This window comes from Colossoma macropomum, unplaced genomic scaffold, assembly GCF_904425465.1.
Source record: "Colossoma macropomum unplaced genomic scaffold, Colossoma_macropomum, whole genome shotgun sequence".
In the NCBI taxonomy this organism is placed as follows: Eukaryota; Metazoa; Chordata; class Actinopteri; order Characiformes; family Serrasalmidae; genus Colossoma; species Colossoma macropomum.
The window spans coordinates 1-104,842 of record NW_023495192.1 but is presented as its reverse complement, the minus strand read 5'-3'; the positions used below and the strand labels follow the sequence as shown (position 1 = coordinate 104,842).

Below are 104,842 nucleotides of genomic sequence, written 5' to 3'. Positions count from 1 at the left end.
TGGCTGTCCCAACAGCAGACTCCCTCGTGGGCTTGAAGCGTAAACCGACGATCCATTTCTTTATGAAGCACTTAAGCGAGCACTAAGCCAAGTTCTTATTGAAATGCATTGTTTTACACTCATGCCATGTTTACTTTTGTATCTTTCTTTCTAGATACTGTAACTGGCTTATCTTTTTGGCAGTGTCAGAGCTCAAGTGTAGTATGACAGCAGGTCAGCGTGGCATAATTTTCTTCTGATTGGGCAAGATACCATCTCCGTTTGTTTTATGTGGACATCCTTCCAGGTGAGTCTTTCTTCAATAAGAAGCACCACCGCAATTTCCACAGAGTGTCTCTAGCCTCTTCCATTTTATTTATTTGCCTACTTTTCTTGTTTTTGTCTGTCCATCTTGCTGGGCTCACCTTTGACTCAGTGCCACAGGTTGAGGTTTCGCCTCTGGGCTCCTGCAAGTGGAAGAAGTCCAGAAAAGCAGTGACCTGTAGAGAGACCCTGTTGAACACAGCTATTGACCAACTCTGGGTTTGATTTCACTAAGCTTTGTGTGCAAATGAGCAGATGTTAGGATGGAAAGATTTGCCATGACATTATTTCCATTATTGTGTGCATGTGTATAAATGACCCTGATAGTTGGAGAATCCAAATTTTAAAAATGCTTAAAGTAACATGGAATTCTTCTGAGCTAGGTTCATCCTGATCTGGACTTGCTGACCCCTGTGCCTGGCTAGACTGACCAAAGGATGAAGTGCAAGTCTGTGTTTAGAGAAGAAGTGTTTAGGATCACTACAACAAGGACACCAGGAAGACAGCGAAGTACTCTCTGTTGTTCCTCTTGAGATGGTCATGACGGTTTGCAATTTTTTTTTGTTTTGTTTTTTATTTCCACATTGTCAAAATCAATCTTTATGTCTCATTAATTTGTCTTTTCTGTCTTTGTGTTTTGAATCTACATCAGATAGTGACTTCAGAAGACTTTGAACGAGACAGACTGGGATACCAGAGTGGGGAGAGCTGTGTGTGTTTCCAGGATCATTCAGTCTTTTGCCTTGTCTACACCAAACTGTACATATGTGGGTTTTAATCATTGGTGATGTATTGGCTGAATTGTGTATTGAAGTGGTCAGTGACTGGCGTTCTCTTGTGTCTACAGTTTCAGATTTGGTTTTACGTTAGCTTAAAGTGTGAATTGTAGACTGAGCTAGCAGTCGCGATGCTGATGAACTGAGGACGCATCCACTATGGACATGAATGTCTGTGGTGGCTAGGTTGACATTCCAATCTTTTCCACTCAACACAGATGGGACCCTTCAACCTCGGCTAAGTATCATTTCTTATTCTTTGTTGATTTCTACTCTTCTATTTACTGCATTTTTGCACTTCCCGCATGTGTTTTTCAATACCTATTTACACATCCCACAGATGTAAAGTACCCCATCATCGTCGCTGGAACCGCAGTACCTATAACCTTATCTGTCCCCTACGGTTGACACAGTCGCAGACCAGGGTCACTGGAATTGCCAACCTGCAGTCCTGAAGGCAGACATCATGTCAGCATTAACATCCTTCCAGTTGCTGCACATCCTGCCTTTGATAGAGACTTTGACAGAGACACTGCTGTGTTCCCTTCACTGTTTTCCTGTAACACCCCGTGTCATATTTGAAATCCTGATGCTTGCCTGCAAAGCCAAAAATGGATCAGCCCCTCTTTACCTTTTGGCAATCATTAAAACTCGATGCGTACCTCCAGCCCTTCGAGCTACAAATATTGCTCAGCTTGACCCACTATCCTTTAAGACGTATGGAAGACAAACATCAAGACCCTTCTCCTCCCTGGCACCAAGGTGGTGGAACGATCTTCCGCTGGCTGTCCCAACAGCAGACTCCCTCGTGGTCTTGAAGCGTAAACCGACGATCCATTTCTTTATGAAGCACTTAAGCGAGCACTAAGCCAAGTTCTTATTGAAATGCATTGTTTTACACTCATGCCATGTTTACTTTTGTATCTTTCTTTCTAGATACTGTTAACTGGCTTATCTTTTTGGCAGTGTCAGAGCTCAAGTGCAGTATTACAGCAGGTCAGCGTGGCATAATTTTCTTCTGATTGGGCAAGATACCATCTCCGTTTGTTTTATGTGGACATCCTTCCAGGTAAGTCTTTCTTCAATAAGAAGCACCACCGCAATTTCCACAGAGTGTCTCTAGCCTCTTCCATTTTATTTATTTGCCTACTTTTCTTGTTTTTGTCTGTCCATCTTGCTGGGCTCACCTTTGACTCAGTGCCACAAGTTGAGGTTTCGCCTCTGGAATCCTGCAAGTGGAAGAAGTCCAGAAAAGCAGTGACCTGTAGAGAGACCCTGTTGAACACAGCTATTGACCAACTCTGGGTTTGATTTAACTATGCTTTGTGTGCAAATGAGCAGATGTTAGGATGGAAAGATTTGCCATGACATTATTTCCATTATTGTGTGCATGTGTATAAATGACCCTGATAGTTGGAGAATCCAAATTTTAAAAATGCTTAAAGTAACATGGAATTCTTCTGAGCTAGGTTCATCCTGATCTGGACTTGCTGACCCCTGTGCCTGGCTAGACTGAGCAAAGGATGAAGTGCAAGTCTGTGTTTAGAGAAGAAGTGTTTAGGATCACTACAACAAGGACTCCAGGAAGACAACGATGTACTCTCTGTTGTTCCTCTTGAGATGGTCATGACGGTTTGCAATTTTTTTTTGTTTTGTTTTTTATTTCCACACTGTCAAAATCAATCTTTATGTCTCATTAATTTGTCTTTTCTGTCTTTGTGTTTTGAATCTACATCAGATAGTGACTTCAGAAGACTTTGAACGAGACAGACTGGGATACCAGAGTGGGGAGAGCTGTGTGTGTTTCCAGGATCATTCAGTCTTTTGCCTTGTCTACACCAAAGTGTACATATGTGGGTTTTAATCATTGGTGATGTATTGGCTGAATTGTGTATTGAAGTGGTCAGTGACTGGCGTTCTCTTGTGTCTACAGTTTCAGATTTGGTTTTACGTTAGCTTAAAGTGTGAATTGTAGACTGAGCTAGCAGTCGCGATGCTGATGAACTGAGGACGCATCCACTATGGACATGAATGTCTGTGGTGGCTAGGTTGACATTTCAATCTTTTCCACTCAACACAGATGGGACCCTTCAACCTCGGCTAAGTATCATTTCTTATTCTTTGTTGATTTCTACTCTTCTATTTACTGCATTTTTGCACTTCCCGCATGTGTTTTTCAATACCTGTTTACACATCCCACAGATGTAAAGTACCCCGTCATCGTCGCTGGAACCGCAGTACCTATAACCTTATCTGTCCCCTACGGTTGACACAGTCGCAGACCAGGGTCACTGGAATTGCCAACCTGCAGTCCTGAAGGCAGACTTCATGTCAGCATTAACATCCTTCCAGTTGCTGCACATCCTGCCTTTGATAGAGACTTTGACAGAGACACTGCTGTGTTCCCTTCACTGTTTTCCTGTAACACCCCGTGTCATATTTGAAATCCTGATGCTTGCCTGCAAAGCCAAAAATGGATCAGCCCCTCTTTACCTTTTGGCAATCATTAAAACTCGATGCGTACCTCCAGCCCTTCGAGCTACAAATATTGCTCAGCTTGACCCACTATCCTTTAAGACGTATGGAAGACAAACATCAAGACCCTTCTCCTCCCTGGCACCAAGGTGGTGGAACGATCGTCCGCTGGCTGTCCCAACAGCAGACTCCCTCGTGGTCTTGAAGCGTAAACTGACGATCCATTTCTTTATGAAGCACTTAAGCGAGCACTAAGCCAAGTTCTTATTGAAATGCATTGTTTTGCACTCATGCCATGTTTACTTTTGTATCTTTCTTTCTAGATACTGTTAACTGGCTTATCTTTTTGGCAGTGTCAGAGCTCAAGTGCAGTATTACAGCAGGTCAGCGTGGCATAATTTTCTTCTGATTGGGCAAGATACCATCTCTGTTTGTTTTATGTGGACATCCTTCCAGGTAAGTCTTTCTTCAATAAGAAGCACCACCGCAATTTCCACAGAGTGTCTCTAGCCTCTTCCATTTTATTTATTTGCCTACTTTTCTTGTTTTTGTCTGTCCATCTTGCTGGGCTCACCTTTGACTCAGTGCCACAAGTTGAGATTTTGCCTCTGGGCTCCTGCAAGTGGAAGAAGTCCAGAAAAGCAGTGACCTGTAGAGAGACCCTGTTGAACACAGCTATTGACCAACTCTGGGTTTGATTTAACTATGCTTTGTGTGCAAATGAGCAGATGTTAGGATGGAAAGATTTGCCATGACATTATTTCCATTATTGTGTGCATGTGTATAAATGACCCTGATAGTTGGAGAATCCAAATTTTAAAAATGCTTAAAGTAACATGGAATTCTTCTGAGCTAGGTTCATCCTGATCTGGACTTGCTGACCCCTGTGCCTGGCTAGACTGAGCAAAGGATGAAGTGCAAGTCTGTGTTTAGAGAAGAAGTGTTTAGGATCACTACAACAAGGACTCCAGGAAGACAACGATGTACTCTCTGTTGTTCCTCTTGAGATGGTCATGACGGTTTGCAATTTTTTTTGTTTTGTTTTTTATTTCCACATTGTCAAAATCAATCTTTATGTCTCATTAATTTGTCTTTTCTGTCTTTGTGTTTTGAATCTACATCAGATAGTGACTTCAGAAGACTTTGAACGAGACAGACTGGGATACCAGAGTGGGGAGAGCTGTGTGTGTTTCCAGGATCATTCAGTCTTTTGCCTTGTCTACACCAAACTGTACATATGTGGGTTTTAATCATTGGTGATGTATTGGCTGAATTGTGTATTGAAGTGGTCAGTGACTGGCGTTCTCTTGTGTCTACAGTTTCAGATTTGGTTTTACGTTAGCTTAAAGTGTGAATTGTAGACTGAGCTAGCAGTCGCGATGCTGATGAACTGAGGACGCATCCACTATGGACATGAATGTCTGTGGTGGCTAGGTTGACATTCCAATCTTTTCCACTCAACACAGATGGGACCCTTCAACCTCGGCTAAGTATCATTTCTTATTCTTTGTTGATTTCTACTCTTCTATTTACTGCATTTTTGCACTTCCCGCATGTGTTTTTCAATACCTGTTTACACATCCCACAGATGTAAAGTACCCCGTCATCGTCGCTGGAACCGCAGTACCTATAACCTTATCTGTCCCCTACGGTTGACACAGTCGCAGACCAGGGTCACAGGTGGGCTCTGGAATTGCCAACCTGCAGTCCTGCAGGCAGACATCATGTCAGCATTAACATCTTTCCATTTGCTGCTCATCCTGCCTTTGCTAGAGACTTTGACAGAGACACTGCTGCGTTCCCTTCACTGTCTTCCTGTAGCAGCCCCTGTCATGTTTAAACCCCACAGAGTGTCTCTAGCCTTTTCCGTATTTGCCTAATTTCCTTGCTTTTCTCTTTCCATCTTGCTGGGTTCATCTTCGACCCATTGCCTCAGGTTGAAGATTCACCTCTGTGCTCCTGCAAGTGGAAGAAGTCCAGAAAAGCTTTGACCTGTAGTGAGACCCTGTTGAACACCGTTATTCACCAACTCTGGGTTTGATTTCACTAAACTTTGTGTGTAAATGAGCAGATGTTAGGATGAAAAGATTTCATATGAAATTATGATCGTTATTTTGTGCATGTGTATCCATTACGGTCAATGTTGGTGAATCCAAATTCAAAATTGTTTTAATTAGTGTTTGCTTATTCTGAGCTAGGTTCCTCCTGGACTGGACTTGCTGACCAGAGGATGAAGTTGAGCCATCATGGTTGGACCCCATATTTGCCTCTAACTACTGCTTTTTTGACTATTTGCTTTTTGTTTTTACTGCAGCTTTGTCTCTATGTGTATCCATCCAGTACACAAAACAGTGCCAAATGTAGTAATTGACCATTTTCCCCACAACGCTGTACCTATTTACAGTTTCTGCTCATTGGTTTAGCTCCACATTGTTTGATCAATTTTTCAGATTCTGTAACAGGAATTAAATTTTAAATTCTTTTTAATGGAATACAGCATGCAGAAGACAAACCTCTTCTTGGTTCATATTAAAAAGATGATGTCTTCCTCTGATTTGGCAGATTCAGCTCTCCATGCCATCTAATCTCATGTCCAGGTGAGTCTACTCATTGAGGATCCTTGATGTCCTCGTTGTTTCTTTTATTCACTCTGTTATTCATAGTAGCTTTTTTATAGAGCAAAACTTAGTTCCACGTTCTCCAAACTTCATGTGAGGAGATTCGGTACATTGTTTTCTCTACACTAAGCCATTGGGAGGTGAAACTGTGCACGCCGTTCTCTAAACTGTATATTGATATTCAAACTGCAGTGCATTATCTACATTAAACTGCTGTTGGGAGGTCAAAAAGTGATGTGTGTTCTCTACACTAAACTGTGTACAAGTGTTCAAACTGTGATTCATTCTCTACCCTAAACTGTTGTTGGGAGGTCAAACTATGCAAGGCCTTCTCTAAACTGTTTATGGTTATTCAGTCTGTGATGCATACTCTTCCCTAAACTACTGTGGGGAAATCAAAATGTGCAAGGTCTTCTCTAAACTGTGTATGGGTATTCAACCTGATGCATTCTCTACCCTAAACTGCTTTTGGGAGCTCAAACTGTGCAAGGCCTTCTCTAAACTGTTTATGGTTATTCAGTCTGTGATGCATACTCTTCCCTAAACTGCTGTGGGGAGGTCCAAATATGCAAAGCCTTCTCTAAACTGTGTATGGGTATTCAAACTGTGCAAGCTGTTCTCTAAACTGTGTTTGGATATTCAAGGTGTGATGCATTCTCTTGCCTAAACTGCTGTGAGGAGGTCAAAACGTGCAAGGCCTTCTCTAAACTGTGTATGGTTATCCAAACTGATGCATTCTCTACACTCAACTGTTATGGGGAGGTCAAACTCTGCAAGGCATTCTCTAAACTGTGTATGGGTATCCAAACTGATGCATTCTCTGCCCTAAACTGCTGTGGAGAGGTCAAACTGTGCAATTCCTTCTCTATACTGTGTATGCATATTCAAACTGTGATGCATTCTCTACCCTAAACTGCTTTGGGAGGTCAAACTGTGCAAGCTTCTCTAAATGTGTTGGGTATTCAGTGATGCATTCTCTACCCTAAACTGCTGTGGGGAGGTCAAACTGTGCAATGCCTTCTCTAAACTGTGTATGTGTATTCAATCTGTGATGCATTCTCTTCCCTAAACTGCTTTTGGGAGGTCAAACTTTGCAAGCTGTTCTCTAAACTCTGTTTGGATATTTAAACTGTGATGCATTCTCTATCCTAAACTGTTATGGGGAGGTCAAACTGTGCAAGGCCTTCTCTAAACTGTGTATGGGTATTCAACTTGATGCATTCTCTACCCTAAACTGTTGTTGGGAGGTCAAACTGTGCAAGGCATTCTCTAAACTGTGTATGGGTATTCAATCTGTGCATTCTCTATCCTAAACTGCTTTTGGGAGGTCAAACTGTGCAAGCTGGTCTCTAAACTGTGTTTGGATATTCAAACTGTGATGCATTCTCTACCCTAAACTGCTGTGGGGAGGTCAAACTGTGCAAGGCCTTCTCTAAACTGTGTATGGGTATTCAACCTGATGCATTCTCTACCCTAAACTACTGTGGGGACGTCAGAATGTGCAATTCCTTCTCTATATTCAAACTGTGATGCATTCTCTACCCTAAACTGCTGTTGGGAGCTCAAACTGTGCAAGCTGTTCTCTAAATTGTGTTTGGATATTCAAACTTTGATGCATTCTCTACCCTAAACTGCTGTGGGGAGGTCAAACTGTGCAATGCTTTCTCTAAACTGTGCATGGGTATTCAAACTTTGATGCATTCTCTACCCTAAACTGTTGTTGGGAGGGCAAACTGTGTAAGACATTCTCTAAACTGTTTATGGTTATTCAAACTGCAACGTGTTGTCTACACTAACCTGTTTTGGGAGGTCGAAAAGTGAAAGGTGTTCTTGAAACTAAACTGTGTATGTGTGTTCAGACTTTACAAGCCATTATTTAAACTAAACTGCATATTGGTATTCAACTGCATTATGTTCTGTACCCTAAACTGTTGCTTGGAGGTCAAACTATGCAATGTTTGCCCTACGCTGAATTGGTGCGAGCCCAAACTACAATGTGTTCTCTGCACTAAACTGTATGGACATTCAAGCTGTGCAACTCGTTCTCTGTCCGCTAAACTGTGTTTGGCAGTCAATCAGTGCAATGTATTCTCTGCATGAAACCGAAGACGGATCAAACGGTGCAATGTGTTCTTTGCAAGGTGCTCTCTAAATTAAACTGCATGGGCATTCAAACTGCAGTGCATTACTAAACTATGTTTAGAATCGTTCAGTGTGCTTCTTCATTGGCATTCATCTATATACTGTTACTGGTACATGACGCATATGTATTTAGGTGTTTAAATGTGGGACTTACTTCATTTGCTTTCTATTGAATTGCAATCTTTTCTGCTTATTGCATAATATCTCTATTTTAAGTTTTCTTTGTTACTGCACTTGTATATGTGGTATGCTGTTCATCCAAATTTTTACTGTTGGATACATTTGTTTTCTCACTGCGCTGTGTCTTTAGCACTTTATATTAGAGGTGCTCTTTAAATTGCACAAAGACATTTCTTGGCTGTACTTTATCGATGGCTTTAGCTGCTATTTATTTTAGAGTTTCTGCAGCTAAATTTAAACTGACCTGTTATTTGTACATCCAGACTGAGCAGGCTGAATGACCTCTTGGAGTGTGTCAGTGAGGCAAAGTATTTTTCTCTGATTGGCTAAGATACGATCTCCATGTGTTTTGTGTAGACATCAGTCCAGGTGAATTCTTCTTCAATAAGGAGCATCACCTTGATATCCACAATTTCTTTAGCCTCTGCCATTAATTTGCCTAATTTTCTTGCTTTTCTCTGGCCACCCAGCCGTGTTCACCATGGATCCAGTGCCACAGGTGCCCCTGGGGTCCTGCAAGTGGGAGTCCAGAAAAGTGGTGCCCTGTGTGTTTGTGTGTGAGAGACTGTCTGGTATTGTAATTGCTGTCTGTGTGTGTTTTTTATTAGGAAAAAAAAGTAATCTTCAATTACCAAGTGCCAAAATCTGGACAAACACTATCTTGCTTGCTACAAAGTAGAAGTAAGTACGGGTTTATTATAGTGACATAACTAAGACATAACACAGTTTCTAAATTATTGTAAATATAATTTCAATTTTTGTGGTGTATCATTCTGTTATTTTTCAGAAATATGAGTTTGATGAGTTTGATGTCTGAGTTTGTCTCAAAAAACCTGAACAGAATCTGCCTGAGCCAACCTCCATCAAAACTGACTGTCCTGTCTGGGAGCATAAAAAGAAAACAATTGCTGAGCTGGAAGATGAAATAACTGTCCTCCAAATGCAGCTGGGGCCAGAAGCCAGGAGTTGAGTGCCCTTTCCCCGGACTTCCAGGCAAAGCTGTGAAAGAGGTTCAGCCCCCACAGCTCTTTAACTGAGTCCCCCTAATACAGTATATAAAATTATTTTGTGTAATATACATTTTTCTTGAATACACTTCATTTATTATATACGTTGATATACTTACAGTATATTTTACAGAGCGGAAGCTGACTGACTATTTGGAAATTCTTGTGGGGGAAATCCACCCTCCCAAAAAAGGAAAATGGGGTAACTGCAATCAACCAGATTCACAGGTTTCTCATTGTTACTGGGGAATCTGCTAACATGCTTCAATAACAGGAAATATAACTTTTTAATTTTTTGTGTGTTTAACACTTTCTTGCAATATGAACCCTAAAAAGATCTAACAGCAGGTTTTAAAGTGGACTTAGGGTGGTTTTTCGAGCCATATTATTTTGCTTACACCTCAGTGATCGTGCTCTGGCTAATGAGATCTTTTACAGCAATGCTCAAAAAGAAATCATGCAGTTTTGCATTGAATTCCAAATCTGCTTGATATTTGAGCAACATGGGTGGATGTTCACATTCCTGGAAATCAAGTAAGGTCTCTCATGTGGTCATTCACCCATTATTTTTTTATTTATTTATTTTTTTTAATTCATCAGGGGAGCAATATAGAAGACTACTGGAATATTTCCAGACGGAGTGGACAAAGAGTCTGGGGGAAAATAGACCTCCTGCCCAATATGAACCGGAGTGGTTCTTCATGTAAGTATGCCATACCACATGAGCTTTGAAACTTGTTTCTTACTTGTTTCTTCTTGCAGTCTTCCCTGTGAGAGGGACTTATTTATCTAAGATCTACGTTCTTATCTATTTCCAGACAAAAGACATCAGCTCCCAGAAGAAGTGCAAGGTCCAAAGATCCATATGTCACTCTGAGGCAGTGTCAGAACAATTTTGCATCCCCTTCAACACTGTCTCAGAGGCTGCTGTGAGAGAAATCCAGAAGACTGCAATAGGAGTATCATTGTATCCCCTGCCCTCAACTTTTCGCTGTGTCCCCTGCCATTGGCTTCGCTACATCACTGGCTGATGACATCAAAGGCATCTCCAGATCCTTTTCTGATTCCTTTATTTTCTGATTTCTGATGTTCACATCTTTCAGGAAAATTGACATTTTAAGATTTAGTTCATTTTCACATTTAAAATACAGTAAAAAAGGTTATATTAAAATGTAAGTCTTTAGAAATTGCTGATTTATTTGAACTGTTTACAAATGGAATATGAAATATATGTTGATCATATCTGTAATGAACAATTTTAAAATTGAGTTCATTTTTTTCATTTAAATATTTAAACAGAAAAAAATCCAAAATGTTGAATTGATTACTTTTAAAATTGTTCTATTAGTGCTCCTGATATTAAGGTCATCTAATTTGTTTGTTTTATTTTGTTTTTTTTTAACTGTTTATTGTTATTTTATTTTCATTTCAAAATATTTCACTCAGTCAAAGTAAGAAACAAAAGTTGAGCTTGTTAAATGTAAATGCTGTGGTTTAATAAATGTTATATTCTGAGGTTACAGCGTTGTCTTTGTCTGTAATTGGGAAGAGAACTAATGTTACAATGTAATGCAATGTAAATGTGCAGATTTTACCATGTCACTCATGACACTGGTAAGTCTACAAGCATTTCAATGTTTGCAACAAAGAGTTAGTGTCTGAGTTACATACACTAATGTATGAAAGGGTTAGGAGCCAGTAGTATCAAAAAGTCTTAGTAGCACCAGAGTGGTTCAATCCCATTTAACAAATGGGCTAGGTGGTTGGGAACACTAAGCCCTCTTGTGGCACATGCAGGGCCAAATGCTGGAAGCCCACACTAAGCCCTCATATTGGGCCTTATGGTGGACTGACGACATGTTTTAAAAACGTGCCCTTGTTTTATGATTGACTGGGGCTCTACAATGGGTAGCCTGTGGTGGGCCACATTTATAGATCACATGTTTAGCCCATTGCTGGGATGGCTCTTCAAAATTGAGGCCCACATGTGCCCACTGTTTCACGTTATATGTGGGCAACCCACACTTAATGCCTTTTAAATGGGGCTGGGTGGATTTGTGTGGGTTTGGCTACAGCTGAGCCATTAACAATCTGTCAGGATCCAAAAGATTGAAGCATCCACAGATACGGCTCACCAAGATTTTATTTGCATGTGAGGCAGAAGAAGAATGTCCAATTTCCAGAAACTTCCAAACATACACACACACTCACAAACATTTAGGGGAACTGGGTCTGTATATAAAAAATAATCAATAATAAAATTAATAAAAAAAAATGCGAAAACAAATGTGCATGTGACAAAAACCAAAAGTCTGACATTAATGCCTCAATCATTGATTTCAGTTGTTTTCAATATTGGTTTATTTATTATTCCTTTTTACAAGGTCTTAAGGGGCTTTGCATACACTAATAATTCGTTCATTAGTTTATGTTCTATAATGGCAGACACACACAAAAGTCCAACTATTGTTTCATTTTCACCCAACAACTTAAGTATTTTATATTAATATGACATCCAGCAGTCATGACTATTTGCCATGCACTAACACTTGAATGATAGTGGTGCACCCAAACCTGAGTGTGGGAAGGTAAATGAAAATGCAATAATAGACAAACTTATTCTAATATTGTTGTATTCTGTATGCAGACCTAATTTTCATTATACAAATGTAATGTACATTCAAGTCTGTTCTTGTTACAAGAACCAAGACTAGACTTAATCCTAATAAATGCTCTTTTAAATAATTATAGTGATACTATAATATTATTCAAATTTTATTAAACCAATCATTTTTAGCTCATTAATAAAGTGTTGTTGTTACTACTATTATCATATTCTTTATTATTATTATTAAAAACAACAATATCATATGAGTTCAGCTCTTCCAATATTAAGTGTTTTTGTACCTAAGCTTTTCTACATAGAGAGTTTATGTTTGATTTGAGATCAAATATTATTAATACGTTTTAAATCTGGGATCATACCTTTTTCTTTTTATTAACCAATTTTAAATGCTATTTCATTATTTCATTTACATGTGTTTTACATGGAAATTATACTGATACACCAATAATCAGGATATACTTAGAATGAATGGCATATCAACTTTCAAATGACTAATATACCAACATTGAGGACAAGTTGACACCCTAATGTCATAAAGGTAAAATAATGTCTGTATACCTAAATGGAAGAGAGACTGACAACTTTTCATAAGAACTTGAGACTGTGTCAGGTTATCTGTGGAGTAGTCCAGTGGTGTACTGCCCAAACAGAAACCCCTTGGGGCCCACTGTGGGTTCAGTAATGTGGACCAATACAGACTTAGCTATTAGCTAGGCTGAACCCACACAGCTCACAGCCCACACGTGCATGTTTGCACAGAAGCTTCTGTCTTATTAACCATCTAAATTTTGTTACCTATAATCTTTCATCATTTAGCCAAATTGCTTTAAGTGTGAGGTTATTGATGGCCGTGTGTTTAATGGTGTAATGAAGCGCTGCACAGACTGTTTTTAATGTTGCAGAAGTACACTGAGGCTAGCAGCCTTAGGCTAATTTTAGTTTCCCTTGCTTGGAGCATGGTGTGGGTAGTTCTGGATTTAGATTGTAACTGTACCGTATCATGGAAAAAACATTAAAAGTTTGGCATTGGTCCTGTGGGTCATGACTAGAGAATGGTAGTTCATTACCTGTTAACACATTCACAAATTGTTTTTATGTCCAAAACTATAAAAGGAATACATTTACATTTCCACATGTATATGAGTACAAAACTAATTTAGCTGTGTTTTGTACTATGAAGCCTGTTAAACTGTTGTCTGTATTTTTATCAGATAGCAGTATGGGGACAAAGAGGAGAAAAAAAAAGTCATAATTTGATTCAGCTGTTGAAGCTTTCACAAAGATGATAGCTACCAAAATGTCTAATGATTTCCAGATACATCTGCAGATGCAAAAATCCCAACACGAGCATGAGGTAAAGCTATTTGGCAATATGGATCAGGCAGTTACAGCACAAGGTGCTCCTCCACAAAGTCCACATCTTCCTCCACATTTTCCTCCTTACCAATCGTGCCCCCTCCTATATCACCTTCCCGACTGCTACATCAACCACAAACATATACTGAGATTCAGCATCAGCCCTGTTATGGAGAGGAATTCATGCCAAATTGAAATTCAATGTGAAATGCAATGCATATTACTTTTCCGTACTGACATGCAGAATATGTGCCAAAGCAAAAAACAAACCCTCTATAACACTGATTTCATGTCACTTGACCTCTTTACTGAAAAACAATACATAATCTTTACAGCATTTGTGTTAATAGTGCTTCACCTAAAAGGATAAACAGAAGCCACAGAACGGCAGGCAGTGCAGTGGTGCAGTGACTAAACTGAAGTATTATTTAGCTTAAAGGCTGCTATAACATCTTAAACATGTTTGAAACAGTTCTTCTCTTTATTTCTAGTTCTCTTTAAGACTGAACAAAAGGGTTTTAAATGTAGATGAAGTCCACCCTCCTGTGGACAATTTCCCTCATTACATGTCTGTGTGTCAATGCAGCATTATTTCACCCTGAGCCTACACAGACATTGATTTCCTAAATATGGTTCAAATATAAATGGAATATGTAGACTATAAGAATTATGTACAAAATATTAATGGACCTGTAGTTTGAAATGAAAATAAGATTATTTGATGTGATATGGAACCTGGTGATACTATTGATTTTCAGAAAAGATATCACTATTGATTCATGTTTCCTTGCAAGGTGTATGTTTCAAGTTTTGTAGAAATCTGCCGTTTCTGCATAATTTCACCATGAAAAACATTAATAAGATAGTATTATAAAATATTAATAAACATTATCATTCTGAACTTTCATTGTTCAGCCTCTGAGGTTCATTAAAAATAATGAGTCATTGTTATTTTGCTGAGAGTTTTTGTACAGTGTAGCTGGGTTTCCTGTCACTGTGGGCTTCAGGGCACAGTAGTAGAGTGCAGAGTCTGATACAGCAGCAGAGGAGATCAACAGATCCACATGCTTTTTGTCTTTAACTTCAGCAGACATACGAGGAGGAAGAGGATCACTCAAAGCCCCATGTGAGTAAATGTACAGGAGAAACTCTGGTCTGGATCTGGGAAATTGACGATACCACTGAAGAGCATCATTAGTGCTGGTACTGTAGTTACAGGAGAGAGTAACATTATGACCCTCTGAAACATGCATTTCTCCTACAAGTGGTGCAATTGTCTGTGCTGATGTGTCTCCTGGAAACAGATTATTAAAGAGAAAAATATATAATATATTTATTTATTTATTGCACATTTTTTTGCAACAGTTAGGAAATGAACAAAAGTCATTAACATTCTCTTACCTGACAACAGCGCTAGGAGAGAAAGGATAGAGAGCAGCATGTTGATAGAGATGTGAAGTGACTGAGAGCAGAGTCAGAGCTGAATGGGATTAGTGTAGCTCTCTGCTGAGATACACAGCTCCACCCATAATGCAGCTCATACACTCAGTCACAATACACTGCTGTCATTATTATTATTATTATTATTATTATTATTATTACAACTACTACTACTATTATTACTACTACAAAATCCTACATGAGTTGTTGAATCTATCAGTCTGTTGATGATGGGATGATGGTATGTCATGTATTTTCATGGTAAAAATAATATTCATGATATAAATAAATTGTATATTTACCAAAAACACTAAAAGACACTAACTAAAACTCTGCTTTTGAAATAAGCCAGATATCTAAGAGGTGTTAATCCTTCTATGTTTCTGTCTGTTTTCTGTTGAATTTCTGTCTTAACCTCATCATTTTAAGCTGCACAGTGTATTTGTTTTGTTAAAACTGAAAGAAGTAGCTTTACTGAGTCAGGAGAAAAAAGTGTGTCATCTGTTCTGTGGTGCAACCGTGTAAATGTTGGCCATCATTAGAACATCATGAGTTTGATCCCTGGTGATACTACAGCTGTCTGTGGCCAGGAGTCTAAGAGATCCCAAATGGCCTCACTCTCTTTGGGTGGGCAGGATGGTGGGTTCTGAAGTTCAGCTGACACTTTGTAATGTTCTTCTGGATTGTGTTTAGATGCACATTTCCATGAGAGAATTGTACAAATCTCAAAGCTTGCTTAGTGTAGCTTTAAGCAGAAGTCTGATCTGCATTCAGTCATTATGGGTCCAACATTTAGCAGAACTTTTGTAATATTTATCTTAGTGCTATCTGAGACAAAACAAAAGTGACTTCATGCAGGTATGAGTCACAACTAATGCAGGTCATTAATTACTTCTAACAGGGTCAGAGATTCTCTTTTTTGTCCATTTGTTTTTAAATCACCATTTTCAACATGATCATGGAACAATGCTGATATCAGACATGGTGGAAGAGTGTGTACAACATTGTACAGAAACAAAAATACATGATCAAGTGCAGAGTTACATTCCAAGAGGTTTTTGTACTGTGTAGCTGGGTTTCCTGTCACTGTGGGCCTCAAGGCACAGTAGTAGAGTGCAGAGTCTGATACTTCTGTAGTTGAGATCTCCAGATTCACACGCTTGTTGTCTTGATAAAGTTCAACAGACATTCGAGGAGGAGGATCACTCTTAGACCCTTGCAGGTTAATGTACAGGAGAAACTCTGGTCTGGATCTGGGAAACTGACGATACCACTGGAGAACATCACCACCATACTGGTTACTGTAGTTGCAGGAGAGAGTAACATTATCACCCTCTGAAACATGAATTTGACCTGCAAGTGGCACAACTGTCTGTGCTGATGTGTCTCCTGGAAACAGAACAATATTGAAGGAATTAAATTGGAATCTCTCAAACAACATTCAAATTAATCTGCTATAGAATTAAACTTCTATTTTTCTCATGACAAAAAAACAAGTGTCATAAATGTTCTCTTACCTAAAAGCAGTGCTAGGAGAGAAAGGATAGAGAGCAGCATGTTGATAGAGATGTGAAGTGACTGAGAGCAGAGTCAGAGCTGAATGGGATTAGTGTAGCTCTCTGCTGAGATACACAGCTCCACCCATAATGCAGCTCATATGCTCAATCACAATACACTGCTGTCATGCCTCATTTCTTTATCTTCTAATCATTTAGCATAGAGATTTTCCCCTTATCTTAATTTTGAGGTTTTATGTGAATACATCTCCATGCTTCCATATCATATATATAAAAAAACATTGTTTAGAATTTTTCCTGTTTATTTATTTAGATATTCTGGTCTGCTGTGATGGACTGGTGACCTGTCCAAGGTGTTGCCTGCCTTCTGGCCAATGAGCACTGGGATGGACTCAAGCACGCCCTGCAACCTGGGGGGATAAGCGGCTTAGAAAACGTGTGTGTGTATGTGTGTGTTCTGGTCTGTTTCCCCTTTCTTTGGACTGTTGTCTCCTGATGTTCTTCATCACTGATTCATCTGTTAATGTTTGATTTGTGTTCGTGAGAACATGGATTGTGAACATGGATTGTAATTTCAGCCGTTAAAGAGGGGACGTCTGTGGCCAAAATGTAGTACATATGTTCATGTAACACTAATTAGAACATCCACAAGTTTATGCTTCTATCAGTCTGGTAGTGGTGTTACGATGGTATGTGGTGTTTTTTCATGGCTTTTCAGAGAAATTTTGGTACATCACAGTATTATCTGAACCTCACTGCCAATCAGGAGTTCAATGTGTGAAATCCAGCATTGTCTATATGACACAACAGTGAATTTAACTTGTTTTCCCAGTAACCAAATCTTAATCTAGTTGAACTAAATTTAGTGTGGCACATTATCAGATGAGTGGGACATTTTTGTCTAATACATGAAATGGGTTTAATACTATACATTTTCCATTTAAATAATCTTCATTAAACCATGATATGTTACTGATATTTTGACTTTATGAATTCTCTTGTGTCTGTGTCCTTCGTTTTTGATGTATGCATCGTCAGCTACAGTAATAATAACTATACATTCAAGTTATGCCCTACAGTGTGTGCAACCCTTCAGTATTCAGTAAAGACACTCCTTTTTAAATGCCTTGGATCTTTTCAATAATACATATGTCAGTCACCTGATCTAAATCGAACTGAACTGAACACAAGCACTGAAGATATACTGAGACCCTTCAACACCTTATTGAGTCCTGATACATTCAGGCTGTTCTGAGTGCAAAATAAATTTAATTATTTGAATGGCACCCAAAATAATCATATGTAATTATTGTAAAATAACTCTTTAAGAAACATGAAGTAGTAGAGCTGTAGGTGTAACATGAGGTGACAACTGGAGTAAGATTTTTACATTTGTGAAGAAACTTTTCTTTGGGCCTTAAAAATATTTCTTTTTAGATTTTGTACTCATTTTGCAATAACATCAGTAACATGTCTTTGGGTCAAGATCTTTAAGAATAGTGAGAATAAAAGGAGAGTTTTTCTGGTGTTTTTCCTCTCTTTTAAAGGTTAATTTACGCCTGTCTTTAAGCTGGTGCATATGACACTCGAACAGTCATTTGCACTTTCATGTCTTTAACAGCAACAGTAAATCAGTACAGTTTTATTGACATAGTGCTGACAAAACCAACCACCATATAATCCATCTTTGTTTTTTACAGTACTGTGAAACTTTTGTTTCTTATTTGTATGATAAAAGACTCTTTCTACAGTTGTAAGAACTCCATGAGTAAGAGCTTCTTCCAGTTACAAAAGTTTTGAATGCACTGTTTGTGTGAGTGAAGTGAGTTTTTGTAGAGTGTAGTTAAGTTTTCTGTAACTGTGGGCTGCAGAGCACAGTAGTACAGTGCAGAGTCTGACACTACAGTAGTAGAGATCTTCAGATCCACACGTTTAATATGTCTGTTTGCCCCTGCTGTCAGATGAAGAGCAGGTTCAGATCAGTTATTGTACTCAGTGAGGAAAACGAGGAATTCTTCTCTGGATCCAGGATACTGACTAGTGTAGCTGCACTGTAGTTACAGGAGAAAGTGACAGTATATTCCATCTGCAGCAGTATTTACTGAGAAAGGAAAAATAAATACTTTGAGGTTCTTAAATCAAATTTTATAACTAGGAGTGAGATGTATCAGGATGAATTCAGTAAAACATGTCATGAGCATAAATGCTGCTAAATAACTCACCTTCAAACTGAGTAAACATCAGCAAGACACAGAACAACATCATGACTGATCTCCAGACAGACAAAATGACTGCAGGAGTCAGTACTGAGTTTATTACCGAGTTATTCAAGGAGGCCAATGTATCTTTCAGGTGCTCATTATAAAAAGAAGACTAGAGCTCCACCTTCTGATAGAGAGCTGCATGATGTGGGGATTTTTTTAGCATTCGCTCTTACCTGGGTTTAGAGGAGTGGGCTGCATGTGTCGGCTTTTCAAAGCAAAGTGATTGATTGCTGGCCCAATTTGGGACCTTCTCCAATTATGCATTTGAAGAAAGAGTGGAGGAAAAACTCACCTCCAGTTTCAGCCCGTGTTGCTGAACAGTGGTGACACAGTAAGCATGAAGTCCCCCAGTGCAAAGAATGCCTGCGCAGCCACCGTCAAATAGGCATGGATGTTTACTTGGCTGCCCAGTGCTCTGGAAAGCACCATTGACCTGGCACCTGACCCCACAGCACTGTCCAGTACTACAGAGAACACTGAAAAGTGAGAACCTGACCTGATAGCTGCCCAGTCCTATACTCATCTGACCTATCCAGTGCTGGCTCCCAGAGCTGCTCCTTCAGGGCTTGCTCCTCTGTCTGCATCTCTTCTCAGTACAACATTCATCCAGCCTCCACTGCTGAACCAAGACCACCAGCGTCCATCACTGAAACACATCCTCACCATCAGCCACTGAACCAGCGCCTGTGGCTGTTGCTGCTGACCAGGTTATAAAGCTGGGCTCTCCTGCCACTCTAGGCTTTTGCCCCCATTTGTGGCCCTCACCCTGACCTGGGCTCCATTCCTGGCCCTAGCCCTGAGCCAGTATCTGTCATTACGCCCCTCCATGAGTACTTCACCTATGTTTTAATACAGGTAAGGAATATAGCTAAATTGGATTGAATTAACTTTCATTTTTACTGAAATATTGATCAAATTTTGCATGGACTTCAATATTGACAAACAACTGGCCAAACTGATACACAACTTTAAAAATTAAGTTAGTTTGACACCTTTGCCAACTTAAATAGTTAAGTTGGCTCAACATCTTCTAGAGTAAATGGTTTAGTTGGACTAACTCAGTTTTTCACAATGCGTTCCCAAGGTTGTTAATTTAGTTACTAAGAAATGTAGTTACTAAGAAGTTTTAAATTAAAATTTACACCGTATATTTTTAATGACACCAATTTCAGTAATTTCAAATGGATAAAATGCTGCTGTTGTTTCTAATAACTTTTAATGGTAGAAATTTTGTAGGTGTCAGTGAATTTATACAGTTTGAAGGCTGTGAATGTAATGTTTACTGTCTCTAGAGGTTGACACCTATTAATTAAGTGACCCTTATTATTCCCACAATGGGGAAATTTCACCTCCACAATCTAACCCATCCATGCAGTGAAACACCACATACACACTAGTGAAGACACACACTTGGGGGCAGTGAACACACTTGCCCGGAGCGGTGGGCAGCTCTATCCACAGCGCCCCAGGAGCAGCTGGGGGTTAGATGTACTGTCGGCTCAGGGGATCGAACCGGCAACCAGCAACCTTCCGGTTGCAAGGCTGGTTCCCTAACCTCCAGCCCACGACTGCCCCCAAAAAGACAAGAAGGTCCCACCGAGATTTAAACTCGGATTGCTGGATTCAGAGTCCAGAGTGCTCACCATTACACCATGGAACCACAATTAAATTTGACAGATATAATGTACTGCTGTGGATGTGGTTTAGTCACAGTGGACCTCAGGACACAGTAGAGTCACACAGCTTCTGTATCAGTGAAACTGAAATACTTGCATAATAACTTTTGCAATGCAGGTTTTAACATCATAAACTGGACACATATTTTAGCCGTTCATCATTACATGAAGTAGAACATGAAGTTATTAAATAATTAACGAGATGCTGTATTTATTTACAACAATTTCCTCTTCCTCGACCTTTGGTCACCACTTTCTTCATCTGTTGAAAAATAAATGTTTTTAACATAAAGGTCTAATGTTGCTTATGAAACCAAACTGTATCCTCATTCACCTGAGATAAAATCTAATGTGAAGGTCTTTACAGTGTCTGTCCTGATTGTTTGTGCTACAAAAAACAACATAAGACAAAAAAAAAAAAAAATTGAAGTCTCAGACCACCAGGCAATGCTAAACTAAAAGTATTTGATTTCCAAGTCTGCGTTTTTTAAGCATGTTTAACACTGTTCTTCTCTTTATGTCCACTTAAGATTGAACAAAACTGCTTCAGTGTTCAGTAAAGACTAGATGAAGTCTACCCTCCTGTGGACAATTTTGCTCATTACAATGATGACAATGATGCGTTATTCGCATTTATAAGCAGCGCAGTTGGTTTCCTGGCAAGTTAAATCGGCAACAAGAGACTGTCAAACACTAAAAAGTTGCGAAGTTGAAGTCAGCTTCTCTTTCGAATTTTCCCGTTCCACCTTAAATGGTGCATTTACATTCAGGTGCCTCAGTCAGAATTTAAGATGGAACGGGAAAATTCGAACAAGAAGCTGGAGAATAAGAAGCGACTTCAGCTTCGTAAGACAGCTGAATGTTGAGAGACATTTTACAATAAGCTGCTCTACTTTTGAGTAGAATTTTCCTGTCGAAAAGGGGAGGGAAGCGGCTAAAGCTTAAAGCAGAGCAAAGTAAATCTGCGCTCTGGTTTATATCGTTTAGCCTATACTAGGACATTATCACATACCGGACATTAAATGTTGTGGCTCCCAAGGTGGTTTGATTTTTGTTGAAAAGACAAAATGGTTCTTCTTATCATTTGGGTTGTGACTCCTGACCTAACCTGGCTTTTAATGCAGAGGCCGGTTGGATTTCTCGCTCATCCAGTAGTGTTTTTGTCATGTGCTGCCACAGACTGTCTGGGCGCTGCGCTTACCCACTTCCAAGTTCCGCCTTTGCGTTCCATCAACATTACGTTATAAATTAAATATTTAGAAAATCAATTTTTAACATTTGTGAATCGATTCAGAATCGTTCACATCCGCATCGCGATGCATGTAAGAATCGATTGTTTATATTGTATATATATATATTAATATATTATATTAAACTCTGGTCTGTATCTGGGAAACTGACGATACCACTGAAGAACATCATTAGTATTACTGGTACTGTAGTTGCAGGACAGAGTAACTTTATCACCTTCTGAAACATGAATTTCACCTGCAGTAGTACAACTGTCTGTGCTGATGTGTCTCCTGGAAACAGAACAATTATTGAATAAATTAAATTGAAATCTCTCACACAACATTCAAATAAATCTGCTATTAGAACTTAAATTTAACACTTTTTTCAGATTCTATTTTTCTCATGACAGTTAAAAAAAAGTATCATAAATGCTTGCTTACCTCAAAGCAGTGCTAGGACAGAAAGGATAGAGAGCAGCATATTGATAGAGATGTGAAGTGACTGAGAGCAGAGTCAGGGCTGAATGGGATTGTAGCTCTCTGCTGAGATACACAGCTCCACCCATAATGCAGCTCATACACTCAATCACAGTACACTGCTGTCATGCCTCATTTCTTTATCTTGTGATCATTTCGCATAGAGCTTTACCCTCATCTTAATTTAAAGTTTTATGTGGTTATATTCCTGATGTTCCATGTTTCCATATTACAAACACTTTTAAACATTGTTTAAAAAAGGGCATTTTGGAGGCACAAAACAGTAAAAACACTCGTGCGGCACCAACTAGAGAATGGAGAAATTTCACAAGTTATACAGCATGCAAAATACCCTCTGGTATTTGGGGGGGTCACGTGTTGGCTGGCTACTCCAGCGTGGCTGGCTGACTACTCACTCGCCATAGCAACACTGATGCTCATTTTTCAGAGGTATGATGGACATAGTTACAGTTGCTAGGCTATGAAAGATCAACTGGGTGAACCAGTTTGCTAAAGCGCTACTCTGAGTAGACCAGCACTGCAGCTCTAGTTACTTAAGAAAACTAAAGACAGAAGCTCAGCGATTGTAGAGGGAACAGCTAAATAATGATCTTTTCCTCAAAGAGCAAAGAGATAGCAAACCAACATAAGTTTATTTTCAGGGACCCCCAGAATGTCGATTTTTAAACATTCAGGGGTCCGAGAGATGTATTTCACACCTTGAGTTTATGCATCTGTCAGTCTAGCAGCGGTGTAACAATGGTATGGGGTGTGTTTCATCTACTTTTCAGAGCAATGTTGAAACATCGCAGTAAATCTGAACCTCACTGCCAGTCAGGTGTTCAGTGTGAGAGACACACATGACATGAAAATAAATTCAGCTTATTTTCCCTGTTACCAAATCTCAACCCAACTGAATTAAACACAATTGAAGAACCCACAAGAGGAGTGTCCACACCAATTTTAGGTCAAGGTCACAAGTGTGGCGCAGAATCAGATGGGAGGCTTCTGTGAATAATGGAATATGACTTGTGGGTAATATGACAATTATTGTTGTCTAGTAGATGAAATGCCATTATTTACTATACATTTCCTCATTAAAAAGCTTCATTAAACCATGAAATGTGATATTATGTAAGACTTCCAGTAATGTAAAGTGAGTGATATTAATTTTTCAGGTTTTCAGAGTTTTGCTGGTTTGTTTTTGCTTTTGTTTACTATAGTCAACTCCTGCTGCATTAAGCAAAATAATATGAGAGGCATTTTACCAAAAGGCAACCTGTTTGTCTCCTCTGTACAAGCATGAAATGTTTAAAAACATACATTAGCATAAGAATTAATTTCTTAGATGCCCAAACACTGAGTATCTAGCTTGTTAGATATTTCTGCCCCTTATAGAACCTCTAGATGTATAATTATAGATTGTAGTCGGCCATGGTCCAACCTTTACCCCATTCATTTTTAACCAGATATTATTTGGGTGGTGGACTAATGTCATCACAGCAGTTACACTGACTTGATCAGAGTGTCAAATACACAAACTGTTCCATTGTAGCTCCACATGCAGTTAGAGACTGTAGACTTAGATCTGTTTAGACATCCTCTAGTCCTTCATCAGTGTTAAATTTTTGGCCACATAACCATTCTTGGCTGGTTGTTTTGGAAGATCGACCACTCTCAACTTCACGTCACCCTCAAGCAGTGACATAGACGAGAGTAAAAAACCCAGAAACACGCTGTGCATGATGCACTCGTACTAACACCATACACACTGCTATACCATGTCAGAGTCACTGCTGTTCTGGTAATTCTTCACCATATTGCATATCTGGTACCAATGGTCCTGTGGTGGTTTCTTACCACTGGGAAATCCAAGCACTTTGAATGGTGTGTGGACAGCAATGAAGAATGCATGTGAAGCTGCTTCTTTAGATGACTTAGTAGACATTATGAAAGTATGACAAAAATTAATGTGACTATGAATTCTAGAAGTTCAAGGAGGAATTACAAAATAGTGATAAACACTCTTGTATCTGTGTCCTTCATTTTATGGTGTTTATCTGTAATCATTACATCAGGAAATGTTTCAATATGTAATTGACCTTTTATTATATGATTTAGATTACATGTCCTAAGAAGAACATATTCAAATCAATATCTGATGCCATCAACATGAATAATAATTTATTCTCTGTTGGAGAGTTCCACACACACTGCTGCTGTAAATGTTATATGCATCTCTTATCATCAGTGTGAGCTGAGCTGAGTAGGTTTTTGTTGGAGTTGTGAGTGTTATGTAGTCACAGTGGGCTGCAGAGCGCAGTAATACACAGCAGAGTCACTCACACTCAGCTTCTGGATCATCAGTGGAGCTGTTCTTGTGCTGGAGTTGAGTTTAGATTGAAATCTCTCTCTGAACTCTGCTGCTGTATTTCCAGTTCCATATGAATTTGTCAGCAAAACATATTTTGGAGAGTGATGATCTTTCTGTTGGTACCACAGCAGAGTTGGAGTTAAGCTTGTGGTGTTGTATTCACAATCTAAAGTTATTGTTTCTCTTTCAGATGCCCACTGCTGTCTTCTTGGCTGGAAAACTGTGTCCTTTCCTCGACATTCTGTGAAAATATTGAAATATGTTTGTGTTTCCAAAACAGCAGTATCTGACATGAACAGTAAAGCAGTACTGTATTAATGGAGATTATACATTACCTAAACAACATGCAAGAAGTATTAACAGAGTCCTGAGAAAATGTGTCCTGGTAAAGCAGTTCATCATGCAAAACCCATCAACAGCAAACCATGCAAGCTGCTCTCTGTCTGTCTGCCTTTAGGGTTAGTCTTTACTGGGACACATTTTTTTGTTTGTTTGCTTTAAGGATGGAGCAGCATTTCTAAGGCAGGAACTGTGATATATATTGATATGTCTCCCCCTGTTGGTGTATTGACAGCACCTTTTTGTTTTTTTGCCTGATTAAGCTCAAAAACAAAAGCTATTGTGTTTATATGTAATGACAGAAAATGTCATTTTTAACGGAGTAATTTTCTTTCAAAATTTTCAAATTAAAAAGCAGTTTCAAGATTTCTTTTTTTCCCCACGATACATGTTGTTAGGAGTGGGCTTGACACATACAAGAAATATCAATGCTTTATTATTGTAATAGTTTTTCATTATACAGACTTGTTATATAAGATATACAGCATTTTAGAATGAAACTCTTATTTATAACTTTGTAATGATGTGAGCTTATATTATCCATATGGATGTATGAAAAATACCAGAATGTCCTGAATGCAATAATTTGTGTTAGAATAGGAGACAAAACAAGATTCTCCATCATCATCTAAAACATATGTACAAATGCTGCCATTCAAAGTTTAAGAGGCCACCTGATGGCGCTCTAATGATCTGTATTAAGAGAGACCGAATAAATAAATCAAATCAGTGCCTGCTCTGAATGAATCCACCCACTACCCACTCTGAGTAAATCCAACAAGTGCCTGCTCTGCAAAGTCCAACCAATGCCTACTCTGAATTAATTCAACTAATGCTCACTTTAAATTAATGCACCCAGTGTTTGTGTTATGAAACACAATGAAAATGGGATTAAAAACAACAGCCTATCTCTTTCTGTCTTGATAGCTTAATTAGGTAACCTAGCTAACGTAGTTAGCTTAATAATCTTCTTTTCTGACAGAAATGAAAGTCAAACTAAAGCCTTTTCCAATCAGTAATGCCACCCATCTGACATCAGTCACCCTTCCTGTCCTTTTAACTGCTTGGATCATCTGGCTCTTTTTGGAAGAGAGTGCAGTACAGTTTATACAGAAAATTTGCGAAATGGTTCATGTCTTTGCAACACTTTACTGCGAAATTCAGTTCCATCCAATTCAAATGTGTGGCTGGCTGATTAAATGAAACTAAATGAAGATTAACGTCAATGTACCCCTGGGGATACACGTCCCACAGTTTGTGGACCACTGATACAGACTAAACACACAGTTCATCAACTGTAACAAGTATAAACTGTAACATAAACAAGACTTCTTCCAGTAGTCACAGGCCGGGAAAAGATAATATACAAGAGAGAAAATGTGCAACACAGGAGATAACCAGGACATCAATGGGGTCTTTATTCAAACTGGAGGAACAAGGCTGGAGGTCATACACTTGGGGGCAGTATTGTTATGGTTCGTGGAGCAGAGATTGCTTGTTAAATTTGAAAAGTTTCACTACTATTCTGTCTACTTTCTAAGCTACAGTCTGGAAGGGAATCAGATGACTGAAGTCAAAGTTTTTTTTTTATTTTTATTCTTTTTATCATATTCACAATATGTCAAGAACAAATTAAAACACTTTCGGTGCTTTTTTACTTCACAGCTGCACAACACAGAACACACCATTAGAATAAGTGAAAAACAGCAGAAAAATAAATAAACAAAAATAAATATGTGCTGTTTCAGTTATTAAATATGAATAAACATGCATGTGTGCAGTAACAAATGGACTAAAGGACTAAAGTTATCAGTACCACAGTGCAGGGACTGCAAACCAAATAGCAGCACTGCAGGGAGGTATAATGTGAAGCGTCAGATGTTTATGGCAGGTAAGAAAAAATAGCTCCTTTCATTGTATGTGTTCTTCTTATTATGGAAACCCATTCCCACCAGGTAGGAGAGGTGGAGGAGGAGAAAAAGAGCCCTTTTTTTCCTTATTAAATTTAATTATTTATTTATTTTAAAGAAAATACATCACTGTTTGGAGAAAAAAGAGTCATTATTTTGAGTAAATAAGTCAGTGTTTCAAGAATATCGGTCATTATTTGAAGATACTAAGTAAATATTTTTATAAAATAAGACTTTATTTTATAGATTTTATTTTATATATAAAGTTTAGTACTGCAGAGTACATCATTCAGGATGAACAGACAATGTATTCTAAACAGCCATGAATTACCCCCTTTTACAGAATTACAGAGGTTAAAGTTCTGGTACTGTACCATCTCAGACATGTAGATTTTTTCCAAAACAAACTTTGTGAAAACCATTTAACTCTTCAACGTGATTAAACCATATGAACAGACAACCGTTAAACAGCTACACCCTCCCATACAGATCCTCCTATATTACTGATTTTTACAAAAATGTAAGTACATATATTCTTCTTGTTGTTTGATGCTATTTTAATTTCCTAAATACATTTGTTCATTATGCCTTACCCTTTAAGTAGCTAGAGATTATTTGTCTTTGTTTATCCTGATCAATTTAAGCTAATTCCAAGGTATCTATTAGAGTTTGCATAGCTAATTGCTAATACGCACAGATGAGGTAACTGCTACATCAAACATTTGTTCATACTGTAGGCCTGCAGGTGATGTTTATCTTACTGTTTTGCCACTGACTGGTGTTAAAAGTACTCGGAAGTACACATTTAGACCCAGCTATGTAGCTAATAGAGCTTGTAGATTAATAATGTTCAGCAGCTCCATCAGTTCATCTGTTAAACTGGTAAGTTATGTTAGGAACAAAATAATGAAAATAGATACAGCTTAGTGTGAGCCACCACATTTTGCAGGAATATATGAATATTTAGGGGTTATTTTTAATATAATTGTGCGCCGTAACCTACAAAATGTTAAACATTTGTTGATTTGCAACAGTTCGTGTACACATTTCTTCCTGTAATTTTGCTGTAGTTCCTAAGTGAATGCAGGAGGAAACAGTGTTAGTGTGAGAGTTCAAGGTTAATCTTAGCCAAATTACAAAACAGCCTAAACTGAAATATCTCCTTGTCTGCCACATGTGCATTCACACTTTATTAACCGCTCTCAGGCATGTCAGAGAGTGTAATAATGTATTGTGATTTGAGTGTTATTCTGATTCTCTTGTGTAAAAAGCAAACAGAAGGTGTGAGAGTTTTTGTAAAGTGTCTCAGAAACTTTGTATCACTGGGATTCATCCCTAAGAGCACAATGGTAGAGAGCTGTATCTGCCAGACATAGTTCTCTATCAGTGAGGTCAGTGGATGAACTGGATGTAATATATATAAATTGACTGTATGGTATATTCTCGACACTGGATTATTGAGCACCTTTATACAGTATAAACTGTAGAGCTCTGTTAGGATACTGTCTGTACCAGTAGAGCCAAACCCAACTATTGGTACAGTCATAAGAGCATTTCAGTGTAACAGGCTCTCCCTCCTTTGTAAAAAAAAACGCCAGTCTCCTGATCTACTGATGCACTGAATACACCTTAAAGAAAAAAATATAAAAGAAATCGCATGTATAATAAAAGTGTCTAAAGATGTTTAAGCACATCTTCACAGTGAGTACCTGATGTGATGATGAGAATGATGAGGAGGTTTCTCTTCATTGTGAATATGATCAGATGGAGTCAGTAGTGTGTTTAAGCTCTCAGTGCTCTAATGCTGATCTGTGTGTTAGTGTGAATCTCTCTGAAGTGAGTGCAGTTATGAGAAACTACAACAGGAAACTCCTGCTCTGGGCAGCGGCTCCACTGTGCTTTCTGTCTTTGTGGAAGATCAAAACATAAATGAAAGCAAAACAACAGCCAGAAACCAAAAGAATATTTATAAATTCTCAGCTGTATAGATGACATTGCTAAAATAAATATGTATACAGAAAATTGAGCTTTTTAAGAATCTTCTTAAGAATCTTTCTTACTGGAAGAAATGTGCTATAACAGTGGTAGCTCATTTGCTTCCTTTAGATAGTTTGTGATTGGCCTCTTTTTGTTTAAAGGCCATGTTGTTCAATGTAATGTGTATTTTAATTAAATCATACAGTTTAGAGATTATGTTTTTCATTTGCAAACATTTGAAATATTTTCTACACTTTACAGGCAGGTTTTAGTACTAGTAGTATGTTAAATGCACATAAGAACAGAAAGCAGTCATTTGAATTTTTATTTTGATTTACATTGAAATAGAACCATTGCAAAGACAAGATACTAAATATTTTATACTATCTACTTAATCGCCTATAATAGGCCGTGGTTTTCCCTGGATGACCGGCTGCAGACTCCTGTGTGTCCAGTCAACCTGAATTGGCTTGCTGAAATGCTCATTTCCCAAAATTTCCGGGATTAATATGTCAACAAATTCTGGCGTCCTTCCGTTCTCCTCCTTTTCTTTGATACAGAGAATTCAAATATTTTGGCGACAGGAGCATGACTCCAAGTCTTCCAACTTAGCCTGTAGCCAGGATGCACCTTTGCAATACAGCACATTAAATTTAAAAATTAAGATGAGGATAAATTAAAAGAAGGAGTGCAAAACTTCGGGAACTCCATCTAACGCTACCGGAAGACTGATTCTGTTTATTTAGTGTGTTCCATTTATGTTGGAACACATTAAATAAAATGTTAAAATGTTAAAATGAGGCTAGCAGAGCCTATTGGTACAAGAATGGAATTTAGTGTTCATCAGTCAGCTCAGTGTAGCCGTGGTAGGTTAGCATGATTTCATGAGTATGGCAGACTGACTGCATGAGTCACGTCTTTGTGAATCTTTCTTCCTTTATTGTCTCATATCAGTTTACCCACTTGTAAAACATAAATGTGATTCTTTACATCTATTTAGCTGGAGCCTTTTAAATTGTAATAAAGTTATTGTTCAAACTGTGGTGCTGAGGCTGAAACTGGAGATCGTCCACTTTCTTATTCTGATGATGAAGTTTGATGACTTTCATGCTGCAGATCAACCTGTGCTGTAATAGTAACATTTGATTTCCTTTTCTAGGGCAGTATAGCTTCATGATACACTAGGTCAGTTAGTGAACATTCTTTGACCAATACAGCCCAATACATAGATGGCCTGCCAGGGGGTTATTCCCTTCATTGTCTAGTTATCCAAGCTATCCCACAGGCTCTATTCACACATTTTGTAACTAGTGGAAGGGTACCACACACATTTACTACACACTGCATTTACTTTCAGATAAATATGCTAAAAACCCTGCAGTGCTCCCAGCTTAAACTGTGCACATGTGGCAGACACAGGATATTCACTTTTTTTTTCATTTGTTTCACCTCAGAAATTTAACCTCAGCTGTTTCAGAGAGAGTGTAATAACAGATAATTCATTGTGGTTTGGATGTTACTTTGATCTCCTTGTGTTCAAAGCAAACAGAAGGTGTGTGAGTTTTTGTAAAGCGTCTCTGAGACTTTGTATCACTGGGCTTATAGAGCACAGTAATAGAGAGCTGTATCTGCCAGTCTTAGCTCTCTAACAGAGAGGTCAGTAGATGAACTGGATGCAACTGACTCAAATCTACTGTCTGCAGTGTGGTCCCTACCACTACTTGATCGAGCTCCTCTCTGCAGTAAATACTGTAGAGCTCTGTTAGGATACTGTCTGTACCAGTGAAGCCAAACATATTCACTACTTGTTTCATAAGAGCATTTCAGTGTAACAGGTTCTCCCTCTTTTTTAAAAACATCAGTCTCCTGACCTTCTGGTCTAATTTGATCAGCACCAAACACACCTGAAAGAAAAGTAGAAGACATAAATGTTCTATTATAATAATGTATAATTTTCCCAAAAAAAAAAAATTAGCATTTTATTCTAAATGGATCTTCCCAGTGAGTACCTGATGTGATGATGATAATGATGAGGAGGTTTCTCTTCATTGTGAATATGATCAGATGGAGTCAGTAGTCTGTTTAAGCTCTCAGTGCTCTAATGCTGATCTGTGTCTCTCTGAAGTGAGTGCAGTTATGAGAAACTACAACAGGAAACTCCTGCTCTGGGGAGCTGCTCCACTGTGCTTTCTGTCTTTGTGGAAGATCAAAACGCATTACAATTGAAAGAGTTAAAACTTTTAAAACTGCTATGAAAGTCAAATAAAATTCTCTTCTGATTTGAGGAATTTCATATTAGTCTTTGCAATTGTTTTTACATCCAGCCACTGAAACTTGAACTCACTACATTAAACACAATATTGATTTCAACAAAGACAACTAAGATACTGGTTTCCTGATTAATATATGAAATGTATTGTGACAAAGAAAAATGCTCAGTGGTTGCATTAAATGGCACATGTACTTTATCATTACAAAAGATAAAAGTATTAAGACATAAATATGTCAATTAATTTAGGGCCAGTTCTTTGTTAAATTATTATTATTATCATCATTATTATTATTATTATTATTATTATTATTTAACTACTTGTTTGGGTATGATGGCTGAACATGATGATGTCACAGTGGCTCTCAGGACAAAGTAGCACACAGTAATCTCACACACAATTTAAATCATTATTATCATATAATTGTGTTATGTTATAATACTGTGAAACAGTATAAAGTTGCCTTGAACAGTTTAACACTAAAATATGCATTTATCAGATCATAATTTTTCCGTTAAAAAAACATGCTGTCATGCACCCTCCCCTGACTTGGTTTACATATGCATCTTTTACAAAATCCAAGAAAAACAGTTCACGTAACCCAATGCATTCATCCATCCATCCATCCATCATCTAAACCGCTTATCCTTCTGGGTCGCGGTGGGGTGCTGGAGCCTATCCCAGCTGTCATCGGGCGGAAGGCAGGATACACCCTGGACAGGTTGCCAGTCCATCGCAGGGCGTATGTAAAATATATTAAGTATAAATATAAGATTTATGTAACTAAAAACAGTAAGTTGATTTGTCAAGCCAACTTCATGAACAGAATAACTTTTTTTTTAATTTTAGAGACACATGCATGTACTGCTGTGAACGTGTTTTTGTCACAGTGGACCTCAGGACACAGTAGAGTCCCACAGCTTCTGTATCAGTGAAACTGAAATACCCGCATCATATCTTTTGTTAAAATCATCATCATTACTGTATGACTCTGAAAATCTCTTTCACTCAGAGTTGGACAGAACTCTCTTGAAGATGAACATGATTTTCTCATGAAAAAATATAAATAAATAAATCCCTGTAATCTGTCAACCTAGAAATATTAAAAAATTAGAAAATGTGTCTGTATGCTTCATGACATACAGTGTATGGTCCCTTTTAAAGTTCACCTGCAATCACTTGACATATTAAGCATTATTACTGTTTTGTTCAATAACAACTTTTACAATGCAGGTTTTAGCATCATAAACTGAACGAAGTTTTTAGATGTTTATCATTACATGAAGTAGAACAGGAAGTTAATAAATAATTAACAATATACTGTATTAATTGATAATTTCCTCTTCCTTGACATTTGATCACCACTTTCTTCATCTGTTGAAAAATAAATAAATTTTGACACAAAGGTCTAATATTGCTTATGAAACCAATCTGTATCCATATTCACCTGAGATAAAATCTAATGTGAATGTCTTTAAAGTGTCTGTCTCAGTTGTTTGTTTGTTACAAAAAAAAGGCCTGTAGCCCCAGAACACCAGGCAATGTTAGGTAAAGTACTTGGTTTAAAGTCTGCATTTTTAAGTACGTTTGGAACAGTTCTTCTCTTTCTGTCCACTTAAGACTGAGCAAAACCGCTTCAGTGTACAGTAAAGACTAGATGAAGTCTACCCTCCTGTAGACAGTTCCACTCATTACATCTGCTTTAGAACATTATCTCACTCTGAGATCACACATACAGGAATTAACTTTTTTTTAACTCAGAATTGTGTTCCTACAAATGCAGAGATCAAAATATATTTATTAGTATTATCAGTACTTCAGAGAAATGTAATATCGCCAATTTGAACATAAAATCTCTTCAGTTTGACATGTAGTGTAAAATAAAACTCAGTTATAAAGTTACAAATTGTAGTTATAAAGTTACAAATCTTCATTCTGTAGATACATTCTGAAATATGAAAAATAACATTATTCATTCACAGGCTTTGTACAGTATCTAATGTTCGTAGTTGTGTATTGTAAGGGGTATAAGTGATTTTGCACAGTGTTGCTGGGTTTCCTGTCACTGTGGGCTGCAGGGCACAGTAGTAGAGTCCAGAGTCTGATACTGCAGCAGAGGAGATCAACAGATCTACACGCTTGTTGTCTAGATAAAGTTTATCACCCTCTGAAACATGTATTTCTCCTGCAAGTGGCACAACTGTCTGTGCTGATGTGTCTCCTGGAAACAAAACAATTATTGAAGAAGTGACATTGGAAGTGACATTCAAATAAATCTGCTATTAGAATTAAATTTCTACTTTTTTCAGATTTCTATTTTTCTCATGACATTTACAAAATAAAGTGTCAAACGTTCTCTTACCTAAAAGCAGTGCTAAGAGAGAAAGGATAGAGAGCAGCATGTTGATAGAGATGTGAAGTGACTGAGAGCAGAGTCAGAGCTGAATGGGATTAGTGTAGCTCTCTGCTGAGATACACAGCTCTACCCATAATGCAGCTTATACATTCAGTCACAATACACTGCTGTCATGCCTCATTTCTTTATCTTGTGATCATTTCGCATAGAGCTTTATCTTAATTTAAAGTTTTATGTGGATACATCTCTTTCTTAGATGCACATACACTGAGTTTCCAGTTTATTAGATATTTCTGCCTTGTAATGATGAGGTTCACCCCCTCATAGGACCTCTAGATGTATAATTACAGACCATAGCTGGCCATGGCCCAAACTTTACCCCATTGATTTTTAACCAGATATTATTTGGGTGGTGAACTATTCTCATCACAGCAGTTACACTTGATCAGAGTTGATCAGAGTGTCAAACACATAAACTGTTCCATTGTAGCTCCACGTGTTGGTGTGCTGTTAGAGAGTGTAGATCTGTTAATGCACAGTTTGTGTTAGCCATCCTCTAGTCTGTCATTAATGGTCCATTTTTGACCACATAACCACTCCTGGTTGGGTGTTTTGGCAGATTGACCACTCTCAACTTACCAGTGACACTGACACGAGTAAAAACCGCAGAAACACTGCTGTGTATGATGCACTCATACCAACACCACACACATTACTGTATCATGTCAGTGTGACTGCTGTGCTGGCGATGCCTTACCATAGTACATCTGGTCAGCAATGGTCCTATGACGGTCTCTTACCACTGAGAGATCCAACTACTTTGGACAGTGTGTGGACAGCAGTGAAGAATGCATGTGAGGCTGCTTCTTTAGATGACTTAATTGACATTATGAAAGCAGTTACAAAACTTCGGTTAACACTCTTGTGTCTGTGTCTTTCATTTTATGGTGTTTATTTGTAATCTTTAAATCAAGAAATGTTTCAGCAATACTTGTTTAATGTGTCATTGACATTTCATTATATGATTTAGCCTGAATGATTCTTGTTAGTCATGTACTTGAGATAGTTTCACTTTCACAGACACACTTTTTTATTTTGCAGTTGTAGTGAGTTATTTGTAATTTTGTGGCCATCTGATTAAGTGAAATTAAATGTAGATTTATGTCTTATTTATTTACTTATTTATTTATTTGAATAGACGTACCACAGTTTGTGAAACACTGATACAGACTAAATGCACTGTTCATCAACTGAAACAAGTATAAGCTGTAACATAAACAAAACGTCTTCCAGTGGTCACATGCTGGGAAAAGACAATGTACAAAACAAACAAAAAAAAAAAGTGCAAGACAGTGGATCTTCAGTACATCAAAGGGGCCTTTATTCAGACTGGGGGAACAAGACTGCAGGTCATCCGCTTGGGGTCAGTATTGGCATGGTTACTGGAGCAGAGATTGCTTGGTGTGTTTTTTACTTTAAAGCTGCACAACACAGAATACATAATTAGAATAAGTGAAAAACATTAGCAGAAAAATACTAAATGTGAATGAATAAGAATGTGCTATTTCAGTTATTAAATATGAATAAACATGCATGTGTGACAAAGGTGTAGGACAAAAGTTATCAGTACTAAAGTCCAGGGACTGCAAACCAAATAGCAGCACTGCAGGGAGGTATAATGTGAAATGTCAGATGTATAGGGCAGTTATGAAAAAATAACTCATCTCATTTAGATGCTTCTCTTTTAATAGAAACTCATTCTCACCAAGTAAAAAAGCCCCATTTTTTATATTATTTGATTCATTTGTTTATTTTATTTATTTTTTTAAGAAAATGCTTCATTTGGAAAAAAAAAACATCATTATTCGGAGTAAATAAGTCAATGTTTCAAGAATAACAGTCATTATTTGTACATACCAAGTCAATATTTTTAGATACAAACTAAAACACATAATATTTGAAATAAGACTTTGGTTATAAAAACTGGCAACAAACTGCTATCAGAAAAAACAAAAAGGAGTGAGATTAAACAAACAAAAAACAAAAAGCATAGGTGATTGGAAACAGGCTTCCCCATATGTTGTGGAGATGCAAATATGAATATGTTATTCAGGATGAATTACAGCCTTTTACAGAATTACAGAGGTTAAACTGAGCTGAATTTCACCTGGTTCAGGTGACAGAGAACTCAGGGACTGTACCATCACAGACATGTAGATCTTTTCCAAAGCAATCTTTGTAGCATACATTCAACTGTTCAATATGATTAAAACATATGAACAGACAACCTTTAAACAGTTGCGCCTGCAACCCTTATGCAGGTTCTCCTATTTTACCGATTATCACAAACGTACATGATTTACATGAATTCTCCCTGCTGTTTTATACTATTTTGATTTCCTAAATGCCTTTGTTTATTATGCCTTAAAATTTAAGTAGTATTTCCAAGGTTTATTTATTACATCAAGAATTTGTCCATACTGTAGGCTTGTTGTTTTGCCATCTGACTGAGGCTAAAGGTACTCAAAAGCAGACATTTAGACCTAGCTATGTAGCTTATAGAGTTTGTAGATTAATAGTGTTTAGTAGTGTGTCAGTAGTGTGTTTAAGCTCTCAGTGCTCTAATGCTGAAGTGAGTGCAGTTCTGAGAAACTACAACAGGAAACTCCTGCTCTGGGGAGCTGCTCCACTGTGCTTTCTGTCTTTGTGAGTAATCAAAGCATAAATAAAAGTAGAACCACAAGCATAAGATTTTGTAACAGGTGTAACCACACTGTTAAGTCTCCAGAATTAACTCTCACAGTCTTCATTTGTGTTCACTTGGACTTCACTTGGTGTTAGTTTGGTGTTAATTAATATTAAAGAGAGCACAGAACAGCAATTTGTGGCAACTCTTCTTGGCTGAATTTCACATTAGTCTTTTCTGTTGTTTCTATATCCAATTATAATTGGATTTCTGCAGTTAATCGATTCTTCACATGGTCATGTAAACACCATACTCCGAGCTAGAAATCCATTTAAGAAATCCGATAAAAAGAGTTGGATTTCAGCTCAGTAATCAGATTTCTCAGTGCATGTATACTCGTAGTCGGATTTCTATCAGATTTCTCAGTCTGTGCATGCGCGAGAACAGACGGTGGATGTTGCAGGATGCCAGCAAAACACTGTTGGAGAGGCACTGAAACCAAATACGAAATAAAAGATTTAAATATTCTTCATCTTCTATATGATGTATGTTCATATTTTCAGGTAAACTCGTTAAAAAAAAGCTACATCATGAAGTTTGAGTTTTACGTAAATGATTCAAGATTTAGACTATATCAGAGAGAATATATCAGCTACTCTTTGTCAGTTCTTTGTTTACAGGGTTGAATAATGAATGCAAAGTTTTGCAAGCATATTCTTGTGTTCATTTAAATATATCTTTATGTGGATTCATATGGATATGATTCTGTCATATTTTAAAGCACTTTTTTTTTTATTTGTTCCAGCAGCAGGTGTTAGCAGTTGTCTTTATCTGGGTTTGTCGTTCACTGATATCATGGTGTAGTAAGGAAATAACTTTTTGTACAGCCTCTGACGGACTTTGTATCACTGGGTCTACTCTAAGAGCACAGTAGTAGAATGCAGAGTCTGTGAGCTTTAGTCCACTGACAATAAGTTCAGTAGATATATCAGTTGTTGTTGTTTTAAGTCGAGGGTCAGTGGGGGTACTTTTGGCCCTACTGTTTAATTTTGCGCCTTTACGCAGTAAATACTCTGGAGCTTCATTAACACGCTGTCTGTACCAGTAAAGCAAAATGTCTCTGCTGGTTGACTCATATGAGCATTTCAGAGTAACAGTGTCTGTTTCTTTTCTGACAAGGTTGGCATCTTCCTCCTTTGGACCAACTGTATCTGCAAAAAAACCTGCATTAAAAAAGAATATGCATATTTAATGAAGCATCAAAACATTATACTGGACACTTTTTAATTACATGTCCAGCTACATGTACAATAATTATTAGTTCACCTGTTGCAACAACAACATAAAGTGTTATACATCTCTCCATGTACAATACAATGCATCGCTGAGCCATTCTGGAACACAGTATTCTCTGTGTATGAAAGTGGTCTCTGTGCTTTGCTCTTTATGTCAGGAAATAATGGACAGGCTAGACTTTGGGCTTATGTTATCTAGCTAAACTGAGAAATCCTGCTTTGTATAATACCCCATTTCCTGATAACCAGATAAAGGAATATACAAAATAACAATAGTGAAGACATCAAACCATGAAATATCAACATTTTCTCTATTTTATTATTTAATAAAATAAAATCATTTTATAAAAATATTTCGTATAATGGCTCTATTTAACTGTTGCTTTGATCTTGTGCTTGGAATCATTGTTCCATTGAAAGGTTGCTTTCTGCAGAACTTCACTTTCTTAGGTTGTTATTTTGTTGCTATTGAGATGCTGAAGTACAACTTGGTGCTCCCTTTGAATGTAATAAATACTGTTAACCCCTTGAATGGCTCACCGATGGGCCCAATGTTTTTTCAGCTAGTTTGCACTGATGTCCCTGTAGTTACTGAATAATAAGCCTTAGTAAGTAATAAGCCTGGGATTTTAAGGGTAAGCCCTGGCTTCAGTTACTTGTGTTACTTTGTAACTTAAGTTACTTAAGTTACTGTGAAATACACTTTTGCAGCACCTTGTAGTAACATGAGCACTTTCTTTGGTGTGTGTCAGTGTCTGTTTTGGTTGCTTTCTGGACTATAACGATTGTAGATATCCACTATTTTTTTTTTTCTATCCTTCCTCTGTGAAGGAGTAGTTCAATATCTTATGGACTGGATCAGAAATCTTGACTCTGTGTCTGAAATTCTTTGCACCACCCAGGTCAGCATGCTGTGTCACACAGTGGAGAAGGCACTAACTGGAGCAGATTTATGGTGCAGCATGGTTTGGCCATTAATGCAGAACTGAGATATATGAGCTTCACTCATAATGCTATTAGCTAATACACTTCATCAAAAGGTACTACTGCCATACCTCATTTATTTATTCTTTTTTCTTTATTCTTTTATTTATTTATTTTTTTCAAATTTCATCTTTTCACATTATTATTATCATTTAATTTATTATTCCTCTTCCATTCTGTTTGAATTATTATTTTGGCCATGCATTCCCTCTCTTTGAGTTATACTAAAACTACAATTTATCAATGAAAAAGTTTATTTTATTTATTTATTTATTTTTTTGCTGCACAAAATTAGCAAAGATTCTCTAACCAATGCAGGGCAATGCTATTTTTTTTTCCTGTCTGACTGGGGTGTTACTGTGGGCATGAAGTAGTGAAGAGCTCATGTAGTACAAAGTACTTATTTACCATAGTTACCTTTGCTATGACTGATCAAAACAAATTAATTGATTTGTTTATGATTTTTCTATATCTATATCTACACTTGCTTTTAATTAAGCTTTTAATGGTCTTAACAACAAATCACACACACACAAACACACACACACACACACTTTCTAAACCGCTTATCCTTCTGGGTCGCATGGGGTGCTGGAGCCTATCCCAGCAGTCACTGGGCGGAAGACAGGTGCACCCTGGACAGGTCGGCAGTCTATCACAAGGAATAACAAATCATTAGTCAGTAACTTAGAAATAATAGAACAAGATGAAGTAAGTATGGGATAATAAATCTGTACCATGACCTGGTCAAAACCATTAGTAAACACCATTAGTATTTTTTGCATGGGAGTGTATATCTATATCTATCATATCTATGCCTATACAATGCTGAATCTTTACTGATTTGTATTTAAGAGAATGGTTTGTAGATGATATTTAGACATAATTGATCTGAATGTGCCCAGTGTAAACCAAAATAAACCTGAAAAATTTAGGTTTACAGGGGGGTAACAAACATTTTAATCACATTGTTTGTGGTCTGTGTGATCTCAAATGACATCAGAACAGTTCTGAAACACTAACTAGTATAGTTGTAGCTCTTTGTAATCCAGGAAATCAGAATGTACAACATTTGTTTATTAAATTGTAGTCCTACAAAAGCAGACCTATTGATAGGAGACCTTGTCCACACCAGCTGAAAAAACTTAAATTGGTCAAGGCAACTGGTGTAAAAAACCACAGCTTAATATATAAATGAAAACGTCTTGGAACAGTAAGTTTTCACTGCTGTATTTAGCAGTTGAATATTTACTGGCACATCTTCATTAGGCCAAAAGTAACTGTGATCAGAGTTCAGATCTAGTTAACAACACAGACCACTTTAAATTAACTATGTATATAATGTCTAAATATTACTGTTATTTCTGAATATGTTCTTACTGAAGGTAAGAGCTGAATAGATTTTTTTTCTAATCCATAACTTCTAGATTTATATATATACATAAATACATGAGTAAGAACAGAGACAGCAAGATGAAATCAGAAGTTAGGCCTGTCATCTGTAAAAATGTCTTCATGAATTAAGCACACAGCTCCACCTTCTGAGGTTTCCACATCTATTTCAGCTGTGAGAAAGCTGCACCCCCCAGTGTGTCTGAGACCCTGTGATTAGAGCTACACATCACACACACACTGACTATTTAACTTACTGTATGTAACTGAGAGAAGAAACAGAAACAGCAGGTGTGTTTTCACATCTGAAGAAGGTCCTTCTCTCCTTCTGTCTTTCACTTAAGACTGAGGAACACACCTGACTGTAAAAACTGTTTTTATTACTAACAACATATTATTTATTTAGTGTGTTACGTCTTAATTTATGAAGGAATCAATCTAATTACAGCTGCACAAAAAACAAACTAGTTTTAGCAGTACTTTGCAGCATAAAGCTATTGTGTATTTTTTGGTGCAGAAATATTAAAATGTTCTTCTTAATTATCTAATTGAAAACGAAACCATTTCAAAGTTTGTCCATGTTCTTTTTTTCAAGTTTCTGTGAATTTACCTCTGTCAGAGGACTAGTCTACTTTTGAACCCTACCCCAGATATTTCTCATTAGGTCACCCCTCAGAATATTTTTTGATATCCAGTACAGCCCATAACATTTTCTCCAGTACTGATTAACTGTAAATAGTTACACAATAGTACAGCTGTTCTATCTGTGTCTTTAGATGTGCTCCAGTAATGTGATGTATCAGTAGTCAATAAAAATGAGTGCAGAAAACATGGCTTGAACAAGCTGCTCCTCATTATCATCTTTCTGGAGACCCAGTCTATCACACAGAAAATACGTACAAATGGGTAAGTTTAGTAATACTACAGTATTAAAAAAGATGGTTCTTCAAGGGCTCTTTATAAAAAGCAATGGTTCTGTTTAGAACTATGATTTACATTGTTAAATGTTCTTGGCATGCTGAAATCGTTTTTCAGAGTGATGGAGAATGTGTTGTATATGGTTCTATATGGAATGAAAATGGTTCTATTTAGCATCAAAAAGTCTTGTTCTGTTGTTAATAAACAACGCTTTTGGGTACTATATAGAACCATTTTATAGAAGTTTTTGTATAGAACCACACACAACACATTCTCAGTCCATCTGAACAATCATTTTACCATGCAAATGTTCATGGTTCTAAATAGAACATTGCCTTTACTAAAGAACCCTTGAAGAACCATCTTTTTTGAGAGTGTAGCAGTATTACTGGTCTCTTGTGAAGGTGCAGCTAAACCTGTGGAGCTCAGAGGCTCAGACCTGTTTGTTGTGGTGACTTCTGGCAGTGCTGAAGGATGGAACACACTGCTGTTGTTGTGGTCATTCTCAAGCAGATGAGTCTGGATTGGGAATGAAGATAAACTTTAGCTACTCCAGCCAGCGACTCATTAAGCCGAGACTGACTGCAACATGACTGAGCCCAACCCAACCTGCGTGTCACACTCAGTGTATGTGATGTACAAGTGATAGAATGACTCATTAAAGCTGTTTCAATGAGGGCATGAATCATAGATATCATAGCAGCATACAGTGCCTAAGCAGACAGGGCTTCAACCTATTAATACACTGTTGCTACCTGCTGGATAGATTTTGAACTGCAGTAATAAACATGCATAAATTATGGTTAAGTATAAAATTTAAATATTATTATCTTTTAAGAATTATTTCTAAAAATTGTCATGCACATCAAAGTTATGCAGCAACAAACATGAAAATGCCAGATAGAGTATAAACAATAGTGTAAAGCTGACACAGTGAGTTTAAGGGGAACGCTGGCAGGTTTTCGTACAGTGTAGCTGGGTTTCCTGTCACTGTGGGCTGCAGGGCACAGTAGTAGAGTGCAGAGTCTGATACTGCAGCAGAGGAAATCTCCAGATCCACCTGCCTTTTGTCTGTAAACACTTTAGCAGACATATGAGGAGGACGAGGATCACTCATAGTTCCTTGTAGATTAATGTACAGGAGAAACTCAGGAGAATCTCATTTAGGAAACATAATTAAAGTTCTCTTACCTAAAAGCAGTGCTAGGAGAGAAAGGATAGAGAGCAGCATGTTGATAGAGATGTGAAGTGACTGAGAGCAGAGTCAGAGCTGAATGGGTTTAGTGTAGCTCTCTGCTGAGATACACAGCTCCACCCATAATGCAGCTCATACACTCAATCACAATACACTGCTGTTGTGACTCATTTCTTCATCTTCTGATCTTTTCAGGTACAAGTTTATCCTCATCATAATTTAAGGGGTTTTGTATGAATATGTGTCTTATGTTTCATGTTTCCACATAAGAACTTTTTTTATTTTAAGTGGATTAAGGTATAATTTTTCAATCCATTTGAATTATTATTCTTGCCTCACATTCCCTGATTTTTTTTCATCCATGATTTTTCTGTACTTTGATTTGTGTTTCTAAATGAAAAACAGAAGCATGGATAAATTGGAATATTTTCCCTGTGTTACTAAATTATGCTATAACCAAGAGATTTTGTTACACATCATCCTGTATTTTAACAGTAACATTGATTTGTCTTAGAACAGGATAAATTCATGATACACTAGCTCAGAGAATGTGTACTGACCAATACAGCCAAATTCATAAACAGTGTGGAGTAGAAAATTCTGTCAGGAGGTTCATCTCTTCATAGACTGGCTAGCGGATTATCCTCCTTACTCCACTGTTAGGATGTGGTCAATGAATTTTGCAGTAGTGTCATTTTCTTCACTGGTCACTGATATGTTAAAATTTCTCAAGATGTGAATGGATTTCATGACTGAACGACGAGCACCGTGTACATTTACTGTGTTAGTTTCTTGCTGTGTTTGTTGCTGAAACCGTATCCTGTGTCTGCCAAACATGCATTTACATTTTTTTTTATTCACCTCAGAAATTTAACCTCAGTGATTTCAGAGAGAGTGTAATAACAGATAATGCCTTGTGGTTTGGATGTTACTTTGATCTCCTTGTGTTCAAAGCAAACAGAAGGTGTGTGAGTTTTTGTAAAGTGTCTCAGAGACTTTGTATCACTGGGCTCCAACTCTAAGAGCACAGTAGTAGAGAGCTGTATCTGCCAGTCTTGGTTCTCTAAGAGTGAGCTCAGTGGATGAGCTGGATGCAGTTGATGAAAATCTGTGGTCAGCAGTATCACTATCACCCCACTGACGAGCACCTCTCAGCAGTAAATACTGTAGAGCTCTGTTAGGAAACTGTCTGTACCAGTAGAGTATAACATGTTGACTACTTGTTTCATAAGAGCATTTCAGTGTAACAGATTCTCCCTCTTTTCTAAAACCATCAGTCTCCTGATCATCTGATGGTCCAATTTGTTCAGCACCAAACACACCTAAAAGAAAAGTAGCAGAGAAAGAATATTAGATATTTTAATAAAGTATTATTTTTCAATTATTTCAAAGCGCATCTTCACAGTGAGTACCTGATGTGATGATGAGAATGATGAGGAGGTTTCTCTTCATTGTGAATATGATCAGATGGAGTCAGTAGTGTGTTTAAGCTCTCAGTGCTCTAATGCTGATCTGTGTGTTAGTGTGAATCTCTCTGAAGTGAGTGCAGTTCTGAGAAACTACAACAGGAAACTCCTGCTCTGGGGAGCTGCTCCACTGTGCTTTCTGTCTTTGTGGAAGATCAAAGCAGAAATAATGGTAAAACCACAGTCGTAAGCTAAAACATAATGATCAACAAATACTCAGAGTAATGTATAATAATAACTTGAAATTAAATTAAAGGACTACCCAAGCCTGCTAAAAATAAACATTTTATATGGATCTTGTTATACCTGAAATATTTTGATGTGACCCTACAGAAAATCTTCAGTGTTAAACTAACTTTTGTAAAGATATTATTACATTAGGTTATTATTACAAAACAATACATATAGCTTCCTACATTCACCACCACACAGCACAAAATCCACTCTGTAGGAACCACACAGATCAATTAGTGTCAGCATCACCAGTAAGAAAAACAAACAAAACATGAAAACCAGGTACAGTTGACCATTTGGCCATTTGTTAGACAGCTTACATTATTTGATCAGCATAGAATTTCAGTTTGATGGTTTAATTGCAGCTTACGATGATGAATCTAACTCATACATGTTTTTACAGCTCTTACTAGTCTCAGAGGTGTGACTAACTAGTACTATAGAAAGTATAGAGAACAAAAATATGTGGCTAAAAAGAAAAGAAATATTTACTAATTGATATCACATTAGACTCTTGAATCCAGGCTTATTTTACCAGTATTTTTAAATAACAACATTAAAGACAATTTGAGAATGGTGTTAAAATTAAACAGGAAATATGTTGCACTGGTCTATTTATATTGTGATAAATGTTTAGCATTTGTGTGAGAGGTTGAATACTGAATATGTGGATTGTAAGATGATTGTAACATGAAGCTAACAGGTGCATTTGTAGGTTTATTGTTTAGAACTGCATGGTTGTGTATGAATGTTGATTGTGATGATGTCACAGTGACTCTAGGACACAGTAGAGTCTCTCACACACACAAACACACGCACAGAGGTAATGTCTATGCTGGTCAGTGTGAGGGTTGTGCATTGTGACATAATTTGCGGCAGATTTATTTGGATTTTCTGAACATTCTGCCATTCATTTCATATAAGAAAAAAACAGCTTTGGACAGTCGCTGTATGAATACTGTACATCAGATTGTTTAAAAAGCACAAGTGCCCATATTTGATGAATTTCTGTGTCAAGTTTTATAGTTGTACAGATTTTTGAGCGTCAAGTACAACCCCATTTCCAAAAAAAGTTGGGACGCTGTGCAGAATGTAAATAAAATAGAATGCAATGATGTGCAAATCATTTTAACTCAACGTTTCACTGAAAATAGTACAAAGACAACAAATCAAATGTTATAACTGAGAAATTTCATTGTTTCTTGAAAAATATATGCCCATTTTGAATTTGATGCCATAATTGTTTACATGTTTACCACTGTGTTTCATCACCTCTTCTTTTAACAACACTCTGTAAGCATTTGAGAACTGAGGAGATCAGTTGCTGTAGTTTTGAAAGTGAAATGTTTTGCCATTCTTATTTGATATAGGATTTCAGCTGCTCAACAGTTCTGGGTCTCCTTTGTCATATTTTTCATTTCATAACCTTCCAAATAGGTGACAGTTCTGGACTGCAGACAGGTCAGTTTAGCACCCTGGCTCTTTTACTACAGAGCCTTACTGTTGTAAAACATGCAGAATGTGGTTTGACATAGTCTTGCTGAAATAATTGAGGCCTTCCCTGAAAAAGACGTTGTCTGCATGGCAGCATATGTTGCCAAAACCTATATATATATCGTTCAGCATTAATTGTGCCTTCACAGATGTGCATGTCACCCATAACATGTGCACTAATGCCCCCCAATACCATTATGAATACTGGCTTTTGAACTGTGCACTGATAACAAGCTGAGTGATCTTTAGCCTGGAGGAAACAGTGTCCATGATTTCCAAAAATGATTTTAAATGTTGATTCGTCTAACCACAGGACACTTTTCCACTTCCCCTCAGTCCATTTTAAATGAGCTCGGTCCCAGAGAAGGTGGCAGTATTCCTGGATCCTGTTTATATATGCTTTCTTCTTTGTGTTTAAGAGTTTTAATTAGCATTTGTGGATGCAGTGCCACCTGAGGACCCAAAGATCTTGTCCGGCAAATACTGTTTTTTGGTCTTGTCCCTTACAAAAGCAACTGTATTAAGAAAAGAAAAAGTGAAGAAAATAAAAAAAAAGAAAACAACAGAAAATAAATGAATAAGTAAAATTACAATAATAAATTTCTCCATATATAGTGCAAATTTACCTGATGCTACAATGAGATAAATGGTTAAGTATCTCTCCTTTTGCAGTATGATGCATTGTTGAGTCATTTGTGGCCAACACAGTGGTCTCTGAGCTTAGCATTTAACTTGAAGAAATTTGCGGAAATGCACTCAGTAAATGCTTGTGGGTAATGTGTTTTTAATTCAGCCTGTGGTTGGCTGCTCTGAGACTCTGTAACTGTGAACTATGAATTTACTACAATACAAAACTGAACAAACTATAACTGGCTTAGTGCTGTAGAGCTGAGGATTGTGCTGAATCCTAAATGTTTCCAGTCAAAAACATTAAGATATATGCAGTAAAAAGAACACGCCCACTGATGATTTATTTCTTTATTTTTCATGAGTGACCACACTTTATAATAGAGAAGACATCAAAATAATGAAATAACACAGATGGAGTTACAGTGCCTTCACAAAGTTTTCAAGCTACACTGAAAGTTAATCCACATTTTCTAACTAAATAAAAATGAGGCCATAATAAGTTATTTGTCTGCAGCCATCTTAACCCTCCTGTTATCCTCAAATTTACAAAAATTCACTAACAACTTTTATCCTTGGGGTCAATTTGACCCCAGCAATTTAAACCTCAGAGAAATTTCAAAATTCTGGTGCGAATCCTGTTTTCCCCTCGTCTATGTGATGTAGTGGTTCTTGCACTGCTACAGGTGTGGTTATGTTAGTTTAGGTGTGTTACAGTTATGGATATGTTAGCTTAGGTATGGTTATGTTAGTTTAGGTATGTTACAGGTGTGGTTATGTTAGTTTAGGTGTGTTACAGTTATGGATATGTTAGCTTAGGTATGTTATAGGTATGGTTATGTTAGGTTAGGGCCCTTAAAACAGAAAGTTTTTTTTTAAGTTTCTAAAATTGCATGTTGTTGTGACCTTGAAAACAGGACATATCTTAATGTTAAATCAGGAAAAGTCATTAAAGAAGAATAAAAAACAAAAGACGTCAATCATTTATTCAGAGATGTTAAACATTGAATGGGGTCAAACTAACCCTAAAGATAATAGGTGGTTAATGAGGGTTAATGAAAATGAAAAAGATCAAACCCTGAATTTTTTGTTTTCTTGTTTGTCTTAGCAGATTCGCCGCAAGTTGATCATGTTGGTTGGATAGTGCTAAACTACAATTTTCAGTATTGCCACATATTATAAATGGGGTCAAAGGCAGGGCTTTGACTAGGTCCCTGAAAAAACACTCACCTTGTTGCTTTGGCCTTGTGCTTGGAATCATTGACGTGCTGAAAGGTGACTTCTTAGATTCTTATTTCCATAAACAGAAAGCACTGTAAGAGAAAATAGGAACCTATGAAACTGAAGCTTTGCTGAAAATATACTCTATATTTCCAAAAGTATTCGCTCGTCTGCCTTCACACGCATATGAACTTGAGTGACATCCCATTCTTAATCCATAGGTTTAATATGATGTCGGCCCACGCTTTGCAGCTATAACAGCTTCAACTCTTCGGGAAGGCTTTCCACAAGGTTTAGGAGTGTGTTTATGGGAATTTTTGACCATTCTTCCAGAAGCGCATTTGTGAGGTTAGACACTGATGTTGGATGAGAAGGCCTGGCTCGCAGTCTCCGCTCTAATTCATCCCAAGGGTGTTCTATCGGGTTGAGATCGGGACTCTGTGCAGGCCAGTCAAGTTCTTCCACACCAAACTCGCTCATTCATGTCTTTATGGACCTTGCTTTGTGCACTGGTGCGCAGTCATGTTGGAACAGGAAGGGGCCATCCCCAAACCGTTCCCACAAATTTGGGAGCATGAAGTTGTCCAAAATCTCTTGGTCTGCTGAAGCATTAAGAGTTCCTTTACACTGGGCACAATGTAGTCAGACAAGCACCGTTCTCCTGGCAAACGCCAAACCCAGACTCGTCCATCGGATTGCCAGATGGAGAAGCATGATTCGTCACTCCAGAGAACATGTCTCCACTGCTCTAGAGTCCAGTGGTGGCGTGCTTTACACCACTGCATTTGCTTGGTGATGTAAGGCTTGGGTGCAGCGGCTTGGTCATGGAAACCCATTCCATGAAGCTCTCTACGCTGTTCTTGAGCTAATCTGAAGGCCACATGAAATTTGGAGGTCTGTTGTGATTGACTCCGCAGAAAGTTGGTGACCTCTGTGCACTATGCACCTCAGCATCTGCTGACACCGCACTGTCATTTTACATGGCCTACCACTTTGTGGCTGAGTTGCTGTTGTTCCCAATCGCTTCCCCTTTGTTATAATACCACTGACAGTTGACTGTGGAATATTTAGTAGTGAGGAAATTTCACGACTGGACTTGTTGCACAGGTGGCATACTATTACAGTACCACACTGGAATTCACTGAGCTCCTGAGAGCGACTCATTCTTTCACATAGATTGCAGAAGTAGTCTGTATGCCTAGGTGCTTGGTTTTATACACCTGTGGCCATGGAAGTGATTGGAACACCTAAATTCAATGATTTGGATAGGTGAGTGAATTCTTTTGGCAATGTAGTGTAATCTTTTAACAGGACAATGTTGAAAGATTAATTATACTCAAGCCAGGAATTAACAGTGATTATTATACAGAAAGAGCTGGTTAGATTCTGTAGAGAACTGTACAGACTGACTGAAGTACTGTACAGTCTACTACAGAACCTAACCAGCTCTTCGTGTGTAACAAAACACTGATAAGTCCTGGCTTAAGTGACCTGATGATATGCACTTTCCACTGTGATAGTGAGAAGACTGTGGCACTGTGGCATGCAATTTAATCTCTATACTGAACAAATGCTCAGCTCTTCCTCCTGACTGAGCTCATCTATCCCAGAAAGCTACACTAGTATGCAGACTCTGAAATAAACACTCAGCATCTGACTCTAGTTATAATAAGGCTGTTAAATCTTTTGCTTGTACTGATATTAAATGTGTTGTCAAAAGTTATGTAGATTACTTTAATAAAATCAGTTGTGCTCATGCAGTATTACCCAGAATCAGGTAGATGATTCACCTGTGTCTCCAAATTGTATAAATAACTTTAACCCTCCATGCATTCTGTTAATATATTTGAAATATTTGGCTAAAGTTTACCTTTTTAAGTAGTTGCAAAGTATACTATACATATTTCAATAACTTTTAGAGCTTAAACATATACAGTGAAAGTATACAAAAATAAAAAAAAATAAAAATCAAAAAACCAAACTGAATATAAAAAAGACTTTTAGATCTTCCCTTTTAATGTAATTAAACATCAAAATCAATATAGTAAAGAGTCATGGACAGCAGTCTAGTCTTTACATTTCAAACACCAACAATTCTAAACAGCACTATGACAACATACACCCATGAATAATGTAAATTGTGATGTCACACTTGAACACTGTGATGTCACAACCTTCTAAGCTCAGAATATTACCTATTCATTCATTCATATAATAACTGCAGATATATTCAGCTCATATTCTGTGAAATTCCATTTAATCTTCAAATGATCATCCTAAATTTAGCTGCTGTACAGGGAAAGAGGAAAAGGACAGAGGAGGGATGCAGACAAAAAACAAATAGAGCAGGAATGAGTGACACTTCAACAGGAAAGAAAAGTACGGACAGTAAACTAGACCAACACAATGACTCGCAGACAGAGGAAAGCTGTTATGCTAGGTCAGCCCATTGTCCAGTCCACTGCACAATGTGAACACCTACACTGCACATTTAACGGTTATAACATTTCTGCAAGTAAAATAGAATCTAAAGCACTTGGCTAATGTAAAAAATATGGTGCAAAACACTGATCCTAAGAGAAAAATACAGCCAAAATCTCTTAACTGTTAAGTGTATAAAAATAAAACTCAGAATATTTTGGTGATCAGATGTCCTGCTGTTCAGGATGGTACATTTAGTACATTTATTGTAAGAAGTCTGACAGCTTTTATTGAAAAAAAATTACTTTGCACTGAGAAAATGGCATACATGGATTTTTTAAATACAGATTTACAATGACTATTTTTATCAGCTCTTTGTGTGCAGGATTTAATACTGAATGTGTGTGTAAGATGATTGTAACAGGTGCATTTGTAGGCCTGTTGTTTAGATCTGCATGCCTGTGTATGATGGTTGAATGTGATGATGTCACAGTGACTCTCAGGACACAGTGCTACACAAGAGAGTCACGCACACGCATACAATCTTGTTTCTGCCATTACATAAACGTCCGTTCATTTCCTAGAGATTTGCCTAAACCATAAAAAGAACTGCTACTAACCCAAACCTCATCCTTGCCCTAACCTTAACTTTTAAATTTAATTACATTGTGGGGACCAGCTTGAGACCCCCAAAAGGAAGAAAGGTCCCTACAACGTGAGTTGGGTTGAAGCTGTTTGATAATTGCATTCTAATGTCACTGATTTTCCTGTGTCTCTCTCTCTTCTCCACTGCAATCTGTGAAAAAAGAACAGCAGAACTATAAAAGGAAAGTGATTTTAAAAGAGCAGATGTCTCAGCCAGTGTCTCATGGGTTATTGTGGGTGAAAAATAGAATGAACAAGAGCAAACAAACTGAGTGAAGAAAAAGGAGGAGCTCATACAGCTCAGAACTACTGACTATTTAATGTGTGTCTCCCCCTTCTGGCTTTACAGAGCTTCAGCATGACTGTAATAATTACAGTATCTGTCATTTATCATTTGATTGAAGGAGTTTAATTTTATCTTCTTACATTTAATTTAGTCAGTGAATGAGACTATTTCCCCTGAGTAAAATGCACTTTGCTTTTGAGAGAAATGCATGTAAAAGTGGTGTCGTCACAGTGGGCCTCAGGACACAGAAGTACAAACTGGATGTAGCTGTTAAAGTAAAGCAGAATTTAAAGATGCACCAGATCTTTTACTAGATGAGCTTGTTCATTGTCTGGGCACTTCCTACTAATTATTTAAAACCTGTACATTTTCATAGTACTAGAATCAATTTATAAATCTATTTATTAATCTATTTGCCTCTAACCACCAGTTAAACGTCTAGACACACCTACTCACAGAAGGCTTTTTTAATTTTAACTATTTCCCAAATTTTATAATAACAGTGACCAAAAAAGGTATTAAACAAGTATTAAACAAACAAGATTGTATTTTAGATACTTTTAGAAATTAGCCTCTTTGCTTTCACACAGCTTTGCACAATCTTGGCATTCTCAGAAGCAGCTTTATGATGCTTTTCTTTACTTTGTTTTTATTTAAGTGATTTTTGTTTTGTATATAATGTATAATTAAAATTATATTTATTTCTGTTTTTCATACACTGTAGCATCCTTCTATGTTTCATGTAATTATGACACTTCAAATGGATGCTGTTCCTTCCATTCCAAATCTTTATGCTGCAGAGCTTCATATTCAGTCTCTGTAGTGGGAGGTTTTTGTACAGTGTAGCTGGGTTTCCTGTCACTGTGGGCTGCAGGGCACAGTAGTAGAGTGCAGAGTCTGATACTGCAGCAGAGGAGATCACCAGATTTACACGATTATTCTCTATAACTTCAGCAGACATACGAGGGGGAAGAGGTTTGCTTGTACCCCCTTGTGGGTAAATGTAAAGGAGAAACTCTGGTCTGGATCTGGGAAACTGACGATACCAGTGAAGAGGGTCATTAGTGCTGATGCTACTGTAGTTGCAGGACAGAGTAACTTTATCTTCCTCTGAAACATGAATTTCTCCTGCAAGTGGAACAACTGTCTGTGCTGATGTGTCTCCTGGAAAAAGGAAATTATTGAGGAAGCTCCAATCTCTCACACAACATTCGACATAATCTGCTAGAGATATAATTTAATAGAGATTTAAACTTCACTACATGTTTATCTTTTACATGGTTTACATGTTTCTCATAACAGTTAGAAAATAAATGTCATTAAAATGATCTTACCTGAAAGCAACACTAGGAGAGAAAGGATAGAGAACAGCATGTTGATAGATATGTGAAGTGACTGAGAGCAGAGTCAGAGCTGAATGGGATTAGTGTAGCTGCTGAAGTACACAGCTCCACCCATAATGCAGCTGATACTCCTTTTTATCTCGAAATCGTTTTGAGTTCATGTTTATCCTGATTGTAAAGCAAAGGTTTGTGTGGAAAAATCTCTGATGCTCCTTCTTTCTGTGTAATACGTAGTTGTTCTTTAAAAATCTTTAGTCTGTTTTCATATTTTGCTACATTTGTCTTTCTCATCTAGTTTGGTTATACTTTTAGCCTCATGGCCTGTGGCTTTGTCTAGACACTTAGTTTGTGCATCTGATTATGGTTTAAACCCTGTGTAACTAAGTTACACTAAAACTACAATTCATCTGTGAGGAAAGACCTTTTTGTTACACAGACTTAATAGATTTAAGACTTTAAGACTCAAAGAAGGCACAACAGTACCTCCACTTACTAAGGAGACTGAAAATGGCTCAACTGTTTCTACAAAAGTATCATAGACGAGCATCCTGGCCTGCAGCATTAAGGTCTGGTATGGAAACTGCTGTCTCAGACAGGACATTGAAGACTGCCCAATCCATCACTGGGTCAAACTTCCCTGTCATTAAAGACACACACAATGAACCATGTAAAAGGAAAGCATGCAGCAGCAGGAAGGATCCCTCTCACCCATCACATGGTCTGTTTACACCACTCAAATCTGGAAGTAGGCTATGGAGCACCCAGGCCAAGTCTTCCAGACTCATGAACAGTTTCTTCCCACAGGCAGTCAGGCTGCTGAACAGATCTACCTGACGGACCTTTAAACATTCTCATTGAGCTGCTCTGTACTTTGTCTGCAGTTTTATTGATCTAAAAAAACATGCACAACTACTATCGCTGCTGTGGACCAACAGCTGGTCTGTTTTGTCTGCTGTCCTGTGCTTAATGGTTGTACAGTTATGGTTATTATATATGCTGTACAAGAGAATTTATTGTATATTGTGTTTGTATTTATTGTATTTGTTGCCTCTCTGCACTGTAGCTGCTGTTCTATGTTATGTGAGTCCTAGAGAAACTACGTCATTCTTCTCTCAACACATTTGTGATGAGAAGAAATGACAAATGGCTGACTGACTTTGAAAGGATACCTTTATGATATGCTTGGTTGACTATTGAACATTTACTGACCAATACAGTTATGTACATTATATAATAACATCTATATAGCTTGGAGAACAAAATTCTGGCATGGGCCACCATTACTGTGGAATGCTTTCAACATGTTATTGAGCAATTGTCCTGATGCACTGAGCCTGTCCTCAAGACAAAAAAGGGATCAACAAAGTATTTACATGATGGTAATGTTGTCTACATTCAGCATAAGACACCAGGAAACTTGTAGAAGAGCTAGAGAGAACCAGAAGAAAGCCTAAGCTGGTTTAAATAAACACATTTTTGTACTACCTTTTCAATAAAATTTCTTGGATTTAAATGTAATTATGTGAAACATTGATTTAACTTTAATATGTATCTAACTGACTGGTTTGTAGATGTTACTTGAACAAAACACAGAATTTGTGGTTGTATTTTATCGGCAACAGTCTATAACAGACCTATAAATGAAGAAATTAAGAGAGAAAGAAAAAAGAAAGAAGGAAGATCACCTTTACAAAAAGAAGACAAGCGCTCCACCTTCTGGTAGACAGTTGCATAAATTAACAGGAAGCATTTTATATATATATAGTATATATATATATATATATATATATATATATATATGAAGACAGCAGAAAGAGTTATAGCCTATTGTTGCTTCTTAATGACAGTTTTCCATGAATGCTAATTGTTAGAGATATTTTGTCTGTTTGTTATACACAATGCTATGGCATTACATAGGCATTACATAGACTATTGAGCTGCTCTGTGTACACTCGAAGAAATATTAAGTACAGCAAAGTACAGAAAGGAGTGCATATGCATATAGTAGATATTAAGCTGCATTGAATGATGCAGTGCTGTTAGCTCATTTAAAACGGCAAATCATCTGTTCTTACAAAAGTGTGGTGTTCCGCAAGGCTCTCTATTAGGACTTCTATTTTTCACATCATAAATGCTAACACTGGGTACCATTATCGGTAAACCTGGCATCAATTTCCACCGCTACACTGATGACACACAATTATATATATTGACCAAACCAGATGATAAACTTTAACTTAATAAGACTGAGGACTGCATAAAAGACTGTATGTTGAATAACTTCCTCCTACTCAACTCAGACAAAACAGAGGCTCCTTTTCTTAGTCCAAAAGCTGCTAGAAACTAACTGTCCGATTTAACCCTTAAACTTAATAGTTTCTCAGTTGCATCAGATACATCTGTAAAAAACCCTGGTGTCACGATAGATCCTGATCTGTCCTTCGATGCACATATAACCAATATTACTAGAATAGCTTTTCCGCCATTTTGCCAAATTAAGAAATGCACTGTCTCTACAGGATGCAGAAAAGCTACCTCAAGGCTAGATTACTGCATGGCCCTGCTGTCTGGATATTCCAGTAAAAGCTTCAGTTAGACCAGAACACTGCAGCCTGACACTGAGTCCTTACAAGAACTAGAAAGTTTGACCATGTCAGCCCAGTTTTATCAAAACTGCACTGGTTACCAGTTAAATTCTGCATGGAGTATAGAATTCTTTTACTGACACATGAAACTCTAAATGGCCCCTCAGGATCTGAGTGAACTTCTCTCAAACTATGAACCATCACACCTACTTAGATCACAAGGTGTTGGCTTACTATTGATACCTAGAATTAATAAAATTACATCAGGGGGTAGAGCCTTCTCATACAAAGCCCCCCAGCTTTGGAATAATCTTCCAGTCAGTGTTCAGGACTCAGCCTCAGTCTTTAAGTCTAGGCTAGAAGCCTACTTGTTTAGTCAAGCCTTTAGTAATTAGTTTTTCCTTTTAGATGAAGGGTGCAAATCTGGGGGTTCATGGACATCGAGTATTATGGTATACTGGGAGTGTTGCTGCTGTTGTCCTGCTGCTCTCAGAAATAACTGTCTGTGTGTTTCTTTGCCGAGCAAACAACTGCCCATCCTGTTTAGTCTGATGCTGTTGCTTCATCTGCCTTTATTGGGTGACCATTGCTCTCCAGTCTTCTGGACCAGTCTGACCACCATGGGGCTTCCTGTTGTACATCGCTGTGCAAACCTCACCTGCATGAACTGACCCTCCTGATGATGCTGCTGCTGCACAGACCCAAACTATTTAATCACAGCCATTGCTTCTCCTGGTTTTCCCCTTTTCTGTATCTTATATCTATATTAATGGTCAAACCTTATCCTCTGCTCATATTGCTCTTGTGTTACTGTTTGCTATCCGGTATTGACCAGAGGAGGATGGGTTCCCCTTTTGAGTCTTGGTTCCTTTCAAGGTTTCTTCCTTACGCTCTTAGGGAGTTTTTCCTTGCCAGTGGTACCATTGGGTTGCTCATGGGGCTAGGACCCATATTTTGTGTTAAAAAAAAACACAGTATCAGCTTATTGTAGTCAACAAGAGGATGGTTTGTCTTCCAAAGCATTCTTGCATTATAAACTGAGGGTTGAAAAGGCTGAAAGTCAAAATGGAAAAGGCAAATAGCTCCCCCTCCTGACAACAACACTGCTCTGTATGATTCATATGAAACAGTTTTTGTACAGTGTAGCTGGGTTTCCTGTCACTGTGGGCTCCATGGCACAGTAGTAGAGTGCAGAGTCTGATACTGCAGCAGAGGAGATTATCAGATCCACTCTGTTTTCGTCCACTGTAGCATTCAGTCGTTGGAGCAGAGAACTCGCTCGCGTTACAGATTTTGTTGACGGATATATTATCAATAAATACTCTAGTCTGGATCCAGGATACTGACGATACCAAAACAGATAGTTTGCTTTCTCATACTTGCAGGAGAGATTAGCTCTCTCACCTTCAAGAGCATGAACCTGCATTTTGTCCTCTAGTGGTGCTATTGACTGTGAAACACAGCTCCCTGTAGAAAATATTTAATAAAAAAGCATAACATTTACATCAGCGTTCAGTGCTGTATAAAAGATGAATTTCCACAGAACGTCTACAGAACTTATAGCAGAATTTGTCACTGACATACACATTACCATAATATCAAAAACAGAAAAAACATGAGTGTAAAAAACGGAGTCAGCTACACATACCTAGCATGATCATAAACAGAGTGAGAGAGCACAGAGACATCATGGTGGTTCCAGTGTTCAGATAATGAGGAGAGATTTGGTGCTGCTGTTCAAGCATGTAAAGACTCCTCCTACATTTGTCAGTGGATCTGTTATAAGAACAGAGGAGTGTAGATCAGGAGAATAACACAGCAGCTTCTGTGATCCTGAGCCAAATAAACTTTACCATGAAAAGTTAAAGGGGCCTTTCGACTTCGAGTTCACGTTGGACGCTCACCCTGACCCTGACAGAGTTTCTCCCACTTTTCTCCTCCTCTCTCCTCGCATTTACCACGTTTATTACTGCTTTGGGCCATTACTTATATTTCGTTTCTATTATTACACATAAAATACCTTAAGTTGCAACTTTTTCTAAGGTGTAATTTATCTTCACTTAAAATTAAATTCATTTTCCAATTCAACTCGCTTTTCGTTTAAATTTATTTTAAAAAAAAATCTTAAATATTATAGCTCTGGCTTATTTATATTGGTTTAAAAATAAATAATTTGCAATTATAATGTACAGTTCATCTGTATTTCTTAAAAATGATTTATTTTCATCGTTAATATTTTTTCATATGGATTTATTTATAAATAGGATTTATTTTTATGACTGATATTTATTTTGTGTGCCTTTGTTACTTTTTTTTTTCTTTTCAAAACTGATGTTTTACAGCCAAGCAAGCGATTTAATGTAATGTTTTCTTTGTAGAACTTTGAGGTTCTGCTGTTTGGAATGCATATCATATCATCATTATGCAGTTTCACCCGTAGATCATTACATTAAAAATAAGCATATTTTAAATTCGCATTTCTTTGTAAACTTTTCATTGTAATATATTTGTCCCTGATTCTCAGACCAGCAGTCAGGTTGCCCTCTGACCTCCTGTGTCCTGACAGGCTTGTCACCAATTTAAAGGACCACTTCGTTAACGATCGTCAAATGTGTCTGGATCTGATAAGACTTTCAAATAATTGCACTGAGTCTTTTAAAAATACTGAGCGTCTAGAATTCATGTCTATTAACCTATTTATGTATTTAATTCTTCAGCTTTTTTGTTGTTGTTGATTTTGTAAATATTTTTTGTGTGATTAATGTTTTCTTTAAATTTTTAAGTTTCTTAAAAACCAGGGGCCTTATAAAATGTGCAGTTGCAGCTTTTTTGTTATTATTTAATGTGAGGATTTTCACATCAACAAAATACGCAGCGATTCAGCAGCATTGATTGACTTGTCCCATAAACAAAAACATTAAAAGCAAACAAACAGAAAATGAAGAACATCAACCTACACGCCTCTTCTCTAATGTCCTGATAACAAACAATTTATCCACTTCACTTCACTTAATATTACACTTTTGTGAACTCAAAATTTTAAGGTAATCTGGTTACTTATTTTCTGAGTTTAAAAGCTGCATTTTTACAGTAAACTTCAAATATTGAGTGAACAAAATGTAATACATTGTTCTATTAACTATTACATGTTCAGTAAACTTTAAACATTAAAAACAGGCATTTTATTTACTTCTATAAGTTAAAATGATTATTATTTTACAGTGCAGTAGATTTGTCGTTTTTACTGAGATTTCAGGCACGCACGCATTTTCTCTTGCGCGCGCACTCTCTCTCTCTCTCTCTCCCTCTCGCTCTCTCTAGCGTGCACTGTCTCCTTCTCTTGCGCGCTGAATCGGGGTAAATGTGTGGAGTTATAGGTTTATAAGCGTTATAAGGTTCGGGGCTGGTTAAAAAAATATTCGGGGCTACAGCCACGGAAGCCCAGACCCGGTGACGCTCCTGCTCAGAATATACTCAGATATGAAATAGACAGTAAAGAATAAGGGTCAATACACTAAATACATACGTCCTGCTAAGACTTTGTCCTTTAAACCATAACTGTATTTACATAGATATGATACTGAGAGTAATGAATAAGGCCAAATACACTAAACACCAGGGATGCATCAAAACCAGTACTGGCCCGATACTGTGCTCATTTACTTGTACTTGTACCAACATCCGATTCCACCTGACACCATGTGACGTAAGCCTAGTGTACAAACCACTCAATGTTTACCAAAAGAAAGAATGATGAGATTTATTATTATTTCGACCTCCGATTCCTTTGCCTTTTCTCATTTCCTGTGAAGAACATAAAATAACACATTTTCAGTGACACATTTATATTAAACATGTGGTGTTGGGGTAAAAACGCAGGGAATAAAAGTGTCGAGGTGCTGTGTCCCTTCACTCTGTTCGCCTCCTACATGGCCTGCTGTTAGTGTGTGTGTGTGTGTGGGTGTGTGTGAGAGAGAGAGAGAGAGAGTGGACAACATGGACAGGCTGCTGACTGGCTACAGCAGCTAAAGGAGAACCCTATGCTGGCCACTTGTGATATTTTAAACATCAGGTATTTTTACATAAATTGTTATGGCTGCATGTGGTGGGTCCACACATTGTTTGATTTTAGCCCATTTATACAGTCACAACCACTTCCACAGTACAGGTGGAGAAACGTAGGCTAGCAAAACAGGGGTGTCTCAGTGCTGAAATGTCCTGTAACGACTAATCATATCCCTTTAAACCATAACTGAGTTACACATATAGGATGCAGACAGTAATGAATACAGGGCCAATACACTAAATACATACATCCTGCTAAGACTAATCAATGCTAATGCAAAGATTGAAATTACACAAGCCCTCTTTTATCCAGTCATATCTTCATAAATTATAATTTCACACATACACAAATGATGCAGCTGTTGCTTATATATGCAGGCCATCAGAGAAGTTGTGTAAATCCATTTATATTTAATCTCATAATTTTTTCCAATGAACAGCAGTTTAAAGGACATAAAATCTTTAATATTTTTAACATACACAAACATGATGCAAATATGAGATAAAAATACATAAACATATCATCTGCAAAGGCTACATAACATTGTAAAGCCTTCTACTACTGTAAGTACTGAAACTGTGTATGGCAGATGTGTTGACCACCTCACTGAAGCCATTAGCAATCATGACATCTGCAGCTACACCTTCACCCAGATGATGACGGTCAGGGCTCATGATTTGCTGGGCTGATGACTGGCCTGTTAGTACATGGTCCACAAAATGATTAATAAAAAAAGCAAGAAGATTAAGCAGCTAGGTTCACATACTTTTGCAAACAAAGACATTTAACATTAGATTAGTAAGATCAATATATGAATGAAAAATCATATACTTTTTTCTGTTATTTGTTTTATTGGGTTCGATTTACTGGGTTTGATCATATTTTAGGTCCCATTTATGTAGAAATTCACAAAATGATAAAAGATTCACAAACGTTCGAGCAGCACTGTAACTTGCTTCAGACTGTGTAAGTAGTTCATTGTGTTTGTGTTCCTGTGTTTTGTCAGGCTGTGAATGGCAGAGTGAACAATACTAGTTTAGCTCTCTCTCTCTCTCTTTCTCCCTCTCTCTCTCAGGCGTTGTCCAGTCTGTTTGAATCTTGTCCTCCTTTAAAGGATGGTTGAATGAAGACAAGACAGAAGTGGCAGATGCTGGTGGAGAAAGGAGAGGAAAAGAGAGATGCAGTGAAAGTGAAATAGTGAGCTCATAAAGAACAGCTACAGTTCAGTCCATAGAAACATTTATTTCTTTTCTCATCATATCTGTGTCTCGCTGTAGTTTTGGAACTGGAATATTTTCTGTAGTTTGTTCAGGATTTATTTATTCATCCATTTGTGTTTAGATTTATTAACAGTCTGAAAAATGTTATATATTTTGTTTAAAAATGTGCAAGCTATGATTCTCTGCACTAAGATTTTAGTTATCAGTATTGGAGTCTCTATTTTAACCAGAAAACTTCAGAACAGGAGGAATTAGAGAGATCATTGGACTTTTATCCTGAAACATCCCTGGGCACAGATTCAGACTTTTAACCAGGTGTCATTACTGTGCACTGGCTTTAAACGCTTTGGATAAAGATCACTTGTAGCACGTGTTCATGTGTGCATGAGAAGAGTTTGCCTTCATAATGATCTTCTGATAACCAAGATTAGTTATTAACCCTCTGAGGTCAAAGGACATTTTTGCTTCTTGAATTCGCCTTTAAGGGAACTTGCATATAACATGATACCCATGTATTTCATATCAAAATACTTTACCTTCATCGCTACTTCTCAAAACCGCAGCAGCAACTTCAGCGGTTGTAAACTTTTTTCAAGCCATCTCACACGTGTCCTCTTCATAGCCTCATAAGTCTGGATGTCACATTTGAACTCAGCATAAGATGAAATCGGTTCAGAAAATGTTCGAACCATTTCTGTGCTGTATTATCGCAAAGATAGAGAAACATATATAGAGACATTGAATTTAACACGCGGGCGAGTTTGTGACCCAGAGGGTTAAAGTTTTACGAAGCTCAAGACTTCATAGTAATGTGATAACAGTAAGTATGATACAAGCTTTGATTAACTATGATGAATCAGCAGACTTTAAGCCTAGCTATCAAACGTCACATCACTGTTCGCTCGTTGCGGTTTGGTGACTTCAGCCTTCATTAAACGGGTCACTGCCCGCTCTGCCTCTCTCAACTGATACATCTACAGTCATGTTCAGCTGGCAGAGGACTGTAAAACTGCTCTACTGGGAGAGAAGAATGTTTAGATGGTGAAGAAGAGGTGAGATAGGGTCTCCTCTTGCACTGCACAGCTCAGCTGTGTCACATCAAAAATCTGTGCAAAACAGTAGTTGATAAAAGATAAATAAAAAATAACGTTTTAACAGAACACGTGGTGCAGTAGTAGTGCATTATGGGAAGCTGGAAAATATACATATACAGATGTGCGGGGTTCCACTCATTTCTGTCGGACGTTCAGTAGGTAAGACTTGCGCTGCTGCTCTCTGTAACTAACTGACCTTCACTTTAAGTCTGTTGGGTTCTCTGAACAATATCAGTGCAGAACCGAGCTGTGATGTTCAGCAGAACAGTGAGGACGGTTCTCTGAGAGTTCTGCTTCTCAGCTCAGTGGAGAAGAGAGATAAACTGCCGCAGTGTTTTAATTCTGCTCTTCTACAAACGGAGATTCATGTCTGTCGTCTGTGGGAAATGAATTAATCACTAAACTACACTCAACAGCGCGCGCAGATTAAAGCCTTCAAATTAAAGCGCGCGTCGTTTCCCGCGAAAATTTTTCTTACCAGGCTTCATTAAAATTCCTTTTCGAATTTTCCATTCCATCTTAAATGGTCAACAGTTACAGCTTCGCGTATCAGGCTTCTCAAATGAGTGTTGCGTTCCACCTTAAATGGTGCAGCAGTTACATTGTAGCACCTCAAGCTTCCTATGTGAAATTTTCCATTCCACCTTCAATTCTATCGCACATTTATCGGAGCCCGAGGCACCAGAATCTGCTGCACTATTTAAGGCGGAACGGAAATCTGGAAAAAGAAACCCAATTTAAGCTCTGCGCTTGTTTTTTCTTCTGATAATTTTGGCGCGATTTGCAACACTGAAGCGGAAAGCGGGAAAATCAGGCTGACTGCGCGCGCACAGATCAAGGCCTTATAACGCGCGCAGTCAGCCTGATTTTCCCGCTTTCCGCTTCAGTGTTGCAAAACGGTGAGCGCCGTTTAGTCGCTGTTTATTTTCCTACAGAAATCTGAGATCGGTCTCCGTTCGTAGAAGCGCTGAGGAAGAGCGAAGAATAAAGAGACTTAACGGTAGTTTAACTCTATCTCTCCTTCACTGAGCTAAAGGGTGGAACATCTTACAGGAAGTAAACACCTGTATCTCGCGAAAACGCTTTACTCTTCTTACGAGGCTTTAGTTTCATTCGTATTTGTTTTCTGTCCAACCTTAAATGATGAGCAGTTACGGCCTCGCGCCTCAAGCTTCGTACGTGAAATTTTCCATTCCATCTTAAATTCTGTTCCACCTTAAGTGGTGTCTGAGATGTTTACTTTCCCTAGGATGTTTCACCCACCAGAGCAGCTCTAAAGAACCCACCCAAAAATCACCCTGCCCTTTATTATTGTTTTTGTAATATTCTGTTTCATTTCCTCAGTTTTGTGTGTATTTTAGGGAGTAAATACCTGAATACTTCTCTGTGCTGTTAAGTTCAGTTACTGTAAAACAATCACAGTCATATACACATTATAACTATCACCTGAAACTTATGTGTGCAGTGATCACTCAGTGATTACAAAAAACAATTCTAATCTACTCTCTAATCTTAGAAGAAGAACTTCCACAAGCTGGAATGGGACAAATTTGTGTTTCCAGGATCATTCTGTCTTGACTTTTCTACACCAAACTGAAATGTATAGGGTGGTTAATCATTGGTGTTATATTGGCTACATGTGCATGCATGTGTTTGGAGCAGCAGTCTGTGCACTGATTTCTCACTGATAATCTGTGTTGTACACTAAATTGTTGTTGGGAGGTTAAACTATGCAATGCATACCCTAAACTGTGTTGGGAGTTCTGACTACTTTGTGTTCTGGATGATAAAGTGAATTTAGGATCATTCAATGTTACTTTTTCACATTCAACTGTGTACTGTGAGCTCTTGATGATTTATGTATTGTGAAATACTCTTATGTTCGGTTGGGTTTCTTTAATTAAATCGTATTAAATCTATTTGCAATGATTAATTTTCTCTTGCATATAATTTAAATTATTTGTATTTTTTTTAACAGTACTCATGGGGATATGTTGTATTTGTACTGTAGGCACTGGACATAACTATGGGGTGATTAGTTTTCCCACTATGTTGTGTGAAATTTCTTTAAAGTTACTGTTTGTAAATCACTTTACAGACGTGTGACTTCATGTTTGCACTCAATCAATGCTTTTAGCTGCAATTTATTCAACAATAATGATGTTCTACAGATGGATTTGTGTGTGCTTGTAACAACAGACTGGAATTTGTTTTTATGCTGCTTACACAAAGTAAGCTATGTTTTACTTTTTTGTCTTAAAATTGCCTAGTCACAAGGCTGTTTTGTTGAACCTAGTGTTTAATACTAAATACTAGATTCAGATGTTGTTTCAGGTTGGCCTAAGGTGTGAATTGTAGGAACTGGGCTAGCAGTCACTAGCCGATGAACTGAGGAGGGATATACAACAGATGTGAATGTGGTGGCTAGGTGGACATAGCAATCTAATTTTACTGATCAACACAGAGATGGGACCCATCAATTTATTATTTTTCATTTAGTACTTTTCTACTAATTACTGCATTTTTGCACTTCCAACGTGTGTTTTTCAATACCTATTTACATATCCCACAGATCCAGAGTACCCCATCGTCGTCGCAGGAACCGCTGGAACTGTCAATTTGCAGTCCAAAAGGCAGACCTTATCTCAGCATTAGCATGATTTCTTTTGCTGCACTTCATGCCTTCGACAGGGACTTGCAAGTCAGTGGCTCTACCCTCTGGCTTTAACCTCTCCCATTCTCTGAAACAGTTTTGCAATTTTAATGTTACTATTGCTAGAACCTTAGATAAGGGTGTGGAGTAACCCAGATTTATTTGAAGTCCACAGACCAGGGCAAGAGAGAGAAACGCTTGCAACCATGGATGCTTCAGTAAAAGGGAATTTTTTGGCTAAATATCAAACTACTTTTGGACTACATTCAATGATAAACAACAGAAAATAAAACAAAACAAAACAAAAATGATAATAATGAAAGTCAAAAGGACAAAATAGCTTGAGTAAAGTGATTTACAGCTAAATGGTGTGAGGCAGTGTGGTTCTTGGGAAGTCGCTCGACTTGAAAGAGTCTTTAGAGAGTTAACCTAAGTATGGACAGGAATAACTATATGGCTGGATGTACCTATTAAAATTTCACTTATTAAATAAATTGGTCTCAGGGCCCTGACTGCAAATTGGAACCAGCTTACGTGGGAGTCGGGGGGTGACTTCAGGAGGGGTCGTCTCAGTACCGGCTCGATCAAAGGCTGGAGCTCACGCGTTGACTCATCTCCTCGTTGTTCGTGGATGCTGCGTCTCCATGCGGGCACGCACCCTTCCATCAGTGATTGGGCGCAGGCGTCTCGTGGCCGTCTGAGGGTGGAGCTTGGGCAGCCTTTCAATGGTCAATCTGCTCACAGATTAGTGCATGGCTGTGGGTGCGATGCCGGGTCTCTGTGGCGTCAGAGCTGCTCCGCTGGCGAGGTTGCAATCAGGGTTCTGAGGCTGGTGATATTAATTTAACTAACTACCTCTCTTTAGCAGAATTGAAAGTTATGGATATATTCTCCCTGGCCAGACAAGAAATATCCACCTTCCTTCTCTGAGGGTGGTTTAAACTTAAGGTGTGTAGACGAACAGGCAAGTTACAAAACAAACAAAGGTTTCAGATCTGAAAATTTAGCATTCTAATACTTCTGACCTGTCTTTCTGACCAAGGCCGGCACAAACTTAGAAATTTAGCTATCCTCTTGTTGAGAACGCAGGACTCTGAACTAATAGGAACTGGCGTGCGCGTTTTGCCCGACTGTTGGCCCTTCCCTTTGGGGTGGAGCAAAGGTATTGATAGGTCTTTTCACCTAATGGGTAAGTGGCTATTATTAGTCTTAGATTCTGATTGGTGGTGCTTTCACTGTGAGAGCCTTCCCAGGGAAACTCCCTTCTTTGTTCCCTCTAGGTCTCAAAAGTTTTAATTAGATTAAACAAAACCATTTCAGATCATTCAATTTACTTCCTAAAATCCACAGCAGGCAAACAGAACATTCAGGTATCAGCGTGCAGTTTCTACCCACATTATCTGAGAACAACTATGGCAAAGGCAGAAACAATCCTATAGGTAATCCTCGGGGGTCTTTTCATTGCAGGAAATTTCAACACAGTAAAATCATTATTTCTAAAGAATAAAATCAAGTAAACGAGAAGAGTAAAATAGAAGGCTAAATAAAACAAGTGAAAAGAAAACCTAGGTGCAAACTTAGTGTTCTAAAATCACTACTTTAAATGGTTATATCAGTAACTTGCAGACAGTTATCCCACACGTTCCTAACGTCTGGTAAAAGAAAGGAAAATACACGCTTTAAGTAACTAAGCACACAAATACAAGCATCATCACTCGCAAATTAGATAAAGTTAATAGTCAAACATGCATATCAATGAGTTTTCTTGGGGTCCTTTGTGAGCAACAGTCCTTACGGTGGTGATGTGGTAATTCTCGTTTTCACCCCTTTGGGGGTTGCTTTGGGGCCATGCTTGAGATCCTCAGGGAATTTAGAAAGTTTAAATTTGCAGTCCAGATTGTTGTATCAGTTCCGTCCTTGGTACGTCTAGTGTAGTTAAAAAGAGTTCTAATGAATTGTTGCAGTTTGGAGTGGATATATACCTTAGAGATGTACTTTCTGTTACTTAAAGATAAAGTTGTCCACAGGACTTTGGAGAGCCATGTGGCCAAATTCCAGGGAGGTGTTCTGTTGCCCCCTCGGTCGAGGGAGAGGGGTGCTGGTTCTTGATTCAGCCGTAAATTTGACTGAGTTTGGGGTTGGGAGTGTTAAGTCGACAGATTTACACTTTCAACTCCAGACTTGCTGAAGCCAAAAGGCCCTTAACTTTTGGATTGTTAATAAGTTACGTAAACACTCAGCCTTGAAGTAAAGTTTCAGCCAGTGTTCACTACAGATTTATGGAAGACAAGCATCAAGACTTCTCTCCGTCCTGGCACCCAGATGGTGGAATGAGCTTCCACTGGTGGTTGAAGTATATTTAAAAGGAACATTTTTATAGAAGAAGGTAAAAACACTCTTTCAGCATGAATTTGGGGCCTGGAGCTCTCTGTGTGCTCTGTTTGTGCAGGGGTTAGGAATGTGAATTGGGGGGCCCCTTGGTCCAAAGCCCCATAGGAAGTAAGCCTCTCACTTTCTCCCTTCTTCTCTTAGTTCCAAATAGATGAGATCATTTTAAAAAGGACCATATGTTCTGTCTTCGGTTTCAACAACAAGTCCACTATATAAACAGCTGGAATATTCTGTTCGAGAGGGGACATTTAGAATTGGCACGGATCCTCTCTCAGGTACTTTATAGTGCTTGATATGATACTGTTTTACTTTGTAATAAACATTTTACTAGCAACACAGTGTTAAAGGAGTTGTCCTTCACATCATCTTCACACCATCGCTACTTAATAAACAACATGGTCCACACAGCAGGCTCCCTCGTGGTCTTCAAGCATGAAGCAAAGACCGATTAATTATGAAGCAGTTAAACTAACACTAATGTAAGGACTTGAAATGCATTGTTTTGCATTTATGCCATGTGTAATTTTGTATCTTTCTTTCTAGGTACTGGCACTGGCTTTTCTTTTTGGCAGTGTCTGAGCTCAAGGGTAGTATTAGAGCATGTCAGTGTGGCATAATTTTCCTCTGATTGGGCAAGATATCATCTCCCTGTGTTTTATGTGGACATCTGTCCGAGTAAGTCTTTCTTCAATAAGAAGCACCACCTCAATATCCACAGAGTGTCTTCAGCATCTGACTTTCTTCATTTGCCTAATTTTCTTGCTTTTCTCTGTCCACCTTGCTGGGTTCACCTTGGACCCAGTGCCTCAGGTTGAGGTTTCCCCTTGGGGCTCCTGCAAGTGGAAGAAGTCCAGAAAAGTGGTGACCTGTAATGAGACCCTGTTGAACACAGCTATCGACAAACACTGGGTTTGATTTCATTAAGCTTTGTGTGCAAATGAGCAGATGATAGGGTGAAAAGATTTGACATGAAATTATTGCCATTGTTGTGTGCATGTGTATAAATTACGATGAATGTTGGTGAATCCAAATTTAAAAATTTTTAAAGTAACATGGAATTGTTCTGAACTAGGTTTCTCCTGGCTTTGACTTGCGGACATCTGTGCCTGGCTGGACTGACCAGAGGATGAAGTGCAAGTCAGTGATCAGAGAAAATGTGAGCCAGCATGGTAGGACCCCATATTTGCCTCTTACTACTGCTTTTTGTTTGACTCTTTGCATTGTGTTTATTTTGTGTGTATTTAAATTTTTCTGTGGCTTTTTCTGCAGCTTTGTTTCCATTTGTATCCATCCAGTACACAAAACATTGCGAAATGCATTATCTGTTATCTGTTATTTTATTTTTTTTTCATTAACCTCTGTTTTCTTTGTTTCTGCGACATGGAGTGGTTTCAAAAGAAGAACTCGATCAATCCAGATTTGTAAACCAGATTTGGAATATCTGGGTGTGCATCTGTTTCTGGGGCCTAGCCTGGGTGTGTGTTTATATTTTTTTATTATTTATTTATTTATTTTTTTTAATAGTTTCTTTTCTTTGAATGCTCTCACTTTATGGTCAGTCAAAGTAATAACTCACTCTGCCAAGCTCTGCCTTATTTTCCCAGCCCTCCAATCACTCCTTAACAACCACTGCTATCCGCCATTTTCTCCAAACCTCAGTTCATTATCAGTGTTTGTCCCATCTTCAGCTACGTTGAGGATACTAAGGTCCTCTCTAGTTTTTTGGAGATTCTCTTGTGCAAATAATTTCCCTGCTGACTAGCATTGTTATGTTATGTAATGTAATTTAGTTGTGGCTTTGGTAAGCAAATGTATGTTTTATATTTAAGTGTGCTGTTGATTGGGGTGCATGTAAATCCATCATTCTGCTTGATGTCAGATTATTCTTGCTATTGTTTTGTATCAGGGTACAACTATTGGAAAAGGTATAATGATGACTGCACTTCCATCAGTAGTTGGTTATAGTATGAAGTTCCAACATTGCAGTACATAGTGTGTTTGGAATTTCCTTCTACCAAGTTGTCGAACCCACTTTTTCCACACAGGTATACCTGAAAATTTATTTTTGCCTATGCCAGTGGTATGCTGCACTGATGTTGTATTCTCTACACTGTATTTGAATGATCAGTGATCCACGTTCTCCAAACTTCGTGTAAGGAGAGTAACTTCAGTGTTTTCTCTACACTAAGCCGTTGGGAGGTCAAATTGTGCAAGCCGTTCTCTACCCTAAACTGCTGGGAGGTCAAACGGTAATGTGTCCTTTACACTGAACTCTGTTGTTGGAAGGTTAAACTGCACAAGCTGCTCTCTAAACTGTGTATAGATATTCAAACTGCAGTGCATTCTCTACACTAAACTGTTGTTGGGAGGTCAAAAACTGAAGGATGTTCTCTACACTAAACTGTGTATGTGTATTCAGAATATGTAAGTTATTCTCTAAACTAAATTGCGTATGGGTATTCAAACTGTGATGCATTCTATACCCTAACCTGTTGCTGGGAGGTCAAAATGTGCAAGGCCTTTTCTAAACTGTGTATGTGTGCTGAGACTGTACAGGCTGTTCTTTAAACTGCGTAGGGGTATTTAACTTCAATGTGTTCTCTACCTTAAACTGTTGGGAGGTCAAACTATGCAACATTTGGTGTGAGCCCAAACTACAGTGTGTTGTCTGCACTAAACTGTATGGACAATCAAGCTGTGCAATGCGTTCTATCTGCTAAACTGTGTTTGGAAGTCAGTCAGTGCAATGTGTTCTCTGCATGAAACTGAAAACAAATCAAACTGTGCAATGTGTTCTTTACACTAAACTGCTGGGAGGTCAAACTGCCAAGGTGCTCTCTAAATTAAACTGTATATAGACATTCAAACTGCAATGCATAACTATGTTTAGGATCACTCAGTGTGCTTCTTCATTTGCATTCATCTATATACTGTTATTGATTTAAATGTATTTGATGTTTAAATGTGGGACTCACTTCATTTGTAGTCTTTCTATTGAATCGCATTCTCTCTTGCATAATATCTTTATCTTAAGTTTTCTTCATTACTGCACTTGTAAATGTGGTATGCTGTTCATCCAGCAGGCAGGTCGGGTAATTTTATTTATTATTTTTTTTCCCTCACTGTGCTGTGTCTTTAGCATGTTATACTGGAGGTGTTCTTTTAAACTGCACATACGAGACATTTAATGGCATTCATAATAATACTTTATGAATGGCTTTAGCTGTATTTTATTCAACAGTTTCTGCAGCTGAATTTAAACTGACCTGTTATTTGTACATCCAGAATGAGAAGGCTGAATGACCTCTTGGAGCGTGTCAATGAGGCAATGAGTTTTCCTCTGATTGGCTATAATAAAATCTCCATGTGTTTTGTGTAGATTCAGGTGAGTTTTTCTTCAGTAAGGAACACCATCTTGATATCCACAGTTTCTTTATCGCTGCTATTTATTTGCCTAATTTACCTCCTTTTCTCTGTCTACCCTGCTGGATTCACCTTGGATTCAGTGCCACAGGTTGAGGAGTCTCCCCTGTGGTCCTGCAAGTGGAAGTCCAGAAAAGTGATGTCCTGTGTGTTTGTCTGTGTGAGACTAATTGACTGGTATTGTAATTGCTGTCTGTGTTTTTATTAGGGATAAAAAGAATCTTCAATTGCCAAGTGCCAAACTGTGGCAAAAAATACTACCATGCTTTCCACAAAGTAGAAGTAAGGATGTGTTTATTATAGTGACATAACTAAGACATAATACATTTCTAAATTACTGTAAATATAATTTACATTTTTTTATGAGTATTAGAGTTCCCACTTACTTCATCTGCTGACCAAGAAAAGGCTCCATCTTCTTAAGCTGCTCTCTCACCTTGCGTGAATCATTACTTAGTTCACACTCTGACAAAGGAATGGCTCCTTCCACTCCACCTAGTCCTTCCTCTCCACCTGGTCCTTCAGCTGAGGTTTCTTCATCATGGCTGTCTCAAACACCTGAGCCAGCCAAAAAACTTGAAAAGGAATTGCTTGAGCCAAACTCCATCAAAACCAACTGTACTGTCTGTGGGCATAAAAAGAAAACAGTTGCTGAGCTGGAAAAAGAAATAATTGTCCTCCAATTGCAGCTGGGGCCAGAAACCAGGGGTTGAGTGCCCTTTCCCCAGAACTGCCAGGCAAAGGCAGAAAGATTAAAAGTCCAGGAAGAACGTGTCGTAATTGACAAACGAAAAAAGCAGTGATAGAAGTTCAGCTGCTCTTTTACTGTGGTGGAGTCCCCCAAATACAGTATGTAACATTATTTTGTATAATACACATTTATCTTGTATACACTTCATTTACATTATATGTTGATGTACTTAAACTACATTTTACAGAGCGGAAGCTGACTGATTATTTGGAATTTCTTGTGGGGGAAATCCACCCGCCAAAAAAAGGAAAAGGGGGTAATTGCAATTGACCAGATTCACAGGTTTCTCATTTTTACTGGGGAAGGGAATCTGCTAAAGGGTAACTATGCCTTCTTGAAGAAACATGCGTCAATCAGAGTAAGAAGTCTTTGTTGTGACATGGACTTTTCGAGCCATATTATTCACTGATGCTTTCTTACACCTCAGTGATCGTGCTCTGGCTAGTAAGATCTTTTACAGCAATGCTGAAGAAAAAATCATGCAATTTCACAATATATTTCGATTTTGGACTCCACGTTATGTAGCTGTGGGAATGGGACGCCAAATAGGAGCAATGACAAACATGCCTGTTCCTGTTGACCTCTGCCTCCTCCATCTCATTGACTGTGTTGACTGAAGTAAGTTCTTTTAATATAATCAGTCTATTTTACTTTCAAATTACAGCTAAGTTTGTGCTAATGTGTGTTTTTTATTTTTTTTTATTTATTTATTTTTTTCCCCACGAAGGTTGAAAAACATAAATCAGCAGGCACTTATGATCTTGCCCAAATCTGCCTGACATATGAGGAACATGGGTGGATGACCACATTCCTGGACATCAAGTAAGGTCTCCTGTGTGGTCTTTTACCCAGTTTCTTTTTTTAGTTTATCAGGGGAGCAATGTAGAAAACTACTGGAATATTTCCAGATGGAGTGGACAATATTTGGGGGGAAATACACCTCTTGCCAAATATGAACCTCCGTATGCCATTCCACATGAGCTTTGAAACTTGTTTCTTCTTGCAGTCCTCGCTATGAGAGGGACTTTGTTATCTAAGATCTATGTTCTTGTGTACTTAAAGACAAAAGGCATCAGCCCCCAGGAGAGGAGCAAGGTCCAAAGATCATATGCCACTCTGAGGCAGTGTCAGTACAATTTTACATTCCATTTAACACTGTCTCAGAGGCAGCTGCTGTGAGAGTAATCCAAAGGTCTGCAGTTGGACTTTTCGCTGTATCCCCTGCCATTGGCTTTGCTACGTCACCGGCTGATGACATCAAGGGCAACTCCAGATCCTGCAGAAAAACAAAATCGAGGCTGTGTTATGATTCCCTAGAAGAATCCTCCTCAGATTCCTCCTCAGAATCCATAGAATCAAAAGTGAAAGAGTCTGAAAATGATTCTTTAAAGGTTTCAGAACCCAAAGATCATCATTCAGTTTCACTGTCTGGGTTCTAGTTCCTCTGAAGATCATCATGCTCACAGGAGCTCCCATGTACCCCAGTTGATCAGCATCTCTCCCTGATGTTAAATAGCTTTTTTCAGTTTCATTAAAAACATATTATATGGCCCTTGTGTTAATGTTTCTTTTTCTCTGTGACAGGAAGAAAAAAACTACACCACTGGGGTCAATAGCAAATGAATGAATGAATGAATATGCCCAGGTGAATGTGGATTTCTGCAAATCTTCTGAAATCACAAGACTGAGCTCTGCACATATCACGTTACATCGGGTCGACAAACAACAAGCGTTTTACTGGTTCTTACCATAAGACTCCTCCTCTGACAAAGAAATTCAAGGCATGTGTGAAGACACTGATATAAAAAGCCTTACATTTTGAATATTTGAGAAGTCTTTGGTTGTCTGTGAATATATTTGTTTTGATGTAAACAGATTTTCTGATTGCTGCATTTGTTGTTCATATCTTTTTTTTTGAAAATTGACATTTAAAGATCCATTCACTCTTATTTTCGTATGTAAAAAGTAGAAACTGCTTTATTTGTTTATCATATCTGTAATGGACAATTTTAAAATTAAGGTTAGTTCTTTTTTTTTTATTTGAATATTTAAACAGACAAATTACCAAAAATGTTGAATTCAAAACTAATCAGTTAGTGCTTGTGATGTAAAGGTCTTCTAATTTGTTTTTAGTATATTTTACTATGGTTTTTAACTGTTTATCGTTATTTTACTTTTCATTTTAAAATATTTAACTCTAACACAGTGAAAGTAAGAAACAAAAGTTGAGCTTGTTAAATGTAAATGTTGTAGTTTGTTTTTAATAAATGTTATATTCTGAGGCTACAGCATTGTCATTGTCTTTGAATGGGAGGAGAACTAATGTCACATTGTAATGCAATGTAAATGTGCAGACTTTACCTTATCACTCATTACACTGATAAAAAGTCTACAAGCATTTCAGGGTTTGCAACAAAGATTTAGGGTCTGAGTTACTGGCACTATTATATGAACGCCAGAAGCCCTTCCTTTTGGGAGGATGTATGGACATAGGATCTGGACAGGTGTGCTTGGCTTGGGACCCTGAAAGTGATCGCGGAGTTAAATTTGCATTCTGCCCTAATTTTCTCTAGGGTTAGGAGCCAGTAGTACCAAGGCGTCTTAGTAGCATCAGACCGGTTCAATCCCATTTAACAAATGGGCTAGGTGGGTGGGAACACTGAGCCCTCATATGGCACTTATACTGGGGCTTATGGTGGACTGCCAACATAGGGGTCCAAACATGCCCCTCTTTCGTGCTCCACAGTGTGTAGCCTGTGGTGGGCCACATTTATAGATCACATTTTTAGCCCATTGCTGGGATGGCACTCCAACATCGAGGCCCATACGTGCCCACCATTTCATGTTATATGTGGGCAACCCAAACTTAGTGCCTTTAAATGGGGCTGGGTGGATTTGTGTGGGTTTTCCACAGCTGGGCCATTAACAGTATGCCAATGTGTATACATTACCTCAATGTTATGATGTTAAAATGTAATATGTTCTAAAATATTTTGCTTAAGTATAAACCTGACTAAAAATACAGACACAGATTCATTATTTTATTTATTTTCCATAATGGCAGACAATGTTTTATTTTGTAGTCACAGTGTTTTACAAGGAAATTATACTGATATACCAATAATCAGGACACTTAGAACGGATGTCATAGCAACGTTCAACTGACTTTATTATACCAACATTGTTAGACCAAGTTGACACACTAATGCCATAGAATAATGAAAGTAATACCCAAATGGAAGACAGACTGACAACCTGTCATAAGAACTTGAGCCTGTGTCATATTATTTGTGGGCCAGCCCAGTGGTGTACTGCCCAAACAGAAACCCTTTGGGGCCCACTGTGGGTTCAGTGATGTAGGCAAATACAGAATTATCTATTGGCTAGGCTGAACCCACACAGCCCACAGAGAGCCCTCAGTGGCTCACATGGGCATGTTTGCACAGATGCTACTGTCTTTTTAACCATCTAAATTTTGTCATCTATAATTTTATCATTTGGCCAAAATGCTTTCAAGTGTGAGTTTAATGATGGCCGTGTGTTTAATGGTGTAATGAAGCGCTGCACAGACTGTTTTTAATGTTGCAGAAGTACACTGAGGCTAGCAGCCTTAGGCTAACATTAGCTTCGCTATCCTCAGTGTATGTCTGGGACATTGCATCATTAAAGACACAGTCATTAATCCTGAATGCATAATGGCTAAATGATAAATTATTATAGATAATGTATTTTTGATGGTAGCTCAACTTCTTATATTGCGGCTCACAAAGCAGAAAGAGGGAGCCCCTCCACTTTCATGTTTGACAGTGGTATTAGAGCATGGTGTGGGTAGTTCTGGATTTAGATTATACCTGTACTGTGTCATGGAAAAACATTATAAGTTTGGCATTGGTCATGTGGGTCATGAATACAGAATGGTAGCTCATTACCTGTTAACAGATTCAAAAATTGTTTCCACGTCCAAAATTATAAAAAGAATACATCTACATTTCCACATGTATATGAGTACTAAACTAATTTAGCTGTGTTTTGTACTATGAAGCCTGTTAAATTGTTGTCTGTATTTGTTGTCAGATAGAAATATGGGGACAAAGAGGAGAGAAACATCATAATTTGTTTCAGCTGTTGAAGCTTTCACAAAAATGATAGCTACCAACATGTCTAAGGATTTCCAGATACATCTACAGATGCAAAAATCCCAACATGAGCATGAGGTAAAGCCATTTAGCATGTTGAATCAGGCAGTTACAGCACAAGGTGCTCCTCAACAAAGTCTACTTCTTCCTCCTCATTTCATGCTTACCAATCGTGCCCCCTCCCATATCACCTTCCCAACTGCTACATCGACCACAAACATATACTGAGATTCAGCATCAGCCCTATTATGTAGAGGAATTCATGCCAAACTGAAATTTAATCACTAGAGTGGAAAAATGTGAAATGCAAAGCACATTCCTTTTCCATACTGACATGCAGAATATGTGCCAAAGCAAAAAACAAACCCTCTATAATGCTGATTTCATGTCACTTGACCTCTTTACTGAAAAACAATACATAAGGCTTTGAATTTTAAACACAAAATGCTGAATGTGTCAGAATTGAACACAATTGACTGTGAAATGTAATAAATGCACAGCTTTTACTTTTAATTTTGGTACGTTTTGATGGCTAAAATTAAAACAGTATTTTGGCATCAATGACTCTGTAAGAGTTTCTCAACTCCAAAATTCCTGTAAAATGTAAATAAATATAAATAAAAACAGAATGCAATGATTTGCTAATCCCATAGATCCATATTTTATTCACATTGGAACATAGAACACATACCAGATGTTGAAAGTGAGAAATGTTACCATTTCATCAAAATATTAACTCATTTAGAACCTGATGGCAGCAACACATCTCAAAAAAGTTGGGACAGGGCCACATCTACCATTGTGTAACATCCCCTCTTCTTTTAACAACAGTCTGTCAACGTCTGTGAAGTGAGGAGGCCATGTGCTGGAACTTTTTAGCCTTCCCTGAAAGAGACGTTGTCTGTATGAAAGCATATGTTGTTCTAAAACCTCTATATACTGTACAGCATTGATAGTGCCTTTCCAGATGTGTAAGCTGCCCATGGCATAGGCACTAATGCAACCCCATACCATCAGAGATGCAGGCTTTTTAACTGTGCACTGATAATAAGATGGATGGTCCATCTCCTCTTGAGTCCGCAGGACACGGCGTCCGTGGTTTCCAAAAAGAATTTCACATTTTGATTCATCTGACCACAGAACAGTTTTTCATTTTACCTTAGTCCATTTTAAATTAGCTTTGTCCCAGAGAAGACGGTGGTGGATCTTGTTGACCTATGGCTTCTTCTTTGTTTTCTGGAAGTGCTCCCGAGCCCATGCAGTGATTTCCAGTACAGAATCATGCCTGTTTTTAATGCAGTGCCGTCTGAGGGCCCGAAGATCACGAGCATCCAATATTGACTGTTGGCCTTGTCCCTTGCGTACAGGGATTTCTCCAGATTCTCTGATTCTTTTGATGAAATTATGTATTGTAGATGGTGGGATATCCGAAGTCTTCGCAATTTTACGCTGAGAAAAATTTTAATGAAATTGTTTCACAATTTTTAGGCGTAGTTTTTCACAGATTGGTGAAATGGTAAAATGTCTCACTTTCAGCATCTGATACATGTTCTATTGTGAATTAAAAAATATGGGTCTATGAGATTTGCAAAACATTGAGTCTGTTTTATTTACATTTATTTACATTATACACAGGATTCCAACTTTTTTTGGAATTGGGGTTTAAATAATTTTTTGATTAATGATTAATGATTTTTTGAAATGCTACTGAGTTCTGACTGCCAAACAGTTTTTGCACAGTGTAGCTGGGTTTCCTGTCACTGTGGGCCTCAGTGCACAGTAGTAGAGTGCAGAGTCTGATGCTGCAACAGAGGAGATCAACAGATCCACCTGGTTTTTCTCTTCATTTACAATTGCAGACACTCCAACAACTGGAGGAACAGCATTTTGTGTAAAGTTAGTTTCACTGACCGAGATCAGAAACTCAGGTCTGGATCTGGAATACTGACGATACCACAGCAGATAGTCATTTCCAGCAGATCCAGTGTAACTGCAGGACAGAGTAACAGAATCTCCCTGTAGGACATTAACAGTGGAAGAACTTGGTTCTATTCCCTCACCAGAACAGTAACCTGCTGAACAGAATATATTTTAAAGTTATAAATGAAATTGTTAAAGTTTAAGACTTTGATAAACTGGATAATTCCTCTATGGTGTGTTTAGGTGATGCAAAATAAATTTTTGTTTGAAAAATAATTGCTTTAATTGTATGTATCATATCTTACCTAAAATGAGGAATAGAAGCCACCATCCACCAAGACATGCCATGACTGAACAGTGTCTCTTATAGCTCAGTTTTTGCTGTAGAGTGTCTGAAACTTTACTTTAGAACAGCCCAGTGACACATGACACGTCAGTTCTTAATCAATTTCTAGAAGAAATCTGCCCCCTGCTGAAAGATTACTATAATGATGTCTGTATGTATATAGAAGAAACTCTGCTACACCTTAAAGCATTACATTATTCAGTTCTGGGTAATTCTGACCTGCCACACTCAAACAGAAGTAAAAGTAGTCATCTAAATAATTACTTGAGTAAGAGTAAGTTTGTAGAGAAAAGACTACTTAAGTAGGTAATCACTTTAAAGCCAGGTAAGCCTGTGCACTAAATCACCCATGGGTGTGAAAGTGTGACTAATGGACAACAAAAACACCAACGAGGATGAAGAATGATTAAAAATATGACTTTAAATTTAGTATTTTTCCAGATATACTGTGATGACTCCAGAAAAGAGGCAGGACAAAGACGCAATGCTCTTTATTGGCTTAACTCACACTTACAGCATTGGATTAAGTAAAGGGTGGTTGGCCAGAGGAACAGAACTCATATTTCACATACATAAAAATGTAAACAAAACCAACCAAACTAGCTGGCTAGTTCTAGTATGACACATACAATTTAACTAACATGAAATACCAAAGAGAAGGCTGCCAAAACACTCAAGTAAGAGTATAATGTGTAATTTATGAAAATGAAAGTGTGAGTTAAATCATTTAATAACAATTTTATCCCTCAGGCTCTGATCATATTTGGTAACAAGTAATTATAATGTAAGTGTTACTAAGTTCAACATGGGTTTTAACACAATTTAACACAATTGTTTTAACACTGAGCTTAGTAGTCACTAAATATTTACACAGTTGTTGAGAAATCCAATGGAAACCACACAGAAAGCACAAAGAAAACTAAAAACACATTTTTAATTAAATACACTTAAAGCACTAAACACTATATGTTTTGATTGTACAGATATAATTATCATCATACAGCACTAATGTTGTTTTTGTGTTGGTTGACCAGAAAAAGCTGCGTATATGGGTGTCACCAGGAAAAATAGAAGAATAATCAGGCAATGGCTTTAGGTATTCAGTTCAACTTTTTCACATTAATGTTTTCTATACTGGATATTTGTTCCATGGACAAAGACAGCGCAAGCTGGCATGCATTTCAATGGTAATGGGTTAATAGATTAGTTCTGAACATGTCATTATCAGGTTAAAGTGATGTACACATTTTTAGTTACTAGTTGAGACATGACTCAAGAATTTGTGTGACCTTACAAAGAGACACAAACTTAAGTATAAAATTGCACAAAACCGAATCAACCCAGTCCTGCTTATAGTGAACAGCAGGACATGTAGCTGTTTACACCTGGAATTTCCATTCACCCTCAAACAGTTCACATGGTGTTTGTTATCAGAAAAAAATGCACTAAAACTCTTTTAAAAGGTTTAAACTGTATTCTGTTTGCCACATGTGCATTGACTTTTTTTTTTTATTTTACACCTCAGTAATTTAACCTCGGTCATTTCAGACAGACAGTAATAACAGATAATGCATTGTTGTTTGGATGGTACTTTGATCTCCTTGTGTTCAAAGCAAACAGAAGGTGTGTGACTTTTTGTAAAGCATCTCAGAGACTTTGTATCACTGGGTACAGTCTTAGTTCTGTAACAGTGAGCTCAGTGCCTGATCTGGATGTAAATGATCTAAATCAACTGTCTGGTATATGCCGACCACTGGATGAACGGGCATTTTTAAACAGTATAAACTGTGTTTTTTTTCTGTTAGGATACTGTCTGTACCAGTACAGCCAAACATAATCATTGTTTGTTTTCATAAGAGCATTTCAGTGTAACAGATTCTCCCTCTTTTCCAAAAATATATGTCTCCTGATCATTTGGTCCAATTTGATCAGCACCAAACACACCTGAAAGAAAAGTAGAAAAGAAAAAGAGCATTTAAAATTGTAGTGCAATGCCATTAACTAAATATTTCTGAGCACATCCTCACAGTAAATACCTGATGTGATGATGAGAATGATGAGGAGGTTTCTCTTCATTGTGAATATGATCAGATGGAGTCAGTAGTGTGTTTAAGCTCTCAGTGCTCTAATGCTGATCTGTGTGTTAGTGTGAATCTCTCTGAAGTGAGAGCAGTTATGAGAGACTACAACAGGAAACTGCTGCTCTGGGGAGCTGCTCCACTGTGCTTTCTGTCTTTGTGGAAGGTTGAAGTGGAAATAGAAGCACAACCACCAGCAAAAGCCTACAAAATTAATCAAGAATAGTTAAATAAACGCATAACAATAAAAATAATTAAAATTAGTATTAATGCATGCAGAAATGCAGCTTTTTAATAAATCTTGTTTTAACTGGGTTATTTTGTAACAGATGTAGCCACACAGGAAAATCTCCAGTCTTGAATGAACTCTTACAGTGTTCATTTGTGTTCAGTTGTACTTTGGTGTTAATCAGACACTGGGGATTTTGCTATTTGAGTTCTAGTGCTTCTTTTTCATTTTTTAACATGTTCACACATAAAAGACGTTATTGAGAAACATTAACCCCTTAAAAACCCAGGCTTATTACATACTAAAGCTTAATATTCAGTAATTACAGGGACTTCAATGCAAACTGGTCGAGGTATTCTAGAAGAGGACACACTCAACAGCGCCACCATTCCTATAGGAATTAGGTATACACAGTTCTTTCTTTAGAAGATTTTTGTTACATATTATCAAGGCCTCTTTAGAGTCTTTGGTGTGAGATACACTAAAACAGTTGTAACTTCACTACAATCTGTGAAACTAGAGCAAGAGAACAGGACATAAAACATAATTTTCTAATCTGAATATTATTAATGAAGCCAACCACACCAATAATGATAGCAAAAAAAAAGAAACTGGAAGAGTAGAGATTGTGAATTTAAAGCAGTTAGATAGATGTTGATTGAAAAATTAATTAGGTTCATAAAGTAATTCCAGGGGGTTGGTAGGGTGTTACAAGGCTATTTTATCCTATGTATTTGCTAAGGTGTTGCTAGGCCATTGCTTTAGTATGCTAAGTGGTTGCTAAGGTGTTGCTAGGCCATTGCTGTGTTATCCTAAGTGGCTGTTAAGGTATTGCTGGGCCATTGCTTTCGTATCCCAAGTGGTTGCTAAGGTGTTTTAGGCCATTGCTGTTTCATCCTAAGTGATTGCTAAGGTGTTGCTAGGCCATTACTTTAGTATCCCAAGTGGTTGCTAAGGTGTTGTTAGGCCATTGCTGTGTTATCCTAAGTGATTGCTAAGGTGTTGCTAGGCCATTACTTTAGTATTCCAAGTGGTTGCTAAGCTGTTGCTAGGCCGTTGCTGCAGCATCCTACAGTATGCTACAGTGCGTCTAGGTGGTACCTGTGGTTTCACAGGTGGGATAGGCTGTTGGTATGTTCTCTCAGGTGTTTGTTAAGGTGTTACAAGGCCATTGCTATGTTATCTCTGAAGATTGCTGGGGCATGCTAGGTACGTAATAGCTGTTTAATTTTAGAATTATATACCCTTTTTATGATGGATGCCCTAAAGATGCTGTGAGACAGATGTGCTATAATATTATGTCAGATAAAGTGGATGATGTGTGTGACTACACTTTTTGGTTACCTGGATAGTAGTGATGATGCAGAACTTCAAAATGTAGATCTTTAATAATCTTTGTTTAGCGATGCATTTTCATAGTCAGTTAACTGAATAGATCGCCAAATTCAGTTCCATCTTAAGTAAAATAGGTCAAAATGAATCTGATTCAGGACTGAGGACTGAGTTATTTCATTTACAGCTGTTTATAACTTATAGGAATCAGTTAAACTATTCAGTTATATCTGTCTCTGTTCAGCATTTAAAACCATAGCCCAAAAATGAATGTGTATTTGTCTGTTTTTTAAACATAATTTGTTTGAGTCTTTCAATGAAAAGGGGTGACATCACAAAAATTGTAGAGGGAAGTGTGGCTAACTTCAGCCCTTGGCTAAGATTACCTGGGTATGGCATCCTTTTTTTATAGCCAAATATCATGTCAGTCATTAATTTATTGCATTTTCCCCCTAGTTTTATGATAAAAAAAAAACAAACCTTTGTTTAAAACAGTGATGAACAATAACAGTCAGTGATGAAGACTGATACTGAACAGTAACAGAGTAACATAATTCATAAAAATGTAACAGGACAACACAAATCACATTTTTCTTTTAAAATCTTTGGGGAATGAGGGATTAAATAATACTAAAAAGCTTATGTTTGTACTAATATCACAGCACAGTATTACACTACAGAGACATGCAAAATACTTTTTTTTTTAAAAATATTAATGTCTGTCCAGTGTAAATAAGGACTGAAACCTAAAAATGGTGTTGCCACCTTGTGGTACTTTATGTCACACTGCATGTATAAATTGCTTCATAGACAAGGGTGTCTTTAGATTTTTCTTCTTCTTTTATAATGTATTGAAGAGTTCAATTATAGTTGACACACAGTCTATAGACTATGTGTAACCTGAGTTGAACTGTCACATTTACACAGGTTTTTGTACAGTGTAGCTGGGTTTCCTGTCACTGTGGGCTGCAGGGCACAGTAGTAGAGTGCAGAGTCTGATACTGCAGCAGAGTAGATCAACAGATCCACACGCTTTTTGTCTTTATCCACTTCAGCAGACATACGAGGAGGAAGAGGATCAGTCTTAGCTCCCTGAGGATAAATGTACAGGAGAAACTCTGGCCTGGATCTGGGAAACTGACGATACCACTGAAGAGCATAATTAGTATCACTGGTACTGTAGTTGCAGGAGAGAGTAACATTATCACCCTCTGAAACATGCATTTTTCCTTCCAGTGGCACAACTGTCTGTGCTGATGTGTCTCCTAGAAACAGAACATTAATGAATAAAATAAAACACTAATTTAATTAACTATTTTCACAATAAAGGAATGTAATAAACAACAACACTGCTTGTATGTTTCCATTTTAACAAATTTTGTGACTTATTATCTGTTTTAAGACATTCTGCATTAAAAGTAGCATGAAATATGTTGTCCTTAACTAGACACATAAATGTATCTACTTAAAAACACAGTGTATTATTTGTAAAGCATTTATTTTCAGAGTGTTCTCATTAAAGTTCTCTTACCTAAAAGCAGTGCTAGGAGAGAAAGGATAGAGAGCAGCATGTTGATAGAGATGTGAAGTGACTGAGAGCAGAGTCAGAGCTGAATGGGATTAGTGTAGCTCTCTGCTGAGATACACAGCTCCACCCATAATGCAGCTCATACACTCATAATATACTGCTGTCATGCCTCACTTCTTTAAATTCAGTCATTTCATACAGGTTCACACTCATCTTCATTTCAACTTTTTTTGTCAGTATATCTCCTTTGTTCCTTATTTCTGGGTAATTTTTATTATATTATATTATACATACATACATCATCTAAACCGCTAATCCTTCTGGGTCGCGGTGGGGTGCTGGAGCCTATCCCAGCTGTCATTGGGCGGAAGGCAGGATACACCCTGGACAGGTTGCCAGTCCATCGCAGGGCAGACAGACAGACAGACATACATACACATTCACACCTAGGGGCAATTTTAGCATGTCCAATTGGCCTGACTGGACTGTGGGAGGAAACCGGAGTACCCGGAGGAAACCCACGCAGACACAGGGAGAACATGCAAACTCCACACAGAAATGACCCTGGTCGCCTGGCTGGGAAGCGAACCCAGGCCATTCTTGCTGTGAGGCAACAGCGCTACCCACTGCGCCACCCACTGCGCCACCGTGCTGCCCATATTAAAGCAAAGCAAAGCAAAGCAAAGCAAAGCAAAGCAAAGCAAAGCAAAGCAAAGCAAAGCAAAGCAAAGCTTAATTTAGTTCTTCTCATTATTATTATTACTTCCTGGTTCAGATCTTACCTGACTGATCGCTTTCAGTTTGTGAATGTAAACGGCAAATCATCTGTTCTTACAAGAGTAATGCTCTGTTTTAGGCTCTGTTTTAGGACCTCTATTATTCACATTATTTAAGCTACCACTGGGTACCATTATCATAAACATGGCATCAGTTTCCACTGCTATGCTGGTGACACACAATTCTATATATTGACCAAACCAGATGATAAACTTCAACGTAATACGATTAAGGCCTGTGTGAAAGAAATAAAAGACTTGATCTCGAATAACTTCCTCCTACTCAACTCAGATAGAACAGAGGTTATTCTTCTTGGTCCAAAAGCTGCTAGAAACTAATTTAATGCCAGTAGAGTCACACACACACACATATCTATGTTGGTCATTGTAAGGGTCGTCCACTGTGACATCATTTGTGGCAGATAGATTTGTACACACTGTTCCCACATATGATGAATTTCTGTGTCAAGTTTTATAGTTTAACATTTATTTAATAATACATGTTTACAGATTTTTGAGTGTAGAATATTAATAAGAAGAAAAATATGAACAGTAGGCTGCTAAACCAACTGAATAATAAGAAGAGGATAACAAAGAAAAGTAAGTAGGATTTGTCAAGCCAATTTAATAAATACAATGCACTGAGATCCGAGAGACATGAAAATAGTCAATAGAGACATGAAAATAGTCAATAATTTGGGATTCAGCCACATCCATGCTGAACAAACAGTGGACTATTTGGCTGTAGAAGCTAGAATTCCAAAACTTACATAGCTCACTGTTTAGGCAGTATGGAGCCGTATGAGATTTAGCCTGGGTTTGTGTCAGGTGTAATACCCGCCATCGCCACCAGAGGTCAGCTTCACCTGAATACTGACGTACTTCCTAGTTTCACTCTGACCCCTCTCATCTGCAGCTCATTTACCTACATATTTAAGAACCTTCAGTAACACTGGCTCACTGCGGAGTATTGCCAGTTTATCTGCATACCAAGCCTTGTTCCTGCTAGACTGTTGATGTTTTTCGGATTACCTTGACCCTTTTCTGAACTCTTGGACTCTGCTTTTGATCTCCCCTTTTGGTACTTTTGCTATTTTGTGAACTTTTCTGGTTTTTGACTTTTGGACTGTGTTGGCTCTGATTCTGGCTTTGTGTGTTTGAGTAAATGGGTATCATGGATTCCAATCTGCCTGGAGAGTTTTCCTTACAGTTTGATGATACGTCTGACTGAAACACAGACATTTGAAGCATGTAAACCAACCAAGCGACAATCTTTAGACTTTTATACTGCAGTTTTACAGTTAATCATATTGTAGGTACATCGATTCAAGCCTATGAAATCAATGATGGTGTTTTTTAGCATGTTTGCTAGCTGTTTGCTAGCTGATCAGCCTAGTTCTAGTTAAGAAAATAAGTTTCAGCCCCTCAGTTTAAATAAAAACAGGTTCTTACTTCATCAGTACACTCAGTGGTCTATGTCAGCAGCATTACAGTCAAGGATAATTGCATTAACAGCACAAGATCTTTTTGTGACATGGTGAAATAAAACAGAGTTCAGCTGATATGAGGTGGTCAGCCTGCGTTTATGATTTATTTTACAATGGCTTTGAAGGGACTGAAAGTATCCATTTTATTTAACATTAAGTAACACAGATAAATAACTGTGTCATCACTGGTTTATCCATCTACTCAGGCTTTAGCAGGAAGCTCAGTGTTTGTAAAGAAGCCCTTTTGTTAAGTCCCTTTTTGCAATTCGTCATCATGAATGAGCTTAGTTGCTACATGCTATGCAATGATTTAATGAAGTTCATAAACAAGTGTGATAGTGATTCTTTTCATTTAGTGGGTATTCTAAAGTAATTTAATAAGTATTCTAAATGTATAAATTAATAAATTAAATGTAAATTAATTGTATTTGAATTGTTGCCTTTTCAGAATGTAACTGAATTCAGATACTTAATTTGTGTATTCTGAATATGCATTTTGATTACTTGTGTTTCATAATTGCAGAACAGAGTAACATTATCACCCTCTGAAACATGCATTTCTCCTGCAATTGGCACAACTGTCTGGGCTGATGTGTCTCCTGGAAAGGGAACAATATTGAAGACAGTGCAATCTTACAAAGCCTTTTAAAAGTGTCTACTATTACATTTAAAATGCAAAACTTTGTTTCACTCACAACAGGATTTTAAAACTATCTTACCTAAAAGCAGTGCTAGGAGAGAAAGGATACACTGCTGTCATGACTCATTTCTTTATCAATTTGCTTGCAGGTTTACTGTGATCCTAACTTATTACTAATATATTGTGTGGATAACTCTCTCATGTTCCTCGTTTCTGGGTAATAATTATTTTTTTGTTCTAAAAACTTTAGTCTTTTCATTTTATTTCGTTATTTATTTTTTAACATTTATTGTTCTTTGTTTCTTCCACTTGGATTATTGTATTCTTCCACTTGGATTATCAAATTCTAGTGTGCACACCACTTAACATGTATCCTGTGTCTGCCACACTCATCACATTTTTTATTTATTACCACATTCATTTTAGAAAGAGTACAGATAACACATTGTGGTTTGGATGTTACTTTGATCTCCTTGTGTTCAAAGCAAACAGAAGGTGTGTGAGTTTTTGTAAAGTGTCTCAGAGACTTTGTATCACTGTGCTCCAACTCTAAGAGCACAGTAGTAGAGAGCTGTATCTGCCAGTATTAGTTCTCTAACTCTGAGCTCAGTGGATGATCTGGATGTAGAAGATGAAAATCTTTTATCTGCAGTATCGACACCGCTATATGATCGAGCACCTTCTGACAATACAAACTGTAGAGCTCTGTTAGGATACTGTCTGTACCAGTACAGCCGGACATATTCACTGTTTGTTTCATAAGAGCATTTCAGTGTAACAGATTCTCCCTCTTTGCTAAGAACATCAGTCTCCTGATCTACTGATGGTCGAATTTGATCAGCACCAAACACACCTGAAAGAAAAAGAACTTTTAAAATTGTAACAAACTTTAATTTTTCAAAGATTCTTGAACACATCTTCACAGTGAGTACCTGATGTGATGATGAGAATGATGAGGAGGTTTCTCTTCATTGTGAATATGATCTGATGGAGTCAGTAGTGTGTTTAAGCTCTCAGTGCTAATGCTGATCTGTGTGTTAGCGTGAATCTCTCTGAAGTGAGTGCAGTTATGAGAAACTACAACAGGAAACAGGAAACTCCTGCTCTGGGCAGCTGCTCCACTGTGCTTTCTGTCTTTGTTTAGAGTAAAAGCATGAATAAAAGTGGAACCACAAGCATGAACCTAAAACAAATGATTAATGAATGCAATGAATGCAATGAAAATTAAAATGAAAAAAAATGTTAAACTATTAAATCAATGAAGGTCTTAAATGTTTGAGTACTAAATGCTCTTCTGGTTTGGCAAATTTCATATTAATCTTTCACGTTGTTTCTATATCCAGCCACTGACACTTTCATTTTACTGCATTAAACACAATATTCACTTTAACAAACAGAATGTAAGGTAGAATCTCTTGATTAAAATATGAAATCTATTGTGCCAAAGCAAAATGCTCAATAATGACATTAAACATAGTTGGGACAAGAATATATCAGCTATTTTTTGTCACTTCTTTGTGTGTGGGATTGAATACTGAATGTGTGATGTGTAAGATGTTTGTAACAAAGTTAACAGGTACATTTGTGTGCCATTTTAGAATTGCGTGTTTGTTTATGATCGTTAAATGTGATAATGTCAAAGTGGCTCTCTAGATATAGTAGTCACACACACATACTCACACAACTTCTGGATAGCCAAAATAAATAAAATGGACGCTTACATGTCTTTTTAACTTATCTTCATAATTGAATAATTGTATTTATGTATGATATTGTGAAACAGTATAAAATTGCCTTGAACAGTTCAACACTGCTAACAGTAAACCATACATTCATCAGATGATAACCTTACCTTAAAATGTGCAGTTTGTTTTCTATTTGTTCCAGCAGCAGGTGTTAGCAGTGTCTTTATCTGAGTTTGTGGTTCACTGATATCATGGTGTAGTAAGGAAATAACTTTTTGTACAGACTCTCATGGAAAATATCAAAATAATGAAATAAAACGGATGGAGTTACAGTGCCTTTGCAAAGTTTCAAGCTACACTGAAAGTCAATCCACATTTTCTAACTAAATAAAAATAAGTCCATATTAAGATGTTTATCTGCAGCCATCTTAACCCTCCTGTTATCCTCAAATTTACAAAAATTCATTAACACCTTTTATCCTTGGGGTCAATTTGACACCAGCAATTTAAACCTCAGAGAAATATAAAAATTCTGGTGGGAATCCTGTTTTCCCCTCGCCCATGTGGTGTGGTGGTTCTTGCACTGCTACAGGTGTGGTTATGTTAGCTTAGGTATGTTGCAGGTGTGGTTATGTTAGTTTAGGCATGTTACAGGTGTGGTTATGTTAGCTTAGGCATGTTACAGGTGTGGTTATGTTAGATTAGGTATGTTACAGGTGTGGTTATGTTAGCTTAGGCATGTTACAGGTGTGGTTATGTTAGGTTAGGTATGTTACAGGTGGGAGTAGTTACGATGTACAGGTGGGTTAGGTTAGGTATGTTACAGGTGTGGTTATGTTAGATTAGGTATGTTACAGGTGTGGTTATGTTAGCTTAGGTATGTTACAGGTGTGGTTACGTTAGGTTAGGTATGTTACAGGTGTGGTTATGCTAGGTTAGGTATGTTACAGGTATGGTTATGTTAGTTTAGGCATGCAACAGGTGTGGTTATGTTAGGTTAGGTATGTTACAGGTGTGGTTATGTTAGATTAGATATGTTACAAGTGTGGTTATGTTAGGTTAAGTGTGTTACAGGTGTGGTTATATTACATTAGGTATGTTACAGGTATGATCATGTTCGTTTAGGTATGTTACAGGTGTGTTTATGTTAGGTTAGGTATGTTACAGGTGTGGTTAGGTTAGGTACGTTACAGGTGTGATCATGTTAGTTTAGGTATGTTACAGGTGTGATTATGTTAGGTTAGGTGTGTTACAGGTTTGATTATGTTAGGTTAGGTGTGTTACAGGTTTGATTATGTTAGGCTAAGTGTGTTACAGGTGTGGTTATGTTAGGTTAGGGCCCTAAAACAGAGCGAAGTTTTTTTGAAGTTTCTAAAATTGTGTGTTATTTTGACCCCAGTATCATCCAAAACAACCACTGATGCATACAAAATGTGTACAGGACATTGAAAACAGGACATATCCTGATGTGAATTTAATGTTTACCCAATTGTCCCCATTAAATTAAGAAAAGTCATTAAATAAGAATAAAAAAAGATGGTAAACACTGAATGTGATCAAAAGATAATAGGAGTGTTAATGAAAATGAAACAAACTTCACCAGTGTTCAAACCCTGAACATGAATATTTTTGTTTCTTGTTTGTCTTAGCAGATTCACAGCAAGTTGATTATGTTGGTTGGATGGTGCTAAACTGCAGTTTTCAGTATTGCCACAGATTATGAATGGGATCAAAGTCAGGACTAGGCCCTCAAATACATATTTTGACACATGTAACTGTTGCTTTGGCCTTGTGCTTGGAATCATTGACTTGCTGAAAGGTGAATTCTTAGGTTCTTATTTTCATAAACAGAAAGTACTGTAAGAGAAAATAGGAACCTAACAAACTGAAGCTTTGCTGAAAATATACCTTTCAACAGGACAATGTTTATTAATTATACTCAAACCAGGAATTAACAGTGATTATTACACAGAAAGAGCTGGTAATATTCTGTAGAGAACTGTACAGACTGGCTCAAGTTGCAGCCTCTGAAATAAACACTCAACATCTGACTCTAGTTATAATAAGGCTGTTAAATCTTTTGCTTGTGCTGATATAAAATGTGTTGTCAAAAGCTGTTTAGTTTTTAGTCAAATCAGTTGTGTTCATGAAGTATTACTTAGAATCAGCTAGGTGTTTCACCAGTGTCTGCAAATTGTATAAATAACTTTAACCCTTATTTTTTCAGTAGATGCAAAGTATGCTATACATGTTTAAATAACTTTTAGAGTGTAAACATATACAGTGAAAGTATACAAAAATAGAAAAAGAAAAATCTCAAAATGACAAAAAACCAAACTGAATATGAAAGACTTTCAGGTCTTCCATTTTAATGTACTTGTAGTTTTAATCAACATCAGTGTAGTAAAGAGTCCACATGAAGACTGAGCCACTACAGAGTAATATGTTGATATTTCATTAGATGATTGCCATGGACAACGGTCTAGTCTTTACATTTCAACAATTCTAAATAGCACTATGACAACACACACACCTATAAATAAAATGTAAATTGTGATGTCACACTGGACTAGTGTAATGTCACAACCTCCTAAGCTCAGAATCTTACCAATTCATTCATTCATATAATAACTGCAGATATATTCAGCTTATGTTCTGTGAAATATCATTAAATCTTCAAAAGTTCATCCTGAATTCAGCTGCTGCACAGGTACAGAGGAAAAAGACACAGCTCTCTGAAATCTCTTTGTGCTATAAAAAAAGAGCAAGGAAGAATGATAGAGGTGCAGAACAGTAACACTCCAACAGGAAAGTAGAATAGGGCCAGTAAACTGGATCAACAGAATAACTCACAGACAGAGGAAAGCTGTTATGCCAGGTCAGCCCATTGTCCAGTCCACTGCACAATGTGAACACCCACACTGCACATTTAACGGTTATAACATTTCTGCAAGTAAAATTAACCCAGTTTGAGGTTGAGGGGGAATTTTCAAATAGAGATTTACAATGAATATGAACTATTTTTATCAGCTCTTTGTGTGTGGGATTTGATTCTGAATGTGTGATGAGTAAGATGATTGTAACAGGTGCATACACCGATCAGGCATAATATTATGACCACCTCCTTGTTTCTACACTCATTGTCCACTTCATCGGCTCCACTTACTAGGATCATTCTCAGCACTGCAGTAACACTGATGTGGTGGTGCTGTATTAGTGTGTGTTGTGCTGGTCTGAGTGGATCATAGTGAATTCTCTATCTACAACAACAACAACAGCAATAATAATAATAATAATAATAATAATAATAATAATAATAATTTTTATTTAAATAACAAGTGTATTCACTTCCATTTTTGTCATATATTTCTTCAAACAGCCATTACATATAGAGTAGAATAACAAATAATGCACTGTGGTTCAGATGTTGCACTGATCTGCTTGTGTTCAAAGGAAGAAGGTCTATGAGTTTTTGTAAAGCTTCTTAGAGACTTTGTATCACTGAGAGTAGAGAGCTGTATCTGACAGTCTAACTTCTCTAACAATGAGCTCAGTGGAATATCTGCATGTAGTAGACTCAAATATATGATCTGATGTATGCCCATAAGAATGCCGTTGTTGGGCACCTTTATACAGTAATACTGGAATCAGTAATGTGTTTAAGTTCTCTAATGCTGATCTGTGTGTTTGTGTGAATCTCTCTAAAGTGAGTGCAGTTATAAGAAACTGCAACAGGAAACATAAACCAAAAAAGGTAAAAATTTATAACAAAAAAGAATGAACCAAAAAGGTCATTTTCTTTGTTGTAGTAGCAGATTGTTTATGAGAATTTGTCTTAGTTGAGGTAACCGTAGATAAATTCATCATGTCAGGAAAATCCACTGCCATGAGGATTTTCACCCGTGTTCCTGCTTTTCCACAGGAAGTTACCAACGTCTCTCCATCTTTAACTTTATGTATTTATTTTGTTTCTGTCTGTGGTTCTAAAAAAGGTGTGTATGAAGTAGTAAATAGCTCTAAATAGCTGTGCATGCTAATTGCAGTATAGAGAAAATCTCACATGAGTTGATGAATCTGTCAGTCTGTTAATGATAGGATGATGATATGTGGTGTATTTTCATGGTACACAGTTGTTTTTCATGGCTATTTGAAATCACATTTGAACACCACAGTATATCTGAACCTGACTGCCAGAACTGAGCTTAATGCACTGATCTTTCATGTAACCAGATCTAAATGTAATTGAGCTAAACACAGCATCTTTTTGGACTGTGGGAGGAAACTCATGCAGACACGGGGAGAACATGCAAACTCAAAACAGAAAGGACCCTGGTCACCATGCCACCCAACAAGCGTACAATATACATTAAAATATGTACACATACACATGATAGATTTTTCTTTTAAGAATATTCTTAAAAGCAAATAATTGTATAATTGAAAATAATTGTACAACTATATTGTTTTTTTTCATATTTCTCTTCGGTAGCATCCTATCTATGGGGATTATTTTATCAAGTCCAAAGACCAACCTGAGGGTCCATAATATAAATATTTTGTATATTTACCAAAGACACTAATTAAAGCTTTGCTCTTGAAATGACCTAGCTAGCTAAGAGATGTTAATCTTACTGTTTCTCTGTCTGTTTGTTTACTGTTGAATATCTGTCTTAACCTCATCATTTAAATCTGCACAATGTAAGATTTGTTTTGTTAAAACTGATAGAAGTAGCATTACTGAGTCAGGAGAAAAAAGGGCTAACCTATGTCATCTGTTCTGTGGTGAAACCCTGTAAGTGATGGCTCCATCATCAGATGATCATGAGTCTGATCCCTGGTGATACTATAGCTGTCTGTGACCAGGAGTCAAAGAGATCACAACTGGTTTCACTCTCTCTGTGTGGGTAGGATGGCCCTCTGTCACTCTGCATGATGGGTTGGTGGGTTCTGAAGTACAAATGATATTACAAAATGTCCTACTGCTTTGTGTGGAATTACACATTTCCATGAGAGAGGTCTACAAATCTCAAAGCTTTACTTAGTATAGCTTTAAGCAGAAGTCTGATCTGGATTTAGGCATGATGGGTCTAAATATTTTGTAATACTTATTTTAATGCTCTCTGAGACAAAACAAAAGTGACTTCAGGCAGGTAAGAGTCACAGCAAATGTAGGTCATTAACTACTTGTAACAGCAACAGCGATTCCATTGGTAGTCCAGTGGAATTGGTAGGTTTTTAAACCACCATTTTCATGGAACAATGGTCAACAAGTTACACATTGTATACAAACAAAAAATACATGATCAAGTGCAGAGCTCCATTCCACACAGTGTTTTTGTACAGTGTAGCTGGGTTTCCTGTCACTGTGGGCGTCAGGGCACAGTAGTACAGAGCAGAGTCTGGTACTGAAGCAGAGGAGATTATCAGATTCATAACTGTGCTGTTTTTATCAGCCACAGCAGATAACCGTGCCACCGAATCAGCTTTAACAGGATCTCCAGATTCAGTGAAGGTAAGGAGGAATTCTGGTTTGGATCTGGAATATTGACGATACCAAAACAGGTTGTATGGAGAAACATGGTAGTTGCAGGAGAGAGTAACACTCTCACCATCTCTGGCATGTTTAACAGACCAGTGAGATGTTATCACATTTTCAAAAGAGTCACCTGTCAGAAAAGAAAATGGAAATGCTAATGTTAAGAAATTCTGAAGATAATGTGAATAAAAAACAGGAGTTTAAAGTATCTCTTACCTGTTAATACTGAAAGAATCAGAAAAGCACAGAAGAACATGATGGTTAAAGAAAATGACAGCAAGAGGAAAAGTCAGAAATGAGGTCTGTCTTATGATTTCTTCATGACTTAAGCACACAGCTCCACCTTCTGACACACTCTGAGGTTTCCACATCTGTTACAACTGTGAGAAAGCTACGACCCCCCGGGTGTTTGAGACCCTATGATTCGATGTACATATCACACTAGGAACAGTGAATTAGAATGATTATTTATCCATCTTCATAGAGAGCAAATACATCAGTCCTATAGGTCTTACACTCTTAACAATGTGGTTCATCAAGGGTTCATTTGTAAGGACAATGGTTTTATATAGAAACATGAACACTCAAAGAACCATTGGCATGCTGACATGGTTCTTTTCAAGGTGAAATCGTTCTTTAGATTTATGGAGAATGTGTTGTATATGGTTCTATATGGAACTCTTTTGAAAGTGGCTCTATATAGTACCAAAAATGGTTCTTTCTATTGTTACAAACTTGACATTGTAACAATTGAAGAACGCTTTTTGGTGCTATACAGCCCCATTTTCAGAAAGGTTATATATCGAACCCTATACAACATTTAATAATACAGTTAATCAATACAGGATATTCCAGTAACCCAACTTTGCTACTGACTGAGGCTCCAGCAGTTGTACAGCACTACCAGGATCGCTGAACTGGAGCTGGTCTGTACTTCCTCCTTTGGGACCCCCAGTCACAGGTGGGCTTTGAAAGGAGAGAACATATTTGATCTCACCATCTCATGTCCATAATACAACAGTCAGCTGGTTAACTGTAATTTTAAACTACCTTAATTATCCACTTAATCTCATTAATCCCTGTTTAAAAATAAATGATTGTCATTTAGCTGGAGACCCCTGTGAACCAGCTATATCTCGAATAGCCAAGTATAATTCTGGTCCATGCATGCCTAAAGAAATTTCCTTTTGAAGAAATTTGTCATTATTCTGTATTTCATAATGCATTGACTCTCCTTTGATTACAATCTATAATGCAGTTTGCAGTTAAATCATTTTGTGGTCTCTCAGAAAAGTGTGTGGATAATGAATTCTGTAATGAAAACTGTGTTTTTCATTTAATCAAAAACTACATACAGAATGTACAGAGGGGAATCATAAAACTCCATCTCTGAAATGTGGGACTTGTATCTGATGTTTTTATTTTCAACAAGTTCAACTAAGTTCAGGTAGACACAAATCTGTCCAGGGCCAGGGAGGAAACCCCTGAAGTGTTCAGGGTCAGGAATGAAGAGATGAATGATCTAATAAAATAATTGTTGCAGTTCCCCACAACAATCAGTTGACAGTCATTATAAGCAAGTAACATATCTGTGAATAAGAAAAGCAGACGAGAGTCACTTGCTCTTCAGTAAATGTCTTGGCGACATGGCATCAAAGGTTCTCTCTAAAAGCTCTTTTGTACAGTTATATGAAAGTGTGCTTAGACAGTCCTCTAGAATGTTCTGTTTACACTTACCAGAGGAGACCATTGTTGTAGGAAATGTTGTGTGAGTGGAGTGAGTTTTTGCACAGTGTAGTTGAGTTTCCTGTAACTGTGGGCACCAGAGCACAGTAGTACAGTGCAGAGTCTGATACTACAGCATGAGAGATGTTCAGATCCACACGTTTCATTTGTCTGTTTGCCGCTGCTGTCAGACGAAGAGCAGGGTCAGATTTATTATTGTACTCGTTGAAAAAAAGGAGGAATTCTGGTGTGGATCCAGGATACTGACGATACCACTGGAAGGTGTTTCCTGTAGCTGCACTGTAGTTACAGGAGAGGGTGACATCTGCTCCCTCTGAAACATGCTTTTCAGAGAAGAGTGGCTGCATTCCATCTGCAGCAGTACTTTCTATAAAGAAAGAAAAAAAAAGTAAAGAGGGAAGATTTTTTTAATGAAAGAAAGATTTTTAATTACATTTTAACTGTGAAATTTCTCTTCAGTCACTAGTTTTTGTTCTGAATTCAGTAAAATCCTTCTTGATTATAACTGCACTTCTAAATTACTCACCTTTAAGCTGAATTAAGATCACCAAGACACAGAGCAACATCATGACTGATCTTCAGAGAGACAAAGTGATTCAGAGTGTCAGTACTGACTTTCCTCTTCAAAGAAGTCAAAATGTTGATCTAACAGAGACTCATTCACTCATTTTACTGGAGCTCCACCTTCTGGTGTTGTAAAAATGTGATGGGAAGTCATTTTTTCAGAAGTATACTGAAGTTTTTCATAAAGAGTTGAAGCTTACTGTTAATGAAATTTTTACATGAGTGTAACTTATTAGACATTTGTTCTAGGTTGTTTAACATGTTTCAGTGTTAGTAAGGATGTGCAGATGTGTTATAGATTCCTAAGCTGTTGATGGATGTTGTTGATATATGGCTTCCACAGAGTTTTAAACCAGAGGTGCATAACTCCAGTCCTGGAGGGCTGGTATCCAGCACAGTTTGGAAGTGTGTTTGAGCATGTTAATCACTAAACTGCCCTCCAACTGCAATGGTGGATTCAGCGATGAACAGTGTTTATTGACCACAGTTTGTAAAAGGATTCCCAAGTCCACATGTGGTGATGTCCCTCACAGAAACACACCAATTTTTTGTTTATGTATTTATTTAACAGTGCCATTTTTTTTATTTTTCTCAAGATTCCTAGTGTTAAATTGCCCCGTACCATTTCTATTCTGTAATATTTCTATTTGTATATATGCCTGTAGGTAGGTTTTTTTTATATATATATATATATATTCCTCTTTTTATATTGTATCACCCTGATTATTATAACTGTCCTGTGTTGTGTGACTGCTACTGGCCGCTAAATTTTATTTGTATTTTACCTACTGTCCCAAGATATTTTAGAATTGAGTTTGTATTACATTCTTAGTATTTTGTGTGTCCAGCCTTTGCCTTTAGCACAACTTATTTTCTTTTTAATAGATTAGAAATCTGTGGGGAGGTCTTTTCACACATTCAAAATGCAGTCTTAGATGTTGATTGCATTTTGTGTTTATTACAATCCAAATAATCCCAATTAAAAATTTAGACTTATCAGATTCAACAACCTTACTCCTCTTTGCATCATGCTCATCATGTCCAGTTTTGGTCTTCTAGCACAAATTCTCTTAATTTGGTTATATTACTTCTCTCAATAAAGGCTTCATGACAGTTACACATCATCTTAGACCCGTAACATCTCATAGCGGAAGGTATGGTAGAAGGTAGGCTGAAAGATGACATGATTCAATAAAGATAGCAGCCACATCACTTTTGCCTTCAACAGCAGTTGATAAATATTTGGGGACTGAAGACACCAAACAATCCAGTTTTGAATGCAGAATATTTCACGTTTCTATTCTCAAACCTAGAGGGTCTATAATTGTGTGTTTTGGTCTTCCTCAGATTCTTCACCTCATTTTGGTTTAGCTCAGTGAAGTGCTATCTAACCATTCCTGTCCCCACACAGTCCATGTGCATGCAGTACTGCACAGTTTTAGATGTTCCAATCATCACAATAAGTATGAGACAAACATGAAGTTATTAAGTAATTAATAATGTCCTGTATATATTTACATAAATACACATTTTTTCTTCTGTTGAAAAATAGATCATTTGGACACAAAGGACTAATATTGCTTATGAAACTAAACTGTATCCTTATTCACTTGAGACAAACTTTAATGTGAATGTCTTTAAACTGTCCGTGTTAATTGTTTGTGTTACATAAAAAAATCCTACACTGGTTCTTAAATATGATTGAAACAGTTCTTCTCTGTCCTTCCACTTTAGACTGAACAAAAGTATTCAGTAAAAACTAAATGACTCTCCTGTGGACAATTTCCCTCATTACATCTGTGTCAGAACATTACCTACATATACAGGCTTTAATTTATATCAGAACTGTGTTCCTAAAGATGAGTTTTATCAGTACTCCAGAGAAATGTAATATCACAAGCTCATTCCTCTTAATAGGCGCTGGGATAGGCACAGGCACCCCTGCAACCTGTTGTGAAAATGTGTGTGTGAACGTGTGTATTCTGGTCTGTTTCCCCTTTCCTTTGGACTATTGTCTCTTGGTGTTCTTCGTGGCTGATTTATCTGTTAATGTTAAATTTGTGTTCGTGAGAAAGAGAAATCGTGGATAGATTGTGATTTCAGCCCTTGAAAAGGGGATGTCTGTGGACAAAATGTAGTAAATATGTTTATGCAACATTAACTAGAGAAACAAGAAAATCCACAAGTTTATGCATCAATCAGTCTGGTAGTGGTGTTACGATGACAAGAAGCATATATTCACGGCTTTTCAGTGAAAATTTGGTACATTACAGTATTATCTGAACTAGTCTAATGCATGAAATGGCATTAATACTTTACATTTCCTCATTATAAAACTTCATTCCCACTTCATTGCCACTTATGGCTGGGTGTTTTGGGTGATAAACCACTCTCAACTTAGCCGTGACATTGACGCGAGAAAAAAATGCAGAAAGACTGCTGTGCATGATGCACTCATAACAACACCACACACACTACCATTACCATACCAGTGTCACTGCTGTGCTGGCAATGCTTCACCATATTGCATGTCTAGTCAGCAATGGTCGTATGGTGGTTTCTTACCACTGAGAGATCCAACCACTTTGGATGGTGAATTCTAGAGGTTCAAAGAGAAGTTATGAAATACTGACAAACACTCTTGTTTCTGTGTTCTTCATTTTATGGTGTTTATCCGTAATCATTAAATCAGGAAATGTTTGAACAATTCTTGTTTAATGTGTAATTTACATTTTATTATATGATTTAAATTACATGCCCTATGATGAAAATATTAATTGTGTTGTCAGCTACAGTAATTATAACTATACACTCAAGTTATGCCCTACAGTGTGTACAATCCTGTACTATTCTATAAAGACATCCCTTTTCAAATGCTTTGGATCTTTTCAATAATACATACTGTTTCAGCAAAGTTTATTGAAGACACAGTTCACTGGATGTTGAGCAGATATCTGATCCTTTCAAGCTGAAATGTCAATTGTCCACTGAGTTGAAGTTAATAGATTCAGGAAGTGCTATTTTACAGTAATGACTGTAACTCAGTGTTGTTGGTGAACACATATGACAACTATTCACTGTTACTCATTCCTTAGTCCTCCATAGGGTTTAATTCATGTATTTTACATGAATGGTAGTGACGTTTTTGTGATGGAATATTGAATATATCCATATATTTGAATAATAATATTATTAACACAAACAAAATTAGAATATTCATTTCAATGTCTGATACTATCAACAAGAAAAATAATTTATACCCTGTTGGAGAGTTCCACACACACTGCTGCTATAAATGTTACATGCATCTCTTATCATCAGTGTGAGCTGAGCTGAGCTAAAGGTTTTTGTTGGAGTTGTGAGTGTTATGTAGTCACAGTGGGCTGCAGAGCGCAGTAATACACAGCAGAGTCACTCACACTCAGCTTCTGGATCATCAGTGGAGCTGTTCTTGTGCTGGAATTGAGATTGGAGTGAAATCTCTCTCTGAACTCTGCTGCTGTATCTCCAGCTCCAAATGTACGTTTCAGTAAAATATATTTTGGAGAGTGGTGATCTTCCTGTTGGTACCACAGCAGAATTGGATTTGTGCTTGTGGTGTTATATTCACAATCTAAAGTTACTGTTTCTCTTTCAGATGCCCACTGCTGTCTTCTTGGCTGGAAAACTGTGTCCTTTCCTCGACATTCTGTGGTATAGAAATATGTTAGTGTTTCCAAAACTGCAGTATCTGACACGAACAGTAAAGCAGTACTTTATTAATGGAGATTATACATTACCTAAACAACATGCAAAAAATATTAACAGAGTCCTCAGAAAATGTGTCCTGGTAAAGCAGTTCATCATGCAAAACCCATCAACAGCAAACCATGCAAGCTGCTCTCTGTCTGTCTGCATTTAGGGTTAGTCTTTACTGGGACACAGATTCTTGTTTTCTCTCTGAAAGGATAGAACAGGCTAGATCTGTGATATGTGTTGATATATCTCCCCCTGTTGGTGTATTGGCAGTAAGTTTGGATGTATGAGAAATGCTAAAAAGTGCAGAATACAATAACTTAAACATTTAAACAAATGGGTGATGGGAGTTTAGGGAATTAATGACAGTAGAGTTAATTCACTTTACTGTGTGCTGCTGTGTGCGTGAATGAAGTGATTATCCCTTTACTAACAGTAGTTAAAGCCTGAATGATCCTCAAGCTCGAAAACCCATGTTAGTTTTGCTTTCAGTTTACAGTTGTACTAAGTTATTCATAATTGTGTGGCCGGCTAATTAAATGAAAGGAAATGAAGATTACTGTCAGAATGTTTTGATATACCCCCAGTGTTATTCAACATACCCCATGGAGTAGACTGATACAAACTAAATGCACAATTCATCAACTGAAACAAGTATAAGCTGTAACATAAATAAAACATTGCTTCCAGTACTCACAGATTGCTGGAAAATAAAACAATTTAGAAAAAAAATTTAGAAAACAAAAATAGTGTTTTATATTGAAGAACATATTTTGTTTAGGTTTATATGCACTGGGGTGACTTATTATGCGGAAGAGTGGGTCTTTAGAACTGGAGCTGAGGACCAAGTTTTTTTACACACTTCTATAACCTTAGAAAAGCTCCTTTAGTTTGCACTGAAGTCTCTATAGTTACTGAATAGCAAGCCTATTTATTATGTAATAAGCCTGGAATGTTAAGGGGTTAAAACACTTTGATCCAGATAAAGAGCTTGATAATTACCTGATGATCTGGATCAGGTGTGCTGTGTAAGGGAAAAGACACTGTGCAGGACAGTAGATGCCCAGGGCTGGAGCTTAGGAACACTGATGAACATCATGACATTTGGGGGTCTTTATTCAGACTAGAGGAATGTACCATCCTCTTGGGAGCAGTGTTGGCAAGATTACTGGAGCAGAGATTGCTTGTTAAATTCTGTCTCATTTCTAAGCTACAGCCTGAGTCTGAAAGCAAATCAGATGGAGGAGAGTGAAGAGCAGCCAGTGCTGGATGGCTGATTTCAAAAATAGCAAAGGAGCTACAGTGCTTATTGGGTTTCACCAACTGAAGTCAAAGTTTAGTACTTTTTTTTTTTTTTAATCTGCATCCATAAGGAGGGACCTTTTTTGTTGCCCAGAGTTAGAGAACATTCACTGACCAGTGTAGGCCAATTAAGAGATAGCTTGGAAAAAATTTTAAAGGTTCAATACCTCTGTGTGTAACTCCACCAACCTGTGAGTTACATCACATAGACACATAATATTATCTGTCAGATTTTTAATTCATTTCTGTCTGCCACTCTGAAAGGGTGTGTATGTAGGCACAATGTAGTAAACAGCTCATGTAATACATTAATATTAATACTAACCCACTGGAACCCACAAACTTGCCTGCACATCAAAGTCAATGTTTCTTTAGGTTTTGCTATTTTTGTGATAATACAGTGTAGAAATATGGGTCAAACTTTTCCTAAATCTGTAGAGTCGCCCTTTTCATTCCATCTTATCACAAGATTGTACATGCCCCACAACCAGAGTTATGAGGCTATGAAGAGGATTTGAGAAACACGTCATCTGCTTCTCACTGTGTGTAACTGGTGGATTTATGTGGTATTCAAAGTTGATCACATGAGTGAATTCGGCTTAGCGCACTGATATTGCCAGTCACCAGATCTAAATCTAACTGAACTAAACACAAGCACTGAAGATATACTGAGACCCTTCAACGCATTATTGAGTCCTGATACATTCAGGCTGTTCTGAGTTCAAAATAAATTTAATTATTTGAATGGCACCCCAAATAATCTTATGTAATTATTGTTAAATAACTCTTTAAGAAACATTAAGTAGTAGAGCTGTAGATGTAAGTGAGTATAAAGTGAGAATAAAAGAAGAGTTTTTCTGGTGTTTTTCCTCTCTTTTAAAGGTTAATTTACGCCTGTCTTTAAAATCTTAAATTAGTCGAGGCACAGCTGGTGCATATGACACTCGAACAGTCATTTGCACTTTCATGTCTTTAACAGCAACAGTAAATCAGTACAGTTTTATTGACATAGTGCTGACAAAACCAATCACCATATAATCCATCTTTGTTTTTTACAGTACTGTGAAACTGTTTATTTGTATGATAAAAGACACTTTCTACATGTAGCGCCCCTTTCCCTTTAAAATGATCATTTAAAGTTACACACTGGTAATAAGGACGGGGCCCTGGGCTCGGTAAATATACTACCTTAGCTATAACGCCCACCAGCGATGGTGGTTGTTTATTTCTGTGCGTCACTGACAAATGTGTCCTAAACAGATTAACAGCACAATCAGTTAGACTACAGCATCAATTAGGATTTCACACATTTACACCATTTTAAAATGTCCCAGCTTGCACATATTTATTGATATTTCCTTGAAAAACAAAATATGTATTACTTTGAGAGTTTAGCTAAGACTCTTTCCTCGAAAAATTAAATATTTAGTTCTCTGATTACTTCAGTCTCTGTATATGAACTCCAGTTCACAGTGTGCTGGACTACATGCAGTTATGAACTTAGCATTGAAGCACAGGTTCTTCTCTCCAGAACGTAGAATATTCCCAAACACGTGCACAGTGCAAGTATGTACAAAAATAACCAAAAGTCCCAAACTTCAAGTTTCTCTGGCTGCAGTGGGAGTGTGTACTTCTGATACCTATGAGCACTCGGTAATAAAAACTCAGTTTGTGCCGGTGTTGTATCCGATTCAGTTCCCACTGGAAATCATGTTCCCTTTGAGAAATCAGGTCCTCGGGCACGCGCATTCAGGAAACAGAAACCAACGCCAGGCAACGCTGGAATTACGGGAGGCTAAAGGGTCCAAAAAGCGTCTTTCCACCGGCGGAGAGCAATACGAAAGTATTTCCCAGTAAAATGCTACCAAAATCGGTCTTTTGTACGATTTATTTCTGTTCACTGTGATATAACTGTTTCTGAAATGTCAGTTCTGTGTCTGTTGTGTTTATTAACCACCGCTCGTGAAAATAAAAATATAGTCATCACGATAGCTTCATGGTTACTATTATTAAGAACATTACACGTTTTGTTGCAGTGTATAACACAAACATATTACTCGACTCTATGTTTATGTGGTACAGACTTCACCATGCTACAAAGTGTAATTAACAGGACCATATGTAGACGAGTGAATAGCCTCATCCAAATGTGTTCCCCCTACCAAATATAACTCAAGAAGTATCCGTTATAAAAACGTATATACGGACTCTATTATTCTCCTAATTTAGTGTTACGCCAGGGTGATTACTGTGGAGCAGTGGGAAATATTTTTTGAATTAAATGCCTTTTCCACAGCTGTTCCAGCAAATAAAGCTCAGGGAAGGGGTCTCCTCAACACCAACCACAGGTATGAAATACTTATGGTCATACTAAGCCATGCTACACCAATTATTTATGAGAACCTGTACACAAAGGGTTCAGTAAGGGGAATCCATTTCGAATGGGACAAATACCTCATCTGTATCTCTCACCATTCACAAACACAGCCTTGAAATACCTAAAATATTACTCCATTATAGGTCAGAGGGGCTTTGTAAACAGCATATATATGACAGACATTGCTTGTTTACCAGTGTAACACAAATATTATTTTTCTGGCACTGATGATTCAGTGTTTCAGTATAAAAGGAGTTCTTCCAAACGGTTGACTCCAGTGTAACTTTTTCGTAATATGATGGAAAACACTGATTCAAACATATGTATGACCTTAAATGACCTGGAAAAACACAAAATGATTGTTTTATTAAAGACAGAACAAAATTCTTTTCACACAACATAAATCATAGTATTTAGCAGAGTTATTCCATCATTTTATTTGTTCCACATTTCTGTTTGTTAACAATATTTGTACAAAACCAATGTTGAAAATAACACTATAAAGGAAAAAAAGTGACAACCACTCAAGAAAACACAAAGGAAACCACTGATTTACTGTAATAGAAATCTACAGAAATTACACACATGCACATGCTATGCATGTATATTGTCCCTCCAGCTCAGGGTTATTGACGCAGCCTGTGTGGAACCACCTTTCATATTTATCACAGGCAATCTGTGTAAAACAAAAAGAAAAGGTGTCTGCTTTTTTCAAGTTTATGTAATAAAAATAGTAGTGGACAAAGTGCAAAACTCATGTATTTGAGGGAAAATAGAAAATCTAAACTTTATATTCATATTTATATTAATACTCATGTTAATACTAGAGTTTAATCCCAAATGTACATCCTTAATCAATATTAAGTTATTATTCATTAATTTCCATCATTTTGCTTAACAATTGTGATTAAAAAGATCTGAATGGCTACAGACACAGACAATGAATTCCATTCTTCATGTCTGCATCAACAAAGGTCTCCTTAATGGAACTTTAACTCTATTAGAAATATAGATTTTGTTTTGTACTTTGTCGATCACTACAAAGAAGCATTTGAAAATATTATAGTACTCTTATGAAGTAATAAATGCATGTACACCCATAATGTAATAATTACCCAGAGAATTTCTGCAGATGACTCTTGATGTAATTCTGTCTCTCTACAGAAATGGCATAAGTTGCTAAGGTCATCTAGTAATTCAACCATAGGGTTAGTAGAGTAAGTAGTCTAATTTACACATGAACCCAACATATTCCCCTTTCCCATTTACAATTGTGAAGATGCTTATGTGCTCATAAGCTGCAAAGTCTTAAGAGGGTTCTCGAACTACATGAAACATCATTCTATTGTTCCAGCAATGAGAATTATTACTTCTTGCCAACATATTGTGTAAAACAAATATATTTGTACTGGTTAGCAGTTTAATTATGAGTCTGAAATGCTCCCTAAATGTGGGACTGAACTATGTACTACTGGTATCCTTGCTGATATGAACCTCTTACCAGATTCACAAATCAAAGTGGTTGCTATGTCCCACCTCATTCTTTTCACGGATTCCTGATCAGCTGAGAAACTGACCATCACCATCACATCAGTGTCACCGCAGTGCTGAAAATGATGCACCACCCAAATAGTACCTTGAGTAAAAGGATAAACAAATTATGCAGAAAAACAGACAGACTACAATCTCTAATACACTGTCTGCAGTCACATGGTTCCCATGATGCAGAAAAAAAGAGATAGAGGGCAGGAAGGGGAAAAAATGAATGAACTACATGGAGTCAAGCCTGTACTGTGCTAGTTTAGACGAGAGAAATGCAACAAACAGAAAATTATAACATATGTTGGGTGTGATCCTTATATTATGAAGAGAAGTGCTTTTTTAACTGAATTAAAAGACTTGCCTTCTACTGAGGTAGCAAATATAAGCAACTAGTATGTTCATCTGTCTTTTGTTTAACTGTTAACCCTGATTTAAGTGTAAGTAGTGTTGCTTGTAGCACACTCACAGATTAACTGCACAAAATATATTTTTGCTGGAATTTTTGATCAATTTCTTGCATTTGCTCCTTTTAGTTTCTCAGTTAGAATTAATTTAGCAACCATAAACAACATAAACCATAGGCTTTTAGAGAGCTTGTGACAGTGTCTCCTATGAAAATAACTACCTGGCCTCCAGTTTGTGTCACAGCGAGGCAGTGACAATGTCAAATGCAAACAGGCTTAAATAGTCGAAGATAGGTTCATAAAAAAAATGTCAGTGGGCATATATGTAGACCATAAATGGGACAGAGAAAGAGAAGCAGACAGAGCATGAACATCTGACCTCTACCCAGTAATGTGCAAAACCTCTGCTCTTAACAGATGTGGGGGTCTCTGGTCATTTTTTGTCACCTGCAGCTTGTGATTGTGGATTATTCATGGCTGCATCTAAAATGAAGAAAAAAAGTAAGCAAACTGAGTAAAACCCTCACCAGATAAATGACAGACTATGAATGATCATAGAAGAACAGCAGGCAGGAAATAAATCTATAAAGAAACAATAAAAAAGGGGATGTGTATGAAATAGCACATAAAAAGAAGGGTGTGACTATGAATTAAAAATGCTGTTTTCCCAGCAGTACTCAACATTCGAAGTCCTAATGCTTTTAAACAACAGCTTTGGCCAAATAAAGAAAAAAATCAAAGCAGGTGAGCTGTTGTTTAAAATACATAATGTTGTGCTAAAAGAGTAAAATACGTAAAGAAATATATACTAAGATTACGAAGAGCAACACTATAATCATTACTATGAATACACGTACCTGGGACAAACTGCAAGTCCTTATTAGTCGAGAACCAGAAGCAGGAGGTGGATGGCTGTAGGAAGAGGACCCCTTTTGTCAACTTTAATAACTGAAACAGATATATTTATCATATTTATGTCTACTAACCGCATTTCTATAAACACACAAGCCTCCCAAATCCAGTTAAGGCACTGCTTCCAAACCTGAGAAATACCTGTTTAGACAGGGCTTGTTTTCTAGCCTCTGCTTGTAAGCCAAGAGCAGGGTGGACACAGTATACAATTCCTGTATTTGCTTAAAAGTAGATAAAATATTACTTGAGCAAAAGTAGTAGATCAATATTTGTACTTGCTTTTAAACTACTTAAGTATCAGAAGTAAGAGAATTAAGCTATTAAATTAATTCTATACTTTTGACGAACGCTTTCTGATGAGGAGACCTGTGTGGCTACAGACACGAACAGTTGCCTCTAATGCCTGTAGCCACACAGGCCTCCTTAACAGAAAATATTAAAAACAACAGAACTGCAATAATTCTCAGTACTTTTATTTATGATAATTTGATGAAATACATTTGAAGTCAACCTGAAATCAAATTGGAACTTTTGTTAGTTCATATTTACTTTGGGTATCACCACTGTCATTAATTCATCACATGATAAAATCCTTATTTTACCATAATCTTAAATTTAATCCAAAAATTAAAATCAATATATAAAATCACTAATATCTTTTCAGTGCATTAAGATTTCAGATTTAAGACAGTAAAACCAAGTACTTTTGTACTTTAACTTATGTAAAAAATATAAATAGAACACTTCTACTTACAAATTCAGAAGTTTTGTACTTTGTTATTTCCTGGCAAGGAGGCTCCTGTAGCTTAAAATGTGGTGGGTTAATAGGGAGAGTAGAAGTAAAAGAGGAAAAAAAAAGACA

At 37.5% G+C, this 104,842-nt stretch overlaps 1 long non-coding RNA gene, 1 other non-coding gene and 5 gene segments (V, D, J or C); 1 reads left to right on the top strand and 6 right to left on the bottom strand.

The window, feature by feature from the left end:
- Positions 1-15,572: 15,572 nt before the first annotated feature.
- On the bottom strand, positions 15,573-16,560 carry LOC118801118. The segment is given in 2 exon segments: positions 15,573-16,312; positions 16,441-16,560. Coding segments are annotated over 2 exon segments (558 nt in total).
- Positions 16,561-20,292: 3,732 nt separating this feature from the next.
- On the bottom strand, positions 20,293-20,364 carry trnaq-cug. The gene has a single exon. It is a non-coding gene; the product is annotated as a tRNA-Gln (tRNA).
- A 30,674-nt stretch (positions 20,365-51,038) lies between these two features.
- On the bottom strand, positions 51,039-63,806 carry LOC118801117 (the record flags this gene model as incomplete). The annotated part of the segment is given in 3 exon segments: positions 51,039-51,343; positions 51,514-51,574; positions 63,675-63,806. Coding segments are annotated over 3 exon segments (498 nt in total), but the record flags the coding sequence as incomplete, so codon positions are not given.
- Positions 63,807-69,544: 5,738 nt separating this feature from the next.
- Positions 69,545-71,685, top strand: LOC118801121. 2 transcript variants are annotated; one of them, XR_005006458.1, is made up of 4 exons: positions 69,545-69,803; positions 69,893-70,323; positions 70,433-70,527; positions 71,290-71,685. It is a non-coding gene; the product is annotated as an uncharacterized LOC118801121 (long non-coding RNA). The 2 variants fall into 2 exon arrangements; XR_005006457.1 differs by having other exon boundaries at positions 69,545-70,323.
- A 7,230-nt stretch (positions 71,686-78,915) lies between these two features.
- On the bottom strand, positions 78,916-81,397 carry LOC118801116. The segment is given in 3 exon segments: positions 78,916-78,930; positions 80,722-81,011; positions 81,278-81,397. Coding segments are annotated over 3 exon segments (345 nt in total).
- Positions 81,398-90,616: 9,219 nt separating this feature from the next.
- LOC118801122 lies at positions 90,617-91,837 on the bottom strand. The segment is given in 2 exon segments: positions 90,617-91,528; positions 91,615-91,837. Coding segments are annotated over 2 exon segments (435 nt in total).
- A 397-nt stretch (positions 91,838-92,234) lies between these two features.
- Positions 92,235-93,751, bottom strand: LOC118801120. The segment is given in 3 exon segments: positions 92,235-92,364; positions 93,136-93,511; positions 93,671-93,751. Coding segments are annotated over 3 exon segments (549 nt in total).
- Between the last annotated feature and the right edge of the window lie 11,091 nt (positions 93,752-104,842).